Here is a 138,508-nt window from a genome sequence, read left to right on the forward strand (position 1 = left end):
GAAGTTAGAGGGAAATTTTGAGAAGGATGAGGTAAATGGGTTTTGGGGGAAAATTTAGAGACCCTAATATAATTAATTAATTATACAGCTTTAAGTTTTTTTTATCTTTTTTTTTGTTAACGGAGAATTTAACACTGTTAACTATTAGACAATAATATTGAACAATTACCTAATGACAGGTCACTAAAGTGGGAATATTGAAATCATGGGTCACCAAAGTGGAATTTACTTAAACATTGGGACACCAAAGTGTAAATTTTCCTTGTAAGAAACAAAAAATTAAAAAAGTGTGAAAAGAATTTAAATTTGATTTTGGAATGAATTTTTTTATTTTGAAAATTTAATTATGAATTTATTACAATCAAAGAGACAAATAATTAGTGATGTCAGTGAGGCAAACATGTCCCATCTCTGCCCGGTGGGGCGGGATGGGTCTTGGTTTAGCGGGTGGTGGGGCGATGATGGGGATAAAAACCACACTCGCCATAGGTGATGGGGCAAGGTGGATTTTAGGTTGTACCCGCCCCATCCCCACTTCATACCCGTGCCCATCACCACTTCATACCCCCCGTATATATTACTTACATTAAAATAAATACTTTTATACCATTTTATATAAAAATTAAATAACATAATATAGTAAAACTAAAATATTTTGTAATAGACTTATTTTATAAACAAAAAAATGTACTTCGTATAAGTTAACAATGATTTTTTAAAAATCATTATTATGTAGTATAGTTTTATTTGGAAGGTGGGGATTTGTACCCGTTTAGACGGAAATGAGGATGAATTTTAAACCCACTGCGGAGATAGGGGGATAAGAATGTTAGACGGGATGGGAAAATCAACATCCGCCCCGCTCCATTGACATGAATGACATCCCTACAAATGGAGTTAAGCATATACAAAGGACCTTAACTTTTACTTTTTTCACCGTTAAGGACCTCTTATTTTTATTTTCATCGTTAACGACCAATTGACACTTTACCGGTGAAACTTAACCACACTAGTTAAATTATTGGGTCCCTTTTAGTTAAACTTTAATACTTTATTATTATAAAGTTTATATAAATGACAATTGACTTAAAATTTTTTTTGGAGAAAACAAAATTTAATTATACTTACCCCCAAAATGCAAGACTGACGAAACTTATCTTCCTCTAAAATTTAATCATATTGGTATTGAGAACAATTGCAAGACTGACTTAATCTTCAATTAACATAAGTTAGGTACATATCAAATTCCTGAACTTTTATTTATTTATTTTTTTTTTATTTTGACATAAAACTTTAAATTAATTGATGTGGTTGATCAATCTTAAGCAACTTAATCTTCTCACAGCAACTTCTTCTTATTCACATTTCATCGATCTTCCTTTTTTTCCCCTTTAGGAAATCAGGGGTGCATAGTTAGGAAGGTCGAAGAAGATGATTATAATTTTGGCTAATTTTGTTGATGATTCTTTGCAGAAGCAGGATAAGAATTTTTTGGGAAATAAAAAGTGAAAACAATTATGTAATTTTGTTAACAATTACAGAGTATTTATACACTGAATATAGTTTTGTTAATGTAGTTTAAATTTTGATAATTTAATGAACTCAAGTATCATATGGTTCTTTCGAAAGAAAAAAAAAAAAAAAAAAAAGTAACTTATGGTTGACAGTCAACCTTTGGTTAATGGTGAGTTAAAAACCCGAAATGCTAATCTTAGGTCCTTAAAGGTGAAAACAAAAATATGAGGTATTTAAGGGTGAAAAACTCAAAAGTTCAGGTAATTAATATATGCTTAACTCCTACAAATGTAGACTTTATTTTTGTCCAAAAAAAAAACTTAATCAGGGCCTAAAGCCATCGATTAACGATTATAATACGAGCCCAAGCCCAACAACGTCAATACACGTCTCCAAAACCCTAAAATTCTCATCTTCTGCCTCCCTCACTCAAATTTTCTCTCTCCTCAAAACCCTAGAAAACCCTGCAACTTTGTGAGAGAGAGAGAGAGAGAGAGAGAGAGAGGGAAAAACCCAGAATTCCAAAATGAAGCACAACCCAAGAGTATCAAGCTCTCGCCGAAAATGCCGGAAAGCCCATTTCACGGCACCATCAAGCGTTCGCCGTACAATCATGTCGGCCCCACTTTCCGCCGACCTAAGAAGCAAGCACAATGTCCGTTCTATCCCTGTTCGCAAAGACGATGAAGTTCAGGTTGTGCGTGGGACTTTCAAGGGTCGTGAGGGTAAAATTGTCCAATGCTACCGTAAGAAATGGGTTATCCATATTGAGCGGATTACCCGAGAAAAGGTCAACGGGTCGACGGTCAATGTTGGGATTCATCCTTCGAAGGTTGTTGTTACGAAGTTGAAGCTTGATAAAGATAGGAAGGGGTTGCTTGAACGTAAGGCGCTTGGTCGTGGTAATGGTGATAAGGGGAAAGAAAAGTTTACTGTTGATGATGTTGCTGCTGCTAGTTCTATGTCTCAGGTTGATTAGATTTTGAATTTGATATGTGTTTTTGGGTTTATTTGAAATTTGGATTGTTTTTGAGTTATTTGATGTTGAGAAATTTTTATACTTGGTTTATAATATATGGTATAATCTATCCATTTTTGTTATTATGTTAGTATGTTTTTATTCTGATTAATTTATTTGCTTTGCTGATATTATAATTGGAAATTGTATATGTGAGACAAATGGAGTTTAGTGGTGTATTATAGTGTGTAATGATTAAAATTGTATAGGGTAGGAAAATGGAATTTGATGGTATATTAATTAAAGTGTGTAATTTGACTAATTTTCCATGTGGGTGTTTTTGGAGATGGTGATTATAATTTATAATAGACTTTGTTTAGTTACGGATGAGGCTTTATAATTCTGTTATACTTTGTTGTTGTTATGAAAATTGAGCATAGAAGAGTTGGGTAATGTTGCCTTTAGTTGTGGTGAAGTAATGCCGTTGAAGGAGATTTAGTTGTTTGTGAAGAAGTCGGCTTGGAGTTTTGAAACAGGGGAGTGATTGAGTGGGTGTTTTCTTTCGATGGGTTGTTGTTTCTTTAAATGGATAAATAGGGTAATGGAATTCAATTGATGGTGTTTGTATTTCTGACTTGTTATGTGAGTGCAATTAAGGATATGTGATATATGTGAGTTCAGGTGTATAAGGAATTTCATTATGTTCTAAATGGTGAGATGTTGTTGATTATATGATAGAGAACTCGAAGGTCCAAACTCAGGGAATAGGAGGGATGTTACTTAGTGTAGGTTGTTTCCTTACTGGTTTCATTTCAACTTTGTTCAGCACTCAAAGTTTTATCTTTCAAAGCAGATGATTTGATAATAAGCTATGGGGAGGCAGTTTGAATTTGTTTTTGTACAAGTTTAGGGAACTTGCTCGCTTAATGTTATTATAATTTGAAATTGTGATCTGTGATTTCTCGATTTCACAATTTCCCTATTAGACATGGATTGAAGATGGTTTTTAGCCGTTACCAGCTCCTATATGCTTCTGTTAGTGTGAATCAGGCATGTAGATGAAATGAAAACGTAGCATGTAAATACAATCAGTCACTGGGATACTATACCTCTTTTTGGGATTATCTCTCTCTTTGAATGAGTATAACCTTAATGCAGTTGTAGTACTATGCGAAATGAGAACAGGCTTGATTTTTGGTTTTTACTTGGTGGATTTGGTTCTTTAATAGATTTAAATTAGATCAAGCTGATAGTAGGGTCTTATCTTCTATTCTTCTTGAACCTGAAAATATCAGCGTCGACTGACTTTCACCCCGAGCCATTTCCTATTTTATTCTTGGACCTCACCACTATGGACCTGAAGGCCAACTTGAGGGTTAAACTCCTTTGAACATCTTAAAGCTAACTCCAAATCTCCAATATTGCATCAGCCCCATAACAATTATTTCTGCTGGATGGTAGGTTTTTGCTGTGTTAATGTTATTTGTTGGTGGGAACTGAGGAATACTTGTCTAGTTTCCAATGATAGATCCCTTGTGTTCTGTTGGTATTTCGTGTTTCCTACTCTAATTTTAGTTCCAGAATGAGCTCAATGAAGTGATGGGTGGTCGACGAGGCTGCCCCAGGCAATCAGCCTGATTGACGAAATAATGTCAATCAGTCGCTTTAGTGGGCCCCACTTGTCAAACAAATCAATTTTATATTCTTCTTTACGTTTGATGATCTGGCAAAGGTTGACGGTCGGTTTATGGACGTTAGGACAGGCGTTACTAATGTCATATACAAATTTCTTAAGAAAATAAAAAATGGAAAAATTTATTCTGGATCTTCATCTGCATATTTGTGTATTCGTTGTGCCCATTGGAGGTGATGACAGAGCGCACACCGGAGAAGATGCGGAGTCGAAGTTTGTGGTGGTGGCGAGGATTTTCTGTTGATCGAAGGTGGTGGTTGTGATGGTGGAAGAGGCCATTTTAGATCTGTTTTTTTTTTTTTGGTTTTTTTTTTTAAATTTATTTAAAAGGCAAAAATAGATCGCACACCACCACAAACTTCGTCTTTTCAATATTTGTGTATTCGTTGTACCCGTTTTAGCGAGAGTATTTAGATCGCGTTAGTTAAACTCTTGACGCCATTGCTTTGCTATGTGCCCAGGTAAACATTGCAGGAAATAGATATTTGCTTTCTTGAACCATTTGGTCTGACATAATAATTCTTCAATATCAAAACACTACAACACAATATTAATCCTATCAATAATTTCCAATCCTAAACAAGTAGCAGGTACCAATAAGCAAATTGGAAGAAAACACCTTCACTCTTATTATTTTTGCCGTGCTTTTCTATTCCTCTCAATCCACCGCTTCGACTGTCCCAAAACTCAATCGAATCGCATTCCATTGCAATTGAAAAAGGTTTATGTAGTATAAATTGCTAAAGCCCTCTGAAACAACTCCAATTCTTTGCGGTTTCAATTAAGGGTTTCGAATTGGGGGAATCCCCTTCAATTCGTCGTACGAATTTATTGTTCGACTGTGACGCGGCTGACGACATTGACTGTTAGTTTGACTAAACCAGACGTTTACCAAGTCATTGCTCCGTCTTTCTTAAATTTGGTTGTGCTGACAAAATTGCCCCCAATAATAACACTGAAAGGCCGAAATTGCCCGCTGATTTGCTGAAGTTGTAAATCAGGCTGATCAACTTGAATTTCCTCGTGGTCGACTTTGATTCCTTTAGGTTGTTATATAGAGTGCTAATTGAAATCTATGGTGATTGTGAGGAGATTTTGAAATGGTTTTGCACAAAATGTTACGAGAGTAAGAACTCCAATTGTTTTTCATGTTCCTGTCTATTTTGAAACATGAATTATATATATCTCATTAGTTCATATCTTATTCCAATTCGCACAGATTTAACCCATATATGTGAATGGAATTCTCATTGTTGATCACATCTCCATAACAAGGTGACATTTTCAGATTGTGGTTTAAGTCCTCAAAACTATACGAGGGCTAATGTTGCTACAACATAAACAATACCCTAACCCAAAGCTTTAAACTCTTTTTCCTGGATGAGTTTGAGGGGTTGGATGCATATATTGATGTATAATCTGAGTTTGCCATAGATTATCGATGTATAACATGAGTTTGCCATAGTGTTTGACGTACTGACCCCTGCCTTTCACTTAAGTCGTCTAAGACTCATATTTGAGTTTTTTTTACGAAATAATCAAATAAATATGTTGCATCGCGGTTTGGTAACAAAATCTACAATGTTTTTCCTGATCACATAATATGGTTAATTTGTTGTGGATTGTATATTATTTAAAAAAGATAGAAAAAATAAAATAAAAGAAATAGGATAAGAATTGTCGATGATACACTTGGCCTGTTAACATTTACTGAGCTGAACTAATTGGAGCTGAACTGAGCTGAAATGAATATTTTATGAGAGAGGGAAATTAGGAGCTGAACTGAACTGAACTGATTGGAGCTGAAATGAATATTTTATGAGAGACGGAAATTAGGAGCTGAACTGAACTGAACTGATTGGAGCTGAAATGAATATTTTATGAGAGAGGGAAATTTGGTAAAAGTCATTTTACGGTCTTCAATCTCAAAAATTTTATCAAAATTTCCCTATCTCATGTATTAGGTTGGGTAAAGTTTAAATAATTAACGAACACCTAGAAAGACACTACTATAATCGGCTAATACAGGTGGTGTTGTGTAAAAAAAAAAAAAAAAATAAAATAAAAAAAAAAATAATACAGGTGGTGTTAAAGAAAAGGGTGGGAGAACCATAATCATTTAGTCATTAATTTTTAATTCCGTATCATTGCTTATTTTCTATGGTTAACTTGGGATGATTTTCAAATTTCAAAACACCATGGGTTCCATGAAAGGAAGGATCAACTTCCTTCACAAAGTTCGCTCCTTTTTGAAATCGCAAACAATTTAACAAGACACAAGAATACCAAACAATGGTTCAGCACTTCAGCACCAATTGATGGAGATACACCACAATCGATATCTCCAATCTGGTCTCAGGATTCAGGGGTGGTTTTGGATGTGGTTCGGTGTTGGGTTTGAGACATTTTGATTACTACACAAAGGAACTCGCCAATATTAACAGCTCTTGCCAATATTAACAGCTCTTAGCTGCTTGCACTTGCAGCGTTTACTCATCATTGTGCACATTGGCAGATGACCTAATGAGATAGTCTCAAGATTCATGCAGATAACCCCATCTCTTTAAAAATTACAATTGGCGTAAGCATGGTGGTTTAATCACTCTGCAGCCAGAAAAATAATTTTTTTTTAATAAAAAAAATCTAACTAACTTGCAAGATTTGTAACTAACAGTACACCAACATTCACACATTCAGAAGAGATCACCTAAGAGGCTTCAACAGAAACAGGTTTATAGAGTTCCCAGTGTTTCAAAATGTACCTTTATAAATTATAATAGCACTTATTTTGACAATCACTGATACAAGAACTTTTATCTTACAATAAAGTAAGAAAACAATAGGAGTCTGACTAGCATGTCATTAATTTTGTATGAGTGGCAAAAAAACAACAGCATCATTTTGAATTGCTGTTGAACAGTAAGTGAAGCAAAGGAGCTAGACATGTAAAAAAAATGAATATTCAGGTATGAATATGCTTCTTTCATCTGGTTGTTGAACCAGCAAAATCTAAGCCATGCAAACCAACACGGGTATACTCACTACTCGACACTAGTATTTGACAATAAGGAAAATACCAGTGCCCTTGCAGTCTAGCTGATGATGCATCCAAATTTTCCGGGCAGGACTTGATTCCAGCACAAGGCAGCAGAGAGATGGTAACACAAAGATAGAGAATCCCTCAGAATCCATTTTATTTCCCCTCTCTTAGTTCTGAGTTAGGTTCCAAAGTGTGATCAGTTTCTATATTGCTTTGCATCTCTAACAATTTCTGTTCTTCTTCTTGGCTTTCTTGTGGCTCTGCAGCTTTCACAGGCTTAGGTTTGCTTGTAGACTGCTGATACATAACACCGCCCAGCATACAGACAAGAAGGCCAACTGTTCCCACAAAAGTAGAATGTTTATCCCAGATGACAAGGTTGATAACAACTGTTAGTAACTTGTTCACTATTCCAAGAACTGTAAAGCCTGTGGCAGAGATTGCTTTTCGGCAAGAGAACCCAAAAAAAGAGATTGAAAGTCCAAATAAGCATGATAACCCCACCGGCAGGATGACGCTAAAAGAATGCCATTCAGACTCATCAGAAATATCATGCTTTATCTTCTTCAGCTCGCCCATAACAAACAGCTCTAATGGAAAGAGTAGGAGAGCCTCAAGGTTATTGTACAAGACTAGGCCCCATGTGTTCAAGCCAATGGTCATAACCACATGTTTTATATAAACAAAATCAATGGACATGCTTACAAGGTAAGCTAAAGCCCAGGTGTAAGCCATTACGGTGAATTGATAATCTGTCATCACATAAATGACACTTCCACCAAAGATGGTGACAAGTGAGGCCCAAGTTTTGAGTGATGGCCATGGCTGGTGCAGAAAGAGGGTCTCTCCAATTGCAACAAAGATGGGGACTACTGAGCGGAAGACGATGAATGTGTCTACATTGGCATGGAGTAGGAGCTCACTATTGGTGAAAAGGGAGAGATAGAAGATAATTGCAGCCGGAAGAAACCGCCACATGGTCATAAGGTCAAGAGGGTCATGTTCTAACCACTTTAGCTGTCCACATACTAACACACCAGCAGCACTGGTGAAATACTGCAGTGCAGTGAGTGCACCAGGATATGGAAATTTCATAACAGCCCATTTATTAATGATCGAGAGTAAAGAAGCTGAAAGGCAGTACCCAGCAGCTACCCCATAGACGGATACTTGCTGACAAAAGATACTGTACCATGTCACTTGAACTTCAGGCACAGAAGATCCATTCACATCAGCATTCTTATTCACTTCACTAGATTTCGGGTTTTCAACGTCACCAGACATCTGAAAAGAAAATTAAAACAAGTTCCGTTTGAGAAGCATTCAACATATGGCATCGTTGAAACTCATTCCATGTTCAGGATATGACAGCAAACAATTTATTTTTTGATCAAGTAGTCACTTATTCAGACAAATTGTTTACAGTACTCAAGAAGTTCCATTTAAATTGTTTCAACAAAGCTACCATGTAAAAATAGAGATTATTAAGCAAAACCACCAGTGCATCAAAAATTACACATGAAAACAGCCTCCAGAAAATTAAGAAATCAACAAGTTCACGGCTCAGATGAAGATATTGTTCATGAAAAAGTAATAGTAAAATACGGGGAAGAATTTTGGTTGTGCAATAAACAAACAATAAACATAGTTAATTCATCAAATAAGCTAAAGAACTGAAACTCCCTCCATTCCATAATCTTGCAATTCAACAATTCAATTTCACAGATCAATGTAGTACCAAATTGAATTCTATCTTGAGTGTGAATGTGATCTTTTATCATGAGTTCATTCAGATTCTTTCAACTTCCATTATAAGAAAAAAAACAGTAAAAAAAAAAAAGGGGGGGGGGGATTATGTTCCATCATATAAAAATGTTTATATGCAGTAAAAAAATCTACACTACCTACTATGAACATATAATTAAGCCGCTGTAATTCAAGTGCAAATTATCACCAATTAGCTTGCATAACAGAGTGAGTATCAATATAAGTACTCCGTATCAAATTTCTTATAGCCTTTGGAATATCAAATAATTGCCATACAAGGGTCAATAATCCAGTACAGACATATACCAAGCTCATATTTTATAAAGAACGCTTAAAAGGTACTTGACTACTCGTATTCGGCTTCTTCCCAACGAATCCGATGCCAATGATGATGGAGCTCCTAAAAATCCCCCTCCATTGCCAAAGCCAGCCCCAATTGCTCCCATAACAAGCCTAAGGTATACTCCCTAATGAAATTTGGTACCTTTCACTCTTTCAGCTTATTTTTTCGCAAACGGGACACATTTGAAGGACATTTACAACTTCATTCATCATTAGTTTTTAGGTTTGGCTAAAAAGGAAGAGAAGTTGATGATTATGTGAGTACCACCGACAAAATCTTCGGAAATAACAAGAAAGCTAAAGATTTAAGAGGCATGCAACTTCTTCATAACTATATTAGGTAACAATTAACATTTAATAACAAAACAATTTTCTGGAATCGACTAATTCGAATGGTGAAGGCACAATGAAGTAAACAGTTCAGAAATCAAACGAATAACCTTAAAATTACAGAAAAATGAAACATTGGCCCTTAAATTAATCAACAAAACCAATAAATTGCATACTATTAATTACAAGATTCAAATTGTTCCTAAACTTTAACTCTGATATACCACTATAAAAAAAATCATCGTTATAAGTGCTGAATCTGAAAATTAAATTGAGCTAAACAATGTTACAATGCAAATTGATAAGAAAATATTTAAGCAATGAATGAAAGTAGCGATACATTACCTGGTGAGTTCAATTTCTGGAAATCTGAAAATGCCCTAATCAATTAAATCCTGGATTTGGGGAAGAAATAGTAGAGTTGTAGGAAGTAAGAAGAACGCGATTGCTTCTTGCTCCTTTTGCTTGTGTTATACTGTGATTACTGTTTTTTTTTTTTAATTGGAATAAATTAAGCTGAAAACTACGGAGTAATTAAAAAGGGGTGATTTTGTTTATTTATCATAGGATTTTTTGTCCAAAATTACTTTTATTTGACAATTTTTTGTTCAAAACTGGCTTATAAAATTTTTTTTTGTCCACACCTACCTTTAAAATGAGTTTTTATTGTTGATCACTACCTAATTTTTTTTTCAGGCGTTGACCTTAATATTCAGGTTACTTAAAGACATGTGCAGGGCACATGTTTTATTTTTTAATGATTTTGTTCAATTTTCATCCATTTTCTCTCTCTTCTTATTCTACCCATGTTATCTCTCACTTTCTTCTTTGTTGTATCATACCCTAAATTTAGATATTGCAAGCACCATGAAGTTACCCTAGTGAGCAATTGATGATGGATTCGAAATTCAGAGTAGTACAAAAAACTTTCACGAATCTTCCGATTCGTCCCCGTCAAACCCTCGTTATAATTCCGTCTCCTCCACCGTGGTTGTGGTACGTTGTGGGCGCCTTCACCACTCTCAAACACTTCGTCCATCGTCTTTACGAAATTCATAACAATTCGAACCTAATTTTGTCAATTTTCAAAATTTTTATGGGTAGTCGAAAGATCCCTAGTTTTACCTCTTTTTTAAAAAAAATAACTTTGAGGTAATTAAATCTACAAAGCGAGATGTTTGCTCACGTAATTTGAACCAATTAACGTTTTCTGGTTTGAAATTGAATATTTAATTAGGAAATTCTACTTTGTTTTTATCTTTGTATGTTTAATTGAATTGTTTGAATTGTGGCTATGGGTTTGAGTTGTACTGTTTTGATTTTTTGTTGCATGTTGTTTGGTTGAATTGATGATTGAAGTAGTACTTTGTTTTCAGATTTATGGCAATTAATGTTAGGTTGTATCATGGGGGTCACTTCCAAACTAAGAGATGGAAGACCACTTACAAAGGAGGGGGGTTAAATTTGCATTTGAATCAAGATGAAGTATGTTACTTTGAGATTGTTGGATGGGTTAAAGAATTGGGGTATAGTGAACCTGGTAGAATTTGGTACAGAAAGTGTGGTTATACTTTGTATGCTCGTAGGAAAGAAACACTAGTAGAATAAACAAAATGGCAAGCGGTTCAAGCCCCCTAATGGCAAGCGGTTTTGAACCGCTCCCTGTTAGGGGGCTTGCCATTGTCCATTTAAATGGCAAGCGGTTCAGAACCGCTTGCCATTTGACGAGAATGGGCAGCGGTTTTGGCGCCAAACCGCTGCCCATTAGGGGTATAAAAAATAAATTTTTTTTTTTTTTTTGTTTTTTTCTCTGAAATTGAAACACAAATAAAATATATATAAGAACAATAATATTTTTATTAATTAATTGATGTAAGTATTACATTTTCATAAAAAAAAATTACAAAAATTTATACAAGTAAATAATTAATACAAGTTATCTACAAAAAATAAAAATATGAACAGCTCTTGTTCCACCACCGTCCACGCGCACCACCACCGTCACCCGTAGCCACCAAAACCCACCCAAACAAACACCACCAGATCCACCTTCACCCGTAGCCACCGAAACCCACCCAAACAAACACCACCAGATCCACCTTCACCCGTAGCCACCAAAACCCACCCAAACAAACACCACCAGATCCACCTTCACCCGTAGCCACCAAAACCCACCCAAACAAACCCACAACGACTCCCACCAACACCAGAACACCGGCCAACACCACCACCCACCATCACCCGTCCACCCACAACGACTCCCACCAACACCAGAACACCGGCCAACACCACCACCCACCACGACCCCCACCAACAACAAATCGATCTGAAACAAACCAATTCAACCACCCATCACAATAAAATTAAAAAAAAAAAAACTGAAAAACAAAATAAAAGAAAAAAAAAGGAAATACCTTTAATACCACCAAAAAATCGAAATTGGCTTTAAATTTGGGTTTCATGGGTCAAATTCGACAATAAAAACTCTAGATCTAGAGTTTTTATGGTCGAATTCGACCCTAAAAACCCACACGCACCACCGGCTCGAAAACCCACCGGGCTACCACCAGAATTCGCTCGAAAACCCACCGGACTACCATCGGAATTGGATCAAAAATCCACAAGCACCAATGAGGGTCTTGGCGTGAGAAAGGAAAGAAAGAGATGAGAGAGAAAGAGAAGGAGAAAGGAGAGATGAGAAGATGGCGTGATAATGGAGGAAGAGAGGAGAGAGAAGTGAGGGAATGAATGAGAGGAGAGAGAGCGAACTTAGAGGAGAGAGAGGCCGTGAGATGAGGATTTACTGGGGTTAGGGTTTGTAGATTGTGATCCCGCTTTTTTTTTTTTTTTTTTTTAATGGCAAGCGGTTTGGGGTTGAACCGCTTGCCAATATATCTAATGGCAAGCGGTTCAACCCCAAACCGCTTGTCATCACATATATTGGCAAGCGGTTCGCGCCAAAACCGCTTGCCATTTAATATTATAGGTTTATTTAAAAAAAATTGGGTTAATGGCAAGCGGATTTTCAAAACCGCTTGCCATTTGGGGCTTCCCATCACTTATTTTCTACTAGTGAAATGAGGGATGATAAAGACTTAGCTGATTTTCTAGGTTCCCCAGAAGATGATGGGTTTTTCAATATTTATGTGGTCCATGAAAATACTCTTTTTAAAAGAAAGGGGAGTGAAACAAGAATGTTAGGTTCTTCCACATCTAATATGCATGCTGACTTAGGAAACAAAAATATGGGCCCACCACTTCAACCACATCCAACTTTAGGGTTAAGTGCTGAGGATGCTCAATTTCAGTCACCACAACCTTCTAAAAAAATCACTTCTACTCATAAAAAATACTCCTTTCAAGAAACTAGATTTGAATCTAAAACACCTTCAGCTATTAAACCTTCCCCTAAAAAGTCAACTGAAAACTTGTGTGAAACTCATGTGAATGACATTGGTTCATCTGAGGACAGTGATAACACTGATAGTGATGTAGAGCTCAGTGATGAGGACTATGAGGATAAGAGTGATGATGACCTTTTTCTGAAAATGTTGACTTAGACATCAATGAGTGAGTGACTAGGAGCTTGGGTGTCATTGGATCTGATAATTTGGACAGAGCTTTGGTGCTTTTAGGGGAGAACAACAATGTCGATGGGGGTAGTAAAACTGATAATGACATCATTGCAGATAGTGATGAGGCGTTAGATGAGTCGGAAGAAGAACTTCACAGTCCAAACAACTCTGGCAATGAAGATGATGGATATAGGGTGTTTAACCCCTTAGTTGATTTCAAAGGTAAAATCCAACTCTTCTTTGGCATGAAATTTCCTTCAGCTAAGATTTTTAGGAAAGCATTACAATATCATGCTATTCAAGAGGGTTATGACTTTTATCTTCTTCATAATGGAGTTAAGAGGTTGAGTGCATATTGCAAAAAAAGGTGTGAATGTGATCGGAAGAAAGGCAGATTTGTTTTGTGCACTTGTAATTCAAAGAGAAAGTGTAGGTTTAGAATTAATTGTAAGCAACTAAGTAGTGTGAAAGAGGTTCAAATTAAAACCATGAACCTTAATCATGTTTGTGGATTTCAAAGTTACAATAGTAAGGTGACATCGGAGTATTTGGCCGAGAAGTATTTGGATGATTGGAGGGACAATCCAACCTGGAAGTTATTTGCTTTCATGCTGAAGTGTAGAAGAGATCTTGGAGTTAAGGTTAAGTATTACAAGGCCTACAATGCTAGACAGAGAGCTTTGTACATGATCTATGGGGATGCAATCGAGAAATATAAGAAGGTGTGGGACTATGTAGCAACGGTGAGGAAGTACAACCAAGGTAGTAGTGCTTTTGTGAAGGTTGATTCCATTGAGAGACCACCTCCATTGTTCCAAAGAATGTATATTTGCTTACAACCTTGCAAAGAAGGTTTTATGGCAGGTTGTCGGCCAATTTTGGGTGTTGATGGATGTCATTTAAAGGGTGCATACCCGGGCATATTGTTGACTGTAGTTGGCAAAGATGGCAACAACAATATATTTCTTGTTGCTTGGGCCATTGTAGAGGTAGAGAATTCAGAGACATGGACATGGTTCTTAGACTTGTTGGTCACAGATCTTGGATCTGTTGCTAATGCAGTGACTTTCATGCATGAAAGAGATGAAGCTGTCACATACATGAGTGACGGACAAAAGGTAAATATATGTTATCTATTTTCATTCATTTAGTGATGTGAATGAACAAAGTGATTTGAGTTTTTTTTTTCTTTTGTTGTACAATACAGGGTTTGTTAGAAGCCTTTAAATATATTGTCCCAAATGCAAAAACTAGAATCTGCTGTAAGCACATTTGAGATAATTTCAGGAAGCAATTTCCTGGTGAGGCTTACAGACAAAAAGTTCTGGAAGGCGGCAAGGGCTTCAACAAAGGTATAACAATTTTTTTAAAAAGGAAAAAATGTATCACACTTTTTTTTTTTTTGAAGAACACCAGTGCATTTTATTAAGAGGAAATGTTATCTAAAAGTACATAAGGGGAAATTTCATCCGGGGCATGAAATTCCCAACATTGTTTAACACCAAAAGGCACTAACTTGGCGAGATGATGAGCAACAAAGCTACCATCTCGTTTAACAAAACTCCAGTCAAAAAAATTAAACCAACTACTAAAATGAATAATATCATGCATCACAGCATCAGTTAGAGAAAGGCTCAACGAGCTCTTGCGCAACTTGGTCACGAAAATTTGAGAATCAGATTCTAAAAGCACCTCAGAAAAAACCATGTTCTTTTGATTTTTTAAGGCCAAACAGAGCAGCTCGACCCTCAGCAACCAGGGGATCCCAACAAGCTCGAACACGGCGTACAGCAACAAAGATAACCTTGCCATCACAATCACGCGCTACTGCACCTAATCCCACCCAACCATCCACACAAAGAGAGGTGTCTACATTTATCTTATACACACCAGCTTGAGGGGGAGACCAGATACCACGACCAGCAGGGACAGAGGACAAAGCTCGACCTCCATAAATCTTTTCAGCATACAACCCAAAATCAGCCACCATTCTGCAATGACGCTCAAGTATAACAACATCAGGTTCAACCATATTATTAAAGACCCATTTGTTGCGGCGAAACCAAATGGACTAGATCATAAAGTAGCATTTTTGTATATAGTCATCGTTAAATTGATCAGTCCACCTGACCAAGATCTCCCCAAAATTCTCCCCCTCCCCCACCTTACAAAAAATGTATCACACTTTAATATCATTAAATATGTGCATATTCCTACATCTTTTATACAAGTTGCTGATTTTTTTTTTTATTACTAGTGCAAGTTCAATCAGGCTATGGAATGTATCAAGATGTTGAGTGCAGATGTATTCAAGTACCTGAGTTCAGTTCCTGCTTCCAGTTGGTCTAGACATGCTTTTTCAAGCAAAAGCAAATCCGGTATGCTCCCTAACAACTGTTGTGAAAGTTTCAACAGTGTTATTAGGGAAGCTAGAGCCAAACCTGTTTTGACAATGATGGAGTGGATAAGAAGATGGGTCATGAAGAGATGTTGTCAAAAAAGGGAGGGTTTAAAAAACTTTGAGGGACTCATAATGCCTTCTGTAGTAAAGATGGTAGAAAAACAAAGGGAATATGTTAGGAATTGCATTGTTACTCAAGCTGATTTGTGGGAGTTTGAAGTGGACTGTGATGGGGATACATATGTGGTCGATTTGGTGAGTAGGAAATGTGGTTGTTATAGGTGGGAGTTGATGGGAATTCCATGTACACATGCTCTAGCTTGCCTAGACAAAATAAGGTTACCCTATGAAGATTATATCCATGAGGCATATCATGTGGAGGCTAGGGATGGCAGCGGATCTGGACCCGACCTGGATCCGTGGATCCAGATCCGTTTTCCACGGATATAGGTCTTCAAATTTTGGACCCGACGGATCCAGGTCAGATCCGGGTCCTGTTGAAAAAAAACGGATCTAGATCTGGGTCTAACCCCCAGACCCGGACCCAGATCCGTTTACCCGTTTTATAATTTTCCTATTAAAAAAAATTAAAATTATTTGTTTCTTTATTAAACATGTTTATGATGTTAGTGATGAAGATTAGCCTTTTTAAAAGATGGATTTTTGATGCTCACATCGGATACATTATCGTTGTTTTTTTGCTTGCTCATTTGTAACATCGTACTTTTTCATTGTTTATAATTTTTGTGTTCTAAAGACAAGTGTATAAGTTGGTTGCTTTGTATTTTTAGATTAGTTGTATAACTTTAATTTAGGTTGAACTTAATAAACCTCCAGTACAAGATTTTTGGCCCAAACACTACATTTATTGTAAAAAATTAGGCAAAACATATTGGACCCGTTTTAAACCCGGACCAGGTGGACCCGTTGGATCTGGATTCGGGTCTTCATTTTTCAGACCCTGCGGATCCGGGTCGAATCTGGATTCAAGCTAGAAAAAAGGATCTGGATCCGGGTCCATCCAGACCCGGTCCAGATCCGACCCGTTGCCATCCCTAGTGGAGGCATAAAAGGCTACATATGCACTTACTTTCCACCCAATGCTAGATCAGAGTCAAAGGGAGAAAGTTGGACAAGAGGAGCTACTTCCTCCTGCTATTAGGATAATGTCAGGGAGGCCTAGTCAAAAGAAAAGAAAAAAACAACCAGGGGAAGGGAAAGTGGCAAAAGAAAAGAAGAAGAATAAATGCTCAAATTGTGGCGGTGTTGGCCACAACATCAAGAAATGCAAGAATCCTACCAAGGTAAATCCTCCTATACCTAAAGGCGGGAGACCGAAATCAACTAATCCAACAACTATGAATCAAGAGAAGAGGAAGAACAGAAAGAGAAAAGGGAACAACAGTGGAGAAACTAGTGAACAAAGCAGCCATCAACATAATCCTTCGAGCCAAGCATCCCAAGCAAGCTGCATATCAATACCATGACGTCGTAATTGCTGCACTTTTTTTTAGCAAGTGCCTAGCTGATGTTATTGAAATTCTGTTAAGTGGTTCGTGTTTTTTATTGTATTACTTTCGAACTATATTGGTATGCTCTTTTGTAAGCCTTAAGAACTTTAATTCAGGTTCGGTTTGTTTAAAATATTTTGTTAAAACAGATCAGAAAATCAGAAATGTTCAATGATATGCAGGTCTGCAGATTCATGATAATTGTTTTGTATAGTAAGTTATTTCAAATTAAAAACAAAAGGTAATTCGTAAGTACCAAGTTCCATTTATTAGTAACAACTTACAACCAAAAGAGCACATTATTTACTGCTCAAAAGATCTAATACATTATTTGTTCATAGTTTTTTCAAATTTCAACCATCATTAATCAAATAAAAATATACAAAATGATGATGCCATAGTAGCATAACTCATTCAAGGTCCGTAAACCATTCTCCAACATCTCACTTCCTATTGACATTTATGTTCTACAAAAGAAAAAAAAATAAAAATTATTAAACATAAAATATTAAAGTGAACCAAAAATTATGCTAAAAGATAAACGTTTAACAATTATTAAACATAAATTTCAAAGAAAACCCACCAAATTTAAGAGAGAGAAAATAAAAGCAAACCCACCAAATTGAAGGAAGACAAAATCAAGGAAACCCACCAAATTGAAGAGTGAGAAAGCTCATTTTCGTTGAATATGAGTTACAACAATTGGGGTTTTATGGGGCATTGATATTTTCATGTAATTGACAAAAAATAAATAAACTCAAACAAATTAATTGAGGTAGTGTGGGTTTTTAGGGGGGGGGGGGTGGTGTATTGAGATTTGAGAGGGATGGAGTATCAAGTTTGTGGAAGAGAGAGAAAAGGAAAAGAATGGGGGAAATATTAACAAAACCATAAATAAATGAAATATGTGCCCTACACATGTCTTTAACTAACCTGAAAATTAAGGTCAACGCTTGAAAAAAAAATTTAGGTTGTGGACAACAATGAAAACTCATTTTAAAGACAGTTGTGGACAAAAAAAAAAATTAATATGACAGTTTTGGACAAAAAGTTGTCAAATAAAGGTAGTTTTGGACAAAAAATCCTTTATCATATAGCGTGTCTGGGTGAGCTTTTTTTTTTTTATTTTTAGGAAGGTGGGCAAATTTATGTGGTGCTTACTGCTTAGCAATTTACATAGGAAGTAAATCAAATAAGAAAAATCATTTCTCCAAATTGACAGTTTATTTTTTATTTTTTAAAAAGCCACCCGGGTGATGAGAATTGATCTCGGGATTTACTGAAACCGGAAGGGAAACTCTAACCATTTGAGTTATCTCTCACTCTCAAATAATTGAGAACTTTATTATGAGGTGAATGAAGTATTATAAAGGTATAGAGTAAGGCTATTAGATGACCAAAATATTTTACCATACCAATGACCAAAGTTCATGACTACTTTCATTTCAATATCTAATGGTTGCTCAAGAAAATTTGATCATCAACTTTTTCTCTTCTACTTTTACCATACCCTATACTGCTATATATTATATCTCTTCAATCTCACCATAATGGAATCCACGTGGCGCTCTACCATGCTTTGCCCAACAACTTAGTTTTGGTCATGGGCAAACCTTGATCATCACCCAAACTCACCATTTTTTTTTATTTATTTTCAATATATTAATGCAAATCTATTATTCTCTCTCTTCATGACCAAGGTGTTGGTCACTCTGCTAGGCATACTTTAATGGATGACAAAAAAATTCTGGTTATGGATTATTATATAATTTCTCTCTCTTTCCACTCATCCATTATCAAGTCACATGACCAACAATGACCTTTTATTTCTCTTTCTTTCCACTCCTAATGGTTGTCTAAAATAACTTTGGTCATAACATGACCATTTTCTTTCTTCTAATTTTTAAGTACCAAAAGTTCTTTCTTTCTCCTCATGACCAGGTAATTGGTTATCCAATGACTTCTCGGTCATCATTAATTATTTATAATCATATTGAATCTTGTTAGATTTAAAGGTAACACATGTTGTGTCATTATGTGTCTTATGCCTAAAACAAGCTAAGAAATAAAAGTGTATCGTGATGGAGTGACTATTTTAAAATTGGCTCATGCATGACCTCGTACACATGTTGTGCCAGCAGCCATGCCAATAAGGCCTCTTAACCATTTTGGTATTTTTGTTGGAATAGTAAAAACAATTGTAAAAAAGTGGGTTAACACTTAGTTGTCTCAACTTGTCATGCTCGTGCTAAATTCTGAATTTGTGATGACTTGTAGTCTACCATAATATACATTGTGGTGTGTTGAAGTTGTGATGAGGCGATTCATTTTCATGTCGTGTCTAATTGACATTCGTTACAACTCGAGTAATGTTCTATCTTTAGTTAGGTTCATAGTTAGATTAAAGTTGAAGTCAAAGCTCTTGTAAAAAAAAAAATCGAAGTCAAAGCTCCATAGGTCCAAAGAGGCAAAGAAAACTTTCCCAAAATTTTGAAAGCACACTCCTTGGCTCCTTGCATTAATTTTCCCGCTCATTAGCCTCTTCATCTTCCACCTTTCTCTCTCCTCGAAAAACTCTTCAAACTTCAAAAATTCTCACTCTAAACAATTCAAACACAACATTTCTCCAGTTACCTCCCTCTAAAACCCCCACAAAATAGTTTCCCCCAATTTCTAGGGTTTCTAATTCGGAACCCTTAATTCATAATTATGCACATCAAAGAGATCTGCTTAGAAGGGTTCAAATCCTACGCTACAAGAACTGTAATTCCTGGGTTTGACCCCTTCTTTAACGCAATCACTGGGCTAAATGGGTCTGGGAAATCGAACATTCTAGACTCCATTTGCTTTGTTCTAGGTATTACGAATTTGCAGCAAGTTCGTGCTTCTAATCTTCAAGAATTGGTATACAAGCAAGGCCAGGCAGGAATTACTAAAGCTACTGTTTCGATTATCTTCGATAACTCGGATCGTAGTCGCAGCCCTTTAGGGTACGAGGATTGTGCTGAGATTACTGTTACTCGTCAGGTTTGTGCTTCAATTTTACTTATTAATTTTCTTTGATTTTAGTTATTTGGGTGATTTTTTTTTTTTAAAATTGAGTGATGTTTTATTGTTATTGTTCTTTGAATTTCTAAATATGATGAAGGTTATAGTTTTCGCGTCGGAAAAAAGTTAAATTTGTAGTAATATTGAGAAACAGTACAAATGCAAAATAGGTTTTTTTTTTTTGAAACCTGCAAAATAGGTTTTTTAATTGTGCCAATATTCGCATTTTACCATTCACAATTCACACTTAAAATGGTTCATTGTGTTTGTAAATTGTTCAAAGATAGTTTAGTGGAGTGTGATCACTTTCCCAGGTTATATTTTTTCTAAAAGTTTTCGTTTTTAGCTCAGTTTTAAGTTAAGTTTGTGGTTTCTTTGTATGTTTGAGTATGTCAATCGAACCTTTTGTTTTAGTTCAAGCCATTCTAGGTCAATCACATATACCTTCTAGGTGGTTGATTCTTGACATTTTAATATGGGTATGAACACTTTGACATTTTATAATCTAGCCAAGCTTGACACTTGGACACGTCACATGTCTGATATGAGCTCCCGGGTCCAAGTAACATCGATAGTGAAACTCATTTGCTATATAAAGACAATGCAGTATGTTTCTTATAAACACACTAATTATACAACTCTCTCAATTTTTTCATCTACCAATAGGTCCTATTTATTCTGGTGGCCTTTTGTTTGTATCATTAATCAGTCTGAACCTAGCTTTCAAGTAATTTATCAACCTTTTTCGACTGCTCATAAGAGTCATAACGTCATGAGCTATTAAGTTTGCTTTTGGAAATTGAAATTACAAGGAGCTATATGCTTATGGTCAAATTTTGCAGATCGTGGTTGGTGGAAGGAACAAGTATCTGATTAATGGGCACCTTGCCCAACCTAGCAGGGTACAAAACCTCTTCCATTCAGTGCAGCTCAATGTGAATAATCCACATTTTCTTATTATGCAAGGGCGTATTACAAAAGTTTTAAACATGAAGCCTCCTGAAATATTGTCTATGCTTGAAGAGGCTGCTGGGACGAGGATGTATGAAAATAAGAAAGATTCTGCTTTGAAAACACTTGAAAAAAAGCAAAGTAAAGTTGATGAGATTGATAAGCTTCTTGATCAGGAAATCTTACCTGCTTTGGAAAAGTTGAGGAAGGAAAGAATGCAGTACATGCAGTGGGCTAACGGGAATGCAGAGTTAGATAGGCTTAAAAGGTTTTGCATTGCTTATGAGTATGTGCAAGCAGAGAAGATTAAAGATGGTGCAGTCCATGAAGTGGAACAAATAAAGGCTCATATTGCCGAAATTGATACCAATGCATCTAGGATGAAGTCTGAGCTTCAAGAATTGGATGCCAAAGTGTCGGAGTTGACAGCTGAGAAGGAAGCAAGTATGGGAGGTGAAATTAAAACTTTGCAAGAGAAAGTGTATTCTTTAGCTCAGGATCTTGTGAAGGAGACTTCTGTCCTGAAAAATAAGGAGGATACTCTCAAAGGTGAACAAAAGAATGCTGATAAGGTAGGTGTTTTTGTCTCCAAACGTGTTTGGTCGTGTATACTGTAACAATTATTTGATAAAATTCACATTTACTTAATCTTGCAAGGTTGCTAAAAACATCGAAGAACTTAAACAGTCTGTGGAAGAGAGGGCTGCTGCTGTCAAAAATGCTGAAGATGGTGCAGCTGATCTTAAACAAAAAGCTCAGGAACTCTCTAAAGAATTAGATGACAGTGAAAAAGAATACCAGGTACAATATCAGTTTTGATCAACATTGTGATCATTTGCTTACTTGAATGTTTGTTTACAACCTTTTTTTAAAAAAAATCATGTAAAAGGTGAATGGTTTTGAACAGGGTGTGCTGGCTGGTAAGAGCAGTCAAGATGAAGAGAAATGCTTGGAGGATCAGTTAGCAGATGCTAAAGTGGCGGTAGGAAATGTAGAAATAGAGGTAAAGCAGCTGAAAACACAAATAACCCATGGTGAGAAGGAGCTAGTAGAGAAAACTAATCAGTTAAAGTCAAAGCGCAATGAGGCTACTGCTGTAGAAAACGAATTGAAAACTAGGAAAAAAGAAGTCGAAGCTGTTAGGAAGTCATTGGATTCTCTCCCTTTTAAAGATGATCAAAATAGTCGCATGGAAGCTCTGCAGCAGGTTAGTATCATAATGATTATTACTAGATTGTTATTCTATCTCTTCAGTATTTTTTGCCCTCATCTTCTTTTAATACCTTCATTTATCAGGAGCGTGCAGCTGAATTGGAGGAAGTGCAGAAACTGGAAGATAAAATAAGAGCTCTTTCAGGACAGTTGTCAAATGTTGATTTCACCTACCGGGATCCTACCAAGAATTTTGAGAGGTCAAAGGTTAAAGGTGTTGTGGCGAAGCTCATCAAAATAAAAGATGGGTCAACAATGACAGCTCTGGAGGTACTGGATGCAATTTTTACTGTTTTTTTTCCCACCTTTTAAAAATTTATGTTTGCTACTTGGATAATGTTTTTCTTGCATTATGTACTTTATGTTTCTAATTACAGTTTTGTATTTCAGGTTGTGGCTGGTGGTAGGTTATTTAATGTTGTAGTTGACACAGAAACCACTGGTAAACAACTTTTGCAAAATGGTGATCTTCGAAGAAGAGTCACTATTATTCCTCTGAACAAAATTCAAGCTCATGTCATTGCTCCCGATAAACAGCGAGCTGCTTCTAATCTGGTTTGTTTATACACTCTTAACGCTAGGTCATATCTATTTCTAACAGTTTGTTCTTGTAATGGTTCTTATATACTAAATTTTCAGGTAGGAAAGGAAAATGCAAAACTGGCACTTTCTTTGGTGGAATATGACGAGGAATTAAAGGTACTTGTCTATGTTTCTGTTGTTACCTAATCTCATGTAATTTATAATTTAATTGCTTGTTATCTATTGCCTATTATATCCAATATAGGCTCAACAAGAAATAGCTTTAAAATTAAATACTAGTCGTACTACTATTCTGTAATTTTGTTAAGCATCTTTTGTGATTGCACTAAGAACTATCCACTTCAAACGTTTCAAGTATAATCTTTGAAGTTGCTTCTGACTCTATATGTCAAAATATGATGAACTCCACAGAGGGCTATGGAGTACGTTTTTGGATCCACGTTTGTGTGCAAGACCAGGGAAGCTGCTGTAAAGGTTAGTTCATATGCAATATACTTCAGAGTCAAATTTACGACATGGACATTTGAATATGTACATGATGTTAGTTGGTCTTTGGAGAAATTTCATTAATTGCAGCATTAAATTTAGTGGTATGTTGGAGAAAATAACTGTTATATGTTGAATCCAACATCTTGTGTCTTGAACTGTGACAGCTTGGTACAGAAGCTAATATTGTGCTTCCAACTTTACACTAATATAATGTTGAACTCATATGGTGACAGGTTGCCTTTAATAAAGATGGAAACATTGATGTCAGGGAGCCATGTGTCACCCTTGAAGGCGACATATTTCAGCCTAGTGGCCTCCTGACTGGCGGTAGTCGTAGGTAATAGCTACCCTTTCAACTTCCATTATTTCAAGTTAATACAATAGCAGTAAAATTTCCTGGAACCCTCCATGGAAAGATATTGTTGTCAAACCAAAACTAGGTAGCAGATTTTGAGTTTCTTTTTGATGTTGTCAGGGGCGGTGGTGAATTGCTAGGACGTCTCTGTGCTTTGGCCGATGCTGAGACAGACCTTTCTACTCACCAGAAGAGATTATCTGAAATTGAAGTGGAGGTTAGTATCCACTTGGAGGATGGAAAGTATTTAGTTGTTTCTTGTTTAAAGTTGCTGTTGTACAGATCTGAGTATAAATACTCTGATGTGCTGATGCTGAACAGTTATACTGTTCAACTTATTAAAAAGTTGATTTGCTGTTTGATTTCATTAACATCTACATATAAATTTTCTTGCTCAATTTGTTATTGCTTAAGCCTTAATGTGGTTATGCATAATTGTACCACGTTTGAGTAAAGTCTGGCACAGAGTATGTTCCAAATTCAACTTGTGATTCAGATGCTTAGAAGTCATAGATTTAGAATATTATGCTTCTTTAGAGAAAAAAAAAAAAATCTACTGAGGCCTCATTGAGCTGAAGTTGATTTTCCAGTGGATATGTGGATGGACTATTCCTTTTTAATTGCAAATATTCACTATTCAGCTTGGTAATCTAGAAATATTTATTCCAGCTTTGGTTATGTATCCTCATCCTTGGTAATAGACGGATGGCAGAATTTTAATAAACTTTTTTGGTGGCCAATCAGTTTGGCTCATGTCATGGGATGTGACAAAGTTTTACACTAGCTGTCACTGGCCTATCGAAACCCTCCTCCTTTATCCAGGCTTTGGACTGGCAGCGGGAAACCCCCTGGCGGAGTTAAACTGAAACACTTACAATTATTTGTTTGATGGGTTGTTAGAAGTTCTAAGAAGGTTCTGACTTTGATCTGTGTCTCCTTTCTAAACAGGAGTCTGATGAGTTGATCTTGCTTCCTCTTAATATTTCTGAAAGCTTTAATGCTACTTTTGCAGATTGACAAATAGCTTAACTTTGTTAGGTAGTATTGCTTTCTGTTTATCATTTTATGCATAGGATCAGTTTAATTAACAAGTATCGTAATTTTGCAGATTGCTCAGCTCCTTCCCCTACAGAAGAAGTTTACCGACCTTAACAACCAGTTGAAACTGAAAGAATATGAGCTCGAATTATTCAAGGGCCGTGCTGAGCAAAATGAGCATCATAAGGTAGTATTGCTTCCTCTTTATTGTTTCATGCTTTGTAAATTTTTGTGCATTGCTACTTTATTTACTGTACATGGATGAGAGTACCATAGCTGGGATTCCTTATCTAATGTTGATCTTTTTTTTCTTTTTAATGCAATGCAGCTTGGAGAATTGTTGAAGAAGATTGAGCAGGATGTGTCAGATGCAAAATCTACTTTGAAGGAGAAGCAAGCTGCTTATGAAAATTGTGTTAAGAAAGTGTCCACTCTTGAGAAATCAATTAAAGACTATGATAAAAGTAGGGGTGCCAGGCTCAAAGATTTAGAAAAGAAGATTAAGGCTCTTAAGAGCCAAATGCAATCATCATCAAAAGATCTCAAGGTAAGTCATTTGGATAATGTGATTGACCTAATTAATTAATTAATAAATGTTGCACCTTGCAACAAGTCCTATCATGTTTGATGGGCTTCTTTTATTTGTATGCTCTTTCTTTTTCTCACTTTACACATTTTTTTTTTCAACCAGTTATCTTTTTATGCTCTTTTCTCGTTCTCAGACGGTTCCTTATGACGATTAATATTAACTGACCCCAAATCATTTTGGGACTATGGCCTTGTTGTTTCATTTCCTCGTGTCATCTGATTCGGGTGTGCATTTTGTAGGGGCATGAAAATCAAAGAGAAAAACTAATAATGGAAATGGAAGCTGTAGCTGAAGAGCGTACTTCCCTTGAGAGCCAACTTGATTCTCTGCAGTCTCAAATCCAAAGTTTGGTCTCTGAAATCAATGAACAGAAAGTCAAGGTTACTCAGTTTTTATATCTTCCGAATGCATGATGTTTAGTTAGTGCCCTTAATGGTAACCTTTACAGCATTTTAACTTTTTAATTTGTTTTTTCCTAGGTGGCCTCTATTAAGGAACATCATGATGAGGCTCTATCAAACCTTAATGCAGCTCGTTCGAAGTTGAAGGAATGCGACTCACAAATTAGTTGTATTCTGAAGGAGCAGCAAAAGCTCCAAAACAAAATAAGTGACGCAAGCCTTGAGAGGAAGAAGATGGAAAATGAGGTAATTTTGAGTTCATTAGCAAGTTTTATTAGTTTTGTTTGCGTTGGATGTATATTGTCGGTTTCCGTGTCTTCCATGTGTCCCATGGTATAATTATTTGATGCTGTACTGTATGACTCTTAAATGCACAATCTTTAGCCAATAGTAGGTACAATACTGGGGATTTACGTTGTTTCATACTGTGCCTAATCTTTATGGTCTTTTCTATAATCTTTGATCTGGCTATTATTATTCTTTCATACATTAAGACCTTTTTGATGCCCCAAAATGCTGTTCCCTGCGTAATAATTTGTCATGCATAGGTGAGAAGGATGGAGGAGGAACAGAAAGAGTGCTCTTTGAAGGTTGACAGGTTAGTAGAAAAGCATTCCTGGATAGCATCTGAGAAGAAGCTTTTTGGTCGAAGTGGAAGTGACTATGATTTCGCATCTCGTGATCCTCGCAAAGCGAGGGAGGAACTAGAGAGACTGCAGGGCGAACAATCAAGGTAGAACATATACTTTATATTTAATTCTTTTAGTTTGCTTTTTTTTTATATGCATTTTTAAATTGAATATTTTTATTTGCTTTTTTGATGATGGATTTTTAAGGGCAACATTTTTGTAACTTCTTTTCTTTCCTCAGTCTAGAGAAAAGGGTAAACAAAAAGGTAATGGCAATGTTTGAGAAAGCAGAAGATGAATATAATGATTTGATATCCAAGAAGAACATTATTGAGGTTAGCTTTCATTATCACCTTACTGTGATGTCTCTTGCCAAATATTTTACTCACTTTATATGTCTTCTTGGACAGAATGACAAGGCCAAGATCAAGAAGGTCATTGAAGAGCTTGATGAGAAGAAAAAGGAGACCTTGAAAGTTACTTGGGTGAAAGTGAATAAGTGAGTCTCTATCTTTCATGCAATCTTATTTCCTTCAGTTTTATCAGTTTTCCAGCAAACTAGTTGCTATCTTTTGGTATTCTTGATGTGCTTACTAGCCATCTTGTTTCATTTCAGCGACTTTGGGTCCATCTTTGCTACATTATTGCCAGGAACTACAGCAAAGTTGGAACCTCCTGAAGGTTGCAGTTTTTTAGATGGCCTTGAGGTTCGCGTTGCATTTGGAGGAGTTTGGAAACAATCACTGTCTGAACTAAGTGGGGGTCAACGATCTCTGCTTGCATTATCTTTGATATTGGCTTTGCTTCTATTTAAACCTGCTCCGCTTTACATTCTTGATGAGGTAAATAAGTCATATCAAATATTAAATCTTAGAGTAGATGTAAATAGACCTGGTACTTTGTAAAAAGGGCATCGTCATGTCATTTACAAATTTGTCAAATACATCTTTTCTACTGTGTTTCTGTGGAATGTCTCTTAGTCAATTGAAGTTTGCCTGTGTTTCTTATTTTTCTTAGAAGTGTGCCATGGTTTGTGGATCTTGCTTTAGGTTTTAGGTTAGGATGGCAAGGAGTTATGTTGCATTGTTTGTTTTTATTAATTTGTATTAGTAAAGAGGGCCTAACAGTGATTTCTGAATGTCCTCATGCTAGCTGGTTGTGTCAGTTGGTTCATGTTTCTGAGAATTCTGACTCTGTTAAGTTCTCCATTTTGATTTTTGCTTAGTTGTCTTGTGTTTGATGCTAACTGGTTGAATTTGCCTATAAACTTTCATTTTGAATATGTTGTCTTTGCATGTTTGTTAGGTTGACGCTGCTCTTGATCTGAGCCATACACAAAATATTGGAAGGATGATAAAAACTCATTTCCCTCAGTCTCAGGTTGAACACCCTTCATCTATTGCCTCGGTTTAAATTTACAGTACCTGAGAAAGATGTTGCATTCTACTTCGTTTCTGTTACTCAGTTTGTGTGGTCTCCTTGATAGTTTCCGTTTTTGCTGAAGAGCTTAGTTTATGCTTTCTAATGTTTCCAATTGAGTTCTGCGTAGGCCATGCTATTTGATAGTTGAAATTTGAATTTGGGATTGATGTAAATTGATTCAGTATCTTCCTGACTTCTCTCAACAAATATGTGGTCTCTCATATCTCATTTGTTTGAGTATTGGTATTGGTACATAACATCTGTAGTTCTGAAGCTGATAATTGGGTCCTTGCAATTACTTCGTATTAAAGAAAAAAAGTCCTGGTCAACTGTCTACATCAATCAAGACTAATTTGGTACATGGTTTGTTGTAGTTTGAATACACTTATTTCTGCGACTTAGTGCCATAATTATGGTTGATATATATATATATATATATATCTGGGTTTTAAATTTGATGATTTATCTTATAGTCACAATTTACTTACTTGCTAAGTCTCCTATTTAAGATTGGTTTCTGATTGTCTGTCAGTGTGTTGGGGGAAGAAAAAGTTGCCTATGTGACTGACATAGGTAGATTGTACCAAGTGCAAACCAGTGATCACCAACAAGTTTAAAGCGCAAATGTAGTATGAGTACTAAGGATTACAAACCTGAAGTTGAGGTTCAATGTTTGCTAAATTTAATTACATTTTAATAAGCTAGTAGCCTCTCATAATATATGGTGCTGTTTAGTGGGAGTGAGAATAAGTAACTGACGTTTTATTTTATAAAAGTATTAGCAGCATGTAGATGGTACTTCTTTGTCACAATTTCATTTAACTGATGCAATTCATAAAGTGGACCTAAGTTTTAATTAGCAGTCAACAAATATGACTTTAATTACTGTCTTCTGCTTTTACTGGTAAAAATTGAAGTTCCTATTCAGAATTTATCTTTTTTCCTGATATATGTCTTTTGGATTTTCTAGTTCGTTGTGGTTTCTCTTAAAGAAGGGATGTTCAACAATGCAAATGTCATATTTCGCACCAAGTTTGTTGACGGAGTTTCCACTGTTCAGAGAACTGCCACAGCTAAGAAGTGATTTCTCAATGTCCATAATTAGAGGTAACTCTAATGCTTTCATGCACCACTTGTCTCGTATGCTTCTTCATCCTCAAGTTCTCACAAGTCTCACAACTATACTTGTGTATACTGGTCTGTGTATGAGGACTGAAGTAAACTACCAGGATTAGGATGGGGTTATTTATTTTCTTTGGTAATTTTTTTACTGGGGATCATTTCTATAATTTAGTTTGCGGATTGGTTCTTGGAATGTGGGGTCTCTTACGGGAAAATCAGCAGAATTGGTAGAAGTAATGAAAAGACGACGCGTGAACATCATGTGCCTCCAAGAGACAAGATGGACAGGAGAAGGAGCTCGAGGCTTGGTTTTGGGGTATAAGGTATGGTATGTTGGGCAAGAAACGAGCCACAGAACAAGGAATGGTGGAGCTAGGAACGGAGTTGGTGTGGTTCTCGATGAGAGGTTGGCAAAAGAGGTGATCGAGGTCTATCGGAAGAACGATAGGTTGATAAGGCTGAAGTTGCTATGTGGCAAGGAGATTGTGAATGTTATCAGTGCTTATGCTCCCCAAGTGGGTTTAGATGCAGAAGAGAAACGACAATTTTGGGAGGACCTAGACGAGGTGGTGCAGGGTGTCCACCACTCAGAGAAGTTATATATTGGAGGGGATCTAAATGGGCACGTTGGGGCGAGCCGAGATGGCTATGAGAGTGTCCATGGAGGCTTTGGGTATGGGCAGAGGGACGCCGGTGGTGAAGCTATTATGGATTTTGCCCAATCATATGATTTAATTTTGGCTAATACTTGGTTTAAGAAGAGGGATTCACACTTGATAACTTTTCGGAATGGAGCAAATGCAACTCAAATAGACTTCCTGCTCACAAGGAGCATAGATAGACAAAGTTGCATAAACTGTAAGGTTATCCCAGGGGAGAGTGTGGTCACCCAACACCGGCTATTGGTAATGACTATTCGTCTGAAAGAGAAGGCGAAGAAAAAAGTTAGACAAGAAGAACCAAGGATAAGATGGTGGACCCTAAGGGATGCAAAAGCTAAGGTTTTTACAGAAAAGGTAATTGAAGAAGCGGATTGGGATGGAGAGATGGATCCGGACATGACCTGGTTACGAATGAAGAACTGTTTCCTAAGAGTGGCCAAAGAGGTCTTAGGGGAAGTAAGGGGAAGAACTTCGGTACAGAGAGATACTTCGTGGTGGAATGAAGAGGTGAAAGCAGTAATTAAGCAAAAAAGGGAATGCTATCAAGCCTTAGGAAAATGTAGGAGTGATGAAACCTTTGCAGCGTACAAGGAGGCTAAGAGTAAGGCAAAGGCAGCTGTTCGCCAAGCAAAAGAAAAGGCATATCAGGAGGTTTATGAAAAGCTTGATTCCAAGGAGGGAGAAAGGATCATTTATAAGATGGCAAAGAGAAGACAAGAGGCAAGGAAGGATATTGGCATGGTGAAGTGTGTCAAAGATAAGAACCAAATGGTCCTAGTGCAAGAGGAGGGCATCAAGGACAGGTGGAAGGGGTACTTCGATGAATTATTTAATGGAAGTAATGGAGTTGTGATAGGAGATACCTCTATGAGTGATGAAGAAATCAACATGGAGTATGTGCGAAGGATTAGGAGAGTAGAGGTGGAGATTGCACTGAGGAAGATGAAACCTAAGAAGGCGGTTGGCCCTGATGGGGTACCGATAGAGGTGTGGAGGTGTTTGGGTAAGATTGGTATTGATTGGTTAACAAACCTTTTCAACAAGATATGGACGGCTACAAGGATCCCACAAGATTGGAGGAAGAGCACCTTGGTCCCGGTTTATAAAAACAAAGGAGACGCTCAAGATTGTTCTAACTATCGAGGAATTAAGCTTATGAGCCATACTATGAAGTTGTGGGAAAGGGTGATTGAACAAAGGTTGAGGGCATGCACAAGCATTTCAGATAACCAATTTGGTTTTATGCCTGGGAGATCTACTATGGAGGCAATCCATTTGATAAGACAAATGATGGAGTTTTATAGGGTAAAGAAGAAAGATCTTCATATGGTCTTTATTGATTTAGAGAAGGCATATGACAAGGTGCCAAGGGAGATACTTTGGTGGGCAATGTTGAAGAAAGGTATCCCACGAAGGTATGTAGACCTAGTTAAGGATATGTATCGGGATGTGTCAACAAATGTGAGGACATGCGGAGGGTTGACAAAAGATTTCCCTATTACAATCGGATTGCATCAAGGGTCTGCATTAAGCCCTTTTCTTTTTGCAACGGTTCTAGACGAATTAACTAGACCAATTCAAGATGAGGTTCCATGGTGTATGCTGTTCGCAGATGATATCGTTTTGGTGGATGAGACTAAGGATGGGGTTAATGTCAAGTTGGAGCAATGGAGGCAAAGGTTGGAATCTAGAGGGTTTAAGCTAAGTCGGAGTAAGACTGAATATTTGGTATGTCGTTTTGGCACTCAGAGGGGGACAAGCAATGAAGTGGTGAGTTTGGATGGAAAGGATTTGACCATGAGTGAATGTTTTAAGTACCTAGGGTCGATCATCCAGAAGAATGGTGACATTGATCAAGACGTGACCCACAGGATTAAGTCAGGGTGGCTTAAATGGAGAGCGGCCACGGGAGTGCTATGCGACCGCAGCATTCCCTTAAAGTTGAAGGGAAAATTCTACAGGACTGCCATAAGACCAGTGTTGCTCTATGGTACAGAATGTTGGGCTTCTAAGAAAGAGCATATTAAAAAGATGGAGGTTACGGAAATGCGCATGTTAAGGTGGATGTGTGGAAACACTTTAAGAGATAGAATCAGAAATGAGGTTATTCGCAAGAAAGTAGGTGTGGCGGGCATTGTAGATAAATTAAGGGAAAATCGTCTGCGTTGGTTTGGACATGTAAGACGGAGACCCGAGGGTGCACCGGTGCGAAGAGTGGAAGAGTGGGACCATGGAGGGATTAAACGAGGAAGAGGGAGACCAAAGATGACTTGGTTGGAAGGAGTGAGGAAGGATATGAAGTGCATGGATTTACGTGAGGATGAAGTTTTGGATCGTAAGGGATGGAGGAGAAAGATTTATGTTGATGACTACACGGAATAATCAAATTTGGTTCATGTTAGCCGACCCCACTTTTGGGATTAAGGCTTTGATTGATTGATTGATTGATTGATTGATCATTTCTATCTTATGCCTGAGATCTAATTAGGTTCACCAAGAAACACTTGGTCACATCCTCAGAGGAGATGTGACAATAATCTACTACCTTCATCTGCTAAATTGGTTACACCTGTTTTATTGTACCCAATGCACACATTTGACCATCAAAATCACATGTGATGGTTAAATAAATCTACAACCTCAGTGATGTGACAATAACTAGGCATTCTTAAACATGGATGGCAATATTTGTTGAGATTTCAAAATTTGAACTCCAAAAGGGAAATGTAACCAATTTTGTGAAATGGAGGCAGTATGAGGAAAGGAGCCCATACCATAAGTCTACTCCCGGTCGTGTTGTTGCTATATCATCCAGGAGTATGTGCTATACGGTCTGGCTTTAGAAAGAAGTTTTGGTATAGACAGTTTTTGTTAAGGAGAACTAGTAGATCAATTTGGCTCCGACATGTTACCATAAATTCTTTTTGCTTTGGTTGCTTGAGAATTGCCTCCATCTGTCCATCATACAAACATGTTCTACAGATCATACATTCCTCTTGACCTGACATTATATTTTCCGTTTTCCAGGACTTGACAAAAATGGTTGCTTACCATTTAGATCTATCTGCCAGCATTACAGCATCCTGCATTCCTGCTCCTCCTATGGATTTGGTTTACATTTTCTGTATGTATTTATGTATATATAAGTAGCCATTGGTAGCTTTTTTTGGCAGCCTTCATAGTGTTGTCTTTTTACTTGTAGTTTATGTACCGCCTTCATTCTATGTAATATTTGATCAATTTCAATCTTCTGTTGATTATTGATCACTGAGTTTGCACAGTACTGTTTTATGTTGCAATGCAACTATCATTATAAGTTATCCAATCTTATAAGTAACATCAACTATCACTAGTACTGATTTGCCTATTCCCTTCATCCCTTGTGCATTTTGAACAATACTCTGCTTTTTCGGTTGTTGCAATTTTATTTATCCCTTTAAAGATCCAACTTCTGAGTGAGACTTGAGATACCATCAGTAAACTATCAAAGAATAAACATAAGGTGCTTTGGGAAAAAGAGATGCTCACCATTCTTACTAATCATTAGGGGTACAAAAAATTTAGTTCTTCACTTTTCTAAAGATGTTTTTATTTTTATACAATCCTTATTAAACAGGGCAAGATACGGAGATCTTAATCTGTAAGGAAATTATGCATTATAATTTAACACCAAAAACAAAGCATAATATCAAAAATTATACAAGAAAATATTTAAATGACAATGAAAATATTTAAAATAACTAGTGCACTCGAGTACACATAATGGACCAATTTTTTACAAAGTATAATCTCTATCAATTTCCCATTCAAAATTTTCAACCAATTTACAAACCCTAAAAAAGGAGTGAAGGGACAGCTAAAGTGATTAGAGCTCTCTTTTCGATTCAAGGTGATCCTGGTTCGAATCTCATCACCCGCCCTTGTGGCTCTTTTAAAAAAGAAAAATAAATAAATAATAATAATAAAAATAAAAATAAAAATAAAAATAAAAATAAAGTGGGCTGTTAGCCTGTTACCAATCTTTCACTCACCAACCTCGGTGGGTTAGTGGGTTTGTTGACACATCAAAGTTGCACTCTACAGTCTACAGTACACTAGTATTGTATTTCAATTCAAGTTTGGAGCTTTGTTAAAGTCTGCACCTCTTTTTCTTCGTTTTTCCAATAGATTCGCCAAATATACTCCCTCTACTTTGTTAGATTACACTCATAGTAGGGTAACCATGGCTTTACGATTGTTCGCTTCTAAGGCCGCCTCAAGACTTGGGATCTCTGTTCTTCCCAGATCATTTGCTACTGGTATCAATCCCTGATCATTGTTTTTCTCTTAATATATTTATTGATTTACATGTTTTTTTTAGAATTTGACCTTTGGTACATAAGATCTTATCTGGGTTTTTGTTGAAATGCTGTATGTATTCTTGATGTGTTTTGATTGAAGGTTTTTGTTCTGAATCTTGTTTTTGTGTTGATTTGAATTTGTTGTGTTTGGGTTATTGTTTTTAAATTCATTTTGATTAATCTTCATATGTGATTAGTTGGGTAGGATTATGATACCATTGGATTTGATTAAGATGTAAATGTTGAATGTAAAAAAATGAATTTTAGAGTATATGATTTTGCAAATATGAGATGTAACTTTGAGTTCTTTGGTTTATTTGTTGAAGAATTTATCCCAGGTGAAATTGTATAAAGTTTGTATTTTTCTCAAAAAATGGCAGAATAATTAATGGGTTTCGTCGGTTCCTTAGATTTGGAGTTGAAAGGGACGTTTACATTCACTTGTGCTTCTGTTGTGTAGTGTATATGTGTAAGATACATTGTCTTATATTACTCTGTATTCATTATCATGTCATTTTCAATCCAAATTTATGGAGCATATATCCTTTAATTTTTTTTTTTAAATTCACTTGGATTTAAGCTAATATTTTTAGGGTTTTATTGAAGAATAATGTCACTCACAAGATTGTTTTTTCAGATGATAATTGTAGTTAGATGCTAACTATATCAGTTTGGAAAGTGTCCTTTTGTAAGGTGTACTTATTGAGGCTGATTATAATTTCCAGGATACGTTGAAGGGAAAAAAAGTGTGCTTCTTTGTGACAGATTGCTTGGTTTGTCACTATTTGTTCTCGATGTCTGCCCTTTTGATCTTGCCGTGACAAATAGTTGTTCTGTCTAGTTGCCTTGCACGGTAGTGTAGAATATTTGTGCCACACTTAATCCCTTCACCTGTTTCATGCATTGATCATTGTAAGTGAGAATATTTAAAAGCATTCAGGGGTAGAGTGCATTTTTGAAAGCCTCCTTGAACTTTTAGAATATAACTCCACCTTATTGGCATCACTTAAAGTAATACTTTTGGGAGAAAAGAAAAGCCTTTACTGCTATGTGGGTGATATGGTTAGAGCTTTTGCCTATGTGTTAAGAGTTAGTGTGCTGGATGCTTTTTTGCGAGTTGGGATTCTTACTATAAATGAGCTCGTCCAATTTTTGGATGTTAAGTGAAATAACATAAAGTTAAGGAGGTAGGGGGTAGGAGTGGGGGGGTGGGAGGATCAGTGGTAATTTGATACCTTTCTTTTTTGTTAGTGCACTATAAAGTCAATGATAAATATTCAACAATTTGATGATGCCTTACGTGGGTCTGTTTGGCGATTGGATGAATCAATTTGCATACTTGTTCTCCTGCTGTGTAGCTTACTGTTTTAATTAAAAAAGCTAAAGAGTGAATCTTATCATGAATTATGAACTCATATAAATTACTACGTATATAAGTTCTTTGCTGCATATATCTGTTGTCAAGTTACGCACTTTGTAGCAATTATTATGTTTGTGTATGCAAATTGTGTCATTTTTATTTTCATGTTTTCTTATTTCTTTCTTGCATCAAGCTGCTTAGTTAACTGTAGATGTTCTGAAATACTTCCCTATTCTTTGAAGACAAATGCATCCTCAAACCTTCTGCGTGTTTTTCTTTTTTATACATATATATGGATGTGGTGAAAGATGATGGTATTGGCCCATCATATTTTAAGATGACACTTTTATTTCACCTGCAGTTGTTGGGGACTTGAAGTATACTGACTCTCACGAGTGGGTGAAAGTTGAGGGTAATTCAGCGACAGTAGGCATAACAGATCACGCACAAGAACATTTGGGTGATGTCGTATATGTTGAGTTGCCAGAAGAGGGAGCTGCTGTCTCTAAGGGCGAGGCTTTTGGTGCTGTTGAGAGTGTTAAGGCATCTAGTGATGTTAATTCTCCTATATCTGGAAAAGTGACTAAAGTCAATGACGAGGTTGGCGACTCCCCTGGATTGGTCAACTCTAGCCCCTATGAGAAAGGATGGATCATTAAGGTAGAATTGAGCAATTCGGATGAGCTTAACTCCTTGATGGATGCAGACAAATACAGCAAATTCTGCGAGGAAGAAGATGCCAAGCATTAAACTAGACCACATTCAAGCATTGTTTTGAAAGCTTGCTTTGCTTTGGAAACAACTACATAATTGTTCTTGCTGTGATGAAGCTGCTAGGAAAAGAAGCTCCTCACCCCACCACCCCTGCCAGAAAAGTGAAAATAAAAAAAAGTTTGAACCTTTACTCTTCATGTAGCTGAGATCTTTATTCTTTTAGCTAGTATTGGTGATCTCAAATGAATGAATTTTATTGCAAGAACAATTGACCTTTGTGTTTTTGAAAGTATCAATTCATGAGTATTGAAAGTGGGGTTTAAATCTTATTTTTGGGGCAGCATTTTAGCAATGTCATTTGAATATGTGGATTTTTTTAGCAGTATAAACAAGAAGAAAATAAACTAATTAGCAAAAAAACATTTGATTTAAGGATAGATCCAACTCGAGGTGGAATTTGATTTTTTTTTTTTAACTACACGATAACTTGCCAACCCATCTATTGCTTATTTTTTTACTTCTCGATTAATTACTTACTTCCAACCTATAAGTTTTGCACGTGCAAAAACGTAGACATCAATGCGGATGCATAGGATTGAATCGTATCGGTTTAAGAGTACTGGTTTAGCAAATTTGTTCACTTGATAAAAAACAGCACAACGCAAAAAAAAAAAAAAAAAAAAAAAAAGAAAAAAAGATCAATGATTTATGATTCAATGAAACTTGGGACAAAAAACACATGGCAAAACTATTGTAAAATAAAAAAAATCTAATATTCTCTTAAAATACAAATATAGTTGAGCAAGTGCAACTTTCTACTGTGTTTGCTTTTCAAATCTAACTCACAAACCAAGTTCAGTCCGGCAATAATAATATAGAGAGAAGAAAGATTGACCAGCCTTGAAAAAAAAGGGCCTATAACTTTCCTGTATCGCTTCAGCTAACCCTCCTTTAGTAATGGCAAAGCTCAAAGGTATAATTCACAAAACTGTACAACTAGGAGCGACATTGTGCTCGAAGGCCTCGAACATACATTTAGTACACATCCTGATTGAAAGCGGATCTCCTCAAAAAGCATAAAATGAGGAACTATTGAAACAAAATTGAGGCTTATTGGTTGATTCTCGAAGTGATGGATGGTCATATGCACTGTCTTCAAATGCTTTCTCGCTCCTTCCAAATGTATTAGACAGCTCCAGCCAGAGATAATGGGCTTAACCGTTCAAGTATAATATTAAGATTTTATGAAGCAAACAAGTGCAAGGACATAATTGGACTTTTGGCATCAAAACTATTGATCTAGATTTACACGTCGCATTTTGCAGATGAGGTTGGCTGTTGGAAGGTCAAGCTGGGTGCTGGAATCTGACTTGATCAGATCTTTTAGTTGATCTTTAGGGATGGAAAGACATGTCTGAAATGTTGCGAGTGTAGGGGGAATTGGCACTGACAAAGCGGAAAGAACATTTGCCAAATACTCTATATCAACTGAGAGCTGCTGAGCTCCACGATCAGTAATATATTGAATCCCTCGCAATTGTTCTATGTATATAGCAGCTGCACCCTCCGCAACCTTCAAAGGTTTAGGCATAACGAAGTATAAGCAGGCATCATGAACACAAACAGGTATAAAGGGAACATATACAAAATAAATAGGGGAAAAGTGAAGGTGGGGGAATCAAGAATAAAAAACTTCAACAGATAGCTGGAAAAGCAAAAGGTAAGTTGATGTCACCTTAAACATCCATTCAGTAGCGAAGAACTGGGCATCATCTGCATTGGCATCATCACTGGAGATACCTTCTACAAGGGGCTCCAATTGCTGGGGCAAGGTAAGGAGATACTCACCAATACTAGTGATATAGGATTGAGGGTATGAGCTAAAGCTTGGAAGAGGAAAAGCGCTAGTTTCCTCTGCAGATGCCCAGATTGGCATGCGTGACACATCACTGAGACGCTGGCGTACCTTTGATATCAGGACATCATATACAAGCTCATTAACAGTTTCTGCAAATGTGGCAACTCTCTGAGATGCAAGTGGAAGTGCATGGAACCGAGGGTCTTTAGACTGCACAACCATAAGAAGTAGCTTTCTAAAGTTAGTAAGTTTACTATACACCTTAAATAAGACAACATAACATATATACAAAGATTCCCAAGGAAACAAGACAAATCATTTTATTAATACTAACACCTCAATATAGCCCCTAAACAGAGGAAGAACACATAAAACAGCCATGGATGAGGGTCATAGAATTTGTTAGTGATTCAACATTGGTTAAACACCCGTTATCACAACAGCAGTTAAAATTCTCAAAAAGCTTTTCATATGTGATGACCTGATGCCCAAAGACCTCTTTTCATTTGCTACAATCTTTCTCCGTATTTGCCAAAGCAGCTTGACCAAAAAATCTACCTACTCCCTTGCCCCTTTGTATTAAATTTCACATCATTACATACAAAATTAATATCTAAGACAACATTCAAACAGAGATTCGTCAGACGACTAATAAGTTCACATAGATTCTTAAACAACCCCTTCAGCTGCTCTATCCCTGGACCAATTTTACATTAAACTCATAAACCCCAACCCAACCCGCCTCCCCCCCCCCCCCCCCTCTATTTGCACTTTCCTTAGACTACAAAATACTAGAGCATATATTGAGTTGAAAAGAAGAGATAAAACCAAATGAATTGTACTTGCCTGTTCCAAAAGACCAACTAGCTTTCGAGCCTTTTCAGGAGCATCAACTAAACATACAGAAGCCATATCTAGAGCAGCTCTTTCATCTAAATTCACATTCGCATACTCATTGTCAATGGATAATTGTCTCTGATTTTGGTCCACAGAAAATACTGATGCAGGAAGACTAGTACTTAATCTAGAAAGAGTAGCTCTCAGTGAAGCTTCAAAGACTGAGGATCTGCTCGTTAAACAATCAGCAACAGTAAGAATCTGCAAGGCCCCTTGTACCATGGACCATTCTTCCTCGTTTGAAATTAGGTCAGCTTTACGAGGATTATGTGTTACTTCCTTTTTGTCCAATCCAGAGTCCTTCTTTGCAATGTCAAATGTATTATCAACTCCACATACTGCTCTTAATGATTTTAATGTCTCATTAAGCATAGTAATGTACTGCAACATTATGTCATCCAAGGCCACAATTAGCTCATCTGCCTCAGACCCACCAGTAAAATTAATACACCTCTCAACTGCAGCTTCAAGAAGCAAAATGACCTGAGGAATAGACTCCTCCATCCTCCTAACAGTTTCACTCAGTTCTATTCCCTGAGCACCTACTCCACGAGCAACAGCTCCTCTAAGATCTAACTTCCCAATCTCAGAAGCAAGGATAGCACGCTCCATTTGCCCGTATCTATCACACAACGATTTACATATCAATTAGAATTATAAAGCATCAAAGTAATAATTTGCAAATTAGTCAAAGGAACTTGGCATGCACTACTGAGCTACAGCTCAATCAATGGGCAAAAACAGTTCAGAGCAAGATCAAAATGAGTTAATTTAAATTCAAAGTCTTCAACTTACTTCTTTTTAAACGTCTCAAAAGGAGAGTAAATTGCTTTCATTGTATCAAGTAATACTTGCATCGCAGATTCTGAAAAAAGATGTTGGATATTTCTTGCAAAAGTGCTTGTCACGTTATGCAGTTCGATCATTGCATCAAGATGCTTGCTGTGAATCTTTCCTTTGGGCATATCACCAGATAACAAATCCAATGTCCCTGAAGATGTGAAATAGAGAACAAACTTTGTTATTTTAGCTCATCTATATATCTGAAGCACCAACGTCAGGCCAGCTGTAAAATCTACAGTTTTTAAAGTCACCTTAATTAGATTGATTTACAAGACAGTTAGAATGCTAGTAAAGCAAAGAGCAATTATAGCTATCTCACAGAAAACTACCCCAGTTGGCTGAGTGTAAGCATGAGAGGGAAAGTCTTTCTAAATCGAGGCTCCACCAAGACTTCCTAAGTTTGGACATAGTCCTCAGCGCTCTTTTCATCATCCAATACAACTTTATTGGCTAACAATGGCAGTAACAAACTAACAACACAGGACCTATTCATAAAAGACATGTATCTGATACATATGGGGCACACTAAAATGTAATTTATCTCTCCTCGCTAATTGAAAAGAGTAACTAATTGCATCACACAAATAACACACCAGAGCAAAAATCTATCAGCTTGGCGCACTAAGATGCAATTTATCTCACCTTACAAAATAAAACTGGCAACTAATTGTTTTGAATAAACAGCACATCAAAACTAAAATCTATCATATTTATTAAGTCATGAATTTTCTGTTCCTGCTATTATACCCAAAGGTTGAAACTTAATACTTTCAGTATTTGTAGAGTAGCAATTCCACTTGCCAGGTAAAATCATAACCTATACGTAGACATGCAAAAAAAGCAGAATTTGGGGGTGACACGATCCTGCACCTTTTCAATTACTCCTTCCATCCTAAAAGAAAACAGATTTTCTACAGCTAGTATGTCACACTGTCAAATTTCATTGTCTTCAAGAACATAAATAGAAATAAGTTAACAATAATTATAGTTTAATAAAGTAGATATAATATCAACAGACCTGTTAAAATACTTTTCTAAATTCATAGTTTCAAAATATTTTATGTTAGAACAGAAGAAAAAAAAAAATGCCAAAGTATGCCCTTAAAACTAGATGACAGAAAAAATGCCAATAGACCTTATTTTATGGAACAATGGGAGCATATAAAATAAAGTTTTAGGGATGTTTATTCAACCTTTAGCTAATGCTTTTGTTTCAGAAACAGCATCTCCAGTTGCAAGATTGATGCGGGAAATGAAGCTTGAATTAATAGCCAACATTGTCTCAATTAACAGCTTTGGTACCAGTGTTGTATAATCATCAGGAAAGGCAATTGCACACCTGAAAAATAACATGTGAGTAACTTCTATGAAGCAAAATAAATGACAAGCCAAATTGCCAAAATAATAAACACAAATTCACTAAGATTGCCTGCTAAAACCTCAGCTTTAGCTTTGGACAGGATTAAAAGATGAAGTGTGAAAATTTAGGAAGAAGATGAAGATTGACTGCTTAACATCTGGAAAACAGCAATAATAGAAGACAGTTACAAACATCCTAGAGGCTTGTTCTCTCCAAGCAGGTAAAAGAAAACCCTACAATAAAATTTTAAAAATATTCAGCATGCTTTTCCTCTCTATAATATGCTCTATCAATAGAGTTACTACCTTAAGTGACTACCTATCTTATTAGTAAAGTCAATAATAACTCAATTATTATGCTACTACATAAAGTACCCTACTACCCTCCCCGTAGATCGATGCTTAGCGGTGTTTGATCTTCATCAATCTTGTGGGAAATTCATTCCAAGAAACTTAAAGACCTAGCCATAAGCAGCTGGAGAAAATTACTATTGGAGAGTAAAATTTAAAAAAAAAATGTAAAAAAAATATTAACTCTAAGATTCATATGAAAGCAAGGAAAACTTCACAAAAGAGGACAAAAGTATGAAAGCAAAGAATTTTGGCCTAGCATGCTTTTTAGGGAAAAGGCAACTGCGAAAGGGACACAACAAGAAAATTGTGACTTTACCATTTCCATTCTTGCTCAAGATAGAGTTGCAGTTCATCGTAAAAGCTTGGCAACCATTTGGAGAAAGAAAGGCCAGAATGATTTGATTGGAATTCATTATTAGCTTGCCTTTGCCCATCATTTTTTTCAGTTGCCAACTTATTGATTCGCTGTTTGGATTCAAATTCATCCCAAAGTGTTTTTATCGATTTGAGGTGAACCTTTGTATAGTACACTTCTAGGGACTGGAATCTACCAATTCTCACAAGAATTCCTCGCATCTCCTGAGCAACTTCAATCTGTATAGTAAGAACAAAGGAGTTTATGAGACACAAGGAGAATAATAGGAGCAGACAATGCAAAACACATATAAATACATTACTTTACGATTTGACAGGGCATCTGTCAATCGAGGCTGCACCATCGCGTCCAGTCTATCCTCTAAGACCTCAAGTTGCTTCCTCACATTAGCAAATTCAGCAACCTAAAAGTATAGCACCGAAAAAATAATCTTAAGGCCAGCATAAATAGAACATATTTACGACTAGTAGAAAGCAGCTAAACATCATACCTCCCCTACTGCAGACAGGCAATGCCTCATGCTGGCTAACGTTTCAGCAGCTCGTGAAAGATCACCACTCGCGAAAACATCCTCCACAGTTGAGCTCAATTGGGTCAACCCAGCAGCATCCTATATAGCACACCAAACTTGCCTCGTTAAGGACTTGGCCTCTTCTCAGCCACATCAACTAGATCATAAAGTACAAAGTTTTAAAAGAAAAAAAATTATATATAACCTGCAATGTCTTGTATGCAGCTTCCATCCTATGTTTGACAGTGTCAACTTTTGCAAGAGCTGCAATAGAGTCAGCAGCGGAGCCTTCAGCCTGAACAGAGTTAAGACAAAGTAATAAAAGAGCTCTTATTGAGCAACAATTCTATGAAAGAACAAGAGACACATGTAGCCACAGCCCTTCAAGTAATTAGCAACACCTATGCGATCAATCCCAAAATAACTCATCAACTCAAACACTATTTGACATTTTATAGTAGAGATGATCCGCTTACTTTCAATAGTGCATTTAATTCTCAAGATTATACGTCGAAGTGAGCAAGACTAGGCAATAAAACCCTCTACTGGGACAAACAAAAGTTACTTTGCAGTTAATAACTAAGCTGGACTACATTACACTATTAGGGAATAAACAGCTTCCCAAATTATTAACAAACTAATTTTTGGTTGGTTAACTTATGAAAGTATAAATCAAGCCAAATCTAACAAGGCTTTTTAGTTTTTACCCCCTAATTTGGTAAAGAGAATTGTTGGAGACCTTGGAGTAACAGAGGTAGTTTCTAATATAAAAGTCCCAAACTATTCCTTTCAGTTCAATGGTAATAGATAAACTTTTTACCCTCAAATTTGGGACAACAACGACGACAACAAAAGGGCCATTATGACCAAAATTATTACACGCTAGAGTCAGTTCCATAATTCCTAGAATCAGTCAAAGGTACAAACTTCAAAACCTTCTGAACTGAACTCAGCTTAGCAGGCTGTTGCTTCAGCATCTAAAAAAATCTAACATCTAGTACATGCTAATATGCTATAACACACTGAAATCCTCAGTTATCAAAATATGTTTGCCAAAGTATAGTTTCACACTTTTAAGGTAAATTGCTGGTTAAATTGGACCGAAAGACAATACTAGCTTATCAGGAAATAAATTCCACCTCTTGATTCTTTCAAAGAAGTGCCATTTGCATTGAATTGTGGACAGCAGCCCTTATCTCTTCATTTATTAACTGTCTATACTATGTTTTAATCAGATCACTGCACTTCCATTAAATTTTTAGTCACTGCAATTGTGTGCCTTATGGAAGCTGTCAAACATTAGTTTATCAGTTTAGATTCTGTATTTCAGAGGCACAGTCGCAAATCTTAGTTTGGGCTGGTAGGGTCCCAACCTCCCTTGATTTTCTTGGGTCATTAGATATACAATATTTATGTTGGTCTAAAGTCTAAATTATGCATCAAAATATTGCTCTTGCATAATGGTTAAATGTTCAATTTTTGTACTAGAAGTTTAGAAAGTGTAGCTGTTGTTATCTATGATGGCAACTTCACTTGCATGATTATTCATACCTTACATTTCAACTATATTGCTTTGTAAATGGAAATACATGGCATACACTAATCTCATAACTACAAGACTATATTGATTTCTAATTTCACCTTCATTCAAATGGTCTCACTAGAGCAACACCTATTCGACACGATCCGTAAACACCCTAGCTAATTGCACACTACGTCTAGCACAAATTCATCTTAATTTTTCACCATTACTAGGATCAAGTAATTCACCACATTCTCATATCATCAAAAATACAACAAAATATACTAAATTTGACAGCATAACTTCCAATTCCACAATTCCGCAAATATCCATAATTAGTCACTAATTAAAATATGCAGTAACACAAACTTTCAGTCAAATAGCCTCAAATTTCTTGATTAACAGACAAAATCAAACCAAAAAAAAAAATCAAATTAAATCAAACCTGCTTGATCTTGGTAAGGATGGTGGAGATGGAAGAGCGGAGAGAAACGGCGTCGTCGCGAATACGGATAACGTCACGAGTGGCGCGTGGAACACGGAGAATGGAGGCAGAACTTTGTTCTTCAAGAGAAGCGGAGATCTCTTCAGACATCAACTGAAGCTTCATTTCCAGATCTGCTAAGTGATTCTCCAACACATCTTGCGGATGACGCGCTTTCACGGCGTTGTTTATCCATTTTTTGGCGTCGAATTTCTCGTCGGAGAATGCTCCCAAATCTACCATCATTTTTCCAGAATTTTGATGAATTGATCGATTGATTGATAAAGTGAGAGGATGATCAAGAAATGTGGAAATGTAGGTTGATGAATGAGTGTGAGTTCATCTGAATCAGAGGTTTTTGAGCTGGCTAAAAATGGAGGTTTTGAAGAAGAAATACAGTGGAGTAATAATAACAGGAGAAAGATGGAGGAGATCTAACCATTTTAGTTTTTGGTAAGAAACGAAAAGGAAAAGGACTTTAGTTTGAGAAAACTAGAAACGGCCCAAGTCGCACGGAACGGGGAGTCGGGGGACTAGTCCATATGCCATATGGTTGTCGAATGATCACGTTGTTTAGAGTTTTGAGTTCGGCTAAATGATTAACATAGTAACATTTAAGAGATCTAGTTATGGTGTAATGAAGTAAGGATTAAAAGTATATTTTGTTCACCTTGTTTTTACATATTTTAAGTATAATAAATCCAGATATTCAGGAAAAATAAGTTCTAATAAAGGTTACTCTAGTATAAATTACAACTAAAATAAGTTTTAATAAGCTTAGGTAAGTTCAGATAAGTGAAAATCAGGTGAATTGAATACACCCTATTACCCTAATAATATTGTCATTAACTTAATTTTACTTGAGAGCACTAGGCTAGCTAGCCAACTGGAAGGCAGGTAGCAATTAAGGTTTTATGATATTAATCTTAATTCACATTTGTCTCACTATTTAAGTCGATGCTGATACCAAAATAAATACTTTTATAGTTAATACTTGTAACGGTTACAAACTTACAAAGCTCAATATCTATAGAAACACATATTTAAAACATGGACAAATGTCAACAATAATAAATTTAAAATTTATGTTTTTCCTATCATTTACTTACGGAAAATATGTTAATAAGCAAGTAACACATTGAAAGCTCACAAAAATTTGTAGGAATTTAAGTATGCGTTTGAATTTTTGTTATGTGATTGTGTCGCTTCTGCTGTAGCGTTAGTTCTGTCAAATGTAGGTATACAACTCAATGTTCAATTGTGCTATAATTCCTAGTGCAATCTATGTCATGGCATCTATTTATAGATCAATTCTCTTGTTTAAGAAGCTTAATTACTCGGATCGTCTATGTATGTATATCTTGATTTGTTTTCATATAAGGCTTTGATCTGTTTCTAAGAAGGTTAGACTTGTAAAGGATAATGATGCCTATATCAACAATATCATTATTAGTTATTGTTTATACTCTGTATTAATTGTGTAATCCTTCAATTTACTCCTTTAGGTTGATAATCAAAGATATCCTTAACTCTTAGCTAATGTAGCTAATCAAATATTCAAATATATCTAGTCGTATTCTATTGCTTATTCATGTACATGTACTAGGATCACATCAATATAATTTAAGTTTTTCAACATTTTCTTTCTCATAACTTTATCCTAACTAAGTAACTAATACTCGATTGCTTTCGACTTTTCGAGGCAAAGAGACAACAAAAATCTATGCAAAGAGTGAAAATGCTTATGGTAGCCAAAATTTGGAAACTAAGGTCCAAACATGTGTACCTTATTAATCCTCTACATTATCCCAAAAATAACTTACTTTGTGGCTCTGCTTCTATATAGCTTCCAATTACAAAACTTACAACAAAACCCCATAATCCGAAGAATAACAACCAACCCAACTAACCAAAAATATTGAAGTATTCTCCAACACACAATAAAGAGTGAAGATTGAAAAAAACCATGAGCAATGATTCCTTAGATAAGCTAGTCATCTTCTTAGCCAAAAGAGATGGCATAGACAAGCTAGTCAAGACATACCAATATGTCTCCAAGTTAGCCCATTGGCACCTCGAGGCAACGCAGCCCGAGTTGGCCCAACGGTTCAAGCTATGGGAGGTGGCTGCGGGCATGAGTCGGAAGGCCTTTCGGAGTGGCCGGTCCTTGACAGGGCTCAACACCATCCGGAGGAACCCGGGCCCAACCCGTGGGCTCCAGACCTTGGCCGTGCTAGGGAATGCAGGGGAAATGGTTTACTTCTTTTTCGACCACTTTACTTGGTTGTCAAGGCTTGGAGTGTTGGATGCAAAGTTGGCTAAGAAAATGAGCTTCATTTCAGCCTTTGGTGAGTCAGTTGGTTATGTTTTTTTCATAATATCAGACTTCATTCTCATGCATGAAGGGTTGAAGAAGGAAAAACTGCTACTTAAGGGTTTGGATGAGGGTGAAAAGAAGGAAGAGGAGGTGAAGGAAGGGGTGGGGAAAATAAGGGGGGATCGAGTGATGAGGTTGATGGCGGTGGCAGCAAATGTGGCGGATTTGGTCATTGCGGTGGCGGAGATTGAGCCAAACCCGTTTTGCTGTCATGCTGTGACGTTGGGGATTAGTGGTCTTGTCTCTGCATGGGCTGGTTGGTATAGAAATTGGCCTTCTTGAAGAATATAGAGTTTTTTTTTTTTGGGTTTACATGTAATTAATTGAGATACTTTTTAATGTTTTAAATACTCTGATGCTAGAGAAAATACTGCAATAAGTGCATGAGTTTTTTCATCTTGGAACTTAATCAAAGGTATAGTTATGTAACTAATCTGGACATGGTTGTGAACATGTGCTTATGATTGAACATTTCAAAAGGTTAATTAACTGTCACAAATGCAAGAAAGATCAAGTAAAAACAATAATACACCTGAAAGGTTGAAACTGAAATGAATAAGCACGAAAAATAAGCCTAAACAAAAGATAGTATCAAAATACTAACCAATATTTATTTATATTAGTATAAAATATAATGTAACGAAGTAATTGCTACGCTGCACCGGGAGTCATGGACTCTGGGGTACTTTTTAATGTGGAGCCTCTTGGCTCAAAGAAGGGCACCACACGTCCACATCCCTCCTAGTTAGAGACTAAGTGGTCTAAGAGATCAGGATCAAGAGTTCAGAAACATAGCTCCATCGCCTCACAAAAAGACAGTTACCCAAAAAAATTAAGATAGGTAGTAGCCAATTGTTGAGGAAAGGAAGTGGTGGTTCGAGGCCATAAAATAATATGAAGTATCTAGCTGGGTAAAGTTGTATGATATTATTGATATGAATATACAGAGTTATAGGAAGCACAAGAAAACAATTGCTCCAAATCTATAGTCTTCATCATAAATGTAACCCAGGACACTGACTAGGAAAACAAGAAGTGGGCGGAACCCTAAGACAGGGATCCAATACGAGCCTACTGTGAACCAGACCAAAAGAAAAAAAAGAGAGAAGGGGGTGGGGGACTAACAAACTAACTATGAATGACAACAGGGCTCACTTGTGCCTCATTTAGAAGTCGCGTTTTCTTTGAATACAAGCTCAGAAGCATGAACAGGTGGTGATAAAGATGGCAATGTAGCTATTGTGTTCAGATTGGTTCCACTTGGTACCTTGGCAGGGTAAACTTCCATTATTTCTTCACTCCTCTCATTTAAATAGACAACATCCTGCATGGTCAGCTGATGATATTCAACAACCTCGCGTAAGAAGCGATTCTCACGAGCATAGAAAGCATTCTCTTGAGCCAACCGAGCCTTCTCTGCCAAAAGAGATTCCAATTGGAGTCGTATCTGTAATGTAAATCCAAAAGTCAAATAATCTGACTGATAATCATGTAGGAAGATACTTTGATTGTATGGGTATAAGTTCAGAAGTGCACCAATTCATCATCTTCTGGGTTGTCTCCATTCTCCAAACTCTCTCGAAGAATCCTGTTTTCTTCCTCTAGCTGAGCACACCGCTCCTTGGCAAATGCAAGGTCAGCTTTGAAAGTCTTTAGCTCTCTAAGAAGCAACTTTGTTTTGGCAGCCATGGCCATAGCAACCTGAATGCACCAAAAACGTATCCATCATAATTAATCCATAAACGCAAGCAATCCAGTAAGAACTGAAGGATAGAGCATATGACACATGACATAACTTTAAGTTAGTACTAAAGGACTAAAACATAAGATATGAGACATCATACTTACAAAGTATATATAATTATATATACTAATTAGAGTTTATAAAAGCCTCCTGCCTTCCTTTATCCAAATCTAAGGGTAAATGAAATCCAATAAAAAAAAATGAGAAGTGCAGCACAGCATTTAAGAGAGTTCTAGAGAGACAGAACATAGCAAATCCCTTAATATTAGTTATTTACTATATGACCAGTGATCAAAAAGTGGCCACCTTACGTCGCGAGATGCCTGCAATTGGATGTTCAACTCAGTTTGAGCCACTGAGGACACATGGTTCTGTGTTCCAGACGGCTCCTTTACAGGTCCAGCATCTGTGGGCTGTTGGTTGAAGTCAGGGGCTGATTTTTTCCTGGCATATCTTCGATTTCGAGTGTCTTGGATAATGTCTGCAGTGCGGTTCTCCACAATGTTAAGCCCTTCCTGAACATTAGCGCAGTACATACATCAGTAGTATAATTATTGCTCAATATATACAATTGCAAGCAACATGCAAAAATGATACCTTAGAAGCAAATTTAGTAACCAAGGGGTAAAAAGCATTTAAAAACCTATCATAAAACCATAAAAGATTTGGGGGGGGGGGGGGGGGTAAATACTCTTGTCTCATTACTCAGTAGAAATTTCTAAGTCTGCTACAAACAAACAATATCAGTCTTTTAAAGTGCCTCACCAGTTCCATCCTCAATAGAATCCTAATAGATCAGAGCACACTTGTAACAGAGAGATATTCTGATTATGTGATAAGTATATTGTGCAGTTCATATTGTAAACAACATATAGCTCAATTGCCAGCAGAGTAGGTTCCTCACATGAGCATCTGTATTCTGTAGTTCAGTTTACCAGAGGGGTTCTTCAACCGACACGCCCACTACAACCATTCATTAACTGACTTAACTCACCAGTAACCAGTTACCACCATCAAGACCAGGCATCAGTTTCTTTCTTGTAAACTGTGTTTGTGTTTTTAAATAATTACAATTTTATGCAGTGCGGGTTCTCTCATGGTAGCTACAGTTGATAGCAATTCTTTCTACTTTTATAGCCAGGGCAAGCTCTCCCCCAAATTTATCCATCATAAAAGATCACACATATTAGATGGCTATGGGCCGTAAATGGACCTTTCATAGCAATCTGCAGCAAAAAAATGCTCATAAAAGACCTTTCAGATAATCCAATTACGTAACCTTAATGAATATCAACAGCATAACGGGATTTGCATAAAGAAGAATGGCACAGGAAGTTCTCCTCAAGGATTCAATCTATTGAGATAAAATCCAAGGATATAATAACACTAAGTGTCTAAGCCACACGAGGATTGGTAAAAAAAAAGCCTAAAACATAGCACAAAATGGAGCAAATTCACTGCTGAGTGCTTTATATAATACTTTTAACATTATGGTAATATTACATCAATCTTACCTCTAAGGCATTGCCAAGATAATTAAACGAAGAAGCAATAGCACCAAATCCCTTCCGTAACACAGCTTTATCTGGTTTTTTGCGGCCTTGCTCGGGTTGAAATTGACGGCCATCCTGCAATCAGAGCGCTTAAATAATGAAAGTACTATCAGAATGGTATATCAACGCAGCAGCAAACGTTAAAAAAAAAAGGGAATTATAACGTCTGGCACCTGACCATTTATATAAGATTCGAGATCAAGCAGCAAAATACTCATTTATGGGTATTTATATTTTACATAAAAATCTTTTCTATCCCTGCTTTTCCTCACAGTTCAAACTATCATTCCAGGATTATTGTCCTCCTCTCGAGTGCGTTTACACAGGATTACTTCTTTTCCTTACTGCTCCGCGGGGATAAGTAATTAAAAGGGTTGTAAAGAAGATAAATTGAGAACAAAATGTTTATCATGGTCCAGTCCAAAATCAAAACAAGCCATTCTCACCTGCTGTCCGAAAGCAACATTATCTTCGTACCTACGAGCTGCCCTAGGGACTTCAGCTTGTTCAGGTGGAACGTCATCATCAAGGACCGCTTTAGCCTTCCGAGCCACTGAGCCCCAGAATCCTTGAAACTCATTCAAGTTTCTCATTGAATAGGTGCTTCTGCATCAACCAATAGACAAATGCCGCGACTATAAGTGTGTAATACCGCAAAGTCAGAGGTGCAAGGAAATATATCTACACCACAACACCCAACACTGAATGCCATTGTAATAACTAATAAGCGATCTCGATACATGTTAATCTCCTCCAAATTGTGTCTTTAATATTGCAATTGATAGAAATGCAAACCTTTCTTCCAACACCCAAAGACTACAAAAGATAGTCAGATAGGTTTGTACACTCTGGCTATCGTACTCCGCACCAGTATGAGTTGATCATGCAAGATTTAAGCTTTGTATATTTCATCATTCTTTAATTACACTTATCATTTGAATTTTAGTCCAATACCAGACATTTTCGGTTATACTAACTCCTTAATTTTATACTCCGTATTAAAGAAATATCAAACAAGACAAATTCTGTGAAATGATGCCCTAATACTAAACTAGGGTTCCCATCTGATAAAACCCAGCTTATTAAATTTTAAAATAAAAAAAATTCATCATCAAATCAAATTTATTGTTCACTTACTTCCCTCAGAATACTATAGAAAGTTCAAACTAGGTCCAATCCAAGTATAAATATGAAAAAATTTGCCCTAAAAAGTTTAATTGAAAAAATCGCTAAAAAAAAAATTGGGGACACTGAAAATGAAAATTACCTGAAATCAGAAAATTGAATTGAAGTCAACGATATAGAATAGGGATTTACGTTCTTCAGTGATGAGATCTCAAGCTTCGTCAAAGGAGAAAGAAAAGTGTGGATTAATTTCAGAAGAGCGACGAATTCGTGAAGTTTGCCGATAAGACAAAGGGAGGAAGATGAGGTGTTGTGGACTTTGTGGGGTTGTCGGTGTCAAGAAATCAGCGAAGTGTTTGCAACATTTTTACTAGTCTTCCTTAACCCTGATTTAGTTGTCGTCGTTAAACTTGATTAGTTTACACTAGTTTAAGATACTAAGGGGTCGTTTGGTTGACAAGGGAAATAACTTCCCATAGGAATTGACAAATTATGGGAATTAACTTCCCACATTAGAAATCCCATGAATTGTTGAAAGTTGTTTGTTATTCATGGAGGAATTTGCAAATCATGGGAATTTCAAGTTACCAAGGGGGTACTTGGTAATTTAATTCCCATGTTTTGTGGGAATTGGAAATTCCCATGAATTTGAAATTCCCACATTTTTTATGTTTTTTGGTCAACCAAACAAAACCTCAATATCCAAATTCCCATGAATTTCTATTTCCCCCATTTCTTTTGTGCAACCAAACGACCCCTAAAATGACTAAATTTTAGATAGTGAGGGTATGATTGTCGTGATTTGAAGAACATTAATCATGAATTATTGATATCATTTCAACTTTTTAGGAAGTACGAAGTATCTATAACAAATTAAATGGATTAGGATGATAATTGATAAGTGATGCAATAGTAATGTTAAGCATGGTGTATTTACCATTTAAACATCTTTGTAGCAACTAGCAATGAAGGAGCATGAATTGGTTTGTGACTTTGTGTGTATCAAATTTTCTTGTTGCTAGCTAAAGTTTGTAAAACCAAAAAAAAAAATTACTTAAATGTAGCAGACTAATAGTACAGGGCTCTTTTCTTAAAGAGTCTAAATTTTAAACAATGGTTTAGAAAACTCGTATGTTTTGGACAAATAATGAGAAAATTATTATTTCTCTCACACTATTATGCATCTTAGATTAATATACCTATGAGCTTTCGGAAAAAAAAAAAAAAGAAAAAGTTAGTGATACAATATTAATTGAAATTGTTAGTGAGGTAAGTAAAGATGTTATAAGCATATTAGAACAATTACTTCTTGACATGTAACTCTTTGTAGCAATAAAGTAGCTTAGATTTGGTCTTTATGTATCATATTTCTTATTGGTAGCTAAAGTTTGTAAAACAAAAAAACAATTACTTGAAGGAGTGCAATCGCCTAGGGCCCTTATTTTAAAAAATCTAAAATTTAAAAATTATCTTAAAAAAACCGTTTGTCTTGGGCAAATAACAAGACTATAGTACTCTTTCTCACAATATTATATAACTTAGATTTCATACCTATAAGTTTTTGTCTAAAAAAAAGTTAGTGCTGCAAATCCTACAATACTAATTGAAATTGATATTAAGCTAAGTAAGATGTAATAAGCAAATTACGAGATTACTTCTTTGAGCATTTTGTTTCATGCGATAAAAAATAATCTTAGAGTCATAGTAATTAAGTAATTTTAATATAACAATCAATCAAACTACCTAAGGATCATTGTTAGCATTATGCTGTAAAATGCTAGGAGATAGAGTAATCTAGTAATTGTTATATTTTAAATGCATGATATAAAAAAGTTTTCAAATAGTATTTGCTATATTAATGTCTTTGGGGTCATACTTTGCCATCTCTATTTATGAAATTAACGCTAAAGGTTACTCCGTATTATTTTTAATTTTTAATTACAACTCTAGATGTGAAGAAATTATAATGTAAATAACTAACTAACACTTTCTTACTTTTGAAGGCATATAATTAATACTTACTTTGTATATTTTAAATGAGAAAACTTCTACATATGTAATGACTAGAGGTGGGCATGGGCCGTGCCCGCTCGAGGGCGGCATGGGCCCCGCACGAGATTGGCCCGGTCCGGCACGAGCCCGCTAGTGGCACGACACGGCACGGTGACCGAGGAGTGGGTCGTGCCGTGAACACGATTTCAAGAATCTGGTACGAACCTGTGGGCAGCAAGGTAGTTTGGCTCGCCAAGCACGGTCCGGCACGACCATAAAATAACATAAATAATAATAAAGAACTATAATAATAAAAATAAGAATAATAAAAAGACCAATAATAAGATAATAATTAAAAAAAAAACATAAATTTAAATTAATAAAATTATTTAAATTGTATATCTACTAGGATAGCACCCGTGCGATGCACGGGTTTCACAGTAATTTATCTTTGGATTTTTGTAAATTTTGTTTTAATATTTTTTTGAGTTCAAAATGTTCATAAGTTCACTTTATTTGACCTCAACTATGCTAACAACTCCTATAAAAACTCCAACAACCTAATATCAACATAAATTACCAATATAATAGGTATTGTATCTATTTTAAATTCATTACCTAAATAATAGCTATTACCTATTTAAAATTAATTAGCATTTTATTTAAAAAAAGAATAACATTTGAGCGGAAAATCTTTACATGAGATAGCACCACGTGTATAACTTTGAAAAAAAAAAAAGATGACATCAGTGGTTGCTATTTTAGTATTAGTTGTAGATTTTAAAAGTAGTTCAAAAAAAAAAATTAAAAAACAAAAATTATTATGGGCGGCCCGGTGCCCGGTACGACCTGACATGCAGGCACGTGGGCCGTGACATGCCGTGGTCTAGGGTGTGCTAAATGGTAGCCCGGCACGAGCCATCACCAGGCACGACACGTTGCCCACCTCTAGTAATGACAATTACATCTTTTGCCAGTGAGTTTGATAACTCACATTTAGCAAAGTGTTGTAGACCAAAGATTGACCTGACTAAATTTGATTCGATTTAATAATCATTCATATCAAATCTACTTTTGAAATTACCTACTATGTGTAAAAACTAGTTTAAACCTAATCCACATGCCTCTTGAATAAAAATCAAATCAGACCTGAACTAAACTCGACCCCAATTCCAAACGATTAATATATACGACTGGTGATGTCTATTCAAGTGTCAGGACCGAGTTGGGTGAGATTGGTTCGAATAAGGTTTTAAAATTGAGTTATTCTAAATTATTGTGATCACCAAGTCAAAATCTAAATTGCATATTTTTCGGGTCCAATTCAGATATCGATCGTGATCCTACTCGAGCAGTCGAGCCTTAAAAGTGTGCTTCACTAACCAACTTTTTAAACATGCCACATGTACCTTCCCTATGGGTTGTCATTGTTCACGGTATCACACGTCGTCAAATCTTCGTTCTTTCCCACACTATAAAACTCAAAATAGGTGAGAGAAAACCCAGAAATCATCCCAAAAACAGAGAAATGAAGTGAATGTTGAAGTAAAATTGAAGATGAAAGAAAAAAATTCCGCCATTTATATGCAACATGCAATCCTCTCTCTTCTCATTCTACTACTAGTACCTTCTTCCTATGCTCGATCAACCATTGATGAACCTTACGATGTTCGTCAGCATCTTTCTACTGTAACTAGGTTTGATCTCTATTTTTATTTATTTTTTATTGCATAGGTTTTTTCAATTTTCTATTTTGGGGATTAATAAACCCTAATTTTGATTTTTGGGTGGTTTTGATTGATAATGTGGTTTTAATTTGGGATGCAGATATGGAGCTGTGAAAGATATTGTCGATAATGAATTTGTACCTTCTAATAAAACTGATGATTGTACACCTGTGCATATCAATCTTGTGGTAATCTCTTCTTTTAGTTTTCAATTTATTACTCATGGATAGAAATGGAGACATTTTGTATGAATTTATAGTTGAAATTTGATTGAAGTAAAGATTACATATTTACATTGTTGTATGCCAGAACTTATGATTTTGTTGTGTAGAGAGTCATGTAGTGAAGTGATGTAGCGGTATTCGACCTCATGTCTTGGTACCACTTAAAACTTCACCAAATATCCATAAGACCATAAAATATCATTTACCCAAAATTATAAACTTGCTTCTTAAATGTTGAATGAATTATGTGGGTTGGTAATATTAAGAGCTCAAATTTTTGTGGTGTAGCATAGTTGATATGTGTGCAAATTTTTGGTCTAGGTAGTTGTGATTGTGGGAAATTCCAACTTTCCAAGTCTTTTTTTGGGTGTCAAAGTTTTGACATTCATGACTTTTTTGTGCTGGGTTTTATTCTCATTCAGCTAAGATATTGCCATTTGAAGTTTTTGCAGCTTTGGGATTTTAACTGTGGATTTTTTTTTCTTTTTCCTTTTCTGTTAATAATGTTTCTATATGTCTAAGCCCATAATTCCTGTAAATGCTGACTGATATGGTTATTACATGTATTTTATGGCCAAGGTCATAGTGTTGATGGAATATTGGAATGTGACGGACTACACGTCATTTCGGATCGTATAAGTTTTGGTTGGTTTAAAACTGATGTTTACTTTCTACCCATTTGACTGTTGTGCTTCTGTCTTCTGGACTGAATAATGCTTAGTGTACCAATTGTGTTCCAAAGTAATGTATGTGTTTGATATGGAAGGTAATTGGGTATGGCATGTCATTTTGAGATGTGAAATTTTGCTTGGTTCATAATTTTCTCTTGGGCTGTGCTTCAATCCAAGTGTATACAGTTTGGATGAACTTGGAATGTCCCTTGTTTTGATGGTTTTTTTTTAACCGAATTCTTGTACTCATTAGCTTTTTCTTACTCACGTTTGTTAGCTGTAAAGATATTTACAGTGTATTAGTCATTTGTTCAAAACTAATCTACATCAAATTCATAGGCGAGGCATGGAACAAGAGCCCCTACTAAGAAACGAATTAGGGAAATGGATAGGCTAGCCACTTCACTGCAAGCACTTATAGCAAATGCAAAAGAACGCAAATTATCTTTGGATAATGTTCCCGCTTGGCTATTTGAATGGACATCTCCATGGAAGGGAAAGGTAACAGGTGGCGAATTGATTGTCAAGGGAGAAGAAGAACTCTATGATCTTGGAATCAGGATTCGAGGAAAATATCCAAATCTATTAAATGATGATTACCACCCTGATGTGTATACAATTAAAGCAACTCAGGTAGTGACTTGGTCCGTTTCAACTTTAGTCACCTTTTTTAAATCCTTTTGATGTTGGATGACAGATACCGTTATTACTACTTTTCACGATTTCAGTGCTTATCTGTCTTCTTTCTGATATGCGATCCCATCTCTTAACAAGGGCTTATGATACTAGTTATGTTATTTTCTTCTAAACGGTTTAGGTTCCTCGGGCATCTGCTAGTGCTGTGGCTTTTTCAATGGGGCTTTTCAGTGAGAGAGGAAGCCTTGGGCCAGGAAAACAACGGGCTTTTGCTGTTAGTACTGAAAGTCGTGCTAGTGACTTATTGCTGAGGTTTTTTGACACCTGCCAAAGCTATAAGGTGGGTGTTTAAAGCATAATTGATAGGTTGTTATGTATAAATTCTTACTTTGGAAGATGTTATTTTGTGTTGAACATGCATGGACGTTTTTATAGTTACCTCAGAAAAGGTTTTTCTAAAATTGGCTTGATTTACTTGTCTTAGCATGTCACTTAAATATTTGTCCACATCACCTAATGATTCAGCATGGCAACTATCTTGAGTATACTAAATATGCAATCCTTGTAAACAGAAGCCATATTTTATTTGTTTTATACTCTGCATAAGTTTTTTTGTTTCTTGAAGTTGGGTTTTTCTCACCATGTTCTTTATTGAATGCACGTGTGTTTTTCCATGCTGGTAAATCTTTCACCATGTATATTTTCAATTCTCATATGTTGTTCTTACAAAGTTCCCGTAGCATGGTACTTGGCCTGTGGACATCTTGAAATCTTGTAATATGATCACTTCTGGTTTGTGTGCTTAAAATTGTTGTGTGTTTTCACCTTACTCCACTTTCTTCATCTCCACATGGCTGTAGAACTACAGGAAAAATGAGGAGCCTGCTGTTGAGAAGATAAAGGAGCCTATTTTTAATGACATCACTCATGCCTTAACCGGACGCTATGGATTGAATTTCACCAGACAAGATATATCTTCTCTCTGGTTTTTATGCAAGCAGGTGTGTGTTCATGCGAAATCACGATTTATGAGATGTACAGTAGATATCTGTTTTTCTAATTTTGTGACAAATTGCTTTTGTTATGGCAGGAAGCATCATTGCTAGACATAACTAATCAAGCTTGTGATCTTTTTAATCCAACTGAGGTACAGGGACTTGTAGTTCTCCCTTTGTTGCTATTGCTTCATTTTCTATGTTTTTTTTTTGTCTTTTTCTTGTGAATGGTCCATTGAGTATTAGAACTATAAGTGGCACCAAAAAGGATTAGACCCACATACATCTACATATACATTTTGCTGACATTGTGAGAAGGTATATGCTAATGTTGTTGTGCTTTCCTTCCTCTTTTAGCAACTTAAACTGTGCTGTATGAATGCAGATTTACCATCTGCATGTAAACTTTAGGAGAGCTCTTCTATACTCCCTCTTTTTTTTTTTTGATATTTAGTCCTGTGTGCATGAATTAAGGATTGCTGTATTTAGTTTTTACTTTATTTCACTCTTTAATTAATACTTTTTCTAACCAAATAAAATGATTAATTTTAGACCTTCCTTTTCTTACTTGCTTCTCTCGGGAATTGAATAAGCTCTCTTTCCTTCTCTGTTCAAGGTGCGGAAGGTTGGAGTAAAGTAGTTATGGCTTTCATTATAACTAATTAAAGGAGAGCTTTGTAATTTTCCCCTGAATAAATACCCTTAAATATCTACACTATCTAGCAGCAAATAAAATATCCTAATACTAATATAATGATTTGGAGGGAATTATTCAGTTATTTTTATAATGTTCTGTTATTTGCAGCTTGCTCTGCTGGAGTGGACAGATGATCTGGAGGCCTTTGTGCTGAAAGGATATGGAAAATCCGTGAACTACCGCATGGGATTGCCTTTGCTTAAAGATGTAGTTGAGTCCATGGAGCTTGCTATCAAGGCTAATGAAGGTACATAATTTTATTGTGGTTTGTGCTAATTTTTTTTGGGTTTGGTTGCATCCTCTTCTGGGGTAATATAGGTATTGTGTAATAAATTAATTGTCACAAAGCTTGAAGAAGAAGTCAGTCAGTTTGTTAGAAGGGAAATCCTATGAACAGAGCTAATTAGGAAGAGACCATTATGTTGGATATTGATCAAGTATCTTGATTTTAGCTTAGTTAAGCTAATTTGGGAGAGAATCCACCTCTCAAAAGTGGGAATATCATTTGTAATTGGTGTAATTCAGTTTACTAATCAATTAAACTCCTCCTCTTTAATTTATTCTTGCACTTAATTTTTAAATGCAGTCCAAACTTATGGTAATTCATAGCAATTTTTACTGCTTAATATGTTCAACGAAAATTAGTGAAGTTTCTTTCCCCAATGGTGGATTTTGCTTTGTGTGTGTGTGTGTGTGTTGTTGGGGGGGGGGGGGGGGGGTATGCCTGTTTGTGTCGTGTCACTGCTTCAAACATTCTCTTCAATGCTTGTAACCTAAAATGTTGATACTTACCCGAATATTGTCTTGGGCTTTAGTTTAGCCATTTTTGGAGAGTTTGAGAAATCAGGAACTTCTGACGGTCTCATGTACAAAGTTAAAACTTCTATGACAACCTGTTTGTTAATCTGAGTGGTGGGAATGGTTCCCTTGGGCCTTATGGGGATAATGAACTTGTAGAGCTCACATTTCCATGTCCTTTATATATGGAATCTTGCTTGTGTGATAATGTCTGTTCATATTTTCTACATATGGTATAGTTGATGTTTTAGATTCTTACTCTAACCTCACTTATATGCTCAAATTTGTCATGCAGAAGCTCTGCCCATTGGGAGTTATGAGAAGGCAAGGCTTCGATTTGCTCACGCTGAGACTGTGGTTCCATTTTCATGTCTTCTTGGTCTCTTTCTTCAAGGATCTGGTGAGAATATAATTTTAAGATCTTGTTGCCCTGCTCCCTACCTTTTACCTCTAAATTTTTCTTTGATTATATTGGTGGTGGACTGGTGGTCTTACTTGGTGTTATTCTTTGAATAATTTACAGAATATAATCTCATTCTTAAGGAAAAACCATTGGAGCTCCCTCCTATGCCTCCCAAAAGGCGAACTTGGAGGGGTAGTGTCGTGGCTCCATTTGCTGGGAACAACATGCTTGTACTTTACAGTTGTCGTTCCAGAAAGAGCAAGTATTTTGTTCATGTACTGCATAATGAGCATCCAGTACCTTTACCGGTAAGCTTCAGTTAGCTGTGGCTTAAGTATACATTGGGTTGCACATTGTAGGATAGGATTTGTTCAGCATTTGCAAAAGTAGGGGGAATGAAATGACTTTGTTCTCTTTCTGTCTTTAAAGCTATGCATGCACTATTGCCTCTTTTTGCCTATTTAATACTAATAAACTAATTTAAGTGCAGCCAAGCCTATAGAAAACTCAACTGCTGCTCAGTAGAGGGTGTTTTTTTTTTTTTTTTTTTTTTTTTTTTTTGCTACTCAAAACTTTCTGGTGTTGCACCTCCAACATTTTGGCTCCAAAAACAATGCAGCTCCTCATGTATCCCCTTCTTTACGTTGCCTTTTTTTTTTTGGTCCTTTTTCATTTGCTACATCGTCAATTCGTCATATGGTATGTTGGTCCTCTCATCTTTTTCTGCAGTTTATCCACACACCCACCCGCTTTTCTCTATACTTCTTTTTTGATTAATTTATTTTTTAAATATTTTCTCCTTAAGAGCCTTGTACAACCTTAGGACGCTAGTAAATAGAAATGGAGGAGTGCATAATTGCTTCATGGTTCTATTAAACTGTAGACTGTAATTCTGTGCTTCGGTCTTGCTTATCTTCTGATTTCTCCGTATTTTATTTATTTTTGTTAACATTTGATACTGCTGACTTGTTTGAACAGGGCTGCGACAACTCTGACTTTTGTCCATTTGAAGTTTTCAAGGTAACTACTGCATCAATGTGTATGCTATCGTTTGTTAGAAACCTCACCTCTCAGTCATCGAATTGCTTTTGTGTCTTTTAGGAAAGGATACTTGAGCCTCATATGAAGGATGATTATCAGGCCATCTGCACGGTGAAGGATGTTGTGCCAGAGCCTGCATACAGCAAGTTTTCATCGCTGTTTGGTTGGCTGTTCTCCTGGCAGGGTAATGCAAAGGATTCTGACAAAGCCGACTTATAATGGGCCTCATTCCTATAAAGGGGTTCTGCCTACTCTTGGATTTGATACTCTTATCTGAACAAGTCATCATTTGATTTTCAGCTGCTGGATCCATATAGCAGAGTTCTTTTTTGGTTGATCTTTCTGCTCTTCTGCATTGATTTTGCGGAACACAAATATGGAAGCATCAGCAACTTCACTATGCAGGACTGCTGTTGGCCTCAATGTTAGATCTGGAAGTTCAGTTCTTAACAAATGAAGAGTGATTTACCTGGTGACAGTGAAGGGAGTGAACTTCACCGATGCTTGCTGCCTCTGCCTAGCTGTGTTTTATACTGAAGAATGTTCACTTGATTTTAGTTATTCAAATCAGAATTCCTTTTTTTTTTTTTAAACATTTTTGTGTTTGTGACTTTAAATAACTAAAACTTTAAAAAAAATTAGAACTAATTTAATGGTTTAGTACTAATTTAATAAGATCTGATTGATACAACTATTCTTAATTAACTTTACATTACTCTTTGCAAGAATTTATTTTACTGCGTAAACTCATACATCAATGTCAATTATAAAGAAATTGATAAGGTGGACAAGAAGAGCCAAGGACAGGACGAGGTAAATAGTAGAAATTAAGAGGAGAAGAAAGCTGATTAAGAGTATAGAAGAGCTCAAGATGAATTACCATATGATCTATGTACACTTGTTCCTTAATAATGGCATTATCATACGGTGGATTAGACAAGGATTACTTAAAAGGGTCATCAATTGAAACCAAATTATGCCATATATCAAATAATTATTACATTGGGTTTTCTTTTTAAGAACATTTGGTACTCATCCATCAAAAATACTCTATAAATCAAGCTACATAAAAAAGGTTTAATTGAACTAGTCCCCAAGTTAAAACTTAGGCATAAACCATAAAGAAGGGCAAAAACTTGAATGAATATCATCATCTCCATAAACGGTTTCAAATTCATTATTTGTCATGTTGAAAAGTCCCATATCATGCCCCCCGAAAAGAGTGAATGGATCCCAAAATTGGAACTCATCACCGGTGAAGTAAATACAATTGCGTTTGCAATTATTAATGTGTGATGCACGAATAGGAATACAAGCATTATTCCCCACAAATAACGCAACATCACCCAAGTCATTGACTTGTACCCAAGTATTTGTGTCAAACTTGAACCTATAGACCTCAAAATGTATTGTAACATAATTCATACTAGACCTGGTTATTGGGCGGGTCGGGCCAGGGTCGGTGCGGGTCGGTTGCGGGTCAGGGTCAAAGAGGGTCACATTTTATAGGGTCAATATAGGGTCGGGCCAATGCGGGTCGCGGGTCGATAATGGGCGGGCCTACAAAATATCAATTAAAATAAATATTGGACAAAGCCATTATTAAATACATATGAATACAAATTAATCTATATAATTATTTTTACATTATGTATTTCCTTTATCAACTAAATTGGAAAACATGTTGGCCCTATATGGACCCTATCCAATAAGGGCCCTGTCCATTAATAGCTCTGTCCATTAAAAGCCCTATAAGCTTGACCTTGACCCTATTATCATTGGGCTACCCTATCCAATAACCACCTCTAATTCATACTATCATCCTCAACTCCTCCAAAATCTACTCTGTGTCTGCTTACCATGAGAAGATCACCGAATGCATCCAACAAGTATTGTTGTTTGACGCAGGGCCATGGATCGTATGCTTTAGGAATAGGCGAATACTCCATAATTGTCGCGATGTTTTGAGTTTTCAAGTGCACTCATGCCACAATATCCAATTGTTCCATCCTGATACAAGAATAGTAATTTTTGACCCCAACGCACAACATCCGTCACCCAATCCAACAACCATCCTTGTAGTTTGCGTGCACTAAAAATTGAAGTTGATGCTTTGTCACTAGGCCTTGCATAGTAAGATATACAACCTGGAAACGCACCAGGTAATGCTATAACGACAATATAGTCATCTCTTTCATTATCGGTTTCAAAGACAATCATCTTGTTCACAAAACACTGTCGTGCCCAAACATAGTCGTCTATTTCATCCTCATAGTCGTTGAACATGGTTGTTTGAGGGGGTGGAGGAACTCGAGCTTTGGTTAGCGGATTAAACATATATATCTCTAGATTAAGATCAAGTGTTACAACCCAACCATACGACGAACCCCAACATCTAGCACCATAAGTTTGAGGGAGGCTCAATCGGTAACACCTTTGCATATTAGGACAATATATTTTCCTAAGGTAATTGTTCGGGTTATCTTGTGTATTTTCGGGTAGCATCAACCATGGCATCATCCTAGTCCAAGTTTTTTTAGCCATAGAATACGCGGACTGCCATGATTGACATACAGAGGAAAAATAGACCAAGTCTTGGACAGAATCTAGTTTCAACACTATTTCTCTAAGGATATCAACCGGTAAATCACTCCATTCAGCCATGTATGATATTAATAATGTTGTTCAAAATAAAAACATGAAAGCAGTTATAGAGATGAGATTAGAGTTACGGCAAATTAAATTTTGTTCTTATAGTTTTTTATGATATCATAAGCATATTCATATAGTTTTATACAAGTTCAAAAGCAATTATTATTAAATCTACAAGTCTGACAACTTAAAAAATAATCTTTTTTGTGTTCCATTCGGTTCTTCTTTGGGTTAATTCGGATTCGGGCTCAGTTCTTCATAATTAGATTCTAGTCGGTCAGTCCTCTCTCAATTGTGAAGTCAAAAAAAACGCAGCAACTGACTTGTACTATTTGGACATAATCTAAATAAATTGAATCATTCCCTAAAAATAGAAAAAATAAAAAATAAATAAAAAATTGAATCAAATCACCTTTATATTACCCTTTGTAAAAGAATTAAATCAATTAGACTCAAAATTGAAGGAGTAAATTACCCTATTTTAAGCTAAATTCTAAAAATCAATTACTGAGTTTAAAGGAAAGCATATGAATCAGAATTGACTGAATACTGAATTAACCTTAGTAATCAAACCGAAACCAACCCGATCCAAAGTCATCCGACTCGAGATTAACCCGTTAAAATCAGTTTTAAACCCGATGTGAATTTATCTGAACCGAATATGAACCAAGCTAAAGTTGACTCGACCCAAACCCAATCTGAACCCGACATATCTTGACCCGATCTGACCCAAGGCAGGTTAAAAGGGTAATTTTGAACCGAATATACCCGATCCGAACAAACCCAACCCATTGTGGATCAACCCAAACTCCATCCAGTTATCTAAATTGACACCTCTAGATGGTCATAATTGTAACCCTTATCAATAATAGTATATAAAAAAAATTGCATTAGATTCAATTTGCATTATTTTACAAGGGGAATTGATCTTGACACACCTCCAGAGGAGCATAGAAAACCATGCTCTCACAATTGGTATGCCAAAATTATTTTCCTTTGTAAGGTCTTGAAATCATCTGGTCATTGTAAATGTAATTAAACAATCTATAAATAATTAAATAGTTCATACAATATAATTAATCAACTAAATTCCAGCAATTATATGAAAATCTCTGCTGCGCTCTCTTCAATGACTGGGTTAAGATGTTAAAATTTTGCGCAGAAATTATGAACATAATCCAGCATTAAGGCTCTTGTGCATCTTCCATGATGCAGAACTACCAGTCTATCAGACATATTTTCCATATCAAGTATATCGGTTTTATATTTACTCCCATCTGATTACCAGAAAGAATCATCAGGGTAATCAGTTCTTCAACATCAATTATCAGCTAAACAAAATTCAATTGGTGACCAGCAGGGCCACCTATATGATAACAGTAAATAACATTATACCACATTCAGGGAATTTGGTGTTAGCAAGACAATCTCAACTCATTTTCAGCTTCTGTAAGCGCTGCCGCCTCTGGTAAAATGTGTAATTTACAGGTTGGGGCTTTGCTGGTTCAGAGGAGTGATACTCGATGCTCTCCAAATACTCATTCTAGGAGTTTGAATAGCTTGGGCACGTGCCTCTCTAGAAAAGAGAACTTTCCTCCTCGAATAAACGCAATGGCGATTTCCAGTGTTCCAGTCATGAATAGTTCGTTAGCAGGCTAACATCCCAGTCAAAGACATTTCTGTAGGCATGTGAATAATGAGTGAATAGTCTATTTGGCAGATCATATAGTAAGATTCATGAACTATAATGTGAATTTCATTTAGGTGCAGAAAATCCTACCAAAAAAAAGAAAAAATAAAACATTGGTCTAACTAATACATATCAAAGATAACTGTTAAGAAGGGTTTTCTCTCACCACTATATGAGCTTTCTGTATTAACTCAACAAATAAAGAGTGGAATAGTTATGAATAAGAATGAAATGTATACGATACATTTAAGGGAAAATACACAAGAAAACAAAATCAGGTGAGAATTCTTCAAGATTGGTTTCATCATTAATTAAATTCTTTACAAGGAAGATCCAAAAAAAAAAATAATAATTATATACTAGGAGGACAAAATTGGAGATAAGGTTTGGCAGCTGACTAACACTGAACTCATGTAGCATATAGAGAAAACAATTAGAGATAAGGCTTCAAGGCTAACTGACTCCGAAACCTTGTAGCATGTAGAAGACTAGGTTTATCAAAATAAAATTATAAAAATATTTCAAGCTCATACCAGGATTTTTGGAGATCTAAACCTTCACCACCCCATCAGCCACAGAAGACATCAGATCCTCTCTGGATGCTGACCGTCTACTTTGGAGACGCATCTGATTTCTATGAGGACTCCACATGGCACCCATGCCATTGTTGTCAAATTGCATTTGTCCTAAGCTACCTGATGAGGGACTATGTGAAACTCCACTGACTGCTGAATATAGAGAAGAATCAGTAAGCTGAATGTTGCTTCCGCCAATCCAATGTCCATTACCAATTGACCTTTCTTGATCACCAACAGCAGTTGGACTCAGTGGCATTTTTACTCTTGCATCCCCTGGAAAATTACAGATATCTTATCTCATCAATCGGTAAGACAAAAGTTAACGAAACGAGCACAGCATTGAAAACTACAAATACTGACCAAAAGATGCACGCAAACAAGCAAATCCAATGCTTTGTCTTTGTATCATATATTTATTTAGAACATAATAGTATTTTTGGCGAAAAATCAACTAGTGCAACAGCGACTATCTGTGACTACTACGACCCTAAGGTAATAGCTAGCCCACAGGCAGAAAAGAGACAAACTTGATAGCTATACTAAAGTGTATCAACATTTGAAATACAAAGTATTGCTCTTAATTATAGAGGTACGAGGATACATATATAAAGAACTGCAGTATCTCTCAGCAGACTGACAGTTTCAGAAAACTAAAAAAGATCCTCTAAAAAATCAAAGCAGATCGTCAATAAGCCAAACTGTTATATTGGTTGCAACAGAACCTGATGGTTGTTCTGTTCATCACAATATGAAATTTAGATAAAACCATAAAAAATAAAAAATAGGACCTTACCAGAACGCTGGAACCGGAAAGGTGAAGAAATATTGAGAACTGATGCTGGCGCACTATTATGCCTGAAAATAGGAAGTTGTGTTCTGCGGAAAAATCTAGGCAGGCAATTACCAGCACATGACAATGCACAAACCAACAAAAATGATGATATCAACAGAACAGCAAAAATCACAACAGGATCTATCTTCATCTCAAATAGCTGAAGTGTATGAAGCTCTGTTCTTGTTGCAAATGCCTTGCCAGCTTCAACAAGAGCAACTCCTTGTGTCCAAGTGGTACCACCAGAGCCAATCATGACCTGACCATCAGTTATGTGCAAGCCTTCCCTCAATAATGAAACTATGTAGGGTGCCCTAAAGCAGTACTGTTCGATAAAGGGCTGTGGAGGAACACTTTTATATGCATCTTCCCAAGTTTTACCACAAAACTGATGTCCCTTTTCCAATACATCATCAAGAGTTGCTTCTGAACTCAAGTTAAAAAACCGATAGACAACAAAAAAACCAGACATTGCATAAAAATGACCGCTAGGATGGGGAAGTTCTTCAGAAAGAGCGCATGGTTGCACTTCACAATCAATTCCAGGGCTAAGATCTGACCATTCTGACAAATTGACAGCAACCTTTGCAACTGCACTGCACTCTCCCCAATTTGGGGAGCCAACAAGCTGAACAGGGACTCCAGGTTTACCCCTTTTGCCAAGGTCTTTCTCTCCATGACGAGGACTACCAGCATCTTGGTTCAGGGAAGCACATAGTGAGCAGAAATATTCACTTTTATATCCAGAGTGTAAGCATGGATGCTTAATCTCAACATTTCCATGAACTAAGTCTTCCATACTCACTTTTGGCATCCCTTTGAGAAGATGAACAACAGATTTGTCAAAGGCATCATTTAATCCATACCCATTAAGGGAATATGCACTGAGATGATGGTTCACAGGTCCAATGCTCAGGTTTAAGTTAGTTTTGTTCAGAACAGGTTCCTTACTTTCAAAGGTTACTTGCAGTGATGAACCACCTAAGTCAAGGGCACCAAAAGTATCTGTCTTTGGTATGGCCCCTAAGACACCTGTTTCATAATTCAGAGCTATCCAGCCATAATAAGCTTCCTCCATACCACTGATAATCTTAATCCATTCCCTTTGACACAAAAACGGGGAACTTTTGAGAACAGACCAGGCATGATTAAGAAGCCAATCAGAGGCAGGTTTTGGCAGCCTGCGAACACCAGCAGTAGCATAGAGGAAAAGAGAAGTAGTCTTATGTGAATTCTTTGGAATCTGCTTCTCAGCCCACCGTAGAAGTGGCTTTATCGCAGTCTTCAAACCACTCGAGTTACGTACCAATTTATCAAGCCCAGGCTCAGTCTCCATACGGTTATAAGCCCGTCCACTCTGTCCTTTTGGCTTCTTAACTCCCCCAGAATATGATGTCAAAACAATGGGAAGATTACCACTTTTCTTGTGAGCGACAGACGCCTCATATATGTATACCCGAGTCCCAGTACTCCCACAATCAAGCACAACATAAAACTTGGAAGGTCCGCCAGACCAAAAAGTATATAGAAATTGACCAAGTATAAGTAAAAGAAAACCAAAGAAAAGTAGACAAAGAAGGATCATCAATATTCTAACCCACTTCTTACGTGTAAATGGATTGCTTTGAGGCACTTTATCCTTCGAGAAACTAGGGCTGGAAATATCTTTACGGGATGAATGAGGAGGCTTTGCATTGATGACATCAATCCCACCATTTTGATCACCATTTTCAGGATCTAATCGACGATATTGAGAAAAATCTTGTAATGATGAAGACAGCCTCATGTTGTTCATATGCCCAGGGCTGCTAAAACTAAAACCATGTCCAGAACCTTTTGGAGGTGATAATCCAGCTTGGATGTATGGGATGGATGAGGAATGCCGCATGGATGGACGATTTGTTGCAGATGAGATGATTTCTGAGATTTTGCTAAAGACCATGGTTTTCTAATAATATGGGAGCACACTCATCTGTCTCCTGGCAACATATATATTAAGTGCTGCTGCCAGAAAACAGTATGTTTGGGTATACAATGGGCCACTTATCCAGACCAGACACTAACATTCAAAAATCCTGCAAACAAGTTAATTTCAAAATCATGTGTCAGAGTACGAGTAAATGACCATAAATTTCCAACAGAAAAATTTTGAACCTCTAGCTTGAGAAAAATTAAATTTAATCAAGATCACTGCCGAGAAATTCCTATTATGTTCAGGCATTTTGCAGAGGACACATTGAAATCATGCAGAAATGCCTAGGCTAGGCTACTAATTCTTTGAAACAATAATCTGAGCTAGGAAGAGTATATTTCCAGGTTACTCTTTGTTAACAAAATAATGGCTCACCAGCTTGGCTATGCCCATACACAAAGGTAAAACACTCGCTATGATTATAATGCTACAGCATCATTATTATATTCTTCAAGGAGTTTATACAGCAAGACAATGCGGGTAATAATATACAACACATTATAAATAGATCATTGGCTAATTGGTAGGTTAGGCTTCAACACATTGCAAAACAGATCATTGGCTAATTGGTAGGTTAGATTTCAAGACATTACACAAGCTTTTATAAAATTCAATTAGCATTCTTCACTTATTTATTTGCAGCATAGAAAACAAATTCATACACTTATAATCTTATACAGATATCTTCATAGTAAGACTCTTTACACAAATTGAATCAAATTCACACCTTAGCAATCATGGAACATGTCAAAGACTCTTTTCAGGTCCAAATAAACCCCTACTAAGTACTAACCACCTTGCTACATCTGGATATGTGATGTATACCACAATTAGCACATAACAATACACCAAGCTATAACAGCTAATACACCCAGGTCCAACAATTATACTCCCAATTAGTACCATCATTGGCAGATGTCAAGGAGGTGAGGATGTACGCGTTCTTATCCCTAAGCAGTAGACATTAGTAGCTAAATTGTTTCAGCACATCATTAACATTATTACATAGGAGATAAATCTCTAGAGAGCAGTAATACAACTACAGAAAGCTGATTCCTATTTCCCAAATTCTCCAATAACCCAAATAACCCGAAATCTGTCTAACCTTCACACAAGATTGTTCATTTTCAGGTGACCAGGGAGCCGCAAAAGGGCAATGATGTACACGAAATTCGATTCGATCCCAGGTCTTGGATACCAGCCGTTACACAAGATTCAGTCAAAATATCCATAAAACTCCTATTGACAATGTCTCATTTCCGATACAAATCAAATCTCCCTCCTAGTACTAAACACAACTCTTACACCTTTTTAAGTGGGCATCTCAAACTAATTACTAATCCCTTCAAAAATATTGTCAAAACCCAATAAAATTAATACACAAAGCAATCAAATTATCAGCAATTCTGAAATACCCACCACATAAAATCACCAAATTTCACCAGAAAACCAACTCTCACAAAATCAAACTGCAAATACATACATCAAAGTAATGAAATAAAACAAACCCAAATCTATGATCTTGTTGCAATGTAAATCAAAACCAACCTCAAAAAAACCGCGGATTTCCCCAAACTATGAGCAGATCAAAGAGTATTAATCTTTCCTATTCCTTTGAATCAAGAATTTGGGTTTAACAATGCTAATAGTGTGAAAAAAAGGAGAGAGAAAAAAACAGTTGGGTAGGGAAGAAATAGTGAAGAGTTTTGAAATGGGGGCACAACCATTTACAGTGAAACTTCTTCTTCTTTCGTTGTAATCTTTTGCTTGTTTTCTCTCTCCTCTTTTCTGCTGGTGTGATCTGATCTCCGGGTTTCAGGAAGATCCAACGGAAGCAACCCCCAGAATTTTTTTTTTTTTGAAAGAAACAACCCCCAGAATTTTAATCGTGTTAAAAAAAAAAAAAAAAAGTGTTTATTGTGTGGGAATTTTGTGCGAAAAAGGGCAGGAGAAAGAGGAAGAGGTGTAGTAGTATATGATGACCTTTTGAGATTGAAAGACAATTTTATGAAATCAGAAGAAAATTTTGCAAGTTTTTATCCATTGTCCCTAATTGTGACCCAAATCTATAATAAATTATTTTGGAAATGGAACATTGGGAATATTATGTCTCTAATAGTTAGGATTATATGGGTGGGAATTTTTTTTTTTTTTTTTTTTTTTTTTTTTTTTTTTTGACGGGATGGGTGGGAACTGGAAAGTTCTTAAAGTGCAATATAGGTGTAGACGAGACTTATGTATTGAAATACCCTATTACAGTTAATTGATTTATTTCGATTGGGGGAGACTCGCACTAAAATAAGTAATAGGAGTACTTTGTAATTTTGTACCCGTATGAGATTACAAAGGTTAATTTGATTTTAATGGTTAATGGAAAGAAAACAAAAAAAGAATGGAGTGGAAAAAGGAATTTTCTTTGTTTACATATTTGATGTGATACACAATAGTTAATAGGTGGAATAATTTGATTGGTTAATAATTGTTGTAAGGGAATTAAAAGGAAATTAATTGAATGACTTTATTTTATCATTTTTTCTATAGATTTCTATTGAACTTTTTTTTTTTTTTTTGACGGGATATTTCTATTGAACTTGAAGTGTCAAATGTGAAAGTTTAATAATTTTTTTTTGTAAAAAAAAAAGTTCTTTTCTTTTAATTATTTCTTTTCATCTCCCAACAATTCTATCAAAATTATTCTAACCAAAATTTATAATTAGCTACTTATTTATTTTGATTTTTTTTTTTTTTTGACATTTACTTTATATTCTACATTTTTAATTCAATCCTACTATACTTCCCAATCTCCAATAAAGTAAGAAAGCCCGATCATATCCCAAGATTATACTTCATATATTAGGCCATTCTAACATGTATGGTTGAACCATTGAATGTGCCACAAGCACAATTGAATAAAGTTCATACTCCATATATAGCTAGCCAACAAACACTGAGTATATTGTTAGCACATGTGGTAAAAATTTTGTTTGGCATTGAATATATATTAACATATGGTTTATTCTCACATTTACTTAAAAACATTATTTTTATTATTGATTGCTTTAATTTAGAATGAGTACTTCAAACATTGAAGTTTAATTAATTATAATAACTTAATTACGTACTAAAAGGTTAATAAATATATACAAAATGTAGTACTTGGAATGAAATAAATGCGAGTTGACAACATTATGTTCTGAAGTAATGAACGAAATGCATGTATCAAGAAAAACGAGCCTTACATAAATGGAGTTCTCATCATCTCATGCATGCAAATGCATGAAAGGTTAATATGAACGAAAGAAATATGAGGATATAAACACAATCTCTATTGAGTTGTAGGATAACTAGTCCTAGATTAGTCAAGAAAGACAATTAATTCTAAGAATTGGTGACTAATTTGGATATTACACCCAAAATCATCAACTTGTATTAACCCAGCAAATCTTAATTATTTGTAGTGTTTTACGGAATTCTATGTCCTAAACAATCAACATTAGATTAAATTCAAAACCAGCCATTCTTGATTCAACATTTACGAGAACACAACGTTTCAATTATTCCATTCATCAAGCTAAAGAGGATTGGAGGGATAAAAATAATTTTTTTTTTAAAAAAAAAAATCCCTTGTTTTTATGAATAATTAACCAAGGACTTATTCACTTCAGCTTAATTTCAGTTCAGTTCAACTCCTAATTTCCTTCTCTCGTAAAATATTCATTTCAGCTCTATTCAGTTCAGATTATTTCAGTTCAGCTTCAATCAGTTCAGTTCAGTTCAGTAAATGTGAATAGGCCCCAAGTCAATTATAATGTTTGACTAAGGGCCTGTTCACTTCAGCTTAATTTTAGTTCAATTTAGTTCAGCTCCAATCAGTTCAGTTCAGTTTAACTCCTAATTTCCTTCTCTCATAAAATATTTATTTTAGCTCTATTCATTTCAGTTCAGCTCCAATCAATTCAGTTCAGTTCATATCAGTTTAGTTCAGCTTCAATCAGTTTAGCTTAATTCAGTAAATGTGAACATGCCCTAATTAATGTATTCCGTAGTAATTTAGAGTACCTACAAAAATAGAAACAGTCAATTACGTACTATTTTTTTTTCTTTTTTTTTCACATGCATGCGTTAAATAAATTAATTTGCAATGGTTTATGATTATATATATATTTTTTTATATGCGGACCTTAAATAGAATGAAATATAAGAGGGTGTTTTGATCATATCCTAAATTACAAGAGATTGAGCCAATATGATGACTTTTATTATCGTGGATCGATTAAAGCAATTTAAATTATCTGCATAGTATGATAAGCTCTATTAATTTGAGGAGAGGGAAAAGTAAAACATTGATCAAATGGATGTTCCTTCAATGACTGACCAATTGACTTGTTAGGTACGAGTAGAAGGAAGACTCAAAGCTAATAGGGTTGAGTCGTTGTCAATACGCATAATGAATTGATCAATTCCATAATGTGTGTTTGAACAAGTAAAGAATTAATATCTTTGTCACTAACACCAAATTGGAAGCTCATATGTCTTAATCATCCCATCAATTCTAAGTACTATTCAATATTCAAGAAGCATTTGATAAATGCTACGTTTTAATTGGTCCTAATTATAGCTAAATAAGTTTTAAGCAAACTTCTTCTATGGAACCATGATGTGTGTATTTAAGGGGGTAAAAATGGTTCCCACTTGAAAAGGAAAGGTTTGACTTATTTATAATTGAAATTAAAGTGTCCAAGGTGTTTAATTGATTATTGTCATGTTGTGCCTTGTGCCATCTACTTAAGAATATAAATAATTTACCAAGATGTGTAATAGCATATGATGGGCTAGCTGTTGGTGGTTGTCGGAGTTTGAAAATCGATTGTGTTATGTTATTGTGTATAATACTTCATATATTATTTAGGACGAATATTCTATTATTAAATGTAAATGTTTATAATACTCGATCTATAATTACAAATATAAAATAGGGCCACATATGTATTTTTAAAAAATAAATAATTCTATACGGCTTAAATAGTTAAACAAACTCTAATAGTACAAGCAATTTTATAATTTTAACCTAATAAGACTATATTTCCCCAAAAAAAAAAAAAAAAGTATCTGTTTAAAAGAACTTTAAAAATGCGTTTGCCGGGAGTCGAACCCGGGTCTATTGCTTGGAAGGCAATTATCCTAACCGTTGGACTACAAACGCTTATTTGATAATCTTAACAAACGTTAAGAGATAATCTTATTTGCAATCACCCTGCCCTAAATTTTTTTCCCCCCTTGTTTGTGAAAATTTTGTTCAACATGTCAAAATCTGGATACTCCAAACCAAAAAATCCTGCTACGGTACTATCTCTTCTCTATCTTCATCCATTATACATGGGATTTTACATTTGATTTTCACTCCTAATTTGTAAAATTACTTTTTCACTCACATTCATACTCATAGTAGTAGCAGGTAAATCAAATTTCTCAATTGCCAATTTTCATAATTTTTTTTTTTATGTAATTTCTTATTGTATGTTACCTTGTTGCTCTAATTTTACTAATTTTATCTGTTATATGTTTAATGTTTGAACTTTTTTTAGTGTATATCAATGCTAGTTGTTTTTTTTTTTTAGCTCATAACCTAGTTCTTAATCGTGATTAATTTGATGTTTTTCTTGTTTTTAAGATTAATTCTTATTTAATTAATTTTTGATCAGTTAATATAATGATGGTAAATTGGTACTCCTTAATTTAGTGAATTTGTATTAGTAGGATATTCAAATCATTTGTTTTAATTGCAGAACAAAAATGGTTAGAAAACTTTCCAAAATCTGTAATGTTTCGAATGATAATAAAGTGATTGTCAATTTGTAATGATTTGGGAAGTTCATATAGCATGAAAGATGAAGGAAAAGAGTTTAGATAATGGTTTTTTGGACTATAGTATTGGAATTTGATTAATGTGATTGATTCATTTTATCCCATATTCAATGAAATCTCTTGTAATCATACCTCATTTTAAAAATTTCTGATTTCGCCACTGCAGCCACATACACTAAACAGTTTGAGACAAGAAGAGAAGAAATGGCGGCTTTTGCTCCAACAGGAAAGACCCCATCACCCGGCATAGAGATTTCTGAAGAATGGTCAGCTGCTGCAGACAACATAGCAAAAAGTTTTACCAGATCACTGCCTCCTGTTGTATTCATCTGCGGCGCTAAGAACAGTGGCAAAACCACTTTCTCTCGTTACCTCCTTAACACTTTCCTCCCCAGGTTAGATTCCTCTCTAATTTGTATATTGGCAAATAATGTCATGTGAATTCTCATAAGTTTCCCTTTTCCCTTTGATTATATGGCATTTTTCAGGCAGTTGAAGATTTGTCCAGTTTTTTTGTTTCATTTTGTGATTGTTCTGCTTAATTCCTGGTTTTGCTACAGAGTATTCTTTGTGTACTGTGTGAACTTGAATACTTTGTTGGTAAAGTTGGAATGCAACTAGGGTCTTACATGAACCTTCTAGCTTTTGTATGGAACAATAATATTTGGATTGTATTAGTTTATGTAATGAACCTGTGTAACTGAACATCGTTTACATAATTATGTTCTAGTTTTTAATAGTGCAATTTTGTTTCTGATTGGTTTTTGTCAATCAAATTGATAACTGGATTTGAGCTTATGTTGATATTCTTCCTGCAGAGTTTACTTCCCTTTAAGGATTTTTTTTAGAAGTTTTAGCAAAAGAGGTTTACATTTGTTTGTGTCCCCTTGAACTTGAGCATGCAGACTGATAAAAAAAAGCCATTGCTTCTCAAAATAGTCTGCAACATAAAACAAGGCATTTTTGTTGTGTTTGCTGGCAAACTTGTATTATTTGGTTTTTGCTTGGGTTTCTTGGTAGACTTTGGAGCAACCATTAGTTAGTTCTGCATTGAAAGTGTTTTTTTTTTTTTTTTCCAGATGTATTAAACTACTGTGATATTGGAAAAGTAACTTCACATAACTTATTGTATAAGTATGTCACTCAATGATATTATGATTGCTTCTGGTTGGCAGATACAGAAGTGTAGCTTATCTGGATACAGATGTTGGACAGCCAGAGTTCACTCCTCCTGGATGCCTATCCCTCACTGTTATTGATGAAGCAACTCCAGGTGCTTTTATTTTGGGATTTAATTTTTTCCCTTTTCTTATCTGTGTGTATGTGTTATATTTTTAAATATATATACGAGGTATACTCTATTTTCAACTTATAGAATATGTTTCATCAGAAGACGCTAATTATTATAATGTTTTTCCGTTTCTAATTAATTTTGTTTCCTTCATCCAGACTTAACAATCCCTTGTCTGAAGACACCTCGAAGGTAAACATCCTATTGTAATATATGCTTTTATGTCCTTTAAGAAATTGTTTATCATATTGTTGGTGAAAAAAAAAAAAAAGATGCATCAGCAAGGTCATTATTGACCATTATGCTTGGGTTTGACGTATGACATTGCCTTTTTCTATTTGGAGCTCTGTTTTCTTATGCTCTAATTTCTTGTATGCAGTAAATGTACATATTTTGTCTGTATGCTTTAATTTATTGTATGTGTTGGTTGTAATACCTGATAAGCTTGTCACAAAAACATTGAACATCCTTCCGTGTAAATGTGTTAATCTTGAGATATGATCAATGATCGCTGTTTCTTTGCATGGGTGTCTGCAGATGCTATTTCTTTGGAGATGTTTCTTCAAAAAGGGATCCTGAAACATACTTGAATTGTATATTTGCGTTGTATGATCACTATAGAAAGGACCTAAGGATTTCACGTAAGAATGGAAGCCCTGGTGCAGCTGAGCTGCCCCTTATTATTAACACGCCTGGTTGGGTGAAAGGTAGGCTGTGAAACTATCACTTTTTTTTTTTCTTCAACATTGTACTTTTCTTCTTCTTTGGGCATACTATTAATGTGTTACTCACATTCTTATTGCACAACAGGTCTTGGTTTTGATATACTGGTTGATATATTGAAACACATTGCTGCTACACATGTGGTTAAGATAAATATATCTTCTGAACGTAAGAATCTACCCAGTGGCGCATTCTGGCTTGATGAACTTGATGAATGTTCCGTAAACTTGGTGGAGATCACTTCTGCTCGCAAGGATTCCTACAACCAGTCGTAAGTTCTTGAAATATATATTTATGTGAACTGGTGGAATGCTAGGTTTATATATCTGCAAATCTGCAACTATTCAAATCTGTTTTTATCATGAATGTTCTATTACTTCGCTCCAAATTCTGTTGTGAGTTTTGGGCTATTTTTCACAAAACCCAGTTGTAGCGCTTATATGTTAGAACCTGATGACCAATAATGTTTGGCTTGAAAGAAAAAATTGATGTTAGTAGATTGTTAACTATACCTGATGTAGGCACAATACTAATTTGACACCTGGATTGGTTTAGGTTTTGCATGTTCTATTAATGTCCAAACAATATCCATATCAACCTTATCTTTTTTCTTGAACACTTATATCTGGTCCCTTGGTTCATTCTAACCAAATTTGACAATAGAATGTTTGACTAATGGGGTAGATTTGCCTAGGGGTGTTTATTTAATTGAATCGATCTGAAGCTGTAGCCAACTGACATAACAATGTATGAGTGCAGGAAATTATTCTTTCATCGTCCACCTCCTCCCCTCTGAACAGCATTTATCTCTTTCACTCCCATCTGTAGTTTGGACATGAGGGTGCAATGTTCCTTGTTTTATTGTTGATTACTGTTTCTACTCTTGCTTAGATTTCTTGTCAATAGAAAAATCCGTATTTGAAACCTTTTGTTTTCTTTTTCTGAAGAAGAGAATCAATTTTATTTTTTTTCCTCATGTGTTGGTTTTACCGTCTCCCAGGGTGTTGGTGCAGAAGGAAGCACGTCTTATTAGAGAGCTACGACTGATGGCTTACTTTAGGCAGTGCTTTCCAAGTAGTATGAGTATCACCACAATCAAAGAACTTGCTCTTGCATTAGCCTCTCTTACTCCTTACCAAGTCCCTATATCAAGTATCAAAATCAGGCATCTTCATTGTGAGGTTTGTTGTTTTAATTGCTCCTTACCAAGTTCCTATACTTATATGTTTTTGAACTATCACTACTCCTATAATTACTTGTTTTTCTATTTGATGTCATTATATGTAGACCATTGTTATTTATGTTCCAATGATCAAGGTCATTTTTATGTAATATTTGTGCTAGGTACCAAATTCTGAAGTCTTCTACAGTTTGAATGCAACAATAGTAGGATTGGCTGTTAGCTGTGAAGACTCTCAATCTTTGCCTGTCTGTGCTGGCCTTGGTATGTCCTATATATGATATATCTATAAGACACAATCAGTATTAAAAGTTAAATGCTGGGTTGTATTTTGTTTTCTATGCCACAGATGACAGATCACACTTCTAATTTTGAAAGAAATAATATTGTGGTTAATTTGCTATTTGCAAAGCACACTATTTGTTGGCGTATGGGCATAGTTGTCTGATTGTATTAATGTTATTCTGTGGTCCAGGTATCGTGAGAGGCATTGATTCATTGAAGAATGTGATCTATTTGATCACACCTGTTCCGCAGAATATCTTAGCTGGTGTAGATCTTCTCTTACAAGGATATATTCAGATACCTATTGGCTTGCTGCAGGTATGATAATAATTTTTCTTTTGATTTTTTTTCCCCATAGCTCGTTAGGGTCTGTAATTTCCTTTTGCCCTTCATATGTCGTTAATGCAATACTGAAAAATCTTATTGAACTATTGGTTGGCGGATTATTCAAGGCAGGATGACTGATTACTTGCTTTAACTAGCCTTCATTTTTTTTTTTTTTTTTCTTTTAATTATCTCAAAATCTCAATCGTGTCTTAAGTTTAATCTTTCATAAAACTCTTTGCTAGCGGTATCATCTACTGTAATATTGGAAAACTTAACTTGCTAAATGTTAGACAGCTTGTTATTTTGCTATGGCTCAAAATTTAAATGTGGCTTTATTAATTTTTGAAAAGGGGCAGGCAAATTTATGAACTCCTGATGTGATTACTGGATGCATAATATTTTATCAGTTCCATTGTTTCTTACATTCAGTAAACTCTTATAAACCTTAACATCTTGACTTTGCTAATGCTTTACGATCTTTCTCTTCAGGTACAAGGTTGCATGTCACCTTACATGTCTGCGAATGTCATCCCCACAAAGGCACAAACTAGCTGATATACTTTGTCCAATTGATGAAGAACATCAGAGTAGTGGAGTAGAAATCTACTTATGATATAATTTTAGGTTTAAGTTAATTAGTTAGTGCTAACTAGCGTTGAGAACATAAGGTGACCGCCGGATGAGGAAATTAGCTATATAACTTAGTTACCAAATACTAACAGAACATTGTGTGAAGGCAGGAAGAGGGAGCATCAATCCATGAATTTAGCTGTAATTTATATGGGCACATTTTGTTTTTACAGTGGTCGTTTGATGGACAATATTATGGCATAATCGACACTGTTTCTGATCCTCAGTATGTTGAAACTGTGCGAAAATTAATCTGATAATGAATACAGAGGATGCCAAGAGCCCAAGATGGATAAAAGGGGAAGGAATTATATGCAAGGACCAAGGTGAAGAATGGATAGACAACACCTTTAATAGGTAGAACCATGGAAGAGAATAATTTCTTTCAAGATTTAACAAGTCTCATTAGTTCTACCTATTAAAATGCCTTATTGTGCTATCAGTCCACGTTTTTAAGCACTTGAGACCTTGAGAATTCGTTTCTGGACTAACATCATGGTACATTACTTATTTACTACAATGGTACTGATGTTGATGTCATATGACTTGAACCCTAATTTATGCATGCTGAAACAAGCAGCTTGGTAACTTGAAGCAGACGAGACAGGGAATACAAAACCAAAGTAGAAATTTCTCACTTGTACTAGTGACAGTACCTTGATTGATGGGAAGAGAAATACTCTATTATAGGAAGAACCATAAGCACCAATATCACTGTTTCAAAGCTAAATTATCTACGCATTCATCCATCTGGAGGAGTTGATCCGTTGAAGTGCCAATTAAAAGGCATACTAGTATAGGAGTACTTTGGAGTAACAAATCAATGGAAAGCAAGATCAAAGCGTGTAAATGCCAGGCAGTATATATTGAAGAATGTTTGAAGAGAGAGAATAAAAATAGGCAACAAAAGTTGTTGAATTTAAAAAATGCGTTTGCCGGGAGTCGAACCCGGGTCTATTGCTTGGAAGGCAATTATCCTAACCGTTGGACTACAAACGCTTTCTTGTAAAACATTTATATTCTTAATTGATACTTACTATTTGCACATCTAACTCAACATTTGGGTATTAATTATGTTAAGAGAGGTTTATGATTAAGTACTATGTTTAGATATTTAAATTACATTAGCTATTAAGTGAATTAAGGTATAATGTTACGTTAGGGAACAAGTATGTGCATATAGGACAATTAGAATGTTACAAGTGTTGATAACATACTACGGAGTATTATTTTTGTAAAAAAATGGACAACCCCAAACAATGAAACTTGAGAAGTGGTACGTTTATAGCTATAGGAGGAGGGTATAAATATTTAGAGTTTATATATAATTGAAATATTTGGGTATGAAGAATATCTTTGGCAGACTTTATAGCTACACGAAAAGGGTATAAATATTTAGTTTATGTATGTACTTGAAACATTTGGGTATGAAAAATATCTTAGGCAATGAATGGAATATGATGATACTATCCTCCACGAGAAAAAATGACTTGTTTTAATTCCTCAAAATTATAAGACAAAAAATCAAACATAGTTTAAAATTTTAATAAAGATTCAAACATCAACAAGCCCGTCTAGCTCAGTTGGTAGAGCGCAAGGCTCTTAACCTTGTGGTCGTGGGTTCGAGCCCCACGGTGGGCGTTTTATTTTTTAATTGCTTATAATATTAGAATATATAACACATTTTGTATGACACTAATCAACAAGCGTCAGTATGTCCGAGTGGTTAAGGAGACAGACTCGAAATCTGTTGGGCTTTGCCTGCGCAGGTTCGAATCCTGCTGCTGACGTTTTTTCCTTTTCCTCTTTTTTTCTAAATCATTTTTATTTTCCCTGAAATAGTTAACAAAATAAATCGGTGGTCACCTTGAAATTGTTGCCATGGAAAATTGAGCTACCTGGATCAGATTTAGATACTCCTAGGAAACAATAAACAAGCATTACACAGAAATATAAGATCATTAATTTTAGCAAAATCTAATTAATAGTTGCTCTATAATTGTGCCATTTATGTATTGTTATTTTTCTCCATTTGGTAATTTTGTTCAACTAGTACATTAACATAATAGTAAAATATTGTTAACATAGAAAGACAATGTATTCAAGCTTACAATCACATACTGACTGCACTCAAGCTGAAATATAACTCATTTAACTTCAAATATAGTGTCGGTTTTCATTTTTCATGGTTACTTTTGTGTAAATTACACAATGAAATAAATATAATAAGTAGTATTATTTGATCAAATGATTATGCTATTTGTATATATTATTGAGAACTTTTTATCAAAACTTTTAAACTTTTAGTTTGAACTTTGAAGTGATTGATTTAAAATGAAAAAATAAATATATAAAGTTAACTTACTCTCTCCATCTTAGATTCGTAACCAATGGAATCATTACTCTACATGTATCATAGTTGTTATTAAGCAAATCAAGTGATACCTCACCCCAAGACTACACTTTTGCCAAAGCTAAAGATGCTCAATTTGAAAATAATTAAACATGGAGTACAAACAATCTCACCACAAACAACATTTTTACATTAACATAATAAGAAGTAAATGAATATACTCCCTCCATTTTTTTTTTAAATGCATCACTTTGACAATTGCACTATTCATATTCCATGTTTGACTTAATTTTTTCACCTCTAAAAAATAAATAGATGTTATTATATAACATATCATTACATTTGTCATAATGTCTAATTTTATAATATAATTTTGTTACAATTTTTACTAATACACAATTAAAGATATTAATGGTCAAAGTAGCGTCTCGACAAATATGCCGATCAAACTGATGCATATATAAAAAAAAAAAAAAAACAGAGGAAATACTTTGTAAATAGAACTAATTAAACTCACAAATAGCACAAATAGTAAACCCGAGATTGCTCGTAGTATCTCTTAATACAAGTAAATCTCAAAAATCATACATTTTGTTTTGTTTTTGGCATTAGTGAAAACAAGACACAACTAAACCCGCTACTTTAATTTTAGCCTATGACTATTTTACAAGCTACAAACTCTATTAGACCATCATCACAACTAGCATAATTGACATAATAAGGATTACAAACGTTAGGAAAACTCTATAATGAGGATAAAACTTTTTCTTCCTTAGACGTTTGGAGCATTCTAGCAAGTAAAGGGTTGAATCTTTTCTCTTATCTCCACTACGATACTTGTAAACAAAGTTAGGGTGAGTATTTTGTATACTGTAATGAAGACTTCACTTGTCTTTATTTTTAATGAAATGCAATTATTTTTACTGAATTGTAATTATTTTTGTTGAACTAAAATAATTTTTTTAGTGATTTTTATTATATTTTTTCATTGAGATTCTTAATTACTATTGATCTAAAATTATTTTTATTGAACTAAAATTAATTTTATTGTACAAAACTTAATTTTACTGAACTTAAATTTTTTTTTTTTACTGAATACTCGTATTATTTTCTTAAGATGGAGCGAATAGAACCTAAAACCATGTGTACGATATAGTAGCTCATTCGGATCATTTAGGGCCTGTTCTCTTCAGCTTAATTTCAGTTTAGTTCAGTTCAGCTCCAATCAATTCATTTCAGTTCTTAATTTAGTTCCTAATTTTCTTCTCTCATAAAATATTAATTTTAATTCAATTTAGTTCAGCTCCAATTAGTTTAGTTTAGTTCATCTCAATTCAATAAATTAGAACAGACCCTTAATTTGTTAAAGAAGAAGGGGTCAACAACTTGATGATATTGCCGAACAAAAGAGTAAAATAAATAAAAAGGGAACACATGACATACTTTCGCCATAAATCTTAAATCTTTCCTTTCCAGCCATTTTTCCTCATAAATGGACGATCAAAATTTCATAAATTTAATCCCTCTTTTCGCTTTCTCTCTCCTCTGATCTTCTTCTGACACACACCTCCACGCACTCCGTAACTAATTTATTTTCCCACCAACAAACTCTCCTTCTTCCTTCTTCCTCTGTTTTTCTTCAACAATGGCGATTTCATCTTCATCTTCAACCTTCCTCCATGAAAAGAAATACCCCTTCATCTTCATCCTCTCTCTCCTCTTCCTCTCCTTCACCTTCCTCCTCATCTCCAACTCCCAATCCTCCTCCTTCTCTCTCCCCTCCTTCAACTTCTCTCGCCGCGGCATGCCTCTCCAACCTCTAACAATCTCTCCAGAACCTTCCGCCGTTGTCGCCGCTCCAATCGATTCGCCGGAGTCTCCGGCGAAGGTTACCGTCTCCGGCGAGATTCATTTCGACGGAGATCTGTTGAATTTGAAATGGGAGGTGTGTAAGGGTGGATTGTCGGCGGTTGATTATATACCTTGCCTTGATAATTGGAAAGCGATTAAGGCTTTGAAATCGAGGAAGCATATGGAACATCGAGAGCGGCATTGCCCTAAGCCGAATTCTCGGTGTTTGGTGCCGTTGCCGCGAGGTTATAAGATTCCTATCCCCTGGCCTAAAAGTAGGGACATGGTGAGCTTGTTTGTTGCTTATTGGTAAGGTTTTAGTTTTTTCTTTTTACTACTATGATTGATTTCTTGTAGGAGTACGAGTCGTGTCTTGGATGTCATCTAGCTTAGTTGGTAGCTCGTTTCGGGATTGTTTGGTGTTGGTATGTTGGATTTACCTCGAATGTTGCTGTAGATCATAGGTTAAAAAAGAAACGAGTTTGTGTAAAAACTCGTTACATTTGTGGATGTCATTTAGCTTTGTTGGTAGCTCGGGATGATAGAGTTGAAATCTAAGATTAATATCGAATTCTGTTTACATCGTTGCGCTTTTGCAGTAGATCAAAGGTTGAACAATTAAAATAAAAGACCTTTCTAAAGAATCATTAGAAAATTCATAAGACTAATTTTATATTAGATCATAGGTTAAAAAAATTGGAATGGGTAAATGTAAATTATTGAGAATGTTTAAAGGACCACAGAAGAGGAAAGTTTGGTGTATGACACAGTGAAATTATAATAATGTTTGCATTAGATTTGCTAAGTTCTGGACAAGGGGATTATATTATTAAAATTTTAGTATGATGCTTTTGATAATTGTTGATCAGTATAGTATACGTGTGTTTTAAATAAAGTATGATTATAGACTAATAAAATTAGGAGTAGGTTAGTTAAGGTATAAACTATAAACCATATAGTAGCTTGTCAAATGAAATGTGGCATGTGGGCTGTGTATGAGTTGTTATAATGTAAAGTAGTGTATTGGAATACAAGAAAAGAAACTTGGAGTTATTTGGACGTACAAGAGTTGTTCTTAAGTAGGATATGATTGCACATGGGTGGATGTTTTGTGTGATTATGTCATGGAATGATGATCATTGTTAATTGTACTTAATTCTTGTGTGGTTTACATGTGAGTATGACCCTTCGTTTTACCTCAAGTGTCTATGTCGGATCCTTTACTCTCTAAGTCGGATCCTTTACTCTCCAACATAGATTGGGTATAAATGTACTTTTAAGTGTCTTGTTGCGAATTGCTTCATTATGGATCAAAACATGGAACTTAGCTAAGTCAGACTTTCGTACATGAATCTGTGTCAAACACTAATACGAGTATCTGATTTGAGTAGCATTGTGTATGATTATATTATTGGCTACCTTAAATTGTACTCTTTTTTTTTTCTACCAAAGTGTTACCGGCCATGATAAATAGGGCGTGTTCGGCGCTAGCTTTTGAGTAGCTTTTAGGTAGCTTTTAGTGGTTTGACTTGGTCAAACCACTACTTAACAAAAAATGTGAGTGTTTGGTAAGGTAGTGATTAGGGTAGCTTTTAGTGGTGGAGGTAGCTTTTGTGAAAAGTTAGAAAAATTAGCTTTTGAAATTAGAGGTAGCTTTTGAGGTAGCTGTTGAAAATTTAATCTATAGTTTTAAAAATAAAATATTGATTTTTATATGTAACAGCTAGTCAACCGCTACTTTACCGAACACTCATATCTAAATTATTTATCTTCACAGCTAACAGCTTGTTGACAGCTAACACCTACCTACACAGCTAACAACTGTCTCCACAGCTACAGCTACCTTCACAGCTATATTTTGCCGAACACGCCCATAGTAGAAGAAATTGTAGTTTTACATGAGTTGTCTCAGTATTTTGGTGCTGGGGTGTATTCTTCCATGAACTAGAAAGTCAGCGTGATGATTGTGCTACCAGTTTTTCTCCGCAACACTACTTTTACTTACATTCTAGGATTGTCACATATCTGATATGTTAGTCTAATGTTTGCTCAACGACTTTGTTTATGACACAGATTTGGTATGATAATGTCCCTCACCCAAAGCTAGTAGACTACAAGAAGGACCAGCATTGGGTTGTCAAGTCAGGTGATCATTTTATTTTTCCTGGAGGTGGAACTCAATTTAAGGAAGGTGTTGCAAACTATATCCAGTTTATTGAAAAGGTATATTTCTCGATTTAGTTTTGTTATTTAAAAAATATCACAGAAATTTATGATGCTAGATTGCTAGTACTACTTTGGTTGAAGATAAAATTTTTATACTACATAACTGCATCTGATGTCTGATATACTTTAGGGTAGAACATATCCACCTTCCTGGCCGAAAAAAAATTATATTTAATGGAATACTACAATATTATATTCTGACTTTAAAGGTCTTCCCCTGACTAAAGTGATAACTTATAAGTTGCCTCTAGATTGAAATGTCATTTTGTCACCCTGGTCTTATGATAAGTTTGTTATTACAAATTTATGAGTATATGACAGTTACGAAAATTACAAGACTTGTCTTTATTTGTACAAGATTTCAGAGTTTAATTAGAACCTGTGTCAACTTGTAGCAGAATTTACCAACTTTACTCATTTTGCTTGTAAATAGTCTTCGTTGCTCTATATGCCTTTATGTTGACTCTTCTTTTACTCTTTATTAGGCTACACCCCTTGTCAAATGGGGTCAAAACATCAGGGTTGTTCTAGATGTTGGTTGCGGAGTTGCCAGCTTTGGAGGACATTTGTTGGATAGAGATGTTCTTACCATGTCATTGGCCCCTAAAGATGAACACGAAGCTCAAATACAGTTTGCTCTAGAACGTGGAATTCCTGCATTTCTTTCAGTTATTGGAACTCAACAACTAACATTTCCAGATAATGCCTATGATCTCATTCATTGTGCTAGGTGCAGGGTTCATTGGGATGCAGATGGTACGTCCTGAGAGCCACCTTATACTTTTGTTTGATTTCTCATGTGTCTCATTCTATAGTTTTCTGCAACATGATAATAACTAAGGTGATTCTAAACTGGAAAAATAAGGGGTTGTATCACAGCATAATTTGTGCAGTATTTAATTACTTAGTATGACTGTAAGAAAAATTTGTGTTTGTTAAACTGCAGCTTAGCCACTCAATTTCGCCATGCTCTTGATTTATAGTTTTATGTCTGCTAATGTATTACACAATACACAAGCAGAGTCTTAAGTTCATTTATCTGGATCTTGGGGATGAAAGTCATATGTTGTCAAATATGTTGGGAGGGAAATTTAATTTGGATTAGGCTTTAGTAGTGGATTACTGGGAGGCAATTCAAGTTCATTGATTTGAGAAGACCAAAGCGCTGCCACAATTATCAACTATAGCCGCTTTACTTAATTCATTGTTCAGTTATATCTACTATTCTTAATCCTCTTTTACTTAGCTTGCATCATTCATAAATTCAAACTTGTAGATTTGTATATACTATACACCAATGGTAAAAATGTTTTTCTGTATAACTTTCCTTTTATCAGTCTTATGATATCTCCTTTCTAAGTCTCTTGTTCTTCTGTCTTCTGTGAAAGATTATGCATTAGAGTTCTTTAGGATTGTGTTTCTCTTGAGCATAGGTTGAGTTTGGACAAAACTGACAGATTTGGAAAGTAGAGTATCTGGTTAGAGCAAGTGGAATGAAAATGCCAGTTGATAATTTCTTCTGCATTACATTACTGTAGCTTTTGTTTGTCCAACTTGAGTTTTGTTTATTGGTCAACATGTCTGTTTGATACGCTTGTCAGCTTTTGGGTGAAGTAATTTACTTTGCTATGTTTAGCTGCCCAATCAGTAAGGACTTTGTATTTGATCTGCCTTATGCTCTTGTTCATATTTTGTCTTGTAGGTGGCAAACCTTTATTGGAGCTTAACAGGATTCTCAGGCCCGGGGGGCTCTTCATTTGGTCTGCTACACCAGTCTATCGCAACGATGAAAAGGACGTGACCGTATGGAACTGTATGTCCATTTCATAACAGGGAATTTGATGTCAAGAAGTGTTGAATATGTCTGTGATCTCTGTTGTATGTTTTTTTTTTTTTTTTTTTTTTTTTTTTTTTTTTTTTTTTTTTTTGCAGCCATGGTTGCTTTAACGAAATCGATGTGCTGGAAGGTAGTGGCTAAGACCATGGCTTCAACAGGTATTGGGCTTGTGGTGTATCAGAAACCTGTCTCTCCATCCTGTTACAAGGAACGTGAAAAGAATGAACCGCCAATGTGTGGAGTGGGGAGAAATATATCATGGTACTCACCTCTTCAAAAATGTCTTCCCCAGCTTCCGCTTGAAGCTTCCAGTTGGCCTCCTCTTTGGCCCAAAAGGCTTACTGCCAAACCATATAGCCTCCCTTCAGCACCACTTGTGGAACAAGCATTTCATAATGACACCCGTGACTGGCATGCTCTCGTGACAGATGTTTACATAGGTGGCCTTGGAATAAACTGGTCAAGTGTGCGTAATGTAATGGACATGACTGCTGGTCACGGAGGGTTAGTTTTTTTACCGAGTGACCTTACCTTTGCTAGTTTGTTCTCTGTACTTATTGGTTGCCCTTGTTTATCAAATTTTATAGCAGAATTGCTTTATTCTGATCAGTTATTCGTCAGTTTTTGCATACTACTGTTTGTTGAGCACTTGATTCTTATAGCTTAAAGAGAGGAATTATTTAAATGCTATATCTTCAAATTTTGCTCTTCGTTCATTACCATACCTGATCAATATTGCAACTTAGACTGGCACAATTAAAATTGATTTGTGTTTTAAAATTTTGACATATCAAACTTTTACAGATTTGCTGCAGCGCTTATTGATATGCCACTGTGGGTGATGAATGTTGTTCCAGTCCATGAGCCAGATACACTTCCCATAATTTTTGACCGAGGGTTAATTGGAGTATATCATGATTGGTGTGAATCTTTCAACACTTATCCAAGGACTTATGATCTCCTGCACTCTACTTTCCTCTTCAGCAATCTCCCAAATGGGTAAAACTGCGAATATTTACCTTTATAGAGTTCATTTTTCTATAAATGTCTGTTCTTTCAGAGTGAAGTTCTTCACTGATATCAAGTGAGTCAGTTCAACCATTTTGTTTTCATCTACTTGATGATCTGAAGTTTTGTGCCATTCAGGTGTGACATCATAGATTTGGCTGCAGAGATTGATCGCATTGTAAGACCAAGTGGGTGGGTATTGATTCAAGAAACCAAAGAACAGATCAACAGCATAGGAGCAATTTTTCGTTCTCTTCAGTGGTCCGTGAATCTCTACAATGACCGATATCTTGTTGGCCAGAAAAGTTTCTGGCGTCCGCATGGTGGTCGGGTGCAAAGATGAACCAAGGCACCAAGCAAAGAAATGAACAAGTACGACATTCTATTGTATTTTCAATGCAATTTTACCATTCTTTTGATACCACATATCACGTATGGATGGATAGTGTGTATAGGGATTTCCTGGAATGTTCTGATTACATGCCTTATAGAGGCATGCTTGGAATGAGGGAAATTATTTAAGGGATGATATAGATAGATAATGACGTGTTAAATAAGCGAGAATGGTGGTGGACTTGAAGGAAGAGGAGGTGGTCTATTACCCTAACAACCACCCCCACCTCCACCCACTTTACAACTTCTTATTTAACTCTATCCCCTTAAATAATTTACTCCATCCCAAGCGAGCCACTGAAGACGAAATGAAGGAAAAATTATGTTAGGAATGGTCTCTGCATAATGTTTACGCTCTTGTTTCCCTGGTTGATTCTGCTCTTCCTGTGCTGTTATTAGCTGGTAGTGCTAAATTAGAACAAACACATTTAAACAAACAGAAATACCAGTAATAAATTTACACAAGTAAAGATGGCCAGAGCCAAATACTTTTGATCCAACATGATGTTAATACAACCTAGTGCCTGCAGCGCACATCCACATTAATCAGGTGTTTTCTTAAAATAGTGACCAATAGAGATTGCTACAAATTTGTACTTAGAATAAGGAAGATATCAAGAGAGACTGCTTACACAAGCAGAAATTAAGATCTTCAACACATTAACTAACCTGTAAGAGGCTGTTTATACTCCTCGATGATTCAAATGGTTTGTGTACATTAAAGGAGAGTCGAGAAAAGTACAATTCAGTAAAAGATAGTAATATAAAGTGTGCAATGTTTGATCATAATCGCAAGAAAAAGAGTTTGAAAAACAGTCATTGCAACATATGGCAGTATAAAACTTCATTCCTCAAACTCCAAAAAAACTCATTACATGGGAACAATTTCAACAGGTGTAAAAAAACAGTAGCACACTACACACATTCAAAATTTCAAACAAACAGAAACAAAGATACAAGTAATGTGATTTACAAAGGTAAAGTGGAGACATGATAGCCAGAGTGCATAAATAATGAGTATAAGCTAAGCACTGGCCACATGATACATTATTGTTCTAACAGTGAAGCTTCAAAAGCTTTCATAATCATGCAAAATCAAGAGATCTGTAAGTCTACCAAGCACTCAATAAATCATTGTGATCATTGTTGAGAGAAGAGCAAGCGACAACTGAATCATCCCTTAGAAGTATCCCATCAGCTGCCTCAGCGTTCCTTGAAAAGCAGCTAGTTCCCTTCAACCTCAAAGTTTGACGAGTTACAGCTCTACCGGAAAGAACTGAATGGTCCTTTACCATCATTGAACCCTCTGATTCTTGAGTGTTTTGAAGAGTTGTTTTCACATTCCCATCAGAGGACTTCACTTTCAATTCGTTTGATATGGTTGTAGTCATCACCTCTGTATCTATCTCCGGTCCAGGGATCGTTGAAGTTACAATCTGAAGTGGATACTGACGTTTTGATGTTCTTAAAGAGACCACTGTACCGTCTTCTGCTACCACCCTCACTTCTGTCTGCACCTTTACCTTTTGCTCAACAGTCTTTTGTGTACCAGCTCCTTGAAACTCAATCGAATTCTTGAATTTCAATTTCTGAGTTATACTAGTGGTAAAATTGCCAGTACTACAATTAACCCATCCAGAAGATTGACTCTTTCTCTCAGCTTCAATCTCAAATGATCCATCCAATTGCTTGAACTTGTACTCCCGCGACTCTTCATATTCAGATGGCTCACTAACAGCCACCATCCCCTCAACCTGAGTCGAGTTCTTGTCCACCCAAACGTGCAAATTCGCATCAACCAACCAAAAACTAAGCGAATTAGCCACCCCAAGCTCAAAAGTATGACTTTCTCCATCCAAAAGGGAACCCAAAAACGGGGTCAACTCAATATCATACGAAGGGAGATCAAATGCCCCAATCGCAACAATTGGATCCCAAGACAACGGATTGATTCCTCCGGTAAAGATAACCGGAAATGGCACCTCAAATGCCACCAATTTCCCATCAATCTTAACAAAAACCTCTCTGTATGCACCATTCCCTCGACGAGTATCCAACTTATTCATTTCAATGTATTGAGTAGGAGGATTTGAGTACCAAAACTCATCATCCCCATGAAATGAAACATACAATTCAAGCACAATCCTCTTAGAATTCATCGGAATTGCAACCCTTTTAAAACCTGGTTCAGATTCATTCTCAATCCTAAACCAATACCCCTGATCACCTTCTTCACCAACAGGAATCACCAAATCAGCTGGTTCTTCATAAACCCCACTACCCAAAACCCCAGATTCTAACCCTACCCTAACCCCAGAACCAAACCCTAATTTCCGATTCTTAATTTCGGCAACAACATCATCCTTATAAAACAACATAGTAAGACTAATATTATAAATCCCAGTAAATTCATCATTGACTAAATTCTCAAGCATCATAGAAAGAGAAACATTAGATTGTTCAAGAACAGAGGAATACCTAGTAACATCCTTGTCAACATTCCAGAAAGTTCCATTGTCAGAAGGTTCAGGGGTACTAGTCCGGAGAATCTCAACCCCAGAAAGCCAAACTCCGGCAATACGATCATACTGATTGCCAGAAACCTCGCCGGAAAGTTGGAGCACGACGTGAGACCACGGCGGAGGACAATCGACCGGCGGCGAGTAAAGGACGGTGTAAGGAGGTTGATTGTAGGTGTAAGCGAAGGAGTTGTTGAGGAGAGAGAGAGTACATTCTGGTGGCGGGAGTGGGAGGGCGGCGGTTGGGAGTGGCGGAGTGAGGGCGATGGATTCGGTTGCGGTGGTGTTGGCGGCGGAAGACGGTGGTTTAAGGAGGTGGTGGGGTTGTGAGAAGGTGGTGGAAAGTGAGGTGAGGAAGATGATGAGAAAGATGGTAGAGAAGTGGTGGGAGTGCATTTTGTTTGTTTTTTTTAGTTTGAATAATTAATTTTGTTTGATCAAAAAATGGAAAGTTTGTTGTATTTTTTGGGTTTTAAGATGAAGGGAGTTATATGGAGGGGTTTTGTTTGACTTTTTATTCCTTAGATTGGGATTTGTTTTTTGTTTTGTTCACATGGAGGGAAGTTGTAGGAAAAGATCCAATTCAAGAAAAATTATTCCCTTTATTTTTTTTTAGTATCCGTGACTATTTTGGTGAAAAAGTTTATATACATTCGGTTGTAAGATGTATAAGGTGTTATTTTGTTGCCAATTTGATGATTAAATGAGCAATAATCATCCTTAAATTTAGTCATCAAAATAAGAATTAGTTTCAATATATAATTTCAAATGTTATTATCTTATAATTTTTATTAATATACAGTTGTATGTGTTTAAGGTCAATTTAAACTCGTGTATTTGCATAAATGTCAGTCAAATTTTTTTGATTATTGTAAGAATAGAGCTAAGGAAGTATAGGGTAAGATGGAAAGATAAGTTTGCTTGTGAATTACGTGATTAGATCAGTATTGAGAGAAGCTAAGCTGTAAGGTAAGAAGAAGTTACTGATTATGAACTAATGGTTAGACTTGCATGGTTGAATTCAAATGTAGTAAACCATTTTCGACTTAAAGTACGTAAGGACTAAGGAGGTAAATTTTATTAAACAATTTAGAAAACCAAATTGTTTGTAATAATTGAAACAATAGGAAAGTAATTTGATGAAGATTTTACTTTATCGTAATCTATTACCTAATCTTAAGTTGCTCGATCATTCAAACTTGGGTTGATGATGACTCGAATTATCAGTGTAAGTCCGAATTGAAAATTCATACTTGAGATTGACTTTGAATTATAGAAATGATCTAAGTGTAATCATTTCAACCTTGAGCATGGCTTGTCTTATAATCACCTTAACAATAATTAGCAATATTAAAAACATGTAAAATTTACAATGAAATCCAAGTATGATTTATTGAGTGGAGTAAGCTAACCAAACTCGTGATTAACTTTATGACTTAACCTCATAAGTCATAATTACTCCTAGTGTCGTAACAAATTAAGAATAGTAATTATCAACTAATCTTACAAGTTTGATTACTTTTAATCTTTCTATGAAAGACATTTGAACTAATTCAGTAATAATATCCTACAAGATGTTTATATGATGAACTTTCACATAAAAATGATGGAAGTTTCGTTTGTTGACTTATCAATTGTGTAGGCTAAGTATATAATTAGATACTATTGTTATTTCTTCGTGATTAAGAGTTCGAATTAAGTAAGAACATTCTATCAAATTGCCGGCAAGCAAAGTTTTATGATATGATAATGATTAATGATATTATATATTGACGGGGTGTTCGCACTTCTTCGCAGGCCAGGAGGAGAGGAGGGGAGGGGTATTCCAAGTAGGAGTGTCAATTCGGATGATCGGATCGGGTCGAGTCGGGTAAATTTTTATAGTTAAGTCATACTAAATTATTATGTCCACGTGAATTCAAATCTGAATTGAATATTTTTTGGATCGGTTTCGGATCGAATCAGGTTGGATGTGCTTTTGACACCTCTAATTCCAAGGAGGACTATGGGAGAATTAATTGAACTTTTCTTTTTTTCAATTTCCTTTCTATAAATCTTAAAACAAATTTTCTCTTTTTTGAAATACATATAATTACATTGTGGGATATTCTCGAAATATAAATTGCCACCAATGTCATTTCACAAATAGCTTCATAGTTGATATAGTCATACAAACTTTTCTCAATATGGTACATACGGTACAATACTTTAGACTATTTTTGATATATGTTCAACATGACTAATACATAATGAAAGTGAGAATATATCTTGATTTTTTAAAATTTGTGTACGGAGATAAATGAAAATTCTATTGAAGAATTCAGTGCATAAAACTCTTCTTTTGTTTTATTATGACCAATTAAAAACAATAATATTGTTACCCATGACGTAGAGGAAGCATTGATAGATACATTGAAAAAAAAAAACAAATTTATTGATCGATTCTCAAATAATAACATTGGTTCACTTATGTTACTACATCATCAACAAAAAAAACACTTTTAATTTACACCAAAAAATTACCAAAAAAAATAAAAAATTTACAAAAGCTAAGGGTTCGTTTGGCATTGCTGTGGTTTTCTGTTTTTTAGTTTTTTGTTTTTTAAAAGTATGTGATATATGTCCCATAATGAATCAAAAATTATTTAAACTTATTAAAATCATGATAATTTTGAAAACTAACAACAGAAAAGTGAAAACACCTTTTTCTTGTTTCCTGTTTTTGGTTTTTGGTTTTTAAAAAAACTGGAAATTGAAAACCAAAAATGATGCCAAACAAGCCCTAAGGTTTAAAATATTGCATTTCCTTTTTTTTTTTTTTTTGTTTTTTTTTTGGCACAAAATATTGCATTTCCTAAATGGTTATTTTCAGTAGGTCTTCTTCATTTTCCTAGTACGAAGTATATTATATTTAGACATCAAGAGGTGGTAAGGATGGACATCTAAAAAACTCCTGGATTATTATCCATGTTATAAGATGCATGATGCTTATATTTGTCAACAGCCAGACAATTCCAGCTGCTCATTTGTTGATATGTTCATTTAGATTGAATTTATAATAATAATCAAAGACGACTAATTACAATATTAACTTTTGGAGAATGACAAATTATTAATATTTAATTATTTATTGATTTACTAGTTGATTCCAACTTCTTTGCCAATAAGAAGCTATTATGCAACCCCAACAGGCTAATACGTACTCTAATAGCATGTTTGTGGTCCAATGGGCCATAAACCCATCATCCATTGGGCTAAAATAAAGATGGCATTACTTATATTTGTGGTTCTTTAACCAGATTAGCTAGTAAGCTAGTGGCTACTGGTGCAGTTACATAGCCAACATAGGTACATAATTGCAAACTTGCACCAACTAGAATTACTGGTACATTTGCTAGTGAACAAACGACTCTAGTTGATACCCGTATAATCATATTAGAAATTAACACAATATATCATCATACATTCATACTTCGTATATTGTTTAGATTTATTTTGTGTGAATAGAAACAATTTCATTGCTTCCCTTTGACAGTCTCAATCAAGTGTTGGTATGTCAATTCCAATAATAAAATAAAGATGAAAGGGGAAAATACTTGATTGATGATCTTAATATTACAGTTGTGCTGTAGAATAGAATCTACTGCATTAGAAGAGAAATACACCACCACCGGTATGACGCATGGCCCCCAATGTTAACACAATTTTCCTCGTAATTCGTGTATCCAAACCCTGAAGGTTGGATTTGCTCAAGAACTGCTTAGATTTCAAAAAGAACTTTGTTTTTACGTGTTTAGGGTTCAATTATAAATAAAAACCATCATGATAAATTTTGGGGGCTAAGAAGTTTATATAGGAGTAGACAAGAAAAGAAGCCAATTAAAGACTTCCAAATCACGACACAATCAAAGGAGGACAAGTCTTTGATTTGGAGTATGGCAAATTTGCTCCAGAGAAGTTCTTAATGTGGATAATATTTTTCATGGATTTCCAACAATAACCACGTTACACAAAAAATGAAGTTGCAAAGATGCACATGCGTTTGCTAACAGTAAAAATAAAAACCACTCCTCAAAATTCCACTGTTGGCCTTTTGGCGGGGATTCTGTTACATACCCACTCTGACACACACTCCTCCTCCCTCACTCTCTCTCCACTTTCTCTCTCTTCTCTCCGCCATTAAAGCTCTATTTAAGCTCCTCTGAAGCTGCTTCACCTCCTCCATCTCCATCTTCTTCTATCTTACACTGAACTAAAACTGGAATTTAGCTACAATGTTCTACTCTCATCAACTGCTTGCTCGAAAAGCTCCACTTGGACAGATATGGTAACGATTTTTCTCCTGCATTCTCTCTGAAACTTCATCAAACCTTTAATTTTAGCTTCGATTAATCTATTATTGCTTTTGGTTGATTATTAGTAGTAGATTTTTCTAGCTAGGTTTTTCTAGTTCTTCCTCTGTTTTCGATTTTTTTTTTTTTTAACTTGAAATTTTGTTGGCGTCGATTTCCTACCTTCTAAAGATCTTCAAGTTCAACTAAAATGGTGATAATATTTTTTTGGTTTGGATTTTGGAATTATTTGTCCTCTGTTTTTGAAATTCCAAAATTAACTGGAATTTTTTGTTTGAGCCGATTTCTTAAGTAATGTAGTGTTTAATCTTCAAATAAAATTATGGAATTCGATAATATGATTTTCTTTTAATTTTTTTGTTTGATTTTTGTACTATGAGTACGAATTTGTTAGTTCAATCATCCTCTGTTATCAAAGGAAACTTAAAATTTTGTTTACATCGCTTTATTTTTAGTTTTATATTATCTATAACTATTTTCTTCAACAAAAATGGCTATAATATATAACATAGATTGGATTTTTGAATTTTCACAGTATGAGGACGAGTATGCTACTATGCTAGTTAATTTAGCTCGATTATGGAAATTATGTGACATAATGAACCAATATTTCTTCCAGAACGTCTTCAAATTCATGTCAATTTCCATTTAACTGCAAAATTTTTCTTGTTATTTTGCTCAGTTTTGGCAAAATTTGTCGTCATTAAAAATGGAATTACGATCAATGTTGTTGTTAATCAATTTAAGTTTTACTGCGAAAATTTTCTGCAAAATTAATCAATGGAGCTTCACAGTTCACTAAATTCTTCTCTCTCTGGGTATAAGGATGGCAGCAACAATGCATGCGAAGATGAATCGGAGAAAGCTCGATCAAATAGACATCATCCGAATATGGTTCATTTTCTCTCTCCTCTCTTTTTTAGGTCAAGTTTGATTTCTATTTTCTGACATTGTTGTCTAATTCTGAAATTTCAGCGAAGAAATTTTGAATCCTTCTGTACCAATGGCGCTGAGATTGTCTGGAATTTTAATGGGTATAATATACTTGCCGAATAAGTAACCATTTCTTTCTTATAATTTTCAGTTTTATTTATCCGAATAATTAAGTTTTTTCAATAATTGTATTTTTTAATTAGGTGGTGTGGTGATTGTTTATGAGCGCAAAGTCAGACTCCTCTATGGTGAGCATCATTTTAGTCGATTTTTCGAATTGATTAATACTCAATCATGTTTAATTAGCTACTAATTGTGAATTTCTGTTTCAAACAGATGATGTTAACCGTCTTCTGGTATGTAAATTTTGCTAATCTTATTTCTAGGGTTTTTTCTTTCATAATTCTGCTTATTATTGAGATATTGTGCTCAATTTGTGCAGGTTGAGATCAATTCAGCATGGAAGGTGAAACCTGCTGTAGACCCCACAGTTCTTCCCAAAAGCAAGAATCAAGCAAAGTGGGTCCTACATTGATTTCTCCCTTTGTATATTGTTTATTTCTGCTTTTAGATCTTTGGGTTTAATGGGGGTTTTGGTTGACTGTTTGTGTTGTATGTGCAGGTTTGAGGCTGTGACATTGCCTGAGAATCATGATGCAGATATTGGTGATGTTGAGCAGTCTATTGACTTCTCTAACAAATTTACCAGTAGTGCAACTTTCCAGCAAACAACTTATTTTGCCATGGTAAATTGAAGCACTGCACTTTATCTAAAGTCGTTCACTAGTAACCTGGGATGCAATTTATATACTTGCTATATGACTACTGTTTTTAAGAGCTGCACAGTACGGCAGTACCTAATGTATTTAACTCAAAACTTTTATTTCTCACCAAGTTGTTTAGACGCGTTATAAGAAGCTTGAGTAGGCTCATACAACGGCCAATTGCAACCCTTTGGGCACATTGGTATTAGGATTGAACTAGGAAAGTTCTTAATTGGTATAGTGCAAAATTCTGATCCACATACTCCTTATCAGCTTATAGGCTACGTACTAAGATCATATCTCACATTATGGTAGTGTTAATGTATTTTTGAGTCTTTTCTAGAGGCTGTGATATTCTGACATTTGTTGCAGCCTTAATTGCTGATAATTGAACCTATCTGTGATCTACCAGAGACTGGATACTATTGATGAGCTCACTGAGAGCTTCAAGGAAAAAGAACAGGATGATAGACACCATCAAGGTTTTTCTCTAGACACTAGTCCAACAAGTCCCCAATTTTCTGTCTTGTGGCTTGTGATTGTGTCTGTTTACAGTAGATTGTTTGTGTAGGTGTGTGCATAATGGATTTATATCATTCCGCCTCAGTGGTAATTAATGACCATCTAATTATTCTGCGTTCTGCTTATTGTTTTCTCAGCTGAACGTGCTAATATCACCTTAGATGACCCCTTTGATTCATATCAAGTAGGAGGAGGCCTCTATAATCGCTTTGAAAGGTAAATCCCAACTGCAGTGCTGAATGAGTCACGGAAATTTTTAACTATTTGAAGAAAAAAGCTCTTGAGCCTTTATGATGACTAACATGTTCAATCAGCTAATTATATTTTCTCAGTTGACAAACTTTTTATCTATTCCGTGCAGGTTTGATATTGAAGGAGATGAGGAAACACAAAATAACTTCCCGTCTCATGGGCAAACAGAAATCCCACCTGCTACTACGCACTCTCCACCTCCAGAAATGGAGCCACAGAAAGGTTGGTAGCATGACTGCATGAGTAACCAATGGGACAGATTTATCAATTCAGTGGATTATTACATGTCATATATTGATTTCCTCCATTCACCAATCTAGCACTAGAACGCATTTAACGACACAATATTAAAAATGAAAGCACAAAATTATTATCTGAAGAAGCATGCTCAGAAATAAACTGATAACTGTACAATTGGTGCTACATAGCTAAGCTCAAGCTCCAATGCTCCATCATGAAGAAGATTTAATAAGGCTTGATATTGTTGTTCTAGTATAGACAGAGATTAAAATAACTACTTGCTCTGTTGGGATTTTACAAAATGGATCTAACAAGCTAATTGGATGCAGATGATAGAGCTGGTGACGACGTTCCTGACCAACCACCAGTAGACCATGCTAATTTATCTCCTTCCCAATTCAGGGAGGCAAGACAGGTAGCTATTATAAGCTGTGTCGTGTCTGTGTCCTGTTTGGAAATGAAATGTAGCTGATTATCATTATAACCCAATTACAGAGACCACAGAAACATGTACAGAAGCGAAAGCCACAAAGAAGGAAAGCAAGGGAAGCTCCTCTAATAATGGATATTGAACAAACCATGCTTCCGAGCAATTTATACCAAACTTGGCTCCAAGATTCGGGTGACATACGGACCAACAGGCCCAAAATCGTAGAGGTTTTTCCCTCAAATATACTTTCTAATACTGTTAATTTATCATAGAAGGCATGCATACAGTGCTACTCTCTAAGAGTTGCTAAGGCAGGAAACTACTGCTATCAAGCTCACCTTGCAAATACTGTTTTGCAGCATAACAAAGCAAAATCAACTGTGAAGATAGCCAAACTAGTAGACCTGCCACCAGTTGCGCTATCTTGTGGTTTAGTTGGAAAATATGATGAAGTGTATTATCCACAACCGCTTCTAGATCAGTGGATGACAAGTATACAGCCTAGACAAGATTCACCTTCTGGTCAGTGTTTTACTCTCTCTCTCCTATAAGAGAATTCTAGCTTGGCTGTGAAAAATGTCACAACAAATTGAATTCCTTGTACAGGAAGAACTACTTCACCCCTTCCACCAGAACCATCATCATCCTCACCTCTCCCTGGACAAGACTATCGAGATCCACCAGAGATTGTAAGATTTTTTTTTTCATCTAGCTTTATATGATAAAACTCCATGTATGGTCAAACTGAATTTTTGCTTTTGAAGCCTATGGGGGAATTTGGCAATGGAGGTGCAACTGAAAGAGTAGCCTCACATGAAAGAATACGAAGCAACGTGGCCACAGGAATGGAGATACCTCTCCATGAATTCAACCTCATGTCTAATGGTGTGGGCACAACAAATCCAAATGCTGCAGTCACTAACTCAGGTATAATGAATGCTGCCTTTTTGATATTATTATATGATGTTGCCTTATTTTTAAGAAAAAAATACCAGATTTCAGATGTTAAGTTGAGCTTTATGTGTTATTACAGGAGCATCTGTTAAATCATTATCAGTTCCCAGCCCAGGTCCTGGACTTGACTTTATGTCTAACACCTCAGACAGCTATTCAGAACGGTTAGTACACAATTTAAAATGCAGTTCCTCTGTATAATTACTTGTTTTTCAAAAGGAATCAGATTTGTACCTCTTGATACAAATCTCATTGCTTTTTGAGAAAATGAATGAGATTCTGGACAAAAACATTAATTCAAATACGGTGCCTTAACTCATGATGGATTTATACATAGGCTTTGAGGTCATTAAAACTGCATTATTCCTAGGTTAAGAAAGAAAAGGCCTTCAACAGCAAGAGTTAACAGTGCTGGGCTTGAGTCACTGGATGAGGAGAACCAATGGATACATGATGCAGCAGAACTCAATCTTCCTTCATTTGGTGAGCGACAACCAAGCTTCAAGGTGCCTAGGCACTCTCGACATGGTCCAACCCCTGATCATGGTAACATACACTTGATATATTAGCTCTTAGCTCTTGCAGTAGCAATACTTGTGAGGAAATTTCAGACAATCTTATCACTGCTTGATGTTTGCAGAGCTGCTGGTAGAAACAGGAATTACTCAAACTCAGCGTGCTGCAATTGATGAGGAAGCTGAGGTGATGGCCAACAATATCAAAACGTAAACCCTGAGTCATTTCGGATTCTGTTTTACAAAAGCAAAATATGTTCTTATCTAAAATATTATGGCTGATCCCTGATTTGATAACTATCTAGGCATTTGAAGACATACTTCGAGACCCCAGGAGCACCTCAGACAGAATCATTGAACCAGCTAGCTTTTGGTATGAACAGGAAGCAAGCTGCACAGCTTTTTTATCAGACTTGTGGTAAACATCAATCCTCTTATAGCTTCACAAGCTACATTTTAATTTATGTTTTTATCACCAATGAGTTTAACCTCAAACTACTGACACAAAAAAACAAATGCGTTGCAGTTTTGGTTACGCGTGATGTCCTGAAAGTGCAGCAGAATTTGGCATACGGAGACATTAACATCTCTAGAGGAGCTAAGATGTGAAAATGTGTGCATTATAAGAGCTCAAATTCATCACACAACACCGAGATATCACACTTACTCTATCTCACTGATCAACACTCTACTGATTCAAACATTTTCAAGTATGCAGCTTGCAGAAAACTCAAAGGATTTTCAATACACTTATAGTCTTACAGAAGATAAAGGTCTTAGTCCATATTTCTTAATATATTGGTTACTGCATCCTAGTATATAAGATATAGAAAATTATTGACTTAAATTCATACAAAGTATATAGGAGGGTATATATGTTTATCGATACACTTGTCGAAAAGGCAGCCAATTAAACTCAGTGATGATGAATGTCTTATCCAGCTATACGACCTGATTATTATAATTATCATTAGCAATTTAAAGTGCATTGTATCTCCTTGTTTACCTGATCAGGATAAGGTCAAGTGTGCCATATATATTATACAATGATAATTTTTGAAAGATTTAATCATGTTTTATTCATGTCACATTTATAAAGGCCTCGATTTTATGTCTCTTATTTTCTTCCCATGATTTCAACCCCTTAAAATGAGATACGCTTATCTGGGAAAACTAATAAGAAGATTTAAATCTAGCTGACACGGTTTAAAACAGCTCACACTCCCTAACTTCTTGCAGTATATTATGGGTACCTCTTTAAGCTGTCTCCACATGCTTCATTTTCTTCTGAGATTTATTTGGTCAGCTGCTATACTTGATAACAATATTTCAGATTCACACCTACGGACGCTCTTGGCAATGACCAATATACTTATATGAGTGTGGCATCCGTCCAAAATTAATTGTCACATTTTTCACAGATATCTTTACAAAGTTCAATAGTGGATCCGTGTTTGGAAATCCACATATGAATCATTCCTCTTACTGACGATTTTTTTCTAGACATACTAAAATAGAATAGTACTATACACGATTGTTACCTCTGAACCAAAATAGGCAGGTTTGAACACAAAACCCTCATTTAGAAAAATCAAGTAATGCTGTATTGCTGTTAGCCCATGAAAAAGTAAATCAACAACTAGTTTCCATGATGAAATTTGCCAAATGGCAACTTTAAGAAATAAAAACTTTTTGTCGTGGTCCACATAATTGATGGTTATGCATATGGTTATGGCTCATAATTACAGTTTGTAATCATGTAAAACTGTAAATAATTACACCTAACATACTACACGTACGTATTGCATGTTTGCAATTTTGCATCACATTTCAAATGGCATCACATTTCAAATGCGTGTTTCTGCAACGGTATAATTTTTTGATCATGTTATTGTCAGCTAAATATTTTGGGCTTATAGCGTTCTAATTCCAGTGTTAAAGGATTTATTGAAATACTTTGGTTAGTTTGGTATGAAACTATGGGTGTTAGTTTCTGCCTGAGTTTAACCCAAAAAAGCCTGAGAAATCTAGCTTGTGGGGAGAAGTGGGGTAGTCTGTCTAGCTTGCCCAATCAAAGCGTTTGGGCCCTTTGAGACAATTGTGAGTCCTACTCCGGTAGTCCGGTACTCCTGAAGTTATACTATCTTTGTTTCATATTATTTGTAACGATCGTACTTTATATAATATGAAACGGAGGTAGTATTTCGTTTAATAGGATATCAGGACAAGTCGAGATAAATTATATAAAGATGAAACAGATAGACCCAAAGTTTAATACAAGCAGATATTTTTTCAAAAAAAAATTATTAGCAATCAGATACTTTTGGTAAGGTTGAGATATCATGCATTAAATTGATGATTACTTTCCTAAGAGGGAGATGCGGAGGGAATCAAGGGAAAAGCTATGTAAAGTCTAATTATTTTTGCAAGGTTAAAATTTCAGATGAATTATGTATTTATGTGCAATTCCTAAAGTAGGCACACCAACTCACCAAGTCACTAACCTCATTTACTTATGTAACTTATCTATAGGCATTAATTTATTTACTGAGTCCTTGTTATTTGATTATTTAATCCCTAAAACAAAGCTGATGGCAGTGGGTCGGGTTAAATGGGAGATCCGCCTCATCCCAGTCCAAGTGGGGCGGGGATGGAGGGAGGTTTGGCGGGTGATAGGACGGGTATGGGTCTAAAATGTGTATCTGTCATGGGTGATGGGACGAGTGTGGATTTTAGAGTAGACCCGCCGCATATCCGCCACGCCCCGTACCCGCCTTATCCCCACACCATATTTCCTTTAGAAGAGTTTAGAATTTATGAAACTTGATACCCTTAAGACCCATTAAGATTGAATAGGAAAGTCCCAATTTTTTTAACCTAATTTGGTATAATTGTCATTAATGTGATACAATAGAGCATCATGGCAATAGGTTTGGGACGGTTTTGGGGCGGGTATGAGGTGGGTATGGATATCCAAGTGGGTGATGGGGCGGGGATGGATCCTATCTTGTACCCGGTGAGGCGCGTATAGATATGGATATTGTATCCGCCACGGGTGATGGGGCGGGGATGGGTATAAGATTTTTAGACGGGTATGAATATGGAGGTACCATCATTCACATCCGACCCACCCCCATGATCATCCCTATTCGTAAGTCTACAATTCATGATCCATTGATCCATATTTTTCATTTGGAACTAAATCACATATATCACACCTAGCTTATTAGGCTTATGAGTACAATATTCTTCCACGAATTCAAATGTTAATTTTTATATACTCCTACTTGTCCTATATAACAATCGGTCTTGTATGGATAGAATTCGTAACTAATTTTTTTAGTTTACATTTTGAGTATGCCATTGCTTTTCAATAATTAGCTAAAATTATCCGTCTACTAACTTCATATTTAAGTGAGCTTTTGAAAAAGATGATAACATATTTATTAAAATCTCAAATTTATCAAAACAAAACTATTTGTCATATGATACAACTATCATAGCAATGGGCCAATGCCCATCAATCAATAATTGAATGGAAAACTAAAAATTTATTTTATCATTTTAAAATAATAACTTCAAATTTTAAATTCAACTTAGCTCGATTCAACCCATTTTCAATCATACTCCGTAACCGAAGACACAAGAGTCAATTACCACATGACTCACTAATGACACAGTCTCTCACATTACGCTATCTAAACACATCATCAAACTTCAAAGCACAAACAAGGTAATAAATCAACAAATTATCACCATTCTCATTAAATATTTTTTTAATAATAAAAATCAACAATTAATGCTCTTTTGCTCTTGCTCTCTTGCACACTTGCACAAAAACAAACTCACGAGGAAAATGAAACTCACTAGAACCTACTAATCCAAACCCATTTTCATCTTCTTCCATCCATTTTTTTTTTTTTTTTTGATATTATCCAATTTTTTTTCTTTCACCCCTTTAAAAACCTCTCACTCTCCCAAATTCATCAACCCATTTCAAAATTCAACCCCAATTATTTTTTTTTTTCATAAATTTTCTCTCTCCTAAAATGTGGGTTCCATGGGTGAAGAAATCCTCTGTTCGCACCCACACAAGATCACCCTCCTTAACCTTGGATGACCACCCTCCATCCTCACCAATTCATCTACATTCTCCCTCTTTAAAAGACATTGAAACCCTCTTCAATCACCACCCTTCTCCATTACTAACCCCACTTCACAAGCATTCTCTCTCCTCTGCTTCCTTCAGCCCGGCCCATCACTCTGTGTCCTTCAAGGACATCAACTCTCTTCTCTACGATGACCCGACCCGAACCACCCAACCCAGGAAGCCCTCTGTTTTCAACCGGGTCAGAACATGGGCCCACCGTCAGGCCCACCAGCCCGACCCGCCACCAGACTCGCACAACAAGGTGGTCGTCTACTACACCAGCCTCCACGTGGTGAGGAGGACATTCGAGGACTGTAAAACCGTCAGATCAATCCTGAAAGGATACAAAGTTAAAATGGACGAGCGAGATTTAGCGATGGATGCAAGGTTTGTTGATGAGTTGCAGAGGATAATTCCTTCTCCAACAGGGAAGAAGGCGAGTTTACCGACGGTTTATGTTGGTGGAAAGTATGTTGGTGGGGTGGAGGAGATCCGACGGCTGCAAGAGAGCGGAGAATTGAAGAGGATGATCCGAGGGCTGCCATTGGATGAAGGAGGGATTTGTAAAGTGTGCGGAGGTTATAGGTTTGTAGTGTGTCAATGGTGTGATGGAAGTCATAAGGATAAATCTGGGTTTAAGAGTTGTTCCATGTGTAATGTCAATGGTTTGGTTCAGTGCAATTTTTGTACTTCTGTTTTATTCTGATGTACTTGCTTAGTAAAATTAAAATGGTTTTTTAAAAAAAAAAAAAAAAAAAAAAAGAGAAGTCTTTTGGAGGTTAGTGGTGAAATAGATAAAAGGGTAAATGTGAAGCCGTGAAGGCGTAGGATTATGAAAAAAGTAGAACTTTTTTTTTTTTCTTTTTACAATGTTGGGAGAAACCGTCTTATTGAAATTGAATTTATGGTTACTCCGGCCTAGATTGATAGGAATAGATAAATTTGATGGTAGTGAATTTTTTTTTTTTTTTGAGGAAAGATGGTAGTGAATTTAGGCACAGAATTTTAATTTTATGTTTGTGATACCAAATTTTGTAAAGTAAAAATAGTTGAGAATATGAAATTGAATAGTGGAATACAGATATTTTCGGTATTTTATGTGTTTTTTGTTTGATTAAAATTTTCAATAATGTTGTTGATTATTATTAGTGAAGGGAAAATGTGTATCATATCTCCAGGAACTCAGGAAGATTTTAAGCTATTTACTCAGTATTTATTCCGAAGTTTAATTTTGTTGCTGGAATTGGGAGTCATTTGTTTTTGCGGGAGTCATTTGTCTTGGACTGGTGGTGATGGCAAAAATTACGATCAATTTGTCGTTTTTGCAATTTTAAATAATTATGGAGTATGTCATTAAATCGCGCAATAAGTTTTATATGATCGTAAAAAATTATCATCTTGTTTCATTCAAAATTTATTGAAATTTTAGAAGTTAAAAATGTCAACTAATGAAAAACAACACTTAGTATATTTTACAATATTATTTCACGATATCTTGCTTTTTTTTTTTTTTTGAGAATTCACGATATCTTTCTTAAAAACATCGCAATGTAACAAATTGTCAATGCCACGAGAAATTTTCCGTTTTATTATTATTATTTACAATAAAGGAGTATTTAATACTTCATAAATAATATCCCTTTTGTTGCATATAATAGGAAATAGAAATATGGAAGTAGTACTAGGTTTTTTTTTTCAAGTATAGTTTGGCATGAAAAAATTCCAAACAAGACTACAAATAATTCTGGGTTAATGTCGTAAGGCGTACGGAAATCAATCCAATATCAGCTCCTATATACTACCTCTGGTTTTTTTTTAGTTGACACCTCTTTTTTCACGCTTGTCAATGTACTATTTTTACGCATAATGTTAAATCTCAGTATTGTAAAATTATAAAAAGTGAATATTAATAAAATATACATTAAAATGATTTAAAATAAAATCCCACATGTCTGTTTTACAATAGCTAAAAATTAAAAATGTTTTTTTTTAGACAAAAATTACAAAAGTTAATCAAAGTACAGTTAATAAATAGTGTAAAATCAAATGGTGTCACGAGTCAGCAAGACTTTTAGATGACAAGTTAACTACTCCGTAGTATAGTTGATATCAACTTAAACAAATTGAATTGAACCTAGCATAATAAGTTGTGGGCAGACAATTGATTTGGACAACGCATTGGTTGATGTCTCACGTCTGATAAGGAAATTACAATAATAATGTGATGAAAACATGAAATTAAAATATCTATGACATAAGTTAAGGGGCCGGATGAAGTAGTATCGTTTATTTTAAAGGCAAAGGTTAACCAGCGATATATTATAGTAAAATTAACAATAATTACACCAATCGATGAGTAATTTTATCATGCATTCAGATTTTCATACGAAGTACTATTTTAAATATATTAACTAGTGTTTTGATCCAGGTGTTGCCCTGAGATGTTGATAGTGTTTTTTACTTTTTTTTTTTTTTTTTTTTTATATATTATTATTATTAAGTGTTTTAATTTTTTAGTACTAATAATTTAGAACATAATGTTAAAATATTGAAAAGAATTGAAAGATTAATATAAGTTTCATTTGTTTTCAGTTTGGGTATTTTTTATTGTACATTTATATACATTTATGTGGATTCAATGAAGCATAAATTTTTGCTAGATAAGATGGCAAGGCGTATGCGTTCCATGAGGTTAGGGGTTCAAACCTCTTTCTATGCGTTTTTTAGTTAATATTGCCTAGCTTGAAATATTGAATTGTGACGTGGCGCAATGCCATTGATAATTGAGTGATGATGTGGCACGATGCCATTGATTATTGAGTGGTGATGTGACACCCGACGTGGCGCATAAACCTTATTAGGAACACTTTTTAATAATAATAATAATAGTGTGTGGTCCGAGCGATGCCCCGGTTTGCTAGTTTGGACTTGTTTAATTCGCTAATCAAATTCGAATGTTTAGATAGTAAGTCTTGTTGGTTTCGAGTTTAAATCTTACTATAAACATTTTTTAGTTGTCAAATTCAATCATTACATAATGGAAACAAATAGTATGATAAGACACAAATTAACTTATCTAAGTTAACTATAATTTTATTGGATAAAAAAACACAATTAATAAATGGCTAAGATGGTAAAACTTTTAACTTAAGACTCATTTGTTTTAGGAACAATTTTCAATATATAAGATTATAAGTATAGATTCCTTATCTAACGCCCCGAGACGCTTGTTGGCAAAATCCTATTTCAAATACCTAATATCTTAATTTTAATTACTTACTTCTTTCTTTCTTTCTTTCTTTTTTTTTTTAATTTTTATTTTTTTATAATAGTTTAATGTATAATAATTATTTATTATAAATTTAAAGCACACATTGCTTATATATATATATATATATATATATATATATATATATATATATATATATATATATATATATATATATATATATATATATATATAAGTATGAAAACTAACAAAAACCCAATCTATTAAGTTACAAAATTTATTTTATTATTTAATTTTATTTATTTTTTTTGACGGAAAAGGCCTAATCACTTGATAATGGTTGAGATTCACAAAGTCAAGTCACTCAACCTTCCATCATGTAGATAATATTTAATATTAATACATATAATAATGTAACTTCATCAATTACATATTTACATGGAGTACTCCATAATAACTTAGTGGGATCCAAAGATTAAATGTGGTCACTTCGTATAAAACTCAATATGAAGCAAATGACTGAAGCTCTCTAGTCAAGTAAAACATTTCATGTTTAACCAAAAATATAATAATATATTAACTCCGTATATTTAAAAAAAATGTAAAAATTGATGGGCCTTGTATAGTTGTATCTACTCCAGCCCGTACTCCCTTGCATACATGGTTACAACTATATATCCTAATGAAACAAATGCAGAAGTGTAACAGGCAACAATAAATATAGCTTTATGACGTTTTGTGGAGTAACGCTTTTCCCCTATTTATATGAAGCACCCAACATACTTCCTTCTGAGTATTCTCTATTTTCACGATGATCGCAACATAACACATTGAAACAGCAATGCTGTCAATTTGGCTATGAGTGTCGGTTGGCCTTGGTTTATGGAGATTAAGACATAAACACAAAAAAGAATGTTCTGGGAATGTCAAGACTTGTAATCATAACCCCGTTAGCTATGAATATACCGTAAATGATCCTACTTCTCACAGTATGCGTTTGCGTCTGGCTTCTTATCCAGAGCAGATAGATATATTTTGAGGAATCCTTTATAGCAATACCTGTCTCTAATATAGTAATACTTCTTTGGATGACAAAGCTACGCAAACGAAAGCGATGAATATGGTGTAGGGATCGGAAAGGAGTACTACGACACCCACTATGGCACACACAAGACAATCAATTCAAATTCAACCCAATCAAACCAAATACTCACACAACCAAAGTAGCACAACCAAAACAACAATTAAACAGTAGCAAAAGTATAATAATACCAACAATAATTGGAAGAAACAACAATAATTAACACACACAGATTATATGTGGAAAACCCTTCGATGTAAAGGATAAAAACCCGGGACCGTGTAAGGAGTACACTCTAGTTTCTGTTATAGATAATTGAGAGTAAAATAAACCCAAATCAGTCTATACAAGATTTACACTCCCACCAACAACAACAAACTATAAGAGATTGAAATTAGAGAGCAAAAGAGTAGAATTCACCCAAAAGACAACAGTTCTGTCCGAAGATGATTCTGACCAAACCAAACTTCAAAACGACGATCCAACCGTCTAAAATGAATCCATTGATGTCAGGAGTAACCTATCAAAATTTGAGCATGATCCAACGGTGAAAACTCCGGCAATAGCCAATTTTGTAAAGGCTGTCCAGAAAAATTCGAAGTTGGATGCTTTTTATAAGAACCCTCACTCTCTCTCTCTTTTATGTGTGTAATTTTTTTTTTGACAAGAAGAAAAAGGATTTTATTAATGAAAGATGGCCAAACGGCACTTATAAACAATTTCTAGGAAATCTAAAATTCCAATAAAAGTACAAATTACCTTAAAACTAGTTACATCGCAGATTCGATCGACGACCGCCTTAATAAAAAACTTCATCTGAAGCAATACAATATGTGAGTTAGCTCTAATTCGGCTTAGATCCACAGATGAATAGTTGTTTGGGTGAAGAAACTCATATAGCCTTCTAGATACGACCGCCTTAATAAAAAACTTCATCTGAAGCAATACAATATGTGAGTTAGCTCTAATTCGGCTTAGATCCACAGATGAATAGTTGTTTGGGTGAAGAAACTCATATAGCCTTCTAGATACTTTCGGAGACGATAAAACCCTAAATCTTCGATCTTTAGCATATGAACAAACAAAAATCATAAGCCTAATCGAATAAACCCCATCATAAAGAATTGTCATTTTTTTTTTTGCTATGGTATATTAGCAAAAGAACAGTACTATCTTACTCTCTATAATGTAGCAATTCATAATGTCCCTCCAGGCTTATATATGGAATCATAATCTGGCACCAAAAACTGCAGCGGAAACTCCTACAACAGATTTTAGATACGTTACATTTCTCTGGGACATACTGTGGTTCCAAGTTTTCCCCAGGTTTTTTGTTATGGTCAACTCAAAGAGAGAGATAACCAAAAGAGCTGGTGTTTTGATGAAGAGTGCAATGTCAGGAGCCTTCTATAATCTCCTTTGTTTTGTGACGTTAGCAATGTGAGCAATTAATTTAATCTCCATTTCATCTTTCCAATGGTTTTATCTTCATTGAGAGGAGGAAATTGCATGACTTGCTGTGATGGATTTGGTTTTTTTATCAACTACTGTGAATGCAGTTTATAGGAGGCTTATACTACCTGCTTCATATCCTTTGGTTGTCAAAGTGCATGGATATAGTAGAAGAAAAAGAATTGGAACCTAGAAATCTTGACTGAGATCAACTTCTTTCCAAATGTGCCCAAAATAATATGATTGAACCGGGTATATACTCCAGTATTTTGACAAATAAAATCGGGATGAAGAATTTTATACAAAAATATATGTTTTGCTTCTCATGGGGGCTCAAAAGCTTGAGGTATGTTTCCTCAGTGAGTAAAATTATGCTAACAATGTGCATTGGAAATCTCTGGGTTGAATAACATAAAGTCTTGGTTGTAACTTAAGTTCTTTATTATTATAATTTTTTTTTTCGTATTGCAGTTCTTTAGGTCAGAATTTCTCCACAAGCTATTCCACTTGGGAGAGCCTCATGAGTATCATCATTACATTATATGGCCTGATTTTGTTGGCGGATTTGATCACCCGGATGCAGGTACTTTCTGCATTATCCCTGAAGTAATGTCAACAGGAACTTTATTATGACTTCATTCTCTATGTTCTTGATGTTTAATGCTGTTTTCCTTCTAGCTAAAGGTCTTCCTCTATTATAGATAAAGGCTGGCATACAGTCCATGGAGGAAAGGGAAGAACAGCAAAGAGCAAGACAAAGAGATGTAAAAGAATGGATGGATTACCATCAACTACCACACAATCTGAAGGAACGGGTTGATCTAGCTATCCAATCTGAATGGACGGAAAATTGCATTGGTGATGAAATCATGTTGGAGTCGCTTCCTGTTGAGCTAAGATCTGAGATTCGGAAATATTTATACATGGATTCTGTGTGTACGGTAAGATAACCCCCTTCCTTGAAGTTGTATCATTGTATACTCATTTGTTTACAGGCAGGCTAAGAACATGTAGCACTTTAGACATACCTTAAATTGTTAGCAAATCTTGTTTATTTAACTGATGTACATCCAATTAACAAAATAATACTTGAGAAACTTAACAAATTTGTACTCATACTGTATATTGTGTGCTGTCTAATAATTATAAAACAATCAGCAGGTCTTGTATGGATCCGGTCTACAATAAATTATTGTAGACCTAAAATTTGACTCTTTCAAGTAATATAGTCACGTTCTGGATGATATAATTACTTTTTTTCTTAATGATATAATCATCTTTTTGTGAGTCATATTTTGAATTATATAATCTTATTTTAAGCCCTTTAGTGAGATGATATAATTATCTTTTGGATGATAAAATTATCTTTCGAATGATGTAATTACTCTTTGATACTTTTTATAATGATAAATTCACTTTTTGAATGATACATTTACATAATCAATTTTTGAATGATATAATCACTTTTGTAATGATATAATCGCATTTTGTATAATATAATCACATTCGTACAATATACTAAATGGTTGGGTGCACAATAAGTTATTGTGCACCGGGTCTATTCTAGACTTTATATAAAATAATAGTTGTAAAATTTGCTGTTAAAAATTTAGGAAAATTATTGATACTAAATTCCTTTTGTTTTTTCAGTTGCCTAAGTTTGCAGATATGGACAGTCCCCTGATAGAGGCTATTTGCCACCACCTTAGAACATTCTCTGGTAAAGGAGGCACATATGTAGTTTATGAAGGTGATATTCTGAAGCAAATGATCTTCATCTTCAGTGGTGAATTGGAACTGTCTTTCACAGACAAGGGAAACTCCAATATGACCATTTCAGGACCAGGTGAATGCTGTGGCCAAGAACTTGTAACATGGGCTTCACAACCCACAACTTCAATGGACAGCCTCCCTTCTTCGACTTGGACCATAAAGTGCCTCACAGACGTTGAAGCATTTGTGCTGCAGGCTTATGACATGAAGATTCTTGCTACTCTATTCGCTCATAATCAAGAGTTTCAGCGTGCTTTCAAGCAGCATTACCCTTAACTTGGATCTGAAATATGATCATGAGCTCATGATGCTGCTGTTTACTTGGAAGCATGTCATATATTTGGTTCAACTGAGGTCTTACTAAATACTACTAAATGCTGCTAACATATTTTGTGAATGCAATTCAGTTTAAGGAAATAATTCTAGCTAGGAGTACATTGCATCTCCATTATTTTTGTAGACATGGAAATGTAAAACTTGAACATGGCTGCAGGAATTACTGGACAATGTGATGTTCTTGTACAACATCAAAGCAGAAGATAATTCTTTTTCTCAATTTCAACAATAAATTTCTCTTGAACAATAATAGAATTCTTGTATGCCAGAAATGTAAAGTATGCTAGAGTTTTTATGTAACAACGACAATATGGAATGAGAATGAGTATTGTTACTTAAAGGTGTGGTGTGTCACATATAAGACTTTGCCAGTACTTTTTTAGGGCAAGGAGGTGAGAGTAGTGTGAAGGAGCATCCGACTCCTTCAAGCTAAGAGGAAGAGTGTTTTATCATGTAACACTAGATAGAGTTTCAAGGACCAACCTATGAAGGACCTAGTCTAACAACTTTTCATTGACTTTTGACAATGTTTACAAAGAAATCTTGAGATGTGAAAATAAACAAATATCATGTTGATGAGTGGTTAAAGTTATTGTTAATGATTGATCAATAATCACATAGACTTATCAAAGGTTAACATGACCAGAAATTGGGATTAATCAACCAAATTAATACTACTTGCATTGTTTGGGGAATAAGCTAGATTCTTAAATGATTAGTAAAAACGTATTGACCTGCTGGAATTTTAATGAAGAAATGTCATTGAAAGAAAAGATAGTTAGGTTTGGAGTATGTTGAACCGTTGAAGTATTGAACATCCAAATAATTATATATATGATCACTAATCTATTTTGTTAATGTTGTTTATAGAATTATAATTCACCCATTTAATTCTTCGCATACAATCATTCAATCTGTTTTTGATAAATTTAGGAGTTTTTTTTTAAGGTGGTGGTAATCAATAAAGACGTAAAGTTAGGCATGAAATCTGATGTGCCGTACGAAAAGAATTCAAACTAAATTTTGCTATTGGTCACAAATGAGTATATCGACGCTTTATCTGGCTCAACAAGCTCCAAACATATTACGCTTATTCCAAGTATCATAATTACATCTATATACATTTCATGACCTACCATCGTGTCTTTTATAGAGATTCGGGGTTACCACAAGCTGCATGCCGGGCCGGCCATGCCCAACTCAAGGTGGTAGAGTCCTCCTTGGTAAGAAAGTACAAAAGTCATTAGTCACGCGAGTCCGTCAACATAATAAAATCAAACAAAATAATGATGTCTGGACTCACACTTTTACTCAGTCTTCAGCTCAACGTAACATCCAATATTCTTACACATCACTTTCTCCCTCCATTAATTCTCATTTTCTCTGATTTTTTTTCCAATCACACAATTACAACCGTACCTTCCTTTCCAATATTATTCCCTGTTTGTTTTTCTTCAAGTCAGCCTTCCTTTTTCAAAAAGTCTTCCCTCCTAAACCCCATTTTCTACCCCCTACTACCCTTCATAATCACCATTCTTTCTCTCTCCAAAAACACCTTTATCACTCTGTTTTCCCTACCTTTTATTTTAAGGGCACCTTACCTCAATTGGGTATCTTTGTTAGGTAATTAACCAAGTCCAAAGTTTGAATCTTTAACTAATACTTGCCAATTGGGTATTTTTCTGAATTATTCAGAATTTGGTATTAAGGGTTTCTTGTGGAATTGGAGCTTATTTTAAAGACTGGGTCAAATCAAAACCCAGTTTTTTTTGGGGCAGTTTTTGTTGAATTTTGGTTGTAAATTATGTTTGGTGTTTGATGAAAGACAGAGAAAATGAATGATTATTGGTGGTCCAATGGGTTCTTTACATGGAGCATGCTGCTTTTACTAGCTATTTTCCAGCTCAATTTCATCTTTTCTTCTTCTCTCAATCATGAAGGTACTTAATTCTTTCAAAAAATTTAATTTACTAGTTCTGGGGTTACATATTGTAGATTAATTTTTATGTATATGTTATGTGAATGATCAAGTGATTATGTAAATGACAATGTTATTTTCGGGGGGTATCAATTAAGAACTCAAATTCTTGTATCAGACGATCAGACCAAGTATTAGTTACTCGGAAAATTTCAAATGTTAAGCAAAATACATAAAAAGTTACCATTAAACGCGCTAAAAATAAAATTATATTGGATGATCAAGTGATAAATTGTGAATTTGGGTGATGTAAACAGGAATTGCTCTATTAAAGTTTAGAGAAAGAGTGGTAAATGATCCATACAAAGCATTGTCAAGTTGGAAGGAGGAAAATGGAGAAGCAAACCCCTGTTCATGGTTTGGAATTGGGTGTGTTGGTGGACATGTTGTTTCCTTGTGAGTTCTTCTCTTTCTTCTACTTTTTGAATTTTGATTGTTTCTTTTTGTTTAAAGCATTACATTTTTCCGACATGATTTTACTTTAGTTCTCTTTATTTTTAATGGTGCTGTTGATATAATTATGCTTTCCCCGTTTTAGGAAAGGTTGTTAACAGTTTTCGATTACCTTATCAAACTTGTGACCTTGTTTTCATTTATATGAAATTATTGACTCTAATCTGAACTTGAAGAAATTCATTTTCTTCTCAGCAAAACAATGTGAAAATTTTGTATGCTTTATAGCTTTTCTTCAGCTTGTCATTATTAATATGAGTGTTTTGAAGAGAGAAAACGCCCTAAAATAGTGAGGGCAAAATGAAGTTATAAATGTAATAACAGTACATCCTAAAGTTACAAGCTGAGAACAGAAATATTTAGGATAACTTATTACAATGCCAAATAATTACAGCTTTAAGTATTGATAATTACCTTCCTGAAACAAGCAAGAGAGGTAACTTAACGGCTTAGGCTCGAGCTGGTAATCAAGCTGACTTGAGCTTGCTCAGTTGGCGCATGATGTTTGCTTGCTTCTAACCTCTAAGTTCGAATCGCCTGACTTGCACGATGTTATAGGAGCTTGTGCTGGTTGATTGTTGTGGTATACTTCCACAAGACTTACTTGAAACCTATTTGCCTGTTGTGAAGTTTTGAGCTCGAAACTTCTGAAACAAAAGAAGTCAGGGTGTAATGAACATAGCCATACTTAATCATCATAACTGACAATGCACTTATCTCTTATTGAACTATTACAATCTGACATGTGTGATTTGTTAGGTGTAATATATAATAGGTATAGTAGTACACTTTTGGACTATTATTGTGCTGGTGTTTGTTGAGTATTCAAGTATACATTCATTCATGTGTTTTTTATGTCCTAAGCTGAAGTAAATTTTACAGGAACTTGAAAAATCTTTGCCTTGAGGGAACACTAGCTCCGGAACTTCACCAACTGCTACACATAAAGTCTATGTAAGAATATACGTAGTATTAAAACATATGAAGTGTAATACTGTATATAATTTTTGTTCTCTTTTATCTTGCATTTATGTCACTCTGAAGTCTTTTGCAGCATATTAAGGAACAATTCCTTTTCTGGATTCATACCCGAAGAATATAGAAATTTGAAAGAGTTGGAGTTGCTAGACTTGGGTTACAATAGATTTTGCGAACCAATTCCAGACGAAATTGAACAAAACATCCCAAACCTGTAAGTTGCTGCAACATATTTGCATACATACTACAGAGAATATTCTGAATACAATGTTGTTTTCTCTTTAGTCATTATATCCCACCCCTATTTAATCTGCAGTTTATTAAACAACAATGGATTATCTTGCCACATGTCTCCTGATGTAAAAGATACGACACTTCTTGAAATTCATGTAGATAAGAGCCAGCTGAATAATTGTGTGGAAGTATTACCACATCCCAGGTAATGTGGGACATTTCACATGACTGTAGGGAGGATTTACAGGTTATTTATTAGCAATACATCTACAAGAGAATTTCTCTGGCTACATGTTTAAGAATTAAGGCCTATGCATTAAGATTCCTCTTAAATGGAACTGCTTAGCATATAAATAATTGAGATTAAACGATGTGCTTCTTGAGGGTAAAATGTTGTTTTCTTTGGTGAAGTGCTGATGACAACTTGTTCTTAACCTTAGGCAAAATGATCATGCAGAAGAGGTTGTACATTCGAGGATTTTACAGGAGCAACTTCGAGGTAAACCTCTAGGTTCTGAGCAACCATCTCCAGCTGATAAGGCACATGCAGGTGGTGCAGCTAATCAAGAACATTCTGCTGCATCTCCAGATGGAAAGTTCCCACCACATCTTAGGCGAGAATCCCCACCCCCTCCATCATCAGATCCTGTTTTTAGATTTCCAGCACCTAACTTGACAAATGAATTCCCACCATTACAACCGCCTCCACAACCTCCCCCTACTGCATCAGCTGTTAATTCAAGTAATAAGTTAATTCCAATAGTGGCTGGAGCAGTGGGTGGATTTATCGCATTGACTCTAGTTGGTTTATTATTATTCCTATTACGAGGCTACAGGATCAAAAAGGCAACAGGATTTAGTGGTCAGCTTAAGAGAGCATTTGTTGCAGGTTTATATGCTCTTTTTTTTTTTTTTTTTTTTTATCCTTTTTTATTACTCATATTTTTTTATTTAAAAAAAAAAATTGCTTCTTTTATGGACATGTTGAAGTTTAAGAGAATCAAAGTTGTGTAAAAGTTTGTTATTTGAACATTAGGTAATGATAGATCAGATGGACTCAGCAGTCATAAGCCAAGCTTTATCGAAGGTTAGAATCTTCCTAGTTTTATGTCAGCTTTTAGATTATTTGTTATAACTAGTCATGTAGAGAATATTGTTTGCTACTATTATTTTACTACTACACTGCTCAAAAAAAATGTAGGGAACGCATTCTTACTAATCCCTAAACCCTACTAGTCTGGACTAATTAAGGATTATGCTACATAGATTCACTCCTCTGGAGTTCTTGTACAACAAACAGGATCTATACTAGGTAATCATTGTTGTTGCCTTTGTTTTTAGCAGCATGTTGAACTGCTAATAACCCTTCAGTCCTTGAAGGGCTATTAATCGTTAAGCACCATGATTTCAGCTTCTGTGATGATTAATTTAGCACTATATCTTATTTTCTCAAATATATTTTATTTCTTTTTATATTTTTTACATTTTTGTGTACAAAAGCTTAATCTTAAGAATTTCCATTGCAGGGATGCCAAATCTGAAGAGGTCTGAACTTATAACTGCTTGTGAAGATTTCAGCAATGTCATTGGATCATCATCTATTGGTACCATATACAAGGGAACATTTTCAAATGGAGTTGAAATAGCCGTTATATCTCTTGTTGCAACTTCTGCCAAGGATTGGTCAAGAAATCTGGAAACACAGTTCAGGAAGAAGGTAAAATTGATACCGAAAAAAGTAAATACTTATAAACATTATCTTGGATTAAAATGCTTACTTAAATAGATTTTGTTCCCTTTTTCCTTCTCCAGATTGAGACTTTATCCAAGGTGAACCACAAAAATTTTGTCAACATTATAGGCTATTGTGAGGAAGAGGAGCCGTTCACTAGAATGATGGTTTTTGAATATGCTCCAAATGGCTCACTCTTTGAGCATTTGCATGGTGAGTATTTCTAGCCCTCCTTGTTCAAATCTAGCTTCAGAGTTCAGACAGTGGACTAGAGAAATGTGGTGATAAGTAGATAAATTGTGTGCCTTTTGGTCTATCATCGTCTAAAAAGATTGAAGCAACAGTCTATGCTAGATTAGCAACTAATTTCGGTTTAATATAATATGAAACAAATAGTTCCTGGACCTAAGTACTGATAGGATTATGACTTTATGCTGCTAATCCAGACATTGTCTTGCATAAGATTTACAAAGTAATACCTCTAGATTTAGAACATATAAGGCTTCCAAAAGAAAGAGGGAAAACCGAGAGAGAAAATCCATGTTGAACTAGTGGAATAAGAATTATGATCAGGACTGTAATATTTCTGTTACCTGAATGAATTTATTATCCTGATGATTTTTTGCAGTAAAGGAAGCCGAACATTTAGATTGGGCTATGCGGTTGAGGGTTGCAATGGGAATGGCATACTGCCTTGAGCATATGCACCAACTAACACCACCAGTGACTCACCCAAACCTCAACTCATCAGCTGTGAACCTCTCTGAAGATTATGCAGCAAAACTTTCTGATTTCTGCTTTTGGAATGAAGTGGCTGTTCCACAAGTGCAGCCTTTGGCTATTGGCTTGAGCAGTTTAAGTACAACATCAGTTACACCCGAGAGCAATGTCTACAGTTTTGGCTTGTTGCTTCTAGAAATGATGACTGGTCGTATCCCTCATTCTGTGGAGAACAACTCACTTGATGGTTGGGTGTTGGAGTGTATGAGAGGGGAGAAACCTATTAAAGAAATGGTTGACCCCATGTTAAGACATTACAAACCAGAGCAGCTTGATAAAATTAGTGAGGTAATAAGAAAATGTCTTCATTCTGAACAAAATAGACCGACAATGATAGAAGTTACTGCAAGATTGAAAGAAATAACAGGCATTATACCGGATAAAGCAGTACCACGATTCTCCTCCCTTTGGTGGACAGAACTTGATGCTCGTTCTGTAAATGGAACCTAGAAGTTATAATACATGGTTTTTGAGTGTTTTTGCTGGTTTTATTTATCTCCAAATATAAAGCAGTCACATTTTTTCATTTGCTTGTCACAGTACAAATTTAGCATGTAAAGTTTGATGTTGTATTTATGAAGTATGTAGTACACTTGATGGTCCTACATTGCTATAACTATATGAAGTTCTATATTTTTTCCAAAAAAAAAGGAGAAAAAAAAAAATCCATCTGTGTTTGTTGTCTGAAGTTGGGCTCTCCAAATTTCTGATGCATAACTTTTATAATAGAAAGTCAACCTTTCATACAGATTGGTTAGCAAAGTCCATATCCTGTCTCCAAATTCTTTTTTTTTTTAAGGGCACCTACTAAAAACATCTTTTACTTGGATAATTTATTGGCATAAGTTTCAAGAAGAGTAAAATTCCCTTAACTAAGTAAAGTCTAATGTAATTTTTTGATCAAAATTTTCACTAGTGTTCTTCCTTTCCTGTAAAAGAAACTTGGGTGGAAGTGTGATCATATCAAGTTTCATCAAAATACAGATTAATAGACCATCTTCACTTTGGTTCAATGGATTTAAGTCATCAAGGCGATCAATCATTTGGTTTAGTTCGGATCTATTTAAATCGGCCTTAATATAATAAAATAATCAATATAGATCATATCAATTTTCAATCATAGTTAATTAGCCAATTAGGTACATATCCTTTTCCTGATCTAGGTCTAACCTGGATAACGCATAACAGTATAATCTATAATGCAAGAAATCACAGATTGGTCTGAATGGCAGTGAAGTGATCTGCACCTGATCATGAATTTAAATGAATACTTCTATAATTTTTTTTATACAAATTATATTCCATATGATGTTCTTCACGTCAACCACCACTACTTTTGTTTTTGTTGATCTTCTCCTTTCTCTGCAGGCTGCAGTAGTTGCCTGCATGTCCAAAGTCCATTTTCTGAATTAAAAATGGGTGTTGGCAGTTGACACTAACCTTAGTAGCACCCACGTACATTGAACAATCAATCAGATAATAAACATATAAATACCCATAATAATCCCTCTATTTCTAAAACAAAAACATAATCCAACTTTCCTAAACACAAAAACAAGAAGAAAAAAATGGCAAGAACCCATAATTTGTTTCTGTTATCAGTTCTGCTCCTAGCTGTAGTCATTACTTATGCAAGCGCGGATGGATATGGAGAACATAAAAGTTCGTATCCAAAACCATACGCACCGCCTAAAATAGTATCTGATGTTGTAGTGGAAGGGGTAGTCTACTGTCAGAGCTGCAAGCACTCAGGATCGTGGTCTTTCCAAGATGCAAAGCCTATTGGTGGTGCTGTAGTCAGTGTTACTTGCAGGAATTACAGGAACAGAATCACCTACTACAAAGCCTTCACTGCAAATGATGAAGGTTACTTCTACGCTCAGCTTCAGGGCTTTTCGATGAGGCATCCATATCTGGATCATCCTCTTCAGGCTTGTGTAGTGAAGCTGGTTTCTTCCCCTCTCGAAAGCTGTGACGCCTACACTAATATCAACTATGGTGAAAACGGAGCTAAGCTTCGGTTTGAGAAGAAGAAAATAATGTCAAAGAATTACGACGCTGTGGTTTATGCTGCTGGTCCTTTGGCCTTCCTCCCTGAATACTGTACTCCTGATGAATACTGATTTATTTTTGTGTGATTAGTTTATTACCCTCGCCTCAGTTTATTAACTTTGGCGTGTGTATGTGACTTGTGGGGTTCTTGTCTAAATATGAGAGCCATTTTGTATGTTCATGAATACTAAGCATTAACATTTTCTTAACTCAGCAGTCAGAAATAACATTTCTCTTTGCCTAGATGTATTTCTGATGATCTTAAACAACAAACAGAGGTGCAAAATTTTGTAAAATAGATCCACATAGTTAACTAAGCATGTGTTTACAATTTAAAAAAAATAAAAAAATAAAAAAAATAAAAATAAAAAATAAAAGGGTAGAACAGAAGATAAATCCATTGGTTTTCAATTTGACTATTAGCGGAAGGCAACACTAGAGGCAAAAGTTAAGCAATGGTACACAAATACACAATACAACATCAAATTTTGTTTGCCCCATAAAAAGAAGCAATACAAGTATCATACCTAAAAATCCAATGGCATCTTAAAGAGGTCATTTATATCATCCATAGCTTCTTTTGTGAAGATGGTTGGCTCATGTAAGTCAAGATTATCTTTGCTTGAAGATTTTCTTGGAGGTTGTGGACCTTCCAAATGATTGAATTCATCATCAGCAAGAATTGAAAACCCACCAAAATCATTATTTTCTGACACGGCTGCTTTTTCCTGCCTTTTCCTTCTGGTGGTCCTGACAAAATCAATTGGCTTCCCAAACATGCCATTTATATCTTCCATAGCTTCTTTAAGGTTAACTGTCGGATCCACCAAGCCATGGTGGCAGATATTTTCCACCTCTGGTTCATCAAGAATAGCTGAACCAACAAATCTACGAACAACTGTGTCCTCCCTAAATTTGGTTCTGGTCTTTCTGGATGATTTCTCCACTTTCATCTCATTAGAATACTCTGACTGATGATCTTGAGGCCTAAGAAACACAAACGCATCAACCCTGGAAGAGGATGACGGGGAGTCATCTGCTGACGTTTGGGTCTCACTTGGTTCAGAATCATTGCTCATCTCATCATCAACAAAGATCTTGAGTGGTTCTTGGGGAGGCTGATCAGTTTTATTTTTTTGCGCTATAAATTTTTCCTTGTCACTTTGACAAGTTGATCCAACCTTATTATCCAAATTTTCATCTATAAACACCTCGAGTACATTGCTTGTGCTCTGATCTACTTTGGGTTGCCCTCTATATGTTTTTTGAACAAAATTTGCAGGCTCAATGGGTTCTTTGAACATGCTATTTATGGCATTCATGGCCTCTTTCATGTTTATGGTAGGTTCTACCAGGCCATGGTGACAGGCATCTTCTGCTTCAGACCTTCCAACAATTGCAGAATCTACAAACTTGGCCACAACAGAATCATCTCGGTACAACTTGCTACCAGCATTTTCCTTTGCTTCATTTAGTGGCATCGTATTCTGAGGACATTCTGTTAATATGTTCCTAGAATTGGTATGCTCTTTCTCAATGGAACTTCCAATAACTTTGCATAATCTTTCATTATTCTCCACAACGCTACAACCTTGGTCAGTGGTATTATGATCAGACAAAGGTCTCTTAGTTCTCCTCTCCTCACGCTGTATAAAAATAATGTGTTAACTTTAAACTTCTTGGTCCCTTGAAGTATAAAGCTGTTAAAAGTTTGAGAAAAGAATTGGAGGAACCTGAACTCTCTTGTTCCTGTGTCGCTTCATGCGTTGTATAAACTGCTCATATGATTTCTGCAATTCATCTAAAGGTTCTGCAAGGCTTCACAGAAGTTCACAGGACATGAATAATACTCTGAAGCACAAATTAAATACTCAAACATCCTAATGCATGAAATAAAAAACTAAACAAGACAAAGATTTCATACTTAATGCCTAACATAACTAATATCAGTTCATGCACAGCCCGTTGTCAATAGCTAGGACACAGATGGACACAAGCACACCATTAAACTGAGTATACATGGAAACTGGAGAATCTTAGTTCTTGATTGATTGCATCAAACTTCTACTGGTATTTAAAACCAGCTGGTCCCAAGTCATAATCACATTGGAGTATTCAGTCAAGCGATTCATGTCACTTATCTGTAGTAGTAGATTGAATGGAACAATAACTATACTAAGTAGCCTGTGACTTCACAATGCCAAACTGATTGCTTTGTTTCTGGCACAGATTATTTTGAATTTTTGAAAAAAAATGTCCAAAAAGTAATTACTATCAGAAAGCTAAGTTCAAACATGATCAAACGTCTCCAATCAAACACGACCATATTCTGAGATACAAGCCAGGATTCCATTCCACATAGCCCATAATTGATTGGACTTTAAAATGCTCTCCTCCACATAGGGATTTGCAAAGAACTGCTGTACTAAGACATTAAGAAGTGCTAACTTCCCCTCTCCTTTGCATTCTACCTCTGGCCTTAGGTACATTAACAAAAGGGCTATGTGCTATGTTCATAAATATTCCATTAGAATGTGTTCAGATTTCACCCTAAAATTGCCTCTGTGGCTAAGACTACTCCATGCTAAATTAATTGTGTTTTTTTTTTTTCAATTAGGCACAGACTTTTTTGAAAGAACCATCCAACAATGAATAAGCTATGTGCAAACATAATCAGACATCTCCAATCAAACACAAGACCTTTACTTTGAGACGGAAGTTGGTATTCCATTCTACTTAGCACTTTGGTCGGGCATAAAAGTTGTATATTGTTCTCCTCCATCTCGTGATTAGCACTTAGCTCTTGAGGATTAGCTTACTTTTTCCTCATTCATATCCAAACTCCAATCATAGCCACATGAACCTCCACTCTTTCAAAAAGGCTAATGTGCTAAACTTCTAAAGTTCACCTTTCATAACTCCAAACAAGAAATATGATCAGATTACAGTCATTACACCCTAAACCCTATTTCAAACAGTTATTAAGAAACCAAACATGCTCGAAATCCAAACATATGATACATTTAAAATATTCTCACTAGATAAACTCTCTACCTTGTTCAATTAAGTTCATATTTTTTTCTTTCCAAGAGTAAAAAAGGCAATAATAAGGTCTCCCCTCTTCAACCCCACTTACCACAAATCAATCAATCAAAGCCTTAATCCCATAAGTGGGGTCGGCTACATGTACCAAATTTGATTATTCCGTGTAATCACCCCCACTTACCACAAATGATCAACAACAAAAGCTTTTTAGGGTTTTAACCAAAACCCCATTTTCTACAGCTATACAACCCACATTGATGAAATATACCACAAGCTCACATTATACAGCTACAATATACATACAATATACTTCTCCCCTAATAATTTCATTTGCATTCTTCACATTCGACCAAAAAAACAAAAAACCACCAAATAAATTATACAGTTACTTACTTTTGAACCCCCAAATGATATAATTTCTCAGCATCATCAAATTTCTTAATCTTCTCATTATAAAGCGCATAAGCCTGATAAAACAAAGCCCGCTTAATCCCAATTTTTTTCATCTCCATAGTCCTTAACAACGCCTTCGGATCATCAACAAAATCCATCTACACTCCACAATCAAAACCCTAAATCAATTAAACATTTTTCACAGATTCTTGAACTGAAAATTCAATCAATTAAGAAAAAAGAGGGGAAACAATTACCAATTGCAACCAAATGCGGAGATATCGGAGGTCATTGCGATAACGGCGGTTCGAATCGAAAGTCTGAGCGCATTTTTGAAGAAATCGAGGGAGTTTTTCTTTGAGGAGATGGGGTGGTAAGCTGTTCTTCATTTTGCGAACTCCGCTGCCATTGATTTCAAGCAAGTTAGTGAGAGAGGTGGTGAAATTGATGAAGAACGAAGAGGGAGGAGAGAGAAAGTAGGTTACCTAATCCATGGAAGAAGAGGGTCGTTGCCGGAGTAAGATTTAATGTCGGAGATTAGAGATGAGAAGAGATCGTTGGGATTAGTGCTCGCCATTTTTGCTCTGTTACAGAGCTTTGGGATGAGGGGAGGGGGAGGGGGAGAGGAAGAGGAAAGTGAGAATTTAAATTTTGATGAATGCGTTTAGCCGTTAGAGACCTTGAGTAGTACTCCGTATGAGATGAGGGCTTGAGGCCCATTTGGAAAGGTAAAGATCCAATAATATATACTACCTCCGTTACACATTATGTGCAACATTTGCCAAAAAGAGATGCTACACATTATGTGCAACAAACTAATACTTTCCATTTTTAGTAAATTTTTTTGGCTGAAATTACTAACATACCCTTACTAAAATTCAATTAACACATTAAATCAAATACTGTTAAATAATTAACCCAATTTAATTCATTGATTAATTTAACTTAACATCCCTCATTATGATTATAATTTGTAACCCATATTCTCTCTCCTCCTTTCCAACCACCAGTCCACCACCAACACACTTCATGTCACATCTCTCACAGCCACCACCACCAATGAACAACTACCCACTTTCGTCATCTTCTCTCACATCCACCACGTTTCCTCTCCCTTCCCTCATAAACCACCACCACAACCACCACATTGTCACCATCCTTTTTTCATGCCTAATAAAAAAGCGCCTCCCTTCTAGTGCTAATTGGACTCAACTCCCTTCACCCCCTTCTAGTTGTTGCCCACCTTCCCACTCTAGTCAGATCTGTTGATTTTGAGGGCAGGTGGGCTAGTTTCGGGCTTGGTGGGTTGATTTTAGAACGGTTTTGGGTGGTTTCGAGGCGAGTGGGGTGGGGAGGTAAGTTTTTAGGGTTTCGTTGCGGCTTGCAATTGCCGACCATGTTGTCGGAGTGTTCGACAGTACGTGGTTGTTTGGGTGATGAGGTTGAAGGCGGTGGTCGGCGAGGGTTTGTCGAGGGTGGTGATTGAGATGTGGGTTGAGGGTAGTAAGGTTGAAGGCGGTGGTAGGTGGCGTGGATTGAGGGCAGTGAGGTTGAAGGCGGTGGTAGGTGGCGTGGGTTGAGGGCAGTGAGTTTGATTATGGTGGCTTGGTGGGTGTTGCTACCGGTGGGAGAACGACAAGGTAGTGGTGATAAGGTTGAGACGTGGAGTCCCTTGAATTATTTACTATTCTCATTTTCTCTCTTATGCTCTTAATCACATGCCCCTTACTTTCTTAAACAACCATTAAGAAATTTTTTCTTGGGAACCGTGCACATGAGTTTGTTGCACTTAACATGTAACGGAGGTAGTATATATATATATATACATAAGCTAAAATTTGGAAAGGTAATAATCCAATAAAATTTGTTTGCATAAGCTAAAGATCCAATTCTCCACTCCTTCAATAATTTTTCGACTTTTTCGTGAGGAATTCAGACTTTAACTAAAAGTATGTTTTTAGACTTACCTAATTTCACATTAGATCGGAGTAATATAAGGAGCATTTTGTGAAATCATTGTACATTTATACCTAAATTATCATATCAACAATAAATATTTTGAGATTTTAACACAACTTGTGCAAGCCAAATGATAGTAGCAACCTTATTTATGAATTATTTTTTTTTTCGCTCATGTGTACAAAAATACAGCTCAAAGAAAGTGTCATGACTATCTTTTAACAAACATTTTTTCTCTCTCTCTCTTTTTAACGTTTTGTTGTACAATAATTATTTCAATAGAAGTGAGAAAAATTATGAAAATATGGCTTTGTACCTTTAATTTGATAAACAACTTTAACAAAAGTTAGTTTGCTCATGGTATTTACCATATTATCATTGATTGTATGACGATAAATGAGTTGATATGTTTTTAATATTTGCGTATAAAATCCAAATACCTAGCTTTATTTTTGGGAAAAAAAAAAAAAAACTTGATTAAGATTAAAAAAAGTGTACTCATTAAAATTGACTAACGGCATGTCATTTGAATAATTGTATTCTGAAGGTGTATGTAGTACGTGTAAATATAAGGCTAATGTTAATTAAATCAAGAATTAGATCAAATCAAATCAAATTAGGTGACTAATTGAAGAAATCTCAATCATATGTCCTACTCCATCTCTAATCATGTTAATGCAACATTTATTCCAACTAAGATTGGCGTGGGTGGTTAACGGCCTCTTGCTCGGTTGTTCCTTAACCAAGGTCTCGGGTTCGAGCCTTGGGCTTGGAAAGGAGGGATGCTGCCCATCGAGATACCCAATACCCATGCATGCAAACTCTACTGGGAAATTAGTCCACTCGTCAAATGCGGTGAGAACCCCTTGTAGTAGTACCAAAAAAGAAAAGAAAAAAAAAAAAAAACGTTAATGCAATCTTTATTGTTCAGATTTGTTTCAATTTGGGAATACATGTAGTAGTTTTTTTTAATTGTCATTATTATCCTTTTTCGTCGACGGTGTCAAACATTGTAAGATCTGTAACGTTACTGGATGAGTGGATGGTGTACTGGTGTTTGCTAAATAATTGATTTGTACCGACTCTACGTGAATCTCGTGTTCCATCTGTTGATCTGATAACATTTTTAATAACACAAAAATAAGTATAATGATTGACGAATCATTAGTGCTTGCTCTATAAATTTAATAAAAAAAAAATATACTTATAATTTTTTTTATGGTGCTCCCTTTAAATACCAAGCATCAATTTATATGTGTAACATAATCTATTTTTAGCAACCAACGCAAATCTATAGTGATTATGAAACATCAAATATAAACTTAAAGTTACTATCTTATTAATCAATACAAGAAAGTAAGGTATAGTTCAAGTGGTTAGAGCTCCCATTCCAATTCTAGGATAAAAATGGCAACTATCATTAATTATTCGCTTTTAGTACTCCGTATAAGTTACGGAGTACTCCGTAATAGATAGTATACCTTTACATGATCCCACTATCTCTTACTTTATTGTTTCTCACTCCTCCTATTGTCCCTATCCCTCTAACTCCACTTTACTTTTCAATAAAATAATAACCCAATTATATTTTCTTACAATTTTTTTAATACCTTATCTGTCCCACTAACTTCTTACTCTCTCTATTTCTTTTTAAATGCATTAGTTTGGCCGACACACTTGTCAAGACGTAACTTTGACCATTAATATCTTCAATTATTTATTAGTAAAAATTATAACAAAATTATAATATGAAAGTAGACATTGTGATGAATCTAATGATATGTGTTTTTATTTTATTTTTGAAAGAATCTAATGATATACTCCGTATTATATAATACGGAGTAACATTTATTTATTTTATAATAGGAAAGAAAATAAGTTAAACATAATATGTGAATAGTGCAAAAGTTAAACCGATAAATTTACAAAAAAAAAAAAAAAAAAAAAAAAAAAAACAAAGGGAGTATCTTACTCCGTATTAACCCCCTAAAACTCCACGCAATCCCAACTATAGTTTTTAAAAGACAAAGGAAATATTAAATAAAGACAACATTTCATAATGCGAAATATCAAGATTAAAAATTCAGAATTACACTTTTGCATTTACAAGAAGACAAGAGTTTAATACGTAGTATAGAGTAACTAAGCTAGGTAATAGTCTCACAAGTTAAGGTATAAACGATACGGAGTATCTAAAAATGAGTAAAATAGTTGACCAAGGAAAGAAAAAAAATAAAGTAAAAAATAACGCATGTAAAAGTACAACATACTCCATCCATTCCATAGATGAAAATTCCATTTCTTTTCGACACATCTATCAACAAACCTTGATAGAAAACAATACGAATATAATTGATTATGAAATTTAATCAACAGCTTAATAATGTTGTGGCTGGAATCAAGAGCTAAGAGAATCTATAATGGTTATAAATAGGTTCTTATTTGTAATTTTTAAATAGTTGGAGCTAATAGCTCACCATTGTTACGTGAAGTTAGGATTATACTCCGTAATTTTGATGAACCTACATAACTCTACAGGTTATAAAGCTATATAGTTTCATTTCACCCAAAGTATGTGTCTTCACCTTAAATGAATAAATTGTTTGTTGCCATTATAGAATTTGTAGTTTAAATGATTTAGTTTTGAAATAATAATGTAGCAACCTAAAATTACAATATCAAGATGTAATTATCAGAAGATCACAATTTTAATTCTCATCCACCTCTTTTTTTTTTTTTTTTTAAGTGAAATATTCAGCAGGTAACACGTCAAACAAATCCAGAGACAACAGTGTTATAAATATACAGACCCTAACGTTCGTACATTTCCAAAAATAACAAACTCTTAACCTTTAGCCTTGTCTCCTGGTCTCCTCTCTCGATTCCAGTCCTCAATTCCTCATCCGGCAAATCCATTAATGGCACCAGAACAAAGCACGATCCTCCCAGAACACCAACAAAAATCCAACGATCACATCTTGAACGCTCGAGTTCGGCTCGCAACCGAATCAAATTCAGGTTAACAGGTTGACGTTCTACCCATTATTATAATCGGGTTATTCGTGTCGGTTTCGGGTTGAAAATTTCAACCCAAACCTAACCCGTTTAATTTTGTGTCGAATTCGTGTCGACCCAGTTACTTAAATAGGTTGAGAATTCTTAACCCAAACCAGATTATTTCGTGTTGAATTGTCGTGTCATGTCAGCTTTAAACAGCAAATAGCCAGGAGTGCCTAGCGAGTGGAAACTCCTCATGGTAGACTAGTAGTACCTGAAAAAAAAAAAAAAAAGTTAATGCAATCTTTATTGTTCATACTTTCTAATTTAGGAATACATGTAGTAGTTTTTTTTTTTTTTAATTGTCATTATTATCCTTTTTGGTAGACAGTATCAAACATTATAAAATCTGTAACGCTACTGGATGGTGTTTGCTAAATAATTGATTTGTACCGACTCTACGTGAATCTCGTGTTCCATCTGGTGATAACATTTTTAATAACACAAAAATAAGTGTAATGATTGACGGAATCACTAGGGCTTCCCCTATAAATATAACCTTGTCTCCCCTCTAAATTAAATTCCAGTCCTCATCCGGCAACTCCATCAATGGCACCAGAACAAATCGCGATCCTCCCAGAACACCAACAACAATCCAATGATCACATTTTGAACGCTCGAGTTCGGCTCGCAACCGAATCAGACGTTCCCTTCATAAACAAACTCATCCACAAAATGGCCGAGTACTACAATCTTGCTCACGAATGTGAAGCTACCGAAACTTCTCTCTTCGCCGCCCTCTTCAACAACTCAAAACAACAGCCTCTTTCAAATCCCTTCAGTAGTACTGTCAGTGTATTCCTCATTGAAGTCTCCCCTACTGCTCTCCCATATCCTCCACACCAGAATTGCCGCGCTATTGATCTTGCAGGTCACGAGTTCGAGCCCGAAACTATTCACAAGACCGTACACGTTAATCACCTCATCAATGACCCCGAGGAGTCTCTTTTTCGTACCGAAAAAGGGACAATAATCGCGGGTTTTGTGATCTTCTTCCCGAGCTACTCGACGTTTCTTACGAAACCCGGGATTCATATGGAAGATTTGTTCGTAAGGAAGGGGTATCGTGGTATGGGTTTTGGGAAGCTATTGATGAAGACGGTTGCGAATTTAACCGTGAGGTTGGGGTATGCGAGAATGGAGTGGACTGTCATTACTTGGAATGTGGATTCTCATAGGTTTTATGACAAGTTAGGAGCTCATATTTTGAAGGATTGGCGTATTTTTCGACTTGATGGTGATTCCCTCCTATCTTATGGTCAGCTTAGTGATTGAAAGTTATTACCAAGTATTAAGATGGACAATAAAATGAAACAAGTGCCACTTAAAATAAGACTCAGAAAATAGTATTTGATGGAGTTGATAAGAAACACATACGAAATAGTCAAGTATAATTAAGCGGTTGATGAATGTTTTTTTTTTTTTTTAATTGTTGTATTGTAATGCAATTAAGTATGAAATAAAGTCTTTATTTGAGGTTTATTATTGTAGTAGTAGTATGAAAAAGTCTATATTTGAGGGCATTGAGCTAGTGTTTTCTTTTAATTGTTGTTATATCGAAATAATATAAAATAAAGTGTAATTTTTGTATTTTAGTTCAATTCTCAACTTTAAAAATAATAAAAAGAAAAGGAGTATGATTTAACTATCATGCACATGTAATTTGCAACAAAAAAAAACTAATGAGCCTCAATTTATTACCTTCATAAGCAAAATTCGCTCATCAAGTGGTAAAACGGTAAATAAATCAACAAAAATATTCACCTAGAGCCTATCATAGCATTTTAAATAACAAACATGTACTTTTGTTTCTTATAATTGTGCAGCTACTTTGGCAATGGTGCTGTTGACATTCATATATCAATTTGCGCAGGAAAGCTCATGTCGAAACCTTTAAGCTATGCATGTAGTAAGGTAAGGGAAGAAATAACAAAGGTGGATAGACAATCTTATGTTCATTTGTCATTGGAATTTCAATTCATCACCTCATAACGTTGTGTGTTTTGTTCATAAATTTTCATTATTTTTTAGACAATGCTACCTCTAAAATGGTGATAGATGTTCCATAGTAATGAAATTTTTGTTATATATAGTCTTCAATTTGTGATTTTAGAGTGGAAATATTCAAAAAAAAAAAAAAAAAAAGAGTGGAAATATTCTCCCACGTGGAAAGATTGAGATTTGTAGGATGTCTTTATTAAGAGTGGAAATATTCTCCCACGTGAAAAGATTGAGATTTGTAGGATGTCTTTATTAACTTGATTGTGCCATGTATAATTGATTTGGGCCTATTTGATTGGGCTTTGGTATGGCTTTGTTGGTTGATGATTAATAGTATATTTATCAAAATATTTACTAATCATAGACTAGCACTTTTTGTGATAAAATTAACTGTCATATTGATCTCTATAAATTAATATTTTTGGCAGTGTTAAAGAGCACAGTTATTTCCTACAGCTTTAGATTGGAGGGCTAATATTATCCTAAGGACAGAGTAAACTCATCCTATTTATTTTCTTTAAGTCAGATTTCTTTACAGAATTTTCGTTTTTTCTTAACAATTTTGTGAACCTAAGAAACAAGCATTCGCTGCATTACCATGAACTTGTGTTGAGAACTTTGTGAATCATGGACCCATCTTACATTTGTGCTTCCTATCTCTGAAAGTCTTTCTAAAAATGTTTATATCTGAATTCCTTAAATTTGGTAATGTTGTCTTTGTATTAAGATGGTTCAAGCCCTTATTTGTTCACAAGATTGGCTAAGATTTACGGGCAAAGGGATTGTCAATTACTGATGTGGAGGAATTAAACTTTGAAAGAGTTAGAGGAAATTGAGAAAGATAGTTATGTTATTTAGCACTTTTACTTTTACTTTTTTATTTTATTTTATTTTATTTTATTTTTATAATTACTTATTAATTATTAATACAATCTAATATAATCTATTTTCATTTTGATTTAGATGTGCAATGTGGCGATGTAGACAATAAAGTCATTTTTGTAGACTCATTGGTTTGATTCGTTTTAAGTGTGTGATTGAAGGGAGATAAGGGATCAAGCATACAATCTAATATAATCTATTTTGGACTTTATGTAACTTGTTAAATACGAAGTATGTTTTATACTGTACTATGTTTTGTTTTATAATATAATAAGTAGATAATTATGTTTTGGACTAAAAAAAAGGCCAATAGTTTGTCCAAAAGAAGGTCCATAAACAAGTCCAAAATAGGCCTTTATAAAGAAAGGAAAGCAAACCGGTCTAAACAGGTCCAAACCTGGATTGAACTTGAATTTTGAAGTCTGGACCGGAACCGGTTCATTACCTGACTGCATAAAATCGGTCCAAATCGGTTTAGGTCAAATCCAGTTCAAGTCAAGTCCGGTCTGGATCAGGACCAGTGTTCATCCCAATTAAAATCCATTGTAGCCCATTTGTGAGTATCCCACATTGGAGAAAGAGAAGAGGTGGTTCCACTTTATAAGGTAGAGGAGATACTCCTGCTATTGCCAATTAGTTTTAGTATGAAAGCTCCTAAATCTAGTTTATGCACCAAACTTTCCTCCTTCTTGTTCGGGAAGAAAATTTCATATTGTTATTTACTAAACTACTACACCCAGAAAAAAAAAAAGTGTTGAACAATTATTTTTTTTACTTTTTTTTTTTTCAGTGTTGAACAATTAACTGATTATTTCTCCCCAAAGAAAAAAAGTTATAAAAAAATGTTTCAGAAAATTGGGCGAAAACACATTTCGTAATGTGCGATTGTGCGGTAAGCTTGTACTCGTAGCTTAAAAACCATTTTCAGAGAGCCCGTGAAAACCCAGAATCTCGCCGTCACTTCCATTCTTCCACTTCACGCCGCCGCGGTCGCCGTCGCAACCGCCATTATCACCTCCATCAGTCCCATCCTTCCACTTTCTCTCTCCTCAACAATGGCAGTCCAAACCGAAGAACCCAACCCTATCTCCAACAATGGCGACGCCGACGACGAGCCAAAACCAGAGGAAGACGACAACAACAATGGAGAAGAAGAAGAAGACGACGATGAAGAAGATGAAGTCGCAGACGAAGACGACGACTACGACGATGAATCTGGTGCGACGGCGAAATCAAATATAGGGTTGAATAAGGAAAAAATGACGAAATTTGCGAATCGATTGAGCTCTGAACCAATAACCCTAAGAGTTCATGATGTGATTATCAAAGGGAATCTTAAAACTAAGGATTCTGTAATTGAAGCTGAGATTATGGATGACCTAAAACGAGCTTCTACACTTCAGGAGATCTTTCAAGCTGCTGCAATGGCTAATTTGAAACTTCGGCAGCTTGATATTTTTGATACGGTTAATTTTACGATTGATTCTGGACCGACGGAGTTGCCTGGTACTGCCAATGTTGTGATCGAGGTTTTGGAGACGAAGAATCCTCTCACCGGTGAAATTGGGCTGTTCACTAAGCCTGGGGTAATGTTCTGTTCATCACATTTTGATCATATTATTTGAATTTATTGTTTTATTTGAGTTTTGTTGTGCTCAAGTGAATTATCAGATTGCTGGTTGTACTTTTGTAGTGGTTTGACTTTTGATGAATGTTTGTATGATAATGTGGTATGTCTATAACAAATTTGGGGCGAGGATAGGGTATTGGTGTGGAATCGAGGTACGAGTAACAGACTAGTATTAGCAAAATTAGAACCTCGAGGGAATGATACTGGTTTGTAATGTTGATCCTTTGGTAGAAATTTTTATGGATGAATTATTTCGGGTTATAAGGCTTGATTGTAAGTTTGTGAGGTTACAGTTTTGATTTTGGACGGTGATAAACTTATAAACGCTATGGGAAAGCGTTGCTCATGCAAGTCCTGCAACCCAAGATTGTTAGAATGACTTGACTGTCTATGTAGTAGGTATAAGGGGCTAGTGATTTCGGCCTTTCATTTTTGGATGCCCACCCAGTTCACCGGAGTTTAGCTCCGACTACATTCGGATCCCACCCGGGTGGCACACCTGGCTTATGGTGGGTGAGTCTCTTGAAAAGAGTTTCTACATACGGTGAGGTTCGAACCCAAGACCTCCTAAGCAACATCAAGTTGCTTACCACTTGAGCCATCTCTTTTGGCCTTATTTAGCAGAAGTAGTTGTTAGGTGTTGTGGTCTCATGGTGAATGTTATCTCTTATATCTCCTCAGAGTTATTTGAGGTTAGTTTCAAATACCTGCTTAAACTTTTGTATTTGAGTAAACTAGCTATTGTATTGGTAAAAAAGGAAAATGAACTACTGTATTATTTCTAAAGCTAACTCCACCTCTAGTTACTAAAATTGTTAGCTTTATCAAAACACTACTTCTATCATTTAAGCTACATTGGAGTTTTTCTTTTAATGAAATCTATATTTCACTGTTTTTTTGAACTTAAAACTCTGATATGTCACAGAGAAGTCATTGGTCTTCAAGAGTCTAGGGTTTTAGCTTTTTAGGTACTTGGCCCACAATGGTAATTAATTATAGGGTTTTAGCATTGTTTAACATGTGTGTGTTGTTTAGTATCAAGTTTTTAATTTTAATTCACTACAATGATTGTATTGTGTTGATATTGAAAAACTGTTGAAGTGCTTTGTGGAGATGTAATTTTAGTGAGTTTGGTTTTAGAAATGATATTCTGGGTTTTTATTAAGACAGGATTTGTGTAAATGGACTTTTGTAATCCATTGTACAATGGAAAGAGAGCCATAGTAACTCCACTTTTGTGTGCCTGAGGACTGCATTGGGACTGAAGCTGTACCAATAGCAAATATTTAAAAGAAGAGAGCATGAAACTTGCAATTCTGTCCAAAGAAGTTAGGATGTAAGAAGCCTTACTTCTGGCAAGCAAAGGGGCTGATTCTGGCAATGTACCAAAAGTCTAGAGTATAAAATTACAGGACTTATATAGCTTGCATAAATTCCAAAAATAGATCTATTAGCCTTACAGTTGATAGATCTATAAGAAATGGATGACAAGACCACTAAAATTTGGCATTTGAAACTAAGGGTACTTAGGTTTGTCTATTTAGTTGCAGTTTTTTGGGACAAGAGGGTAGCTCCTCTCTATTTTATGACCAAGGAAGTATATTAGTCATACAAGATGTGGAAAGGAGGATAACTCTTGAAGTTTGTATTAATGATAAAGACTTATTCTGCTTGGAATTAACTAGACCAATTCAAGATGAGGTTCCATGGTGTATGCTGTTCGCAGATGATATCGTTTTGGTGGATGAGACTAAGGATGGGGTTAATGTCAAGTTGGAGCAATGGAGGCAAAGGTTGGAATCTAGAGGGTTTAAGCTAAGTCGGAGTAAGACTGAATATTTGGTATGTCGTTTTGGCACTCAGAGGGGGACAAGCAATGAAGTGGTGAGTTTGGATGGAAAGGATTTGACCATGAGTGAATGTTTTAAGTACCTAGGGTCGATCATCCAGAAGAATGGTGACATTGATCAAGACGTGACCCACAGGATTAAGTCAGGGTGGCTTAAATGGAGAGCGGCCACGGGAGTGCTATGCGACCGCAGCATTCCCTTAAAGTTGAAGGGAAAATTCTACAGGACTGCCATAAGACCAGTGTTGCTCTATGGTACAGAATGTTGGGCTTCTAAGAAAGAGCATATTAAAAAGATGGAGGTTACGGAAATGCGCATGTTAAGGTGGATGTGTGGAAACACTTTAAGAGATAGAATCAGAAATGAGGTTATTCGCAAGAAAGTAGGTGTGGCGGGCATTGTAGATAAATTAAGGGAAAATCGTCTGCGTTGGTTTGGACATGTAAGACGGAGACCCGAGGGTGCACCGGTGCGAAGAGTGGAAGAGTGGGACCATGGAGGGATTAAACGAGGAAGAGGGAGACCAAAGATGACTTGGTTGGAAGGAGTGAGGAAGGATATGAAGTGCATGGATTTACGTGAGGATGAAGTTTTGGATCGTAAGGGATGGAGGAGAAAGATTTATGTTGATGACTACACGGAATAATCAAATTTGGTTCATGTTAGCCGACCCCACTTTTGGGATTAAGGCTTTGATTGATTGATTGATTGATTGACTTATTCTGCTTGGATTTGATGTGTGCTCTGCTTAGCTAATACTCTGCAATTGATTATATACAATCTTAGGTATTAATTCCTGATTGAGAATCTTCAAGTATTTTTCATGTTGGAGAACTTGCTATTTAAACAAGGAGACATAAGGTTCATACATAGGGTATCTATCCATAATAGCAGTGTCGCTGACTCATTTCTATTCCTTCTAAGAATAGTGCTGCCAGCCTCACAATTTCTGAAATCTCATAAGTTTTGACCATAGCATCCTCAAAACCTTAAGATAACAAATTAATAACTCAACATCAAAAGTCATCATCAGTGGAAACTCATTTTTATCTCTTAAAGAGGGAGTCTTCTTCATCAATTATGTAAAATGCTAAAAGAACTTTTGAGAACTCTCTGGGTTTGCCAGATATTCCTTGTCTATGACATATATCAGTGAAAGATAAGGAGACGGTAAATTCATGTAATTTGCAAAACTTGGAGAAAATGGACTCTAAATTCAGAGTCTCCATTCAAACAAAAGAGTTTAGGCATCACTAGGCATTAGCTAGAGAAAATTGGAGGGGAGGGGTGAAAAACCTACACTTGGATCATTAATCATGAAGGGAAAAAAGTAGCTGTCAAGTTTTATTGAAAATAAACAAAGTTGAGTCTTGTTGGCCTACAGGATTAGTTGTAGAGTCACTGTCAAGCCTATCAGAGTGCAAGGATGGAGATCAGGAAGGGTAGTCCAGATGATATGGGAACCTTATCAACTGAGAGAGTCAGCAAGAGCTTACAATGATGTGTGTAGGGTTCAGTTTTAAGGCAAACTTATAATCCCCTTTATAGGCAAAATGAGATCGACTCTTTCCCAATTATCATTAATAACAGCCATATGCAACCTAACATTTAAGACAATCTAACTATCAATATTCTTTTTTAAGCGTACACCCTATTTGCCTTTTAATTACCATTGTGCTGGCAGCGCATAGACATTTGAACTTAATGCTGTGTGGTTTGAGAAGGATCATATCATTCACCATGTGCTTATGGGCTTATGGCTTTGACACTTATTTATTTCTTTTCATAGATGTTCTGTTTCTTCCATCTTTAATTTCTGCTGCTATTATACTTATGGGATGTGTTGCTAATTCTGACAATTGGCTTTATAGGCTAGATCTTGGTCCCTTGAAGGAGGTTTGAAGCTGAAGAATCTGTTTGGTTATGCTGATGTTTGGGATGGATCTGTGTCTTATGGATGGGATCAGACAACAGAGTTGAGTACTGGTGTTACACTTCCCAGATTGAGACATTGGCCCTCTCCCGTGTTTGCTCGAGCATCTCTACTCTCTCAAGACTGGCTAAAGTTTTCCTCATACAAAGAACAAGCTTTAGGCCTCGGTCTTGGTCTAATATCAACAAGGAATCATGAAATGGTATACAATTTGACATGGCGCACCTTGACAGATCCATCTCAAATGGCAGGTGAATCAGTTAGAAGACAGCTGGGGCATAGTTTATTGTCATCATTAAAGTATACATATAAAGTTGATCAGAGGAATTCACCTTTGAGGCCTACTCGGGGATATGCTTATAGTTTTACTACTTTATTAGCTGGCCTTAATCCTGATAATCGAAGTGCACGCTTTCTGCGGCAGGTATGGCATTATTCTTTCACAGTTTTCTGGAATCGTTGGATGTATCTGTTCAAGTTGATTCATAATATAAATCAAAGGTTGTATGTACCTTTGAGCAGTTTGTTACCCTGATCTCCTATCATATAACCTGGTTTTATACTATGATCTGCTACCAATTTTCATCCCTCCAGTCTCATCACATCTTTTCGCTTTATTTTTTTCACTGTTGCAGATGGAATTTTATGTGACTGACAATATTACACTGTAGTATGACCAGTTGTGTGAAATTTGAATGTATGTTATTCTGTTTACAGTTTTCTGGGAAGTAAATAAATTAAGAAGATAAAGGCTACTTATTGTTCAGGGGGAGCTCCGTGTACCTTTTTTCTGGAACTGTGCTCAAAAGTTATCAATATTTTCTTTGCATTAACTGTAAAGTGATGTGCTTTTGAAATTTCTGGGTCAACGATACCTTGCTCGCTATCCTCTTTTGATACATGTCCTTCATATGCTGTCTCTAGCTAGTGGTAGATTTGTATGTGTTCTTCGAATTGACATGAAGAATTGGTTATTATTCTTCAATTATAGTTACAAGACTTCCCAAAAAAACACCCCCTACCCTCTTCGTGTACAAAAACTAGATAAGATAATATATTTTCTATGAATCCTGAACTTTGAAAAGTCTTTTTGTCAGAATAAACATTGGTTCAACGGTTGTTGGGTTGCTGTTTCTTGTTTGATCCTTCCTTGGCCTATATCCATTCTTTTTAGGTGTTAGGTCGGTTTTGAGAAACCTACCAATTTAAAGTCTATTATATGTAACCTATAAAAACTTAACTGTTCTTTATTTTTGCACCTGTGGCCTATTTGGCCTTGTTGTATACTCATTGAAGTGATTAAAGACTTAAGTAACCTTTTTGGAATTTTTGGGAGGGAATGAATCATTAGCAAACCTATGAAATTCTATGAAGTGCAGTGATGCTCATTTTGAAACACTATGCTGGTTATTCTAGGAATTGGTTTGTGGATAGCCATGGTAACTCTAAATGAGTTTGTGTCTTATGCTGTGTGCACTCACTATCATCTTGAAACTTTATAATCTTAGCACATAAATGAGGCAGTAGATTTCCGAGCATTCCTGCAATTCATAGAAAGATTTGGGACTTGCTCTTGCAATTTGAGGTATTTGCCTCTTTTTGCTAAGTGCTCATTTTGTTTTAGTGTTGTGTGTTTTTAGTTTTTGTTTTCAAGACTTACATATAATATGAGTTGTTTAATAAACCAATTACTAACTTTTAGTTTTTTACTTATACTAATCTTGGTAGTTTTGAAACATGACAACAGAAAACGGGAAATAATATTTTTTTTGCTTCCCATATTTCACTTTTCAGAATAACTGAAAACAAACAGTATTAAACTATTAACAACTAAACTCTTTAATATGTTTATTATTCCCTGGAGTTCGGCTTTGATACTGGAACCTGGATCTAACTGCTTTATTTGGGTGATGATAGTTTTTCATAATAGGGATGAAGACTATTATGGTGAAGTGTCATAATCTTTAGCTTTATTTATCAGGTTTTGAGGTTTGTCAAAGTTATTTATTGTCCACCCTACCAGCTGCTTTGATGGACGTGATTAGTCTCTGTGAATTATGAGCTGTGGCCCTTTTTAGTTGATTTTATTTAGGCTCGTTTTTCAAGATAACTAAGTCAACTATTTTGCTCTAATATCCTCAACAGGAATGTGATTTCCGCTA

At 35.5% G+C, this 138,508-nt stretch overlaps 19 protein-coding genes, 4 non-coding genes and 4 pseudogenes across 27 annotated transcripts in view; 18 read left to right on the plus strand and 9 right to left on the minus strand.

The window, feature by feature from the left end:
- The first annotated feature begins 2,041 nt into the window (after positions 1-2,041).
- LOC145590671 (large ribosomal subunit protein uL24y pseudogene) lies at positions 2,042-2,494 on the plus strand (annotated as a pseudogene).
- A 4,428-nt stretch (positions 2,495-6,922) lies between these two features.
- On the minus strand, positions 6,923-10,131 carry LOC145592636 (GDP-mannose transporter GONST3-like). Its single transcript, XM_081649142.1, has 2 exons — positions 9,991-10,131; positions 6,923-8,490 (listed from the first exon to the last, which is right to left on the minus strand). Exon 2 carries the CDS (start codon positions 8,488-8,490, stop codon positions 7,360-7,362), a length of 1,131 nt encoding a protein of 376 aa, XP_081505268.1. The 5' UTR covers positions 9,991-10,131; the 3' UTR covers positions 6,923-7,359.
- Positions 10,132-15,495: 5,364 nt separating this feature from the next.
- Positions 15,496-16,071, plus strand: LOC145590672 (uncharacterized). Its single transcript, XM_081647085.1, has one exon. It carries the CDS (start codon positions 15,496-15,498, stop codon positions 16,069-16,071), a length of 576 nt encoding a protein of 191 aa, XP_081503211.1.
- A 3,615-nt stretch (positions 16,072-19,686) lies between these two features.
- LOC145592637 (structural maintenance of chromosomes protein 2-1-like) lies at positions 19,687-32,802 on the plus strand. Its single transcript, XM_081649143.1, has 21 exons — positions 19,687-20,159; positions 21,023-21,703; positions 21,789-21,932; positions 22,039-22,338; positions 22,428-22,613; positions 22,734-22,898; positions 22,983-23,042; positions 23,298-23,360; positions 23,609-23,712; positions 23,851-23,947; positions 24,839-24,955; positions 25,097-25,315; positions 25,597-25,737; positions 25,837-26,004; positions 26,307-26,491; positions 26,629-26,722; positions 26,798-26,886; positions 27,004-27,229; positions 27,693-27,767; positions 28,780-28,916; positions 32,621-32,802. The coding sequence occupies exons 1-20, from the start codon at positions 19,842-19,844 to the stop codon at positions 28,891-28,893; spliced, it is 3,546 nt and encodes a 1,181-aa protein (XP_081505269.1). The 5' UTR covers positions 19,687-19,841; the 3' UTR covers positions 28,894-28,916; positions 32,621-32,802.
- A 901-nt stretch (positions 32,803-33,703) lies between these two features.
- Positions 33,704-36,359, plus strand: LOC145592638 (glycine cleavage system H protein 2, mitochondrial-like). Its single transcript, XM_081649144.1, has 2 exons — positions 33,704-33,891; positions 35,655-36,359. The coding sequence occupies exons 1-2, from the start codon at positions 33,816-33,818 to the stop codon at positions 36,041-36,043; spliced, it is 465 nt and encodes a 154-aa protein (XP_081505270.1). The 5' UTR covers positions 33,704-33,815; the 3' UTR covers positions 36,044-36,359.
- Positions 36,360-36,724: 365 nt separating this feature from the next.
- On the minus strand, positions 36,725-44,686 carry LOC145592639 (conserved oligomeric Golgi complex subunit 7-like). The gene is made up of 10 exons (XM_081649145.1): positions 44,173-44,686; positions 42,411-42,500; positions 42,185-42,304; positions 41,996-42,097; positions 41,635-41,912; positions 40,799-40,944; positions 39,558-39,753; positions 38,712-39,384; positions 37,743-38,075; positions 36,725-37,580 (listed from the first exon to the last, which is right to left on the minus strand). Exons 1-10 carry the CDS (start codon positions 44,455-44,457, stop codon positions 37,299-37,301), a joined length of 2,505 nt encoding a protein of 834 aa, XP_081505271.1. The 5' UTR covers positions 44,458-44,686; the 3' UTR covers positions 36,725-37,298.
- Positions 44,687-46,077: 1,391 nt separating this feature from the next.
- LOC145592641 (peroxisomal membrane protein 11-4-like) lies at positions 46,078-47,021 on the plus strand. Its single transcript, XM_081649146.1, has one exon. It carries the CDS (start codon positions 46,178-46,180, stop codon positions 46,868-46,870), a length of 693 nt encoding a protein of 230 aa, XP_081505272.1. The 5' UTR covers positions 46,078-46,177; the 3' UTR covers positions 46,871-47,021.
- Positions 47,022-47,496: 475 nt separating this feature from the next.
- LOC145592642 (uncharacterized) lies at positions 47,497-51,368 on the minus strand. Its single transcript, XM_081649147.1, has 6 exons — positions 51,153-51,368; positions 50,332-50,491; positions 49,847-49,960; positions 48,644-48,847; positions 48,125-48,289; positions 47,497-48,035 (listed from the first exon to the last, which is right to left on the minus strand). The coding sequence occupies exons 2-6, from the start codon at positions 50,476-50,478 to the stop codon at positions 47,751-47,753; spliced, it is 915 nt and encodes a 304-aa protein (XP_081505273.1). The 5' UTR covers positions 50,479-50,491; positions 51,153-51,368; the 3' UTR covers positions 47,497-47,750.
- Positions 51,369-54,499: 3,131 nt separating this feature from the next.
- LOC145592643 (uncharacterized) lies at positions 54,500-60,856 on the plus strand. Of its 2 annotated transcripts, XM_081649149.1 has the most exons (12): positions 54,500-54,699; positions 54,830-54,917; positions 55,964-56,257; positions 56,442-56,600; positions 57,121-57,261; positions 57,351-57,407; positions 58,061-58,199; positions 59,046-59,150; positions 59,274-59,461; positions 60,132-60,173; positions 60,255-60,378; positions 60,495-60,856. In XM_081649149.1, the coding sequence occupies exons 1-12, from the start codon at positions 54,560-54,562 to the stop codon at positions 60,509-60,511; spliced, it is 1,494 nt and encodes a 497-aa protein (XP_081505275.1). In that variant the 5' UTR covers positions 54,500-54,559; the 3' UTR covers positions 60,512-60,856. The 2 variants fall into 2 exon arrangements, with proteins under 2 accessions (XP_081505275.1, XP_081505274.1); XM_081649148.1 differs by having other exon boundaries at positions 60,255-60,855.
- A 1,264-nt stretch (positions 60,857-62,120) lies between these two features.
- On the minus strand, positions 62,121-62,858 carry LOC145590674 (putative F-box protein At4g22170). The gene has a single exon (XM_081647086.1). The coding sequence runs from the start codon at positions 62,856-62,858 to the stop codon at positions 62,121-62,123; it is 738 nt and encodes a 245-aa protein (XP_081503212.1).
- Positions 62,859-63,866: 1,008 nt separating this feature from the next.
- On the minus strand, positions 63,867-70,050 carry LOC145591144 (putative apyrase 7). Of its 2 annotated transcripts, none has more exons than XM_081647547.1 (4): positions 69,643-70,050; positions 65,908-68,021; positions 65,070-65,387; positions 63,867-64,525 (listed from the first exon to the last, which is right to left on the minus strand). In XM_081647547.1, the coding sequence occupies exons 2-3, from the start codon at positions 67,886-67,888 to the stop codon at positions 65,086-65,088; spliced, it is 2,283 nt and encodes a 760-aa protein (XP_081503673.1). In that variant the 5' UTR covers positions 67,889-68,021; positions 69,643-70,050; the 3' UTR covers positions 63,867-64,525; positions 65,070-65,085. The 2 variants fall into 2 exon arrangements, with proteins under 2 accessions (XP_081503673.1, XP_081503672.1); XM_081647546.1 differs by having other exon boundaries at positions 69,467-70,050.
- Positions 70,051-73,049: 2,999 nt separating this feature from the next.
- Positions 73,050-73,121, minus strand: TRNAG-UCC (transfer RNA glycine (anticodon UCC)). Its single transcript has one exon. It is a non-coding gene; the product is annotated as a tRNA-Gly (tRNA).
- Positions 73,122-73,221: 100 nt separating this feature from the next.
- On the plus strand, positions 73,222-78,441 carry LOC145592644 (polynucleotide 5'-hydroxyl-kinase NOL9-like). 2 transcript variants are annotated; one of them, XM_081649151.1, is made up of 10 exons: positions 73,222-73,373; positions 73,950-74,178; positions 74,959-75,056; positions 75,233-75,266; positions 75,612-75,781; positions 75,885-76,068; positions 76,798-76,978; positions 77,142-77,241; positions 77,453-77,580; positions 78,079-78,441. In XM_081649151.1, the coding sequence occupies exons 2-10, from the start codon at positions 73,988-73,990 to the stop codon at positions 78,142-78,144; spliced, it is 1,152 nt and encodes a 383-aa protein (XP_081505277.1). In that variant the 5' UTR covers positions 73,222-73,373; positions 73,950-73,987; the 3' UTR covers positions 78,145-78,441. The 2 variants fall into 2 exon arrangements, with proteins under 2 accessions (XP_081505277.1, XP_081505278.1); XM_081649152.1 differs by having other exon boundaries at positions 73,235-73,261.
- Positions 78,442-79,146: 705 nt separating this feature from the next.
- On the minus strand, positions 79,147-79,218 carry TRNAG-UCC (transfer RNA glycine (anticodon UCC)). The gene has a single exon. It is a non-coding gene; the product is annotated as a tRNA-Gly (tRNA).
- Positions 79,219-79,787: 569 nt separating this feature from the next.
- Positions 79,788-79,860, plus strand: TRNAK-CUU (transfer RNA lysine (anticodon CUU)). The gene has a single exon. It is a non-coding gene; the product is annotated as a tRNA-Lys (tRNA).
- Positions 79,861-79,927: 67 nt separating this feature from the next.
- On the plus strand, positions 79,928-80,009 carry TRNAS-CGA (transfer RNA serine (anticodon CGA)). Its single transcript has one exon. It is a non-coding gene; the product is annotated as a tRNA-Ser (tRNA).
- A 2,049-nt stretch (positions 80,010-82,058) lies between these two features.
- Positions 82,059-88,224, plus strand: LOC145592645 (putative methyltransferase PMT23). Its single transcript, XM_081649153.1, has 7 exons — positions 82,059-82,709; positions 84,497-84,646; positions 85,135-85,405; positions 86,352-86,462; positions 86,582-86,990; positions 87,291-87,485; positions 87,633-88,224. Exons 1-7 carry the CDS (start codon positions 82,218-82,220, stop codon positions 87,835-87,837), a joined length of 1,833 nt encoding a protein of 610 aa, XP_081505279.1. The 5' UTR covers positions 82,059-82,217; the 3' UTR covers positions 87,838-88,224.
- Positions 88,225-88,784: 560 nt separating this feature from the next.
- LOC145592646 (peptide-N4-(N-acetyl-beta-glucosaminyl)asparagine amidase A pseudogene) lies at positions 88,785-90,854 on the minus strand (annotated as a pseudogene).
- Positions 90,855-95,584: 4,730 nt separating this feature from the next.
- Positions 95,585-97,941, plus strand: LOC145590675 (sister chromatid cohesion 1 protein 1-like). The gene is made up of 10 exons (XM_081647087.1): positions 95,585-95,652; positions 95,734-95,792; positions 95,895-95,939; positions 96,028-96,047; positions 96,134-96,210; positions 96,314-96,437; positions 96,868-97,009; positions 97,115-97,193; positions 97,339-97,451; positions 97,799-97,941. The coding sequence occupies exons 1-10, from the start codon at positions 95,585-95,587 to the stop codon at positions 97,939-97,941; spliced, it is 870 nt and encodes a 289-aa protein (XP_081503213.1).
- An 89-nt stretch (positions 97,942-98,030) lies between these two features.
- On the plus strand, positions 98,031-100,370 carry LOC145590676 (sister chromatid cohesion 1 protein 1-like). The gene is made up of 9 exons (XM_081647088.1): positions 98,031-98,126; positions 98,259-98,421; positions 98,506-98,588; positions 98,664-98,826; positions 98,933-99,017; positions 99,224-99,399; positions 99,494-99,578; positions 99,674-99,786; positions 99,895-100,370. Exons 1-9 carry the CDS (start codon positions 98,031-98,033, stop codon positions 99,975-99,977), a joined length of 1,047 nt encoding a protein of 348 aa, XP_081503214.1. The 3' UTR covers positions 99,978-100,370.
- A 3,503-nt stretch (positions 100,371-103,873) lies between these two features.
- Positions 103,874-104,224, plus strand: LOC145590677 (uncharacterized protein At5g39865 pseudogene; annotated as a pseudogene).
- Positions 104,225-109,605: 5,381 nt separating this feature from the next.
- LOC145590679 (cyclic nucleotide-gated ion channel 17-like) lies at positions 109,606-111,329 on the plus strand. The gene is made up of 4 exons (XM_081647091.1): positions 109,606-109,626; positions 109,752-109,886; positions 109,982-110,221; positions 110,931-111,329. Exons 1-4 carry the CDS (start codon positions 109,606-109,608, stop codon positions 111,327-111,329), a joined length of 795 nt encoding a protein of 264 aa, XP_081503217.1.
- Positions 111,330-112,869: 1,540 nt separating this feature from the next.
- Positions 112,870-118,070, plus strand: LOC145592647 (putative inactive receptor-like protein kinase At3g56050). 2 transcript variants are annotated; one of them, XM_081649154.1, is made up of 11 exons: positions 112,945-113,012; positions 113,219-113,329; positions 113,625-113,763; positions 114,703-114,774; positions 114,875-115,012; positions 115,115-115,237; positions 115,473-115,921; positions 116,069-116,119; positions 116,559-116,749; positions 116,845-116,977; positions 117,393-118,070. In XM_081649154.1, the coding sequence occupies exons 2-11, from the start codon at positions 113,224-113,226 to the stop codon at positions 117,992-117,994; spliced, it is 2,004 nt and encodes a 667-aa protein (XP_081505280.1). In that variant the 5' UTR covers positions 112,945-113,012; positions 113,219-113,223; the 3' UTR covers positions 117,995-118,070. The 2 variants fall into 2 exon arrangements, with proteins under 2 accessions (XP_081505281.1, XP_081505280.1); XM_081649155.1 differs by lacking the exon at positions 115,115-115,237 and having other exon boundaries at positions 112,870-113,329.
- A 1,006-nt stretch (positions 118,071-119,076) lies between these two features.
- On the plus strand, positions 119,077-119,816 carry LOC145592649 (non-classical arabinogalactan protein 30-like). The gene has a single exon (XM_081649158.1). It carries the CDS (start codon positions 119,113-119,115, stop codon positions 119,665-119,667), a length of 555 nt encoding a protein of 184 aa, XP_081505284.1. The 5' UTR covers positions 119,077-119,112; the 3' UTR covers positions 119,668-119,816.
- Positions 119,817-119,824: 8 nt separating this feature from the next.
- LOC145592648 (uncharacterized) lies at positions 119,825-123,658 on the minus strand. Its single transcript, XM_081649156.1, has 5 exons — positions 123,520-123,658; positions 123,292-123,436; positions 123,035-123,192; positions 121,330-121,414; positions 119,825-121,242 (listed from the first exon to the last, which is right to left on the minus strand). The coding sequence occupies exons 1-5, from the start codon at positions 123,609-123,611 to the stop codon at positions 120,124-120,126; spliced, it is 1,599 nt and encodes a 532-aa protein (XP_081505282.1). The 5' UTR covers positions 123,612-123,658; the 3' UTR covers positions 119,825-120,123.
- A 4,941-nt stretch (positions 123,659-128,599) lies between these two features.
- Positions 128,600-129,452, plus strand: LOC145590681 (L-ornithine N5-acetyltransferase NATA1 pseudogene; annotated as a pseudogene).
- Positions 129,453-131,823: 2,371 nt separating this feature from the next.
- LOC145592650 (uncharacterized) overlaps positions 131,824-138,508 on the plus strand; it is a 7,636-nt gene continuing 951 nt past the window's right edge. Inside the window, exons 1-3 of the mRNA XM_081649159.1 lie at positions 131,824-132,519; positions 136,285-136,770; positions 138,492-138,508. The exon at positions 138,492-138,508 is cut by the window's right edge and continues 499 nt beyond it. Of these exons, the coding sequence (XP_081505285.1) occupies positions 131,989-132,519; positions 136,285-136,770; positions 138,492-138,508 (1,034 nt within the window). The 5' untranslated portion in view covers positions 131,824-131,988. The remainder of the gene's footprint in view (positions 132,520-136,284; positions 136,771-138,491) is intronic.

The sequence above is a fragment of the Chenopodium album genome, chromosome 18, assembly GCF_948465745.1.
Source record: "Chenopodium album chromosome 18, dcCheAlbu1.1, whole genome shotgun sequence".
In the NCBI taxonomy this organism is placed as follows: Eukaryota; Viridiplantae; Streptophyta; class Magnoliopsida; order Caryophyllales; family Amaranthaceae; genus Chenopodium; species Chenopodium album.

Coding starts and splice junctions, on each gene's coding strand:
- LOC145590675 (XM_081647087.1), top strand. CDS start 95,585: ATGGCAGCAACAATGCATGCGAAGATGAATCGGAGAAAGCTCGATCAA. Junction 95,793..95,894: donor ATTGTCTGGAATTTTAATGG/GTATAATATACT, acceptor TTTTTTAATTAG/GTGGTGTGGTGATTGTTTAT. Junction 96,211..96,313: donor AAAAGCAAGAATCAAGCAAA/GTGGGTCCTACA, acceptor TTGTATGTGCAG/GTTTGAGGCTGTGACATTGC.
- LOC145592645 (XM_081649153.1), top strand. CDS start 82,218: ATGGCGATTTCATCTTCATCTTCAACCTTCCTCCATGAAAAGAAATAC. Junction 82,710..84,496: donor GGCCTAAAAGTAGGGACATG/GTGAGCTTGTTT, acceptor TTTATGACACAG/ATTTGGTATGATAATGTCCC. Junction 87,486..87,632: donor TTCAGCAATCTCCCAAATGG/GTAAAACTGCGA, acceptor TGTGCCATTCAG/GTGTGACATCATAGATTTGG.
- LOC145591144 (XM_081647547.1), bottom strand. CDS start 67,888: ATGGTCTTTAGCAAAATCTCAGAAATCATCTCATCTGCAACAAATCGT. Junction 65,388..65,907: donor TTTCCGGTTCCAGCGTTCTG/GTAAGGTCCTAT, acceptor GTAATTTTCCAG/GGGATGCAAGAGTAAAAATG.
- LOC145592641 (XM_081649146.1), top strand. CDS start 46,178: ATGAGCAATGATTCCTTAGATAAGCTAGTCATCTTCTTAGCCAAAAGA.
- LOC145592648 (XM_081649156.1), bottom strand. CDS start 123,611: ATGGCGAGCACTAATCCCAACGATCTCTTCTCATCTCTAATCTCCGAC. Junction 123,193..123,291: donor TCCGCATTTGGTTGCAATTG/GTAATTGTTTCC, acceptor TGTGGAGTGTAG/ATGGATTTTGTTGATGATCC. Junction 121,243..121,329: donor ACAGGAACAAGAGAGTTCAG/GTTCCTCCAATT, acceptor ATTTTTATACAG/CGTGAGGAGAGGAGAACTAA.
- LOC145592642 (XM_081649147.1), bottom strand. CDS start 50,478: ATGAGAAACTTGAATGAGTTTCAAGGATTCTGGGGCTCAGTGGCTCGG. Junction 49,961..50,331: donor ATGTTGCTTTCGGACAGCAG/GTGAGAATGGCT, acceptor CTCTGATTGCAG/GATGGCCGTCAATTTCAACC. Junction 48,290..48,643: donor AATTGCAGGCATCTCGCGAC/GTAAGGTGGCCA, acceptor TGGTGCATTCAG/GTTGCTATGGCCATGGCTGC.
- LOC145592637 (XM_081649143.1), top strand. CDS start 19,842: ATGCACATCAAAGAGATCTGCTTAGAAGGGTTCAAATCCTACGCTACA. Junction 22,614..22,733: donor CAACAATGACAGCTCTGGAG/GTACTGGATGCA, acceptor TTTGTATTTCAG/GTTGTGGCTGGTGGTAGGTT. Junction 22,899..22,982: donor AGCGAGCTGCTTCTAATCTG/GTTTGTTTATAC, acceptor CTAAATTTTCAG/GTAGGAAAGGAAAATGCAAA.
- LOC145592638 (XM_081649144.1), top strand. CDS start 33,816: ATGGCTTTACGATTGTTCGCTTCTAAGGCCGCCTCAAGACTTGGGATC. Junction 33,892..35,654: donor TCCCAGATCATTTGCTACTG/GTATCAATCCCT, acceptor TTTCACCTGCAG/TTGTTGGGGACTTGAAGTAT.
- LOC145590679 (XM_081647091.1), top strand. CDS start 109,606: ATGGGGGCTCAAAAGCTTGAG. Junction 109,627..109,751: donor TGGGGGCTCAAAAGCTTGAG/GTATGTTTCCTC, acceptor TTCGTATTGCAG/TTCTTTAGGTCAGAATTTCT. Junction 110,222..110,930: donor ACATGGATTCTGTGTGTACG/GTAAGATAACCC, acceptor TTGTTTTTTCAG/TTGCCTAAGTTTGCAGATAT.
- LOC145592649 (XM_081649158.1), top strand. CDS start 119,113: ATGGCAAGAACCCATAATTTGTTTCTGTTATCAGTTCTGCTCCTAGCT.
- LOC145592644 (XM_081649151.1), top strand. CDS start 73,988: ATGGCGGCTTTTGCTCCAACAGGAAAGACCCCATCACCCGGCATAGAG. Junction 75,782..75,884: donor CACGCCTGGTTGGGTGAAAG/GTAGGCTGTGAA, acceptor ATTGCACAACAG/GTCTTGGTTTTGATATACTG. Junction 77,242..77,452: donor GCCTGTCTGTGCTGGCCTTG/GTATGTCCTATA, acceptor TCTGTGGTCCAG/GTATCGTGAGAGGCATTGAT.
- LOC145592636 (XM_081649142.1), bottom strand. CDS start 8,490: ATGTCTGGTGACGTTGAAAACCCGAAATCTAGTGAAGTGAATAAGAAT.
- LOC145590674 (XM_081647086.1), bottom strand. CDS start 62,858: ATGGCTGAATGGAGTGATTTACCGGTTGATATCCTTAGAGAAATAGTG.
- LOC145592643 (XM_081649148.1), top strand. CDS start 54,560: ATGAAAGAAAAAAATTCCGCCATTTATATGCAACATGCAATCCTCTCT. Junction 57,262..57,350: donor TCTGGTTTTTATGCAAGCAG/GTGTGTGTTCAT, acceptor TTGTTATGGCAG/GAAGCATCATTGCTAGACAT. Junction 57,408..58,060: donor ATCTTTTTAATCCAACTGAG/GTACAGGGACTT, acceptor TGTTATTTGCAG/CTTGCTCTGCTGGAGTGGAC.
- LOC145590676 (XM_081647088.1), top strand. CDS start 98,031: ATGGATATTGAACAAACCATGCTTCCGAGCAATTTATACCAAACTTGG. Junction 99,018..99,223: donor TCAGACAGCTATTCAGAACG/GTTAGTACACAA, acceptor CATTATTCCTAG/GTTAAGAAAGAAAAGGCCTT. Junction 99,579..99,673: donor ATGGCCAACAATATCAAAAC/GTAAACCCTGAG, acceptor ATAACTATCTAG/GCATTTGAAGACATACTTCG.
- LOC145590672 (XM_081647085.1), top strand. CDS start 15,496: ATGGAATGTATCAAGATGTTGAGTGCAGATGTATTCAAGTACCTGAGT.
- LOC145592647 (XM_081649154.1), top strand. CDS start 113,224: ATGAATGATTATTGGTGGTCCAATGGGTTCTTTACATGGAGCATGCTG. Junction 115,238..115,472: donor GAAGTATTACCACATCCCAG/GTAATGTGGGAC, acceptor TCTTAACCTTAG/GCAAAATGATCATGCAGAAG. Junction 116,120..116,558: donor TAAGCCAAGCTTTATCGAAG/GTTAGAATCTTC, acceptor TTTCCATTGCAG/GGATGCCAAATCTGAAGAGG.
- LOC145592639 (XM_081649145.1), bottom strand. CDS start 44,457: ATGATGGTAGATTTGGGAGCATTCTCCGACGAGAAATTCGACGCCAAA. Junction 42,305..42,410: donor CTGCATACAAGACATTGCAG/GTTATATATAAT, acceptor TGTGCTATATAG/GATGCTGCTGGGTTGACCCA. Junction 37,581..37,742: donor CTACTGAATGGATGTTTAAG/GTGACATCAACT, acceptor AAACCTTTGAAG/GTTGCGGAGGGTGCAGCTGC.